We start from the raw sequence: 144179 nt of genomic DNA, 5'->3' as shown, positions 1-144179 counted from the left end.
TCTATGCAGCTGTTCCAAAGAATGAGGAAACAACAGGTCTGGGAATGAATATGTTTAAAAAAATGCCCAAATTTGGAAATTTATGTTATTTATGCTTTAGTAACAATGGGAGAAGTGTAATACTGTATATTTAAAACTTGCTTTTAAGTACATGTATAACTCTAAACCTACATAAGAAATTAGGAAGAGTGGTTCCTGTAGAGTGTAAGAACTAGGTAAACAGGAGCATGAGTTGGTGTGGGTTTCACTAACTAATTTTTTATACCTTTAGGTTCTGACCCATGAGGAAATATTATCAACTGAAAACAACTCAATCAGGGAGGGTGTGTAGCCTAGCGATTCCGACACCTGCGCACCAGCACCAGAGGCCTGGGATCAATCAGCAGCTCTGGTTCTTGGCTCCAGCTTCCTGGAAATGCAGACCCTGGGAAGCAACAGTGATGGCTCCAGTAACTGAGTTCCTGATATCCACGTAGGAGACCTGCCTTGTGATCCCACTCCAGCCCCTTGTCCTGACCCTACCCCAATCATTGCAGGCACTTTTGGGATGAATCAGTAGATAGAAAATGCTCTCGCTCACTTGCTCTCTCTCTCCTTCTCAAGTCAATAATAAATAAAAACATATTAAATACTAATTTTAAAACAGATGCATACAGTTCAGCCTTACTCACTGGGGGTTTGTGGTGGGTGGAGCACGTTGACAGCCAGGGGATGAGATATCTTTTTATTCCCCAGGAGGAAGGAGATGAAGAGACTAGATGAGATCAAAGCCTAAAACCACTGGAGACACACGTATTCAGCAAACCTATCAAGTACCTAGTATGGGGATACAGAGAGCAGTAAGAGTCAACCTCAGCCCTTAGGAGCATCACAGCCCAGTAGTCGGGGTAGGTGGCAGAGGGGTGTGACATAGGTAGCTATAGTGTCACATCAGAGTGGAGGAGCACCTGCTCCAGTCTGGGAAGGTACATGGCTGTGTGAGAGGGGGTGAGGGCTGCGGCAGTCAGGGAAGGGGTGCCCCATCAGGACAGAGGGGAACAGAGTTTTGTAAGACTACCAGGAGGTAAGTGAAAAGGAAGGCAGGGTAGAGGGACAGGAAGGCATTGGGCTGCCCACATTCTGTATCACTGTCCCTGGGTTCCAGCCCGGCCTCTGCTCCTGACTCCAGCTTCCTACTAATGTGCCCCCTGCGGGGCAGCAGGTGATGGCTCAAGTAGTTGCACCCCTACCACCCACATGGGAGACCAGGATTGAGGTCCCAGTTCTGGCTTCAGCCTGGCCCAGCTCCAGCTGTTGTAGGCATTTGGGGAGTGAACCAATACATGGAAGATCTCTGTTTGTCTTAAAATAAATAAATGATTAACTTTTCTTTAAAAAAAGGGAAGCTGGGAGGTAATTCCAGAGAGGTGGTCAGAGCCATGATTCTCCCGGTCTGTGCCGTGGGGAAGTAAGAGTCGGGGGTGAAGAACTGGCGATCGTGATTTGGGGAAGGAGACAAAGGGCAGATGGTGAGGATCCCGAATGCTGGAATAAGGAGCTCAGTTTCTGACTTAAAGGCTAAGGGTTTCCCTATGGGGTTTGGGCTATAGAGAGACGTGAACTTGGATGTGCTGAAAAGCTCCAAGCATCGTTGAAGAGGGCGACACAATCATTTACCTGTGAATCACAGCCTGTGGTTGTCACTGATCACCATAAAATGCATCCACTGCCTTTTGAGGTCCTAGAACTAGGTACAGTGTCTGCAGGACAAAGCCATCTTGTCTCCGTCAGAGTGCACCCGGGAAAGACACGGCACACAGCAGTATGGCCATTCTGGGAGGGTTTCTTTACCAAGGGACAACACGAAGGTGTGGGCGTGAGGTCTGTGCAGGGGCTGCTGCAGGCACCCACATCTGTAGCAGCCTGGGGGACAGCATACCCTGGTCCAGGAGGCTAAGGGCACAGGACAAACACCCAAACCTGGAAATAGGGACCGAGCTGTGCAATCTAAGCCAGCAGGAGAGGAGGAGGGAACCAGCGGGTGGAAGACCTCTCTGTCTCTCCCTCTCTCTGTCTGTAACTCTACCTCTCAAATAAATAAATAAAATCTTTCAAAAAGTTTATTTGAGGGGCTGGCACAGCACAGTGGGTTAAGCTGCTGCTTGCAATGACAGCATCCTACAGGAGTGCCTGTTCAAGCCCCAGCACTGGAGGATATCCCGAGTGCTTAGGTCCCTGCACCCACACGGAAGACCCGGATAGTGTTCCTGGCTCCTGACTTCATCCTGGCTCAGCCCTAGTCATTGTGGCCATTTGGGGGAGTGAACCAGTGGATGGAAGATCTATTTTTTCTTTCCCTCTCTGTCACTCTGCTTTTCTAATAAAATAAGAAAAAAAATCTTTAAAAGGGGGCGGCATTTGAGAGATGCAGAGAGAGAGAGCTGCCATCTACTGGTTCACTCTCCAAATGACTGCAAAAAGCCAAAGAGCCAGCTGTGGCTGGGCCAGACTGAAGGCAGGAGCCTGGAGCCAGAAGCCAGAGATGCAATCCAGGTCTCCTTTGTAGGTGGTGGCAGTGACCCAAGGACTTGAGCCACCACTGCTTCCTCGCAGGGTCTGCATTAGCCAGGCACTGGAATTGGGGGCGGAGCCTGCAGACTCCAGCCAGGTGCTTGGTCATGGGATGCAGGAGCCCCAGGTGGTGTCTAAACCCCTAGACCACACGCCTGCCCCCTTGGGGTTTATTCCTTGGTCCTGTAACAGCACTGGGCAATCCCTGCAGCCCTGCGGGGTGCCTCCTTCTTGCAGTTATGTGGGCGCCCAGGCTGCACGAGGCTGCATTTATCAATGGGGTTTCCAACGTAGCCCCCAGGGCGGTCTCCATTCCAGCCAGCAACTAGGAGCAAAAGAGGGAAGGAGCCAGCAGGGGAGGTTTAAAAGGGCCAGGCCTGCGAGGGGCGTCCATCTCATGGGCTGGACTCAGCCACGCAACCTCTCTTCTCTGCCGGGGAGGCCGGGCTGTAGCCATGCACCCAGGAGGAAGAGAAACCCTGTGTAGAAGCTGCTGGCATCTCTGTGGTGCCACAAAACAACCTCCTTCAACAAAAGCATTTTTTGCTAAATCATAGACTAAATCCTTGCCAGACCCCTACCACCCTGAATGGTCTTGCAAATTTTGTGTTCGGTTTCTAGCAGTGAAAATGGCCAAGTGTGTTGCACAGACCAAATCCCTAAAGATAAGAATCGGCTGAGAATGTAAAATTTTAGATTTAAAATTCATAGCTCCTTTTATTTCACTTCCCCTGCAGTGAAACCTCTCTCTGCTTCTAATTTGCTTCTCTGATGTGATGGCTGCCACCCTCCCATCCAGCATGTACGTGAGCCCAGCCTGGTCTTTACAAGGTGCCGGAAACCCTCCAGGGACAGACACTGCCAATAATGAAACAGCAGGTAATGGTAGGGGAACAAAGCTGGTCTGTTTCGATAGAGATCTGTAGTTATGGAACTGTGATGTGGCCCATCAAAGACCCATTCCTAAGATCCATCGCTTCTGTGGCTTTTACTGGATTGGCTTCTACGCGCTGTCCTCTTGCAGCTCCCAGATACAACCATTCCCACTCATCCAATGGCTAAGCGTGAACTGTCAGCAAGGCCATGGCGCTGGATCATCTGCACTCCGTCCCAAGTCTGCCGCGGCCTTGAGAGCAGGTCCCTTGCCTTGCGGCTTTTGTCCTCAGCTTTTGTACCTCAGGGCACAAGCCACATACACGAGGGGTCCTCAAGAGGGCCACTGAAAATGCATACTCTGAAACACTTATGCATGTGGTTCAAAATATGTTTGCACTAAAATAAGCTCATCTTAAATTTATTCTTGTTTATTTGAAAGGCGCGCGCACACACACACACACACGGAGAGATCTTCCATACACTGACTCACTCCTGAAATGCCCACATAGTCAGGGCTGGGCCAGACCAAAGGAACTCAATGCAGGTGTCCGACACACATGGCAGGGACTGAACTACTTGAGCCATCATTGGCTGCCCCCCGGGGTGCTCATTAGTAGGAAGCTGGAATTGGAAACAAATCTGGGACTGGCACCCGAGCTCTTGGAAATGAGATGCAGACATCCCAAGTGGTGTCATAACCACTACACCTAACACAATGCCTGCTCCCCAAACTTACCTTTTAATTCCATTTTCCATGAACTTTTTCAAGCACCCTCCCATACTTAAATGAAAGAACAAATGAAAATAATGAGTATGGTTCTATTTGGGGCATCCAAAAATAGTCATTCTCTTGAAATTTAGCACAAACACACCATGCCTGTGTCAACTTTCTATTTGGAAAAAAATATATAAACAAATGGAAAACAAACAGTGTGTGACTTAAGGTCACCACCCTTATTACTTATTTTTTTTTTTAAAGAAGAGAACCTAATGTGACAATCATCACAGCAGGCATTCACATTTATTCAGTCTTTTTAAGGAGGGTGCAAACAAACTCTATCAATCCAAACAAAGTTAGAACAAAGAAATTAAACAAGTGTAGAAAGAACAAATTGGATTTGCCAACAGATTTCAGGCAGTAGCAACATCATAAGGCACCAAAACCTTACGGCTGTTTGCCAAATCGTTATTAGTAATACCACTGTTCTTTATGTAAACAAATTAATAGTTTGGTTTTGATTAAGCAATTGTTGGCTAAAAGATACTTTTATGTAACTCTGGAAACCGGAGAGCAGTTTTTAGAAGCAATGGGAATGCCATGTTACTTTTTTCCTCCTTAACTGTGTGATTGTATGTTTAAGAAAAGAAAGGCAAAAAATAAAAACCCAGTTGCACAAAAGGGCATCTATTTAAGAATGCTCCCCTCCCACCTTTGTTCCTCTATTCTAGTCTCCCTCACCAGAGGCATCAAATGACCCTGCTTCTTGCACATCCTGAATTTAGCCAGAATTCTTAGTCTACATAAGCAGATTGTTTTTAAAATATTACACATGCAGTTAGCAGTATGATTTTATGGGATTTTTTTCCATGGCATGTAGGATCATGAAAAGTGATCGGAGTCATTACTTTTTATGTAAGTCATAAAAATTATCCCTCTTGATCACTTGTAAAAGGAAGGCCCAGGGAACGGGGTCTTGAGTCCCCTAAGAGTTTGTAGTTACAAACCAGCATGCGCTGGGTGGCGTAAGGCAACAGGAATTTACTCTCACGCAGTTCTGGGGGCAGGAAGTCGGGAATGCAGGTGTTGGCAGGGCCACACACCCACTGAGGAAGATCCTTCCTGGACCCTCTGGCTTCCAGTGGCCTCAGCACCTTGGCTTGGGCAACATCCCTACCCTCTCTTCCTCCATCTTCACACAGCCTTCTCTCGCTGTGTCCCTGTGTTTAGGACCTTCCTATCCTCCTCCAGGGACCCTGGTCGTTGGGTTTAGGGCTTACGGTAAATCCAGGATGAGCTCATCTGTGCATAAAAGGGCTCCTGTCTTGGTCCCTCTAGAAAACCTGTAAAAGTTGCCCCTTCCCAGGCTTGGGGAACTGCTCTCATCCAGCCCCAGCCTGCCCTGCACAGCCCCCTGCACCTCCCTGCCCCCACTCAGGGCTCACTGGGGTCAACCCTCCATGCAGAGCTGAGGAACAAAGGCCCTTATTTTTTCACGGGGAGAAGAGTAATGAGGACCACTCAGACCTTCCGAATGTAGCACACACAGCAGTCCATAAGGATGGCAGGGCAAACCCGGAAGTGACACTGCCCCCTGCCGTCCATCCTGGGAATGGCATTGAATATTCACAGAAGTCTTTCCTCCACCCAGACTCCCCATATTTACTCGGGATGTTTAGACCCTAGGCCCTTGGAATCACTGTGAGATCTGGGTGTGCCTGTTGGGGGGGGGGGTCTATGCTTGCTACTGCTCTGTTCATTCTTAAGGAGCAGGCACGACACGAGACTGGTGGACAAGCAGCCCGCGCACCCCAGTGGTGGCGGACAGACCCACAAAAGGGTAAGGAGGACGGGAGGTGCTGAGTCTGAGGAGGGGCACACACCCCTGATGCTGGGGGCTGCCCCTTGCCTATGGTGTCCATCATCGCTCTAGGGCTGAGCTCTCCCTGGGCAGAGCTATTGCTCCATTTTTGGAGATAACTGTACTTTTTGGTGGTCTAAAATACTGGCTGAACTAATATTGTTCCTAGAGGAAATCAGAACTACTAGTTAGTTTTGGAATTAGAATTAGTAGTTACTGTAAAAATAGGCAATTGTAATCAACTCGAGGCAGAAGTTACAAAAAGAGCTACAAGTGACATCTGTTAAATTAGGTGATACCTTTAATTCCATATGAATCAGGAAGCTTTTGACTGCAAGTAACAGAAATTCTGACTCACATGGCTTTAACAATAAAATTGGGACCGGTGCTGTAGTGCAGTGGGGTAAAGCCGCCGTCTGCAGCACCTGCATCCCATATTAGATGCAGCCTCAAGTGCTGGCTGCCCCACTTCCAGTCCAGCTCCCTGCTGATGCACCTGGGGAAGCACTGGAAGATGGCCCAAGTACTTGGGCCCCTGCACCCACACGGGGGACCCAGGTGAAGCTCCTGGCTCCTGGCTTTGGCCTGGTCCAGCATTGACTATTACAGCCATTTGAGAAGTGAATCAGGAGATAGAAGACCCCCCCTCCCTTTCTATAACTCTTCCTTTAAAATACATAAACAAATCTTTAAAAAAATAACAAAATTGGGTTAGGCATTTGGTGCAGTTGTTAAGATGCCTCCTGGGACGGCTGCACCCCTAGCCGAGTGCCCGGTTTTAATTCCGGGTCAGCTTCTGATTCCAGCTTCCTGCTAATGTGCACCTTGCAAAGCAGTAGGCTCAAGTACTTGGGTCCCTCCCGTCCACATGGGAGACCTGGACTGAGCTGTGGGCTCTCGGCTTCATCATGGCCCAGCGTTGGCTGTTGCAGGCATTTGGGGACTGAACCAGTGGATGGACGGTTCTTGTCTGTCTCTGTGTCTCTCTGCCTTTCATATAAAAATAAGGAAACGTATTATCTCATAAAAGAAATCCAAAGATATGGGAGGCTCAACAGTGTCACTGTGATAGTTTTTCTTTGCCTCCCTTCCCTGTTGTCCACAAGATACATTTGCAGGCAGATGCTCCTTATGGTCTTAATGTGACTTCCCACAGCAGCTTTGGCTACACAATCACTGGTTTGCACCACAAGACGGGAGAGAAGTGAAAAGTCCTGTTGGGCTAATTTTGTTCACTTGCCTGCCCCTGGATCAGTAGCTCTCACCAAAGGGAATGCCATGTGCCGTTTGGCTCCAAACCAGCTTACTGCATTGGTTCCTTTTTGGTTCCTTACTATGCTGAAATATGTGAGGCAGGCTACTTTGTAAAGAACTCGGGCATGGGGTTGATGCGGCATGGGTTAAGGCACTGCTTGAGACAACAGCTTCCCATACTGGGGTACTGCTTTGAGTCCCAGCTGCTCTTCTCCCAGTGCACCTCTTTGCTAACGTGCCTGAGAAGGCAGGGAAAGATGGCCCAAGTCCTTGGGCTGCTGTCATCTGTGTGAGAGACCCAGATGGAGTTCCTGGCTGGAGCTTCAGCCTGACCCAGCCCTGGCCACGGGGGCTATTTGGGCAATGAAGCAGTAGATAGAATCTCCCTCCCCCACCCCCCTCTCTCCTCTCTCTCCTCTGTCTGTCACTGTGCTTTTTAAATAAAGAAAATCTGGTTTTGCTTTTTTTTAAAGAGAGGCTTATTTAGCTCACGGTTCTGAAGTTTCAAGGGCTGGGATTAGCATCCGCATGGTTCTGGTGTGGACCTCATGACAGGTGGCTCACTAGACAGGAGCCTGTGCAAGAGGGAGAGGTCACATGGCTAGAGAGGAAGCTTGGGGGATGGGGCAGGAGAGCAAGGTTTGCTCCTTTTTAACAACCCTTTTGCCCAAATTCAGTCAGGGGTCCCAGGAGAACTACCTTAATTCCCGCTCAGGCCACACCCCCTAGGATCCAAGGACTTCCTACTAGCCCCCACCTCTAGACATTGCCATGCTGAGGACCGAGTTCCCAACACAGGACACCTCGAGGGACAAACTCAAACCATATCCCAGCCACAGCAGTCACCAAACCTAACTGCAGCCAAAGAGGGGAGGGGGGGAATTGCTGCAAGAGACAGAGGCCAATCCCGGCCCATTCCTGGAGTGAGGAGAGAGAGCACATCCTTTTACCTCTAAATCTCCTGGGCTAGTGGTGGGAGTGTCTGATGCCTGAAACAGGGAAGGTTCCGTTAGGAAGGTGGGAAAAGGGAATAGGGACTTAGTGGGCAGCCAGAGTGATAAACCCTGCAAATCTTCATCTATAGCAAGAAGGGCGGGCTGCAGGGTGCAGTGAGATCAGCATGGGGCACCTGCCGGGGGGAGGGGGAAGGCAGGGCCCTCAGCACTGCCTGGCTACACACCATGGGAACAGGAGGCCTGGTCTGGTGCAGGATTTTCCGGGCAGCTTGGAGGAGTGGCTGGGGAGAGAGAGGGTCAGACGAAGAAACCCAGCATTGCTATATTCGTAGGGAGTAGCCTGCCAGTGAAGCAAGTTAAGAAACACTTCTGTGACTTATGATCAGAGTTGTTGATCGCTATTGATTCGTGAACAGGCAAACACAGACACACACACACACCCTGTGTTACAAGGACTGGGAAGCTTTTGCCAGGATGACAGCTTAGTTTCTCCCTCCTTCAAACCTCCTACAAGCTGCTCTTCCAGGAATACTGTTTCTGCCACTTACCAGCTGTGCGCTCTTGCAAAGTTGCTTAACCCCTCTACACTCCATTTTGCTTTTTCTTAAAGATTTGTTTTTTATTTGAAAGTCAGAGTTACAGAGAGAGAGCGAGCGAGCGAGCGAGATCTTCTATCTGCTGGTTTACTCCTCAAATGGTTGCAATGGCAGTGGCTGGACCAGCAGCTTGGCACTCCAACCAGGTCTCCCATGTGGGTGCAGGGGCCCAAGCATCTGGAACATCCTCTGCTGCTTTCCCAGGCACATTAGCAAGGAGCTGGATCAGAAGCGGGACAGCTGGTACTGGAACCATTGCAGTGTCACCAAGGTAGGGGTGCCTGGTTCCCTGCTCCAGGCATGTGGGTGTGGCTACTGCTAGCCTGCTGGGGCTTAATATTTCTTATGACCCAGCTCCTGCTCCCTCCCAGCAGGAGTCCCCTTTGAGATCAGGATGAACTTTGAATGCTGGCTCCCTAGCTAGTAACTGTTCCTTCCCTCACAGGACTGCCCTGAGGATTGCCTAAGTGAATAGATGTAACACACTTAGAAACATACCTGGAACTTAGTAAGTACAAGGGATTATGATAGTGATTAAAATATGAGTAATAAAAAAGGACTGTGTGAGAGTACGTCAAAGTTCATGGAGAAATGGAATTTAAAAAATTAAGTTTATTTTACTGCAAAAGTCCAAAGTTTTTGTAATATACATTTCCCATGAACTTTTGGATGACCCTTTGCACGTATGGATTCCAACAATTTTTGCACCAAAATAACTTATTTTTTTATTTTCCACCAAACTTTCTGAAGCTCCCTTGTACACAAAGTTATACTCTGTGGATCAAAAATTATTTGAAAAAAAAGTCATCTGTAATGAACATGACTTTTCCTTGTCATGATTCCCTGAACAATACACTAGCAGCGCCATTTACATTGGAGTACCTGTGGTCAATTGTCTAGAGGTGATTTAAAGGACACGGTTAGCAGAGCCTGGGTTATATGCAAACACCGGCCATTTTATAGGAAGGGCTTGGGCATCGGTGGCTGGGGGTATCTGGAGAGGACCCTGAACTGATCCCATGTGGTTACTGAGCAGAAAAAAACCAATGGACGAAATAGGATACTATGACAATTGAGCTATGGAAGTTTTGAACACATGAACCCCCCTGGTTTATTTCTTTTCAGATGGGAATGTCTCTGCCTGTTCCCTCTGCCCCCACACTTTGAGTGACAGGTGCATGGGGCACAGAACTTGCTTGTTTCTGAAGAGGAACTGTGCTCCAGGAGCTGGACTTTATGAGTTGCAGCACTCAACCACGCCTGGGCCTGGGCCTGGTTTTGATCTTGAGATTCTGGACTTTTTTTAAAAAAGATTATTTATTTATTTATTTGAGAGGTAGAGTTATAGACAGTGAGAGGGAGAGACAGAGAGAAAGGTGTTCCATCTGCTGGTTCACTCCCCAGTTGGCTGCAATGGCCGGATCTGAGTTGATCTGAAGCCAGAATCCAGGAGCTTCTTCTGGGTCTCCCATGCGGGTGCAGGGGCCCAAGAACTTGGGCCATCTTCCACTGCTTTCCCAGGCCATAGCAGAGAGCTGGATTGGAAGAGGAGCAGCCAGGACTAGAACTGGCACCCATATAGGATGCTGGCACCACATCCTATATGGAGGATTAACCTACTGCACCATGGCACTGGCCCCAAGATTCTGGACCTTAAAGTGATGCTATCATGGGTAAGATTCTTGAGAACTTGAGAGCGGGCAGGTGGATTCTGCGTAGGGGAAGGACATGAATCAGCAGGGGCCAGAGTATACACTGTGGCTGGAAGGCTCCCAGTGAGCCCCACCTCCCCGTGTTCTCACCCTGTGTAATGATGCGGGTGGGCCCTGTGGACTGGCTCCTAATCCATAGGCTGTGGCACAGGTGCTGGGAGGCTGCTTCTGGGAGTACATTGGGGGATGTCATTCTAATTTCTCCACTGATTCACTCCCTTGCTGGCTGCCGTGTGCAGAGGGTCATATGGCAGAGTTCAGAGCGGTCTATGGGAGACAGCCAGCAAAGAGCTCTAACTCAAACTGAATTTGCCAATAGCCATGTGAGCTTGAACGCAAATCCTTCCCCAGCCGAGCCTCAGATGAGACTTGAGCCCTGCTGGCACTTTGATTCTGCTCCTGTGAAAGTTCTAGAAGCAGAGTTTCCTGCTCACCTGTGGCTGAATTACTGACCGTATAAATGAGTTGGGACCATTGGACAGCCCTCTGGTGCAAGATACCGAGTTGCGCATGTCTGCCACTGCAGTGAATTCTGGCTGGATTGCAGATTGGAAGCGTGAATATAAAATAATAAATTTTGAGTAGAAAATATTGGGGAAAGGGCCATCATTGTGGTTAAGCCAACACTGTGACACCAGCACCCTATATTGGAGTGCCAGTTTGAATCCTGGCTGCTCTGCTTCCAATCCAGCTCCCTGCCAATGCACCTAGGAAGGCAACAGAAGATGGCCCAAGTGCTTGGGTCTCTGACACCCACATGAGAGATCTGGATGGAGTTCCTGGCCCCTGGTTTCAGCCTGGCCCAGTCTCTGTCTGTTGGGGCCATTTGGAGAATGAACCAACAGATAGAAGTTCTCTCCCTCTCCATCTTTGCCACTCTGTTTTTCAAATCAATAGCTAAATCTTATAAATAAAATATTTGCAGAAATTTTAATAATTTCAAGGGAATTACTATGTAAATGCTAAATTTGCTACATGCCAAGGGTGAAGAGATAAATGCAATGACATAAAACAGAAGTGAATTCTGCATGAGTTGAAGACTGTGAGTATGGAAGGAAGAGGAAGTGAACTGGAAAAAAAGTTCCTGTACAAGGGGCTGGCGCTGTGGCGTGGCCGGTGAAGCCACCGCCTGCAGTGCCAGAATCCCGTATGGACGCCCATTCAGGTCTCAGCTGCTCCACTTCCGATCCAGCTCTCTGCTGTGGCCTGGGAAGGCAGTGGAGGATGGCCCAAGTCCTTGGACCCTTGCACTCACATGGGAACATCCAGAGGAGGCTCCTGGCTCCTGGCTTTGGATAGGTGCATCTCTGGCCGTTGTGGCCATCTGGGGAGTGAACCAGCAGATAGAAGACCTCTCTCTCTCTCTCTCTCTCTCTCTCTCTCTCTCTCTGCCTCTCCTTCTCTCTATGTAACTCTGACTTTCAAATAAATAAATAAATAAATCTTTATAAAAAAAGTTCCTGTACACATATTGGCAGTCTCAACAGAGAGAGCTCAACAGACCCAAATGACACAGCAATATAAAACGGGCAGAGAATGTGGTTCACAGAGCAGAAAGTGCAAGTGGCTCTCACAGGCGGAGAAGCTCAGCTTCCTAAGAGGAAAGCTACTAGAATTACGACGAGAGAGCATTTTTAAAATCTATCATTGGCAAAGGCAAATGCTGTGGCTTGAATATCTCCCCCAAGTTCAAGTGCTGGAAACTCAATGCCTGACTGATACAGTACTGCAACTGCCAGGTAGTTAGGGTTCAATGAGGCCACGAGGGTGGAGGCCACACGATGGCATTGGTGGCTTCCTAAGACTGAGCTCACACACTTGCTGTGTCTCATCCTGTGGTGCTCCTTGCCGTGTCGTGGTGCAGCCAGGAGGTCCTCGCCAGAGGCTGAGCGGATGTGAGCTCCTTCCCAGCCTCCAGAAAACTTCACTTCTTTACAAACTACCCAGTCTGCGCTATTCTGTTACAGCACCATACATGGGCTGAGAGAGTAAAGACGTCGGAACACTCTTCTGAGCAGAGGGAGACACGGGCACACGCTTGCTTTGTGAACATAAACTGGAGGAATCTCTATGGAGGGCAATGGCATGATGTCCACCAAAACATCAGGCCTGGACCTGGAGGAATTTTACTACATGTGCACCTGCACGTGACAGGCTTCACACACCTGCACTGCGGCACTACCTATAACGAGGGAAGACTGACAACAACCAGCCTGAGTAGGAACAGGGTGCTGTTGAGACATCTCTTCCACCTGAACATAAACAAGGCAGTTCTGTTTGTACTGACTTGAAACAGCTCCCAAGGTTACTTTAAAGGAAAAAAAACCGGTAAAGTTGGGAATGTTGTGTAATGTATGTTATTTGCACAAAACACTTATACAAGCAGACAAGCTTGGGCACGCAGAGAATATTCCTGGAAACACAGACAAGAAACAAGAACCAGCGTGCAGTTCCTGGATGGAGCACCAGGTTGGCAGCCGGGAGATGCTGTCCTATTTTATGGTTTTTTTTTTTTTTTTTTGAGTACTTTAGGTGAATAGTTGGAATGGGTCTATTCATAAGCATTAAGAAAAAAAAATTACACAAAGAAAAGATCCTAAAATGTGCAAGAGAGAAACGCCAGATTACTCTCAGAGGATCTCCAATTAGACTCACAGCTGACTTCTCTTCAGAAACCCTACAAGCTAGGAGAGAATGGCGAGACATAGCCCAGGTGCTAAGAGAGAAAAACTGCCAGCCCAGAATATTATATCCTGCAAAGCTCTCATTTATGAATGAAGGTGAAATAAAGACCTTTCACAGCAAACAGAAACTGAAAGAATTTGTCGCCACTCGTCCAGCCCTGCAAAAGATGCTTAAAGATGTGTTACATACAGAAACACAGAAACACGGTCACCAATATAAAAGAAGGTAACGGTAGGAAACCTCACACCAAAAGATCACAGGAATCTCAAACCATATATTAGAAAGTATCTTTGGCTAATGGCAGGGCAAAGTTACTCCTTCTCAATAGTCACATTGAATGTTAATGGCTTGAACTGTCCAGTTAAAAGACACCGATTGGCTGATTGGGTTAAGGAACAAAACCCATCCTTTTGCTGCTTACAAGAAACCCATCTACCCAACAATGATCCATACAGGCTGAGAGTGAAAGGCTGGAAAAAGATATACCACGCCAACAGAAATGAAAAGAGAGTGGGCGTAGCCATCTTAATATCGGACAACATAAACTTTACCACAAAAACTGTTAGGAGAGACAAAGAGGGGCACTATATAATGATTAAGGGATCCATTCAACAGGAAGATATAACGATTGTCAATGTATATGCACCTAATTACAGGGCACCAGCTTATTTAAAAGACTTGTTAAGGGACTTAAAGGGAGACTTAGACACCAATACAATAGTACTGGGGGACTTCAATACTCCACTCTCAGAGATAGATCAACAGGACAGAAGATCAACAAGGAGACAGTAGATTTAAATGACACTATAGCCCAAATGGATCTAACAGATATCTACAGAACATTTCATCCTACATCTAAGGACTTTACATTCTTCTCAGCAGTACATAGAACCCTCTCTAGGATTGACCACATACTAGGCCATAAAGCAAGTCTCAGCAAATTCAAAAGAATTAGAATCATACCATGCAGCTTCTCAGACCACAAAGGAATGAAATTGGAAATTGGCAACTCAGGAATCCCTAGAGCATATGCAAACACATGGAGATTGAACAACATGCTCCTGAATGAACAATGGGTCATAGAAGAAATTAAAAGAGAAATCAAAAATTTTCTGGAAGTAAATGAGGATAACAGCACAACATACCAAAACCTATGGGATACAACAAAAGCAGTGTTAAGAGGAAAGTTTATATCAATAGGTGCCTACATCAAGAAATTGGAAAGGCACCAAATAGATGAGCTTTCAAGTCATCTCAAGGATCTAGAAAATCTGCAGCAAACCAAACCCAAACCCAGTAGGAGAAGAGAAATAATTAAAATCAGAGAAGAAATCAACAGGATTGAATTCAAAAAAACATTACAAAAAATCAGCCAAACGAGGAGCTGGTTTTTTGAAAAAATAAACAAAATTGACACCCCATTGGCCCAACTAACTAAAAAAAGAAGAGAAAAGACCCAAATCAATAGGATCAGAGATGAAAAAGGAAACATAACAACAGACGCCGCAGAAATAAAAAGAATCATCAGAAATTACTACAAGGACTTGTATGCCAGCAAACAGGGAAATCTATCAGAAATGGACAGATTCTTAGACACATACAACCTCCCTAAATTGAGCCAGGAAGACATAGAAAACCTAAACAGACCAATAACTGACACAGAAATTGAAACAGTAATAAAGGCCCTCCCAACAAAGAAAAGCCCAGGGCCAGATGGATTCACTGCTGAGTTCTACCAGACATTTAGAGAAGAACTAACTCCAATTCTTCTCAAACTATTCAGAGCAATCGAAAAAGAGGGAATCCTCCCAAATTCTTTCTATGAAGCCACCATCACCTTAATTCCTAAGCCAGAAAGAGATGCAACATTGAAAGAGAATTACAGACCAATATCCCTGATGAACATAGATGCAAAAATACTCAATAAAATTCTGGCCAATAGAATGCAACAACACATCAGAAAGATCATCCACCCAGACCAAGTGGGATTCATCCCCGGTATGCAGGGATGGTTCAACATTCGCAAAACAATCAACGTAATACACTACATTAACAGACTGCAGAAGAAAAACCATATGATTCTCTCAATAGACGCAGAGAAAGCATTTGATAAAATACAACACCCTTTCATGATGAAAACTCTAAGCAAACTGGGTATGGAAGGAACATTCCTTAATACAATCAAAGCAATATATGAAAAACCCATGGCCAACATCCTATTGAATGGGGAAAAGTTGGAAGCATTTCCACTGAAATCTGGTACCAGACAGGGATGCCCACTCTCACCACTGCTATTCAATATAGTTCTGGAAGTTTTGGCCAGAGCTATTAGGCAAGAAAAAGAAATTAAAGGGATACAAATCGGGAAGGACGAACTCAAACTATCCCTCTTTGCAGATGATATGATTCTTTATTTAGGGGACCCAAAGAACTCTACTAAGAGACTGCTGGAACTCATCGAAGAGTTTGGCAAAGTAGCAGGATATAAAATCAATCCACAAAAATCAACAGCCTTTGTATACACAGGCAATGCCACGGCTGAGGAAGAACTTCTAAAATCAATCCCATTCACAATAGCTACAAAAACAATCAAATACCTTGGAATAAACTTAACCAAAGACGTTAAAGATCTCTACGATGAAAACTACAAAACCTTACAGAAAGAAATAGAAGAGGATACCAAAAAATGGAGAAATCTTCCATGCTCATGGATTGGAAGAATCAATATCATCAAAATGTCTATTCTCCCAAAAGCAATTTATACATTCAATGCAATACCCATCAAGATCCCGAAGACCTTCTTCTCAGATCTGGAAAAAATGATGCTGAAATTCATATGGAGACACAGAAGACCTCGAATAGCCAAAGCAATCCTGTACAACAAAAACAAAGCCGGAGGCATCACAATACCTGATTTTAGGACATACTACAGGGCAGTTGTTATCAAAACAGCATGGTACTGGTACAGAAACAGATGGATAGACCAATGGAACAGAATAGAAACACCAGAAATCAATCCAAACATCTACAGCCAACTTATATTTGACCAAAGATCCAAATCTAATCCCTGGAATAAGGACAGTCTATTCAATAAATGGTGCTGGGAAAATTGGATTTCCACATGCAGAAGCTTGAAGCAAGACCCATACCTATCACCTTACACAAAAATTCACTCAACATGGATTAAAGACTTAAATCTACGACCCGAAACCATCAAATTATTAGAGAGCATTGGAGAAACCCTGCAAGATATAGGCACAGGCAAAGACTTCCTGGAAAATACTCCAACAGCACAGGCAGTCAAAACCAAAATTAACATTTGGGATTGCATCAAATTGAGAAGTTTCTGTACTTCAAAAGAAACAGTCAGGAAAGTGAAGAGGCAACCAACAGAATGGGAAAAAATATTCGCAAACTATACTACAGATAAAGGATTGATAACCAGAATCTACAAAGAAATCAAGAAAATCCACAACAACAGAACAAACAACCCACTGAAGAGATGGGCCAAGGAACTCAATAGACATTTTTCGAAAGAAGAAATCCACATGGCCAACAGACACATGAAAAAATGTTCAAGATCACTAGCAATCAGAGAAATGCAAATCAAAACCACAATGAGGTTCCATCTCACCCCGGTGAGAATGGCTCACATCCAGAAATCTACCAACAACAGATGCTGGAGAGGATGTGGGGAAAAAGGGACACTAACCCACTGTTGGTGGGAATGCAAACTGGTTAAGCCACTATGGAAGTCTGTCTGGAGATTCCTCAGAAACCTGAACATAACCCTACCATACAACCCAGCCATCCCACTCCTTGGAATTTACCCAAAGGAAATTAATTTGGCAAATAAAAAAGCCATCTGCACATTAATGTTTATTGCAGCTCAGTTCACAATAGCTAAGACCTGGAATCAACCCAAATGCCCATCAACAGTAGACTGGATAAAGAAATTATGGGACATGTACTCCATAGAATACTATACAGCAGTAAGAAACAACGAAACCCAGTCATTTGCAACAAGATGGAGCAATCTGGAAAACATCATGCTGAGTGAATTAAGCCAGTCCCAAAGAGACAAATATCATTTGTTTTCCCTGATCGGTGACAACTGAGCGCCAAAGGGGAAACCTGTTAAGTGAAATGGACACTATAAGCAACAATGAACTGATCAGCTCCTGTCCTGACCTTAGATGTACAATGTAATACTTTATCCTTTTTAGTATTTGTTGTTGTTGTTGTGGTTCTAGTACTATTGGTTGAACTCAGTAATTAACACACAATTATTCTTAGGTGTTTAAATTTTAACTGAAAAGTGATCCCTGTTAAATCTAAGAGTGGAAAAAGAGAGGGAGGAGATGAACAATTTGGAACATGCTCAATCGGACTGGCCGCAAATGGTGGAGTTAGAAATGTGCCAGGGGATTCCAACACAATCCCATCAAGATGGCATGTACCAATGCCATCGCACTAGTCCAAGTGATCAATTTCAGCTCACAATTGATAGCTGTGATAGGTCTAAGAGTCAAAGAGATCACACAAACAAGACAAGTATCTGCTAATACTAACTGATAGAATCAAAAAGGGAGAGAAAGATCCAACATGGGAAGTGGGATACACAGCAGACTCATAGAATGGCAGATGTCCTAAACAACACTCTGGCCTCAGAATCAGCCCTCAAGGCATTCGGATCTGGCGGAAGAGCCCATGAGAGTATAGCAGGCATGGAAAGCCAAGATATCATGGAAAAAAAAAAAAAGACCTAAATGAATGATCTCTGTGAGTGAGATCCCAGTGGAAAGAACGGGGCCATCAAAGAAGGAGGTACCCTTCTCCAAAGGGAGGAGAGAACTTCCACTTTGACTATGACCCTATCGGAATAAGATCAAAGTCAGCGAACTCTAAAGGCTTCCATAGCCCTGGCAACTCATGACTAGAGCCTAGGGAGATTACTGACGCCATGAACAGGAGTGTCAAATTGTTAAGTAAGCAACAGGAGTCACTGTGTACTTACACCCCATGTGGGATCTGTCCCTAATGTGTCGTCTAAAGCGAAGTGATGCTATAACTAGTACTGAAACAGTATTTTTATACTTTGCGTTTCTGTGTGGGCACAAACTGATGAGGTCTTTACTAATTATATACTGAAGTGATCTTCTGTATATAAAGAGAATTGGAAATGAAAAAAAAAAAAACAACCTGGTGTTAAAATGGAAATGGCATAGAAAATTAATTAATTTGAAAAAAAATTATGTAGGATCTCTGTCTTTAATGTGCTGTACATTGCTATTTAATGCTATAATTAGTAATCCAATGGTAGTTTTTTCACTTTATGTTGCTATATGGGCAAAATGTTGAAATCTTTACCTAATATATACTAAACTGACCTTCTGTATACAAAGAGAATTGAAAATGAATCTTTACATGAATGGAAGGGGAAAGGGAGCGGGATAGGGGAGGGTTGCGGGCGGGAAGGAAGTTATGGGAGGGGGGAAGCCATTGTAACCCATAAGCTATACTTTGGAAATTTATATTCATTAAATAAAAGTTTAATAAAAAAAAAAAGAATTACATTGCAAGTGGAAAAAAAAAAAGAAAAAAAAATTAAAAAGAGCTAATGTTTTGACAACCAGTGCTGTCTCTAGGATTTAAAAGGGGCCTGCTTTCAGGCAGGGAGAGAGTGCGCCAGTGAGTGGCCCCTCTGTGGGCTACAAGCTGGGACTTAAATTTTTAGGGGCTAGCCGGCTGCCAGTGCCATGCGAAGCAGGTGGACGGCTGGGGAGGAGGGGTCCCCGGGCAGCTGCTCTCTGGCCGGCCTCTCTGCTGCTCTTTCCCCGGTCCCACCTCCTGCACTGGCGCAGTGCCCACCGCCTGCCCTTGGGAGCTCGCAGCTGTGATTCTTGGCGAATGCTTTGCATTCCCGAACGATCTGCCAGGGTTTGGGGTCTCCCTGCAGCTCCAAGTGCCCGGCAAAGAGCGGCCGGAACAGCGCAGGGACGAGGGGAACGTTGTCAGGAAAGCCAAGCCGCTAAGGTTGGGGCAGGAAGGACCCCTGTGAGCCAGCCAGCCACTCCCTGGCTCTGGTCTGCTTGGGTGTTGTCCCCGTTCCTGGGTGGCTCGGTGTGTCCAGCTCCTGGGAGAACCCCAGGCCAGCGCCCACCTTCACCTTGGCTTTCTCCCTGCTGCTCTACAGAGACTTCACAGGGAATAATTTACAAATGCCTTTAAAGAAACTTCAGGGCGAATTTACATATCACAAATAGAGCCATTTTTAGGGTATGGTTTGACGGGTTTTGGCAAGTGTCTAAACGCTTCTAAGAACATAATTTGAAACCACTGGCTTAGTAGTCATGAATGAAATGAGATCAATGTACATTTTTGTGGGGGGTTGACAGTATTTCATAGTCACCTGTCGTGCCCTGACCCCATGGGTGTAGCTCCGCCTCATGTTAACCCTCCTCTGCTATCGAACAAATAATATTCAAAACAGTTTTATTTGGATTTCATGGAAGGAATAACCTGGATTTAACAGCAAACAAAACCAAAGTGAAGTGGAAAGAATTGCTAAAATTCACAGAAAATTTTCCTCTTTGTAAGAAATACCAGCTCCCTACAGAGTTTTTCTGAAGAGCTTTGGAAAGTCAGGATATTTTATTGTGAAGCACATGTTTCAATTTTTCACATGTGCTGACCCCTTCTATGAAAAAAAAAAAATGAGAATTCTTGCATCTACTGTCCTCACATCTCTCCAAGTTTTAATTATTATTTTTTCTCCTGATGAGTTTAACATAAACATTCTCTTCAATGACAGCCCAATCGTTTTGTATAGGTCTCCATTTAAATGGATTTGGTGTTCATCAAAAGCCTTTTCTATGGCTTTATTATTACTTTAATTCTTCTCTCAATTGCTTATTACTTTAATCCTTACTTATTACTTTACTTCCTATTACTTTAATTCTTCTCTGAATGGCCAGGATATCATGATTAAGTTGTTGTTGGTTTTTGTTTGCTGCTTTTTACAGATCATGGGCCTGTGTTTCCTGATTTTTTTCCCCCGTGTTTGGGAAACCCTGTTTTGCCCATATACCGGTACTGATTTGGATCAGATATCCCTGGGTTGCACTCCCTTAGTCATTTCATTAGTCCACTGTCTTTTGCCATTGAAATCTGAGGTCAGTCCGTCCCCTGTGCATAATCTGATATTGTTTGTCTGAACACCTGAAGAATTTTTTTCTTTGCTTTTGAACTTCAATAGGTAGGCAAAGATATGTCTTAGTGTGGACTGTTCCAGATTGAAGTTCTAACTCTGAAAATTCACTTTCCTTTGTTCCAGGGGTTACAAAGCTGGGTGACTTTGTAAAGCCAAGAGGCTGATTGACTCACAGCTCTGGAGGTGCAAGGGCACAGCTCTGGCGTTGGCGAGGCTCTGGTGAGGACGTCGTAGTAGTCTGGCAGCAGGAGCCTGTAGAGACTGTATGGTAAGACAGGGACCAGAGTAGGCCACAGGCCAGGCTCCACCTCTTTATAAGAACCCTCTTGGGTGGCCGGCACTGTGGTGTAGAAGGCTAAGCCTCTGCCTGCCGTGCTGGCATCCCATATGGGCGCAGGTTTGTGTCCTGGCTGCTCCTCTTCCAATCCAGCTCCCTGCTGATGGGCTGAGAAACCAACAGAAGATGGCCCAAGTGTTTGGGCCCCTGCACCCACCTGGGAGACCTGGAAGAAACTCCTGGCTCCTGGCTTCCAACTGGCCTACTGCTGGCCAGCCTCGTCCCCAGGATCTCTTAACTTTGCCACATTGGAGACCAAACTTCAATCGCATGAACCCTTGGGAGACAAGGATTTTGAATATTTTCTGATATTATTGGGCTTCTTATTTTAGGGGCTCCATTTTTCATTATATTAGATCTTTACCTGAGCTCCACTACCTACTTTGTTTCTACCATAGGGGAGGGATATCAGTTTTTCTCTGCTCTTCATAGCTCCGAGTTGGGACAGACTCCTGTAACAGAATACAGAGGAACAAGAGAAAACCAGGCCAGTGTGTCAGCGTGTATACCTCAGGCACACGTGACAAGTGCCCAGAGCACAAGGCGAGCTCAGACAGGAGCTTCGATTGCAGGCTTAACCACCATTATCCACTGACACAGAGGAGGGGGTGTGTGCTGGCGATGGAGAGGTTGTGTGTGTGTGTGCTGGCGATGGAGAGGTTGTGTGTGTGTGTGCTGGCGATGGAGAGGTTGTGTGTGTGTGTGCTGGCGATGGAGAGGTTGTGTGTGTGTGTGTGTGCTGGCGATGGAGAGGTTGTGTGTGTGTGTGCTGGCGATGGAGAGGTGTGTGTGTGTGTGTGCTGGCGATGGAGAGGTTGTGTGTGTGTGTGCTGGCGATGGAGAGGTTGTGTGTGTGTGTGTGTGCTGGCGATGGAGAGGTTGTGTGTGTGTGTGCGCTGGCCATGGAGAGGTTGTGTGTGTGTGTGCTGGCGATGGAGAGGTTGTGTGTGTGTGTGTGTGCTGGCGATGGAGAGGTTGTGTGTGTGTGTGTGTGTTTGCTGGCCATGGAGAGGTTGTGTGTGTGTGTGTGTGCTGGCGATGGAGAGGTTGTGTGTGTGTGTGCTGGCAATGGAGAGGTTGTGTGTGTGTGTGTGCTGGCCATGGAGAGGTTGTGTGTGTGTGTGTGCTGGCGATGGAGAGGGTGTGTGTGTGTGTGTGCTGGCCATGGAGAGGTTGTGTGTGTGTGTGTGTGCTGGCGATGGAGAGGTTGTGTGTGTGTGTGTGTGTGCTGGCGATGGAGAGGTTGTGTGTGTGTGTGTGTGTGCTGGCCATGGAGAGGTTGTGTGTGTGTGTGTGTGTGTGTGCTGGCGATGGAGAGGTTGTCAGGATCGCCGCGGTCAGCAAGGGCAGGGTTTGTTACCCAGACTTCAGCTGGTGCCTTCCGGAGCTCCCGGCTGGGTGCCAGCAGGGTCCTGAGAGCACGGAGTTCCTCATCCTCCCCGCCCCCTTCCGCGTGGCTGTGACTGAGTTGTAGCCTTTGTAATACACCTTGAAACGTGAGCCAAGTGCTGTTCTGCACGCTGTGCGTCATTCCTGTGAATTACTGATCCTGAAGAGAAGGTGTGGAGCGCCATTCGTGGCTGGCACTGGAAGCAGAGGCGGTCTGTGGGTTCGAGTCCTTAGCCTGCTGGTCTGTGCTGACTCGGCTTGGCACTAACGCGGGCAGGGAACCGGGGCACTGGGAGATTCCCCGCAGTTTCCATCTCTAGCGCCGCCCCCTAACTCCGCCCCCTCGTGTGCTGATGCACGCACTGTCCCATGATGCACTTGAGTCTGTCATGTAAAGACACCATGACAAATGTGTACAGCGGGCTCCACGTGCAGATGACATTAAAACCTCCCCAGAGGACAACATGGGCACTGAACCCTTGCAAACTCATGGCCACAATAGCCAGGACTGGGCCAGACTGAAGCCAGGAGCCAGGAGCCTCCTCCAGGTCTCCCATATGGGTGCAGGGGCCCAAGAATCCGGGTCATCCTCTGCTGCCCTCCCAAGTGCAACAGCAGGGAGCTGGATCGAAAGTGGAACAGCCAGGACTTGAACTCGTGCCCATGTGGGATGCTGGAGCTGCAGGTGGCAGCCCAACCTGCTATACCACAGCACTGGACCCAGTATCCCTAATTTAATTTGTATCTCACATGTGGGCAAGAACCTGGAATCCAACAGCCAGGAGCCATATTCCCACAACAGCACCAGAACTGAATGGAATTATCAGACAGTCAGCTGATGTCAGAGACTCAGAGAACTGGTTGTTGATGTAGAAAACACCCCTAGTCTATCATCTAGTTTGACTTCAACAGTTTCCTGCACAGAGAATGCAAACTCAGGCTGGGAATCCTAGCGAGGCACCTCCTCCATTGACAAGGGTCTGTAATGACTTATAAATTATTAAACTTTTTTGCTATTATTTGAGAAGCAGACACATATACACGCAGAGAAAGAGAGAGAGAGAGAGAGAGAGAGAGAGAGAGAGAGAAGAGCTCCCATGATCTGGTTCACTCCCCCAAATGCCTGCAACTAATGCTAGCCCAAGCTGGGAGCCAGGAGCTCAAGCCAGGACCCCCGGGTGGGTGGCAGGGACCTAACTACTTGAGCCACTACCTGCTGCTCCCAGGCTGTGCATTAGCAGGAAGCGGGCTTGGAAGTGGAACCAGGACTCAGACTCCGGCCTCTGACTGAGGACGTGGGCATCCCAAGAGGGGCTTTCACTGCGAGGCCAAACGCTCGCCCCTGCTGCGGCTTTGGAACGGAAGGCACTTGAGAAAGAAGAGATGCAGAACAGGTTCGCTGACCCCTCCCCCATCTATCTAAAAACAGGCCACAGGACAGCCCTGAGGGTGGAGCCCGCCTCGAACCAGGAAGGGAAGAATATATTTACCACCGGAGACCTGGACTCAACAGTGAAATGTGCCTGTGCAAGCCCCCAGAGCAACCCTGCCTTCCACCACGCTGACCCTCACCCCACGGACCTCCCAGTCGCTTCCCCACAGTGCACCGCCCCAGCCCAGAGCCTTATGTCTTTTTTCAAATTCGTCATTTCTTTGTCTGAAATGTGTAAAAAGCTTTCTTAGTTCTCTTGTGAAGGCTCCCGGGCATACGGAACAACCTGATAAACCGGTACACTTTTCTGCTGTCGAGTCAATTCTTAGGACCCCGCTGGAGACCCTAAGCAGGGAGAGGAGAGCTCCTCTGACTGCGCTGGCTCGCAGAGCAGTTTATCTTAGTAAAATGGTTCAGTTCACCTGGAGCATCTGTTATCTCAGCCTTCAACGTCTCCTTGCCACTGGGAACCCCTATCCTAGACCTGCCCACCCAGAGACACAGACTAGTGGGTCTGTGGCTGGAGGCCTCTCCAATTTTGTGAGACTGAAGATGTCATTTCTATAAACACCAGTCTCACAGCCCATGGCAACCAAGGTTGCATCTTTTGCACTTGTTTTAGGGGTGCCTCTTGCAAGTGTGATGGAGATTCGGTCTAAGCCTGGAAGTTTGCCCGCTGGTCTTTCCATAGAAAACTTACTGGTTGGAAAAATAACACCCTGGGAGATGTGACTCACCAGTGGCCAACGATGGATGCTTGGAATGGGACAAGCTACGATATGTGACAAAGTTTCAGAAAATTCTCATCCGAAACAGATGTCCTCTTGGTACCAGTGGGAAGATCAATTTGAAAAGGACTCAGAGAATTTAACATCGAGCCTTAGGGACTCCTTGAACAAGGTTAAAACACAGGAGTCAGACTTGGGACACAAGTCAAAATCCACACCCGTTACAGATCCTCCTTCTCCACCCCTCCCCCTGTCCTTGTCCCTGACCTTTCTGAAGGTTTTTTGAATATCTAGGCTTCGACTCCACTCCCCCAAATCGGCTCCATCTCTGTAGCAAAGTTCTGTGCCTCCCAAACCTCCTCCAACCTCCTCAGAAACTCAGACTGCCAGCTCCCTGCTCTACCTTCCGCTCCCCTGCAAGATGTACAGAGAGCTCCAGGCCTCAGGTACGGCGGGGGCTTGGGTGCCGGCTGGCAGCCAGGGACCGAGTCAGGCCCGGGGCCCCAGGAACAACAGCCAGACTCGCTCTGCTCTCTGCCTTACAACTGGCCCTTCTTTCTGGGCTCTGTCACCAGCTCCACGCTCTCCCGGGCAGTGCCCCCTGCATCCTCCCCTGGGTCCTCGCTTCCAGGAATGCCTGTCCCCTGGGCAGCAGCAGCTCTTCCCAAGCCCTTTGGTCCCCACTTGCAGACAGAGAGAGGTGCTCAGCGGCACCAGCCTGTGCCCGGGGCAGCACAAGAGTCTTCACTCTGACTCATTTCTATTCGAAGACCCTACAAGTCCCTGATGGCCTCCACAGTTTTTTTTTTTTTTTAAATTTTTGACAGGCAGAGTGGACACTGAGAGAGAGACAGAGAGAAAGGTCTTCCTTTGCCGTTGGTTCACCCTCCAATGGCTGCCGCGGTAGGCGCACTGCGGCCGGCGCACCGCGCTGATCCGATGGCAGGAGCCAGGTGCTTCTCCTGGTCTCCCATGGGATGCAGGGCCCAAGCACTTGGGCCATCCTCCACTGCACTCCCTGGCCACAGCAGAGAGCTGGCCTGGAAGAGGGGCAACCGGGACAGGATCTGTGCCCCGACCGGGACTAGAACCCGGCGTGCCGGCGCTGCAAGGTGGAGGATTAGCCTAGTGAGCCACGGCGCCGGCTCCACAGTTGTTTTTTAGGTTTGCAGTCACCTTCCGGGGACAGCCACCTGGCACAGGTCCAGAGCCTGCTGCAAGGGCCACACCTGGACAGAGGGGTCAGCAAGTACCCAGAGGTCCCCCTTGGCTTCATGGTAACACTTCAATCTCTGCCCCTAACAGCCTGTGATGGAGCCTCCTTTCCAACTGCACCTGCGCGAACTTGTATCCACCACTGCATGTACTGTGAAGAACCTCCCTGCTCACTTTCATTTTGCCCTAACATACAACACTCCCATTCCCCCTGCTCATGGGCTCAGCGAGGCTCTGGAGATTGTTCCCCGTGGTCTCCTGCTTTGCTGCACATCAGTTCCTTCGCCTGACAGCTTCCGGTGCCCTGGTTAGGACTTGCCAGGAAGTAGGTCTACAATTTCGGATGGGTCACACTGGAGACCTGCACTGGCTCCTAAGGTGTGGTCTTCCCACCCTTGAGTGCACTGTCGTGATGGGGCCAGGTGGCTCCTGGGGGTGCTGGGGACTTGCTGCCCTGAAGTATGGCACGGTGGCAAGCCGAGCGGGGTAAGTACAGGGAAAGCAGCCAGCCCAGGAAGCGGCTTTCTGTGAAGTTCCCGGATCTGACCAAGGGAAGTTCTCCCAGAAGGAGTGCAGCCGTCCTGAGCTCCCTCTCCATCTCATCCAACGGGGAAGAACGAGTGCCCACCTGTGTCACTGAGCCTTCCACCTCCTCCGAGGACTGCCAGCCCAGAGATATCTGCACAGCAAGACACACCCTGTTCCCTGTGCAGCTCCTCTCCTCACGCTCCTAGGGCCTAGGCCCCGCCCCACCAGGAGATCCCAGGCCCCTATTTTTTTCTGTCACCAACTCCTTCCAGAAACCTCAAGCCTTGACTCTAAAGGCTATTTTCAGCTTCAACCACTTGGGCCTTCTTTGAGACTCATTTTTTTAAAAAAAGATCTATATACTTATTTACTTGAAAGGGAGAGGGAGACGAGAGAGAGAGGGAGGGAGGGAGGGAGAGAGAGAGGGAGAGAGAGAGAGAGAGAGAGAGAGAGAGAGAGATATTCCATCTGCTGGTTCTCCCCAAATAGCTACAATGGCCAGGGCTTGGCCAGGCTGAAGCCAGGAGCCTGGAACTCCTTCAGATCTCCCACATGGGTGGCAGGGGCCCAGGTACGTGAGCCATCCTCTGCCGCCCTCCCTGGGGCACTGGCGGGAGTCGGATCGGAAGAAAGGCAGCTGGCACTGGAATCAGTGCTGCAGGGTGAGGGGCCAGCATTGCGAGTGGCAGCTTCCCCCGCGACGCCACCACGCTGGCCTGGGAGTCTCAGGTTTTGAGGGGCTCCTGGGCACGCCCCTCTAAATAACTTTGTTGGCCTCTTTTTCCTATTTATCTATTCCCAGCTTCTTTCTTTCTGCAGCCTTAACTGTTGAACTTTCCCAGACCAGAGGGAAGTTTCTTTTGGCCCTGTGTGGGAAAATATGCCCCCCCCCCCAACAGGTGGCCAGATTTTCTAGACTCTCCTGCAAATGACCAGGAAGCAGCTCAGCTAGAGGCCAACCCACAGAGCTTAATGGGACGATAACACAGGCCTTTCCCCTACAATGAATTCGCCCAAGGTTGAGTCAGAAAAGAGAGCATCCTGCGGCCTTGAACTTCTGCCTTCAGGAGGATGCCGCACACAAACCTTTCAGAGGCACTCTGCTTTCCACCTTGAAGTCCTGTGGCAGGGAACTTGCTTCCTTCCTGCCCCGGCTGGACATCTCCCTGAGATGGAGAGGCAACTCCAGAGTCGTGTGGCTGGCTCATGAGTCAGGGTTGCAGCACGGTTATAGAAGCGGCCGTGCAGTTCTCTGCAAATAGCTTGCAGAGAGTAAGAGGGAAAAGGAGTGAAAGCCAATAGCCCTCGCCTAGCGAATCGAGTCTTCATAGGACCAAAGGCAAGACGCAAAGAGACAATCAAATCCCCTCACTTATCTCACCCACCACAGAGCCTGCCCTGCCTGCCTCCATGTGTTTGCAGATGTAAGATATCCAGGACACTGGAGAAGAGCTGTCTTGTACTTAAGCTTAAAAAGCAGTCTCCCTAGCCCCGGCAGCCTCTCCCTAGCCCCGGCAATACCCCGTTCACGGATGGCACCGGCTGATCCTCTGTTGTGGCTCAGATCTCAACACTGCACTGGAAGTAGAAGACGCGGACTGGATTTCTTAACTGAGCCTGGTACAACTTTCCGTACCATCCGCTTGGTGGATTTGTCCCCACCTGTCACCTCTGGTTCTATTCAAGTCCTCAGGCTCTCTGGGCAACAGAGCTCCCCGCCTTGTCTCTCAGGCCACCCCAATATCCCTAGTCCTCTTGTCAGCCTGCACAGCTTTCTTGGTTCTCACCGCTCCCCAGCAAATCCTGCCCACAGAGACTTCCCTGTGACTTTAATGCCAGCAACCCTTGTGACGAGACAGCCCTTTGTGCACAAACTCCAATCTCTCCACCTTCCCTGATGGAAACAATTTCGACTTCACCGCCTTTGACAAGAATGCAACCTGCACAGGTGTCCCAGCTCATCGCTGGGTCTTATGTGCAAATGAGGGTGACTTGTGACCAAGTGCAGAGCCCGCATGTATCACCTGGAAAAGGAACAAACCTTGTCCACCAGGAGCCTGGGAGCCTCTGCTCCGAGCGGCCCAGTGAAGAACTGAACATATAATAAACTCTCTCTTCCAGCAGGCTGTCCTTCATCCTAGAACCTCCCCCACCCCGCCAGGAAGGAAGAGAGAGTGGGCTTCAAATCTGATTTGTACCAGGTATCAGAGCTATGAACCCCATGGTATCTCAGGCATCCCTAATCCAGCAACAGTCCCTGCGGATGGCCTGGTTTTCAGGAACTGACCTCAACACAGCTGTCTTTCTGCTTCCAATTCCCCTGAGCTGCCGCGTCTCTCTGCACTCACACTGCGAGGGAGGGGATTCCCCCGGACTCACCTCCCACACCTCAGGGACATCGCCAGTGCCCCTCGGGTTCCGGCCGAGTCCTCAGAGCCAGCTTGGACCCCGCAGCCTCCCCCGGAGCTCCGTTCTCCCTCGATGACTCTCACTTCCTAACCAAAACCACAAGTGTTCTTAGAGACGCCTTTGTTTACCTAAATAGGCCCCAGCTGAGGAAGCCGCCCTTTTCTAAATCTACATGGATACAAACAGGTTACCTGTTTGGGACAAGCGCTAACTTAGGGCGTTCAGAAGCTCTCCCAAAATGCCTTGTGTCAATTTGACTGATCTCTCTCCCTAAAACAAAAACAATTACAGCAGTTGCTAGGGGCAGCTGGTTGTTGTCACAAATGGAGTCCTCATTTTGCAGACTTTGCTATACTTGTATGTGGCCTCCTCCCAAGTCCCATCTCGGAGGCCCTCAGGGCCATGAGCCTCTTCTTTTATTTTTTAAGGTTTATTTATTTGAGAGGCAAAGTTACAGAAAGAGAGCGAGAGCGAGAGTGAGAGGCCTTCTATCGCTGGTTCACTCCCAAAACGGCCACAACTGCAGGAGCTATGCTGATCCGAAGCCAGGAACCAGGAGCCAGGAGCTTCTTCCAGGCCTCCCATGTGGGTGCAGGGGCCCACGCATGTGGGCCATCTTCCACTGCTCTCCTAGGCCATAAGCAGGGTGCTGGATGGGAAGAGGAGCAGCTGGAACTCGAACCGGCACCCATATGGGATGCTGGTGATGCAGAGAGAGGCTTAACCTACTATGTCACAGCGCTGACCCCATGATCCTCTTTTAAAGCCTTAAAATTAGCATTGTCCACACCCCTTGCTCTCGGTCTACCCAATTTTGATAAAACCTTTTCACCCCTATTGCTTAAATATGAATAATGGGATTGCTGCGGGGCTGCGAGATGGCCTTCATCATCTGTTCTGTCCTGTAGCATCTTTCTCATGTCAGTTGTGCCCTGTGGTGGCGGGCATGTACCGTGTCTGTGTGTAGTGGCCACAGCTGCCACCTGACTGACAGAGGAGGATTCTTAACACTAGATTTCTCCTTCCACCTCTGCGTTCCCCACACTGGGTGTGTTCCCCACATGTCCGTGACACAGCACCTCTCCACGCGGTGATGGTTCATCTGTGAACACAGCTACCGACTGATCCCACCGCCGTCTTACCTCACGGTGACACCTGCTACCTCTGCTACCTCTTTCTGATGATGGGGGTGCACGCTGTGTTCCACGTGCTTGCCCTGTGATGACAGCTCTGGACTCAAAGCTGTGACAATGACCTCCAGACACCCCTTGAGACAATCCAGGCTTTCTTCTGCTTGGTGATGGCTCCTGGAGATGGATTTTCCAGGGAAACAGAATCCCTGGGTTATCTGCCCACATGAAGCATTTGAGGCCCAAGCTGCTGAACTTGGAGCTCTTCCTGGAGCCTGCACCCTGGTGGGAAGAACTTTCACTATTTACATGGATTTCTGACACACCTTTGGAGTCTGCCTTGCTACTGGTGCGATCTGGCCATCTCAGATTCCTAACTTCTGCTGGTACTCCCATTGCCAGTGAGCATACAACTACTACCTTATTACAAGCCCATCCCCGCCCCACTCCAATTGCTATTGTTCATTGGTCAGCCTGTACTAAGGAGATTCAGATCACATATTTAGGGAACAATAGGGCTGACAACGCTGCTAAACACACAGACAAAACTAGACCCCTCTCTATCTTTTCTTCCACCAGATTGATAAGCCTGTTTGCTGTGGTTTGCACGTGATTTGTTGCCGAAGGCTTCTTGTGTTGGAGGTTTAGTCCCTAGGGTGGTGCTGTTGCATTGGGACCCATCAAAGGGAGAGCCTTGATGGAAGGTGGGCGGGTCACTGGAGCATCACCCTCAGAGATGACTGTATTCTCAGGGAGAGAGGCTGGGTTGTTCTCAGTGCCCGGTGTGGGTGGGGGAGAGCCTCCCAAAGGGGGTGGTGCTCTAGACCCCAGTCCCAGGGTGGTAGGGCTCCTAGCAGCTTTTGCAACCACATCTGCAGCCAAGTGACGATTCACTGGTCTGTCCATCCAACTGCTTGCTGTTTGTTAACTGTGAACAGAAGAGACTGGGGCAAACCTGTGAGCTTGGTGTGGAGTGAGCCTGCAACAGCAAAGGAGGGTGAACCTGCTATAGCAAAGGCCATTCCAAGGAGTGACAGAGGTCGTAAGTCAGCACACACATTCTCAAAAAGTCTACGCTGCATCATTTTAGGATGTAACGAGTCATAAAAGCTCTTTTAATGTATCTGCTACTATTGTGGATTATTAAAACATTATCGAATTGGCAAAAAAGACCATTAGATTTCCATCCACAATATCTTCTCTCTACTTAACTGTAGCTAGTTTCTGATGTACAATCAAGAACCTTGACAAGTACCTTTCTGAGTTGTGGACACAAAAATCAGTTTAGGAGCCTTGGGTGCAAGCCACGTACGAGACCTTGGAATCTTGGTGCCCTCAATGTAGCAGGTGTCAGTGAGGGGACACGGTGGCCAGGGGCCTACGAAGCAGGATCAACGCGGAAGTGGCCTATTCTTCCTTCCGCTTTTCTCTAACTGCAAGGAGAGTCTACTCTCCTGTTCAAAGTGTCTCATTTTAAAGCAAACGGGGACAGACTGAAGTGTGACCTGGGAGGCGCAGAGTCTCTAAATGAGGAGCTGGAGGAATTTAACTTGGACAAGCTGCAGGAAAGACCTCCTAAGAATATTTTGTGACCACTGAGATCATTTTATAAAAATATAATAGAACACACACGGATGCAAGATGTCCTTCAAAGCAAAACATTATCTCACATTAGAGTATGGAACTCTGTGTGTGCATCACAAAAAGTGAGAGAAAGAGGGGGGTGAGACCTTCCAGATGGGACCAGCAGACGAACGAGCGCTATGTGGGCACCGATTCCCAATCCCGGTAGAAAGAGACTAACGGGGCCACTTCTGGACTCAGCCAGACTAACACACACTGTCCCCCGGAGCCCCTGACGCTTGGGGTACATTTTGCTCCCTATCAGTGTTCATAACGTGCACTAACAGGCTCTTCCAGGAGACCCTGCGTGCCCCAGCTACTCCATCAGAGAAGAAACACAAAGTCTAAATGGGCTGCAATAGCTCAACAGGCTACCACTGCGTGCTATCATTTCCTTACTGGCACAGTGATTCAGCGTGAGTTCAAGGCTGTTAAAAGAAACACTTTGGCTTCCGATTTCTCATGCATTCACAAGAATGGTAAGCCACGATCTATTTCTTCCTTGCAACTACATAATCAGGGCACGTCTATCAACAGCGTAGCCTTGGAGGATGACACATTGTTACTGGGAATGAAATTGAAAGAAACAATAAACTTAGACCCATACAGTACTTGCACCTTAGACCTATACAGTACTTGCACAGGTCCCCCCCCCCCCCCCCCCCCAGCTTCAATGTGGAAATTGGAACACAGGGTAAAAACTGAAAAAATCGAGGCTATTTTTCCCTTCTGGGGGAACAAACATCTCTGAAGGCAATGAACCCTTTTGCTCGCGCACTTTGAACTTGGCGCTCCCACACCCGGATCCACTGGCACCCAGAACTCAGAGAAGCAGTGGGGAAACCGAAGCCTCCCACTGCTAACCTGCTTAGCGGAGCGCAGAGGACCGAGGCTACTCCTTGGGAAACCTGATCTCCAGAGTCCATGGTGGCAGTCGCACAAGGGCTCCACTCAGGCAAGCCAGGGCTGGGACAAGTACTTCCTGCTGGAAGGGTCCCTCTGACCACTGAGCACGCATATCAATCAGCTTAACTTTTGTTCCTGCTGTTGCAGTGAAGGCAATGATCTGGGTTCCGCCAGCCTCATCGCTCCCTGTCCTGTCTCTGACACATCTCTGCAGTGTGAATGAGGCTTAGAAGAGCCATCTCTACCCAGAGCAGGCAGGGAGGTGGAGGGAGGGAGGTAGGGAGGGGAGGAGGGACTGCTGATTGACTTGAACGAGAAGGAATAAAGGACAGGCACTTGGCCCAGAGGTTAAGCTGCGTTAGGACACCGTGTCTGATATTGGGTTAGATACCTGGTTCTGGGTTCTGACTCCAGTTTATGGCTAATGCAGACCCTGGGAGGCAACACTGATGGCTCAAGTGGTTGGATTCCCACCACCTACGTGGGAGACTTGGATTGAGTTCCTGGTTCCCACTTTCTGCACTGACCCAGCCCCAGTCATTGGGGATATTTGGGAGGTGGGGGCAAAAAAAAAAAAAAAACAAACAAACAGAAAAGGAATGGAACTAAACTAACTGACCTAAATATCAAAACTTCTTCCAAATAAGGAATACTTGCTAGATATCTAAACAATTAAGTTAATAAATAAAGTAACTTTTTGGCAGGGAGAGAAGTGGGGGTGTATTTTTCCTTGGTACTGAAATTACAGCTTGAACCATTGTAGAATGATTTATTAGGAGTCAAGGGAACAGAAGAGGCCCTGCTTCAACAAAGTCAACAAAAAGGACATTAAAAAAACCCTATTATTATACAAGGTTGTTGTTTGGGAAAAATGAACTGTTACCAATTCTAAAATCAAAGAGGACAAAACAATTAAATTTATAATTATACTTATAAAAAGAAAGAAAAAATAATTGAGGACTTCATTCAACTTCTCAAAAAAATTTTTTGTTTTTTAAAAAATCCTTAAAGAGACTGGTGCTGTGGCGTAGTGGGTAAAGCCGCCATCTGCAGTGCCAGCATTTCATATGGGTGCTGGTTCGAGTCCTGGCTGCTCCACTTCTGATCCAGCTCCTTGCTATGGCCTGGAAAAGCAGTAGATGGCCCAAGTCCTTGGGCTCCTGCACCCACGTGGGAGACCTGGAAGAGGCTCCTGGCTTTGGATTGGTAGTGCTCCGGCTGTTGCAGCAGATGGATGACCTCTCTCTCTCTCTCTCTCTCTCTCTCTGCCTCTCCCTCTGTGACTCTGCCTTTCAAATAGAAATATTAAATCTTTAAAAAAATTCTTCAATGGGTGATAGAAAAGGTCTATTAATTTTTATTTAAACAGTTTCTAAACTACTACATCAGGCATTAACTGAAATTATTGCCCCTACTACAGCAAAAGCAAGAAATGCACAAAGATAAAAATAGGTCTTAGAAAAAGAGGGACCAGCGTGTGGTGCAGTAGGTTAACTGCGACTTGTGACGCTGGCTTCCCATGGTGAGGTGTCAGAGTGGCTGCTCTACTTCTGACCCAGTTCCCTTCTAAAGTGCTTGGGAAGGCAACAGATGATGACCCAAGTGCTTGGACCCCTCCCTGCCACCTACATGGGAGTCCCAGATGGAATTCCTAGTTCCTGGCTTTGGCCTGGCCCAGCCCTGGCTGTTGTGGCTATTTGGGGAGTCAACCAGTGGATGGAATCTTTCTGTCTCTCTGCCTTCCAAATAAAGAAATATACACAACATCTTTAAAAAAGAATGGTAGTAGTCATAAATAAAGCCAAATCCAGAGCTCCCTACTTCTTGGAAAAGGAGAGGGGGGACAACTCCACAGGAGAAACTCATGCCATTTTAAAAAAAATATTTATTTATTTTAAAGTCCAAGTTACAGAGAGGCAGAGGCAGAGGCAGAGAGAGAGAGAGAGAGTCTTCTATCTGGTGGTTCACTCCCCAAATGGCTGCAATAAGTGGAGCTGGGCTGATACAAAGCCAGGAACCAGGAGCTTCTTCTGGGTCTCCCATCTGGATTCAGGAGCCCAAGGACTTGGGCCATCTTCCACTGCTTTCCCAGGTCATAGCAGAGAGCTGGATCAGAAGAGGAGCACCTGGGACTCGAACTGGTGCCCATATAGGATGCCAGCACTGCAGCGGGGACTTTACCTGCTACATCACAGCACTGGCCCCTCATATCACCTTTACAAAGAGAAATTTATATCCTGCTTTTAGGCAAAAACGATTAAATGAGTGACAATCTTTAAAAAAAAAAAGTTGAATCCGCCTACTTCACTCTATATACCAGAAAAAAATTTGACATTGATCAACAAAAATTTAAATGTAAGCAAACTCATGAAAATACTAGATCTGGGGGTGGTTAGCCTAGGGGTTAATCACAGGAAGCCTGTGTCCCACATCAGAGCACCTGCGTTTCACTCCTGGCTCCAGCTTCCTCCTAATGCAGACCCCGAGAGGCAGTGGTGATGGCTCAAGTGATTGGGTTCCCACCACCCACATGAGAGACCTGGATTGAGCCCTGGCTGTTGCGGGCATGTGGGCAGTGAACAGCGGATGAGAGCTCTTTCTCTTTGTCTATCTCACTGCCTCTCAGATAAATAAATAAAATTTAAAGTCCTAGACAAAAACATGGGAAGCTTTTTATGAGCAAATATCCAGGGAGTTCTTTAGAGGAAGCAGATATTCAAAGAAATCATAGGAGAAATTAGAGATATTAAGAAGCCTAATTTCCTGGCCAACTGTTGGACACTGGGGTAGCTTAACCCTCTGCAAAGTTACTCTTAGCGCAAGGAGTGGGTCATGCCGAACACCCCACTCACTCCTGGTAAGCAGTGCACCTCCTTAATGTTGTTGATACACAGAGGGGTCGCTTTGCACTGTCCACGGTGCAGGTCTCGTGTGCAGGAAGGTAGAACCCAGATGGTTTCTACATTATCTTCTTCTTTGACATTCAAAGGAAACTAGTTTGAGTTCTGTGTCCCTCCCCAGGGACATCTGGATAATTTATGCATTTTACTGTCACTCCAGCACGCAGATAATTCAATTTATTTTTATCCATACATTCTAAAAACTCAACACTTGACATTCTGTACACACTAGGGTGCATTTGGGTCTTCACCTAACCATATAGGTTGGGGGTTGTTTCTTTTCTGTTATATACAGGACTTTCATTAAAAAAAAAAGTTGTACATCATTGTACTTTATGTAGATAACGTCATTTACTTCATTCATCTCCATCAATGGGCACTTACACTGCTTTTAATCTTTTGCTGTCACCAAGGGTTCTGCAATGAGTTCCACTATGTGGAGGTCATTCGGCATGGGTCATGGGTGGGATATCTGTACAAGAATTGCTGGGTTCACGGGTAGATCTTGGGCAGATATTGCCAAACTGCCTTCCACAAAGGCTGTACCTGTTTACGTTTCTGTAAGTTTGGGGGTCACCCTTTCCTCACACTCCTGCCAGCAGAGAATGTTATTAAGTCTTTGAACTTTGTCAGTCTTATGGGTGAAAGTGGACTTTTACTGTACTTTATAGATTTTTCTTATGTGATGACTTCTATTTTCCATATACTAAATGGACTATGCATTTAATATATTTCTGGACTTTGTAGTGCATTCCATTGGTCTCTTTGTCTCTTCATATGCTATTACTATAGTGATTTTTTTAAATCACATGAGCACTATACTCTCTTACTCTGTGGCAGGGCTAACTGCCCTCTTTGTTTTATTTCTCCCATAAGAATTAACTGAACATTCTTAATTTCTATAGGAATTTGAGAAACAGCTTGCTGTTTTTTTAAAAAAATCCATTGCATTTTAAAATTTCTCACTCAAGAAATATTTTGTTATTTCACATATGGATGTTATAAGATTTGAGTAGTAAAAAGTAACAATATTTTCTATAATCTTTATTAACTCTGGCTTTTTGCTCTGCTTTCTTGGAAATCTCCTTATTTGACCTTTCAATTCTTCTACTGAATTCTTCAGTTGCTAGCAGCTTTATGTTCTTGAATTTTCCTATTTTATATCATTCTGTTCTTGCTTTCTGAATATATCTCTTCTTGGTTTCTTGAGGCTATTGGTGACGTTTTTAATATATTCTTTATTTATAGGTGTTTATTTACTGTAGTTGCTTCTGCCACCTGCTTATTTTGTTGTCTCTAGAGTTCTTGGCTATCCATGTTTAAGACAAAAAAATTGACTGGTCTGTGCAGGCAGCGGGAGGAATTGTCAGCTGATCACATATTCAAGATCTAACTGGGCAGTTTGATGCCCTCCAACATCGTAACCTGCAGGTCTTCCATCGTGCGTTCATCAGATGCCTTTAGAAAGACTTCCAAACTTTCTCCTGGAGTCTTTGATGGTCTGAGTCACGTTGCCTCTCTTCCTTCCTATCCTCCCAATGTCACAGACATGGTGACGTTACCCATCAGGCCTTTAGGACTGTCTCAACGCTGTGCCCTGGAAATGCGTGCAGAGCCTCCTCCACCAGCTTTTCCATGGGCTCTGCAGACACCGAGCACACACCGCCCACTCGCGTGGGCGTAGATGCAGCCTTTGCCTCCATTCCGCACGTGGGTGCCTGCTGAGCGCCAGAGGCACAGGCATTTTTTTGCGGTTACATCACATTAAAAGATCATTTAGAGAAACAATTACTCACTTGTTAAAGCTTATCACTGAAGCCTTACCATTTCTCTTCCATATCTTTTGAATCATATCTTCCTTGAGCATTTACCAAGGGTGCCTTAATTAAAATATTACTTATTAATTCTTCACAGCAACCTTGGCAAACAGGCAGGTCAGACAGGAGACAGGCAATTAGCCCAAGATCAGATTCAATAGAAAGGCCAACTCAAGTTTCACATCTATCATTTGGCAACACCTTATCAGATTTATGCAAATTAAAAATCCACTTTTACCCGAAGGGTTAAGTTTTCCCATTGCGCAAAGCTAGCCGTATGAGAGAACAATCCCGCAGTGTATTTCTTGTGTGGGGATCTGTGGCCAGGCACTGTGGATTGCATTCCAATCATGAAGCAACAATCTCAGAAGAATTTTGAAACTAGAGTTGGCGTGAACGTTGTACAATGACACCCAGGATCTTGGCCCATTTCCCAAGTGTTCCTGTTTTGGTTTTGGATCAAGTTTAGTCATGCCTGGGAATTTGCTGAATACGGACCTTGGATCTGTGACTTCCAATTGGGAATCAGTGGCTCCTGTCTGACCAAAGGTTTGCGGGTCAAGATTTACAGACCTACTGCAGTTGTAAAGAGTTCTCCATAGGAATCCCTGGCACAGGGGTGCAGCCAGGAAGAGGGGCTGTGGACTACAGAAGGCAATGACCTTGAGAGAATGCTCCTTTATGAACACTAGAGTTGCATGTGGAGAATCTTCCCGGCTTTAAATAAAGATCTATTGGATTTAAGGCTATTTTTAATGCCTCCCCCTTGACAAATGGCAGCTCACGAAGGATCAGCCAAAACTTGATAAACTGGGTGTCTTCCTACCATCATTCTACTGAACATGGACAAACTGAGAGGGCCCAATCAGTGGCTGAATTATTTAGGGCACAAGCACGTGTTGACATACAGCTGAGCATATTTTTGGATTACATTTCCCAAACAAATATCGTATTCATCATTGTAGTCAACACTTCTCTCCTCAGTGCCTGGTGTAATTAACAGCTCACTTATTTAGAATATTCCTTAAAGGGCCTAATAGCGGGATGATACATGTAACCAGGCCATATTCTGAGTTTTTTGCTGCCATAAAAATCAGAACGTTCGTTAGCTCCTCCTGCCCCAACAGAAAGACCACTGTGTTCCGAGCTAGAATGTGATGCAAGAATCCCACCAGCGTGCCACTCAATGAATGCTGAGCTTGTTTGGTGATGACCAGAAAGTAGGACAAAGGCTAAAAGCAGAAACCTGGGGGCAAGTTTGAAGCCATGAACTGAGAGGCAAATGCATGTTGAAATAGGCAATGATCGAGGCAGAGACCAGGTTGTAAAATTTGATGAGGAAAAGGAGAGAGAGCAACTGGTGAGGCAGATAGTTGTTCAAGTCAGTGACCTCAGCAGGTTTGCTGGGCACGGAGGTTGCCAAAAATATGAAATTCGACCTCCCAGAACACAGCACAGAGCTGGCGAGACCAGCTTGCTGGATACCAAGCGCCTTTGACTCCCACCGTAATGGCAACACCTTAGGCTGTAGACATGAAGCCATTTATACGTGGGGAATGACAGGCGAGGCAAAGTGGGACTAAGATGAAATTGTTTCCCTAAATGAAGCAAACGGCACGTCAAGTTGGGAGCAGCATTTCCAAGTGTAGGAAAGCGACAAAACACAAGTTTCATGCTTCCCCTTACAATGCTGAATGTCTCAAGCAACATGCACGAGGAATATTTGACCCAAACAACACTGTGCTCCTGAGTCTTGAACTCTGAGTATTAATGCCGTGGTTCTACTCCTCTTCCAATCCAGCTCTCTGCTATGGCCTGGGAAAGCAGTGGAAGATGGCCCAAGTGCTTCCACCTCTGTGGAAGACCTGGAAGAAGCTCCTGGTTCTGGGCTTAAGATCAGCTCAGCTCCAGCTGCTGTGCCATTTGGGGAGTGAACCAATGGATGAAAGATGTTTCTGTCTCTCCCTCTGTCTCTGATTCTGCCTCTCAAATAAAAGAATCTAAAATAAATAAATATATGCCGTGGTTAGAGGATTCAGAAAATCTCACACGAATGGAAATCCGAGTCTGATGAGCCTCTCGCTGAAATGTAAGACAGGATCTAAGCTAACCGGAGCTCCAGTTGCTTTGGATGACAATTTTTATCAAAGATTTATGGACTTAGAGATTTATGGACATTTGTTGTATTTCAAAAAAGTCCATGGAAAATGGAATTCAAAGCTGTTTGTGTTGGTGCAAAAATTTTTGAAGTCCATGTATTTAGGGGTCTTTGAAAAGTTCATGGGAAAACGCTTATTATGCAAACAACACTCAACGGGAGGCGGCTGAAACACCAGCCACTCTGCACAGGGCCCCAAGGCAGGCCAAGAGGATGTGATCAATTCGGTTTCTCTCCCGTGTGAACTACATTGCTTTCCAGCCCACTGGCGAGCACGGTGGCTATTTTTACCAGCAATCCAGACCACAGCAAGGGAAAGGCTAGAATTTTGCTGGCGTCATCATCTTCATACAGATTTCCACGTGGAGTCTGGCTGGATTGAAGGCCCATCGGGAGGCTGTCCCCGCAGGGGAGACTGGGAGAGGCAGCAGAGCACTGGGGTAAGCATGGGCCCAGCTCAGCCCCGCCATCATGGCGTGGCTGTGTGACCGGCCTGCTTGGCTCAGCTTCCTGAGCCTTGGTGAACAGCACTGGGCAACAGCTATCTCCCTGTCAGGGGTATTGGGAACACGGAGCAAGGGAGTTAATCTGAAGCACCTGCAACAGAGCCACGGGGACAGCAGCCCTTCGGTGAAGTTTGAGATCTTAGCATTCAGCAAGCTGCTAAGGTGCCAGCCCTACGGATACGGCTGTATCCTGATGTCTTTGTAGTCGACGGGGGGGGGGGGGGGGGGTGAGACATCTTTGACACAAGTGTTGGGAGCAGACTTTTACAATCACAGGTGTAGCGGGGCCAAGAGTCCACGCTTTGCTGCAGTAGAAATGAATGTTCTCCAACTTAGCGCTACCACAGGGACCCAGGGCCAGACAGCCCGAAGCCGGGGGCCCAGTGCCTCCCCCTGCCCGAGTCTTTCCCCGCCCCCATGCTGCGGCACCCTCTCTCCACGGGAATCCCCTCCAGTGTGGCATGCGGTCAGCCCACCCTCCGAGGCAGGAGTTGTGTGAGGAGTGATCCTGGGAGGGAACTGGATATGGGTAGAAGCTGGTGTTTCCCAGCTTCCAAAAGAGCTGTGTTCCAAAAGTTAAAAAGATTTTAGTTTAAACTTGGGACAAAGCGCAACTAACTGTTGTAATGTGCCTTAAAAAAGCAAACTCACTCACCAACCTGCAGTGGCCACGGACGCCCCAGTTGCCTCCCGTGCTTCCGTTCGCTTCTATTGGGCCTCAGCTGCAGAGGCTGAACCGGCAGCAATGAGTGTCTGGCATTCAGAGATGAGGCTGCACCTGGAAAGCCCCTCCCACCCCGCCTTTTCTTAATTGCCAACAGAGATTACTGATTTCAGAACAAGTAAGAGTTCTACAAGCAGGGGTGGGGAGGTGGGGGGAAACACATCCCAGGCCGAGGGGAGGCCAAGTACAAAGGCAGAGATGGGCGCCTATGCACTGTGAGGTTGAGGATCCCACAGGGCAGGAGGGGCGTTTGGGCCTCTATAGGAGATCGCCTGCAAGATACTAAGGGGCACAGGTGAGGACCATCTGTAATGAGAAACACCGTCTAGGGCATTTTGCTTTGGCACAGGTTAACGCAACCACCAGTCTTCTATTGCACACTGCAGCTCTGTCTTCAAGTTCTTCCCAGCAGACTTCTTACTCCTGCCCAAGACTATCGGCTTTGCCTTCTTTGGCTGTGGAAAAAGTAAGGTCCCTGTCATCTGATTCTCTTGGGTCCAGGCAGGGTCTGCCTTTCCTTCCAGCTTTCCTGTCCAACTCAGCCAGTCCCATGAATTTTGATCACAGAATTTCCCTGCTAGAATGCAAACTCCATGAAGAAAGGAATTTTTGTTTTTCTAGAAAAGTTCCTGGTGAGCCTGGCGCTATGGCATAGTGAATAAAGCCACCACTTGCCGAGTTGGCATCTCATATGGGCGCCAGTTTGAGTCCCGGCTGCTCCATTGCCGATCCAGCTCCCTGCTAATGTACCTGGGAAAGCAGCAGAGGATGGCCCACAGGTTTGGTTCCCTGCCACCCACATGGGGGACCCGGATGAAGACCTTGGCTTCTGGCTTTTACCTGGCTCAGCCCTGGTGTTTGCTCCCATCTGGGGAGTAAACCAGCAGATGAAGATCTAACTGCCTTTCAAATAAATAAATGTTTAAAAAAACATGCCTTATAGCCTCAACATGGCTCACAGGGAGAGAACCCCGGCCCAACTTCCATCATACGCCATGGCGAAAAGGACTTCCACAAAGAAAAAGTACTTCCACCCAGAGGTTGAAAAGGCTTCAGGGAGACCCTCTAACTACAGGGTGTGGGCGGGGCTACAAGTAAAATGCAGTCATTTCTAGTCAAATGGAATAGGGTTTGCTGGTGGAAGACGAGGCACGAGTCAGGCGGGCAGTGCGTGGGCAGCCTGGGATGACAGCTGGCGCCTGGGGCTGTGGCAGATGACCGTGGTGAGCAGGCCCATGGGGCCCTGCCCCCTCGTCCGGCACGCTGTCTCTGCGGTTCCTTTCTTGGGACGCCTGTGCTGCCAGGCCGTGGTGACCACACGCCGACCTCTCTCCTTCCCTGTTACCCCTCCTTTCTGACGGCCCACACACACTGTTCCGTCTCAGTTCTGGATGTGGTTCCTTTATCCTGGCCACTTCCTTCCCAACCCAAGGTCAATGCCACCTCAGGGAATTCCTTCTGTCCAGCACTGAAACTCCTGGACTGTTAAAACATCTGGTATCTCAAATGCCACTTTTTAGTCATTCTGGTGCAAATGTAAGTGCAAATGGAGGGGCACGGGTCCCAGTCTCCATGGTCATCTCCCGAACCCTGCACTGAGGAGTCCTGAAATTATACTGAAATTATACCCACTATCCTTCCTGGGACAGGGTTTGGTGGCTATGGCTCCTTACAGATTTTAGTATCATATAGACTTCCTAGGGTTTTTGGGAGGGTTACTGTAAACTGTAGGATCAGAATTCCCTAGAATGCTTAGAACAACTTGGTTTTGGGGATTGTGCACTCTGTGGCAAAAGAATAAATGAATTCAGCCAGAGACACGGTGTCATCCAGGAAAACACGTCTCCTGCTCACTGCTTTGAAGTGATTAAAGGTGCACGCACCCGTGCCAGCTGAGAAAAAGCAGAACTGGACAATGCTAGAATCAAAAGTTTTAAGTTTTCTGCCATCCAAGCTGACCACTGCAGAGGTAAAACAAACAATGCACGCTCCAGGGAAACAGAATGCCCTCACCCCTGACAATGAGAAAAAGGCCAAGTTCCAGGGGCTGTCCCTGCAGTCAGCCACAATGTTCAGCAGCGTCAGGGGGTGAGCACAGAGGGCCTGCTAGTGGAAGGCAAGCGCCGAGGGTCTCAGAAGAGTCCGAGGGCTCACGGCGTGGGAACGCGTCTGCGAGCGAGAGACGGCTGTCTCCCTGGACTCTCGGGCAGTTTGGGTTCTGACAGCCTTGGAACCAGACAACGGCTACACTTTCTAATACAGAGGTCATAGGGAATCAGTGAAATAGTTTTAGACATAAGCAGAGTGGGCATGGTCAAGGAGAGGGAGTGATGCGTGAATTCTTCCCGAAGAAAATATCAAAGGTCAAGTGTTAACACACAACCTCCTGGTCTTGTGGGTTCAGCCAACTGTGAACCAAAACTATTTGGAAAAAAAACTGTGCTGAATCTATGAAGACTTTTCCATCACCATTCCCCAAACACTGCAGTGTAAGTGCTCCTCACCTAGCATTTACACTGTGCTAGGTATTACAATCCAAAGAGGATTTAAAGCACAGGTTCTACACAAATACACCATTTAACAAACATGAGGGACTCAGCCTCTGTGGATTCTGGTGCCCTTAGGGGCGGGGTGCCGGGAACCAATTCCCATGGATGATGAGGGACAACCGTCCTGTTTCTCATCTTACTCCAACACAAGACCAGATGTCATCTTCCCGAAGAGTACTTCCCGACATATCCTGGCAACTGTGGGTGGGGAGGAAGCAAGCTACACATAAACGAAAAACCATACGGTCGCAGACAATACTAAGCACACACACGCCCATGTTCAAACACAAAGGCCGAGGGAAAGTTCACACCAGCAATCTGCCAAGGACTATTTTTGGGGGAAACACGGGCACACACACATGCACATATGTGTGCACATGCACACATGCAAAAACTTCTAGTCTACAAAAAGCATGGTACTTAAATCTCTATGCATTAACCGATGATGGCAAAATTGTGGAAACAGCCCACTTGTCATGAGTTGATAAAAGGACAATGACAGCATGCAAGGGAACATTACACACTATTCAACAGTGTGCCATCTGTGTCCTGACAAAGTCAGCATCTGTCACCATAGGGAAAACGAATGATATCCTTCCTGGGTATTTGCTTCCCCCTTATTTTTGCTTTTCATTGGTTTGCTCTTTCTTTGCTCCTGGAAGAGAGAAGTCCATCCAGGCCTGGTAGGACGCTCTTGCAGGAGGGGCTGGGAGACCAATGGGGGCGGTGAGCCTTCACACACTGTCAACAGCTTGCCGCAAGGCGAATGTGAGCGCGCGCGAGGTGTGAGGGTGAGGGACAACAAGCAAGAGAGGCAGCTTCTGCTCTTTAGGGGCCGGGTGCTAACCATGACTCTGTCACTGGCTGGCCGTGTCCTCCCAGGGCGTGGGAGTGGTCGCTTGTGAAATGACACCCTGTAACGTGAAGGCATTCAATGTGAGCTAAGCGTATTTCAGACACGATGGTGACAGGTTAAGTTCCACAACTTCAGTTCTTTTCCTGGGAGACTGCCACTTCCGTTCCCAGTCACCGTGTCATTCTGCATCCAGTCAGCAGCTCCTTGTGACCTTTATGCTTTTTTAAATGCTTAGGTAAAACTAAAACAGGACCAGACTAGAGGACCTCTAAAATCCATAGAAATCCTGAGATCTTAGGGCTTCTGAAAATTATCATCAGCAACTCCTAAAGACCAAAATGGGACGCGCAGAGCCCAGGCTGCCCCCACATGGCACTCAGTTATGAGAGCAGACGTCCGAGGCGAGACTGGAGCGCAGATTCAGCGGGGACCACCAGAGCCCAGGGCCCAGGCGCAGCAGCAGGTCACGGGTAAGAGACAGAAAACTTGAGGCAGCCACAGAAGGCAGCCATCTGACCTGGTCTAGTGAAACTCTCGTCGTCTTCCAGCGTATGATTACTGCCTTCTCTTTGCGGCGCTTCTTTAGCACCACTTCCACAACACGGATGATTAACAGGAAGTTTCAGACACACACCTAAGGTAAGTTTAACCTTGGGTCTTTTTCGGACGCCACACTTACCTCTCTTCCTTCCATCGACTCTGGGGGGGTGCAGAGCTGGGGCCAGCGTGCTTCAGGTCCCACCAAGGAAACAGAGACTGACGCCTGTTTACAGGTCTCTGCCTGAGGCCCTCAGCATATTTCAACAAGCTAACAGACGCGGTTTAACACAAAGAAGTAGAATGCAGGATTCCTAAGCCTAGCTTCATTTGTAAAGGAGCAGTTACTGGAAAACTCAGTATATCCTGCGATTATGTTCTATAACACAATAACAATGGGATTATAATATAAGCAAAATCACTGCTGAAAATAAAGCTATAAATTGTCAAAGAGCCCTAGCAAGGCAATTTTAAAGAAAAAAAAAAGCAAGATTCAATCTAAAATATTCATAACTCCTTATTCTAACCTTAGTTGAACGATTTGATTAATATTTAACAGAATCATCATACCATGTACACAAAATAGAGAATAAAATTTTAATGGTATCAAAAACAGAACTTTTGGCCAATTTAGTACTTGCTGGAATAGAGTTGCAAAATGTTACTCAGTAACTGACTTAGCTTCTAAATCAAGCCAGAATTACACATATTCTGTATATTACTTGAGTATTTACATCTCATGGTAACATGCAGAGACATGGAAACAAGAATCCCACAAAACCCCAAATCGTCATCTCCACTGATGAAATACTGAATGGAAAAGAGAATACCTCTCCAGGAGTCTGGAACATCTATTTTGAAAAGGGGGTTTTGGATGTTGCTCTTTCCAAAAATTCAAATAAACTCCATGTGTTTAAATTTGATTTTTTTCAATATGAACAAAGGAAGACATTCCAATGGGTATAGGAACACATTAAAAAAAAAAAAAAAAAGATACCAAACTCAAAGCTTTGACAGTTTTCACTCTTCTCAGGTAGAAAGGGTTCTTTACGCTCCAGTGGAAAAGAATGAATCCTGTGAGGCTTAAGCATCTGTGTCTGATACCACAGCCAGCAACCAACACTCAGTACCTTTCAAAGAGTCGTGACAGGAGTCTCATTTTCCTGAGAACCAAATTAGAGCTACAGAACCACGGGCTACGAAGATGACCTGAGTTCACAGGAATCTCAAAGTCTGAGGAAGACTGCTTCAGCTGTGCTCACCAAAGGCCTTTTATAGCAAACGTCTCCTCGTGAGTCATGCACACGCTCACGGAGCCTTGGGATTATTTTTTTTAACTCTAAGAAGTGCTTTCTGTTGTGCAAATGCAAATGGGAGGCCCAAAGAGCTGACAGTACCGATGGGGCTGGGGAAAGCCTACGCACGCCAGGGCCACAGCTTATCTTACAGAGGAAGGAGTGGGGGAGGCCACAGCTGACGACGCGGCCCCCGCTCTGACAGGGGTCACCTGGGAGCCAAGCCATTCCCGGCAAGGTAGGTAAGGACAGCAGCTTTTGGGGAACCCGGAGGGCGTCACAGAAGCAATCCTCTGCAGAGGGTGAGAGCCTCAGAGAACACAGACGGGAACACGTCGGCTTGTTGGCCGCCTCTTCCAAACAGACACTGCGACGTGCTGTTACTGCCTGCCAATCACTAAGGGGTCACACACGAACTGTTAGTCACCGCACAGCGTGTCAAAGAGTACAACCTGGCCTCAGCCCGAGCACACGTGCACTTGCCCTGTGAGCGAATGCAAGGCACTTGGAGGGTTTTGGTGCCTTGGTGTATTAGCGTGGACTACAAGAATCAACTCACTCACCTCAAGGAGCCACCACACGGAGAACTGAGTGCACACCTCTTAAAGGCTTTGAGCTCCTCAGGTGAAAAGCACTGTGCAAACCCTTGAGGAAAACCCTGCCGGTGCCCAGAGTCCTGAGGTCTGTGCCTTGTGCCTGTTTTCTTAAACACATCAAAAATAAAATGTCACTGGCACTCCGTTCTTTCGTACGAGCTGAATGTTTGGCACATGGATGTTTAGAATTTGAAATAGTGTCACAGTCTCTATTCCAAAAGTATTTATTAATTTTCTAACAAAGTTAATGAGATGTACCCAATATGGAGTACTCTGTGTCAAGCTTAGAAACGCTTTAGCATCCTCTGAGGTACATGTGAAAAACTAATATTTAAAGGAAAGATAATTGAACTAGTATTATTTATGTGAAACTACAACTTTTCAATGGAAAAAAAATCCTGAAAGTATGCCACAGTGCCTTTATAGTCACCTGAAGAGTACAAAGATGGAGTTATGAGAAAAAAGGATCTTAAACATTATAGAAAATAAATGTGGTTCTTAAATTACGCTCAAAGGAAACATTAAAAAATGTAATGTTTCATATATTGAAATCAAGCAATTAGAGGTAATAAATTATAAATACAGTAGTTCAAATATTGTTTCTTTTTAAGTATTAGTCTTCTTTAAACAAGTTAAATTGAAAACATTTTAAATCTGTTATATTCTTTTTTTTAAAGGAATTGTGGAAATGCAAGCTTTCATAGAAATCTAAACAATGATACCACTTGTAATCTTTACACAGAATACACTAGACCTTGGCCATTTTAGATTTCTAACAGATTTTGGTTAATACATTAGATTCAATCCATCAATATGCCTTCATGTTTGGGCAAAGTCGGATTGTGATTTGTGACGTTCACATGCAGTTGACCCAAACTTTCTTCTTTTCCAGGTTTTGTGTGATCACTCTGCAGGAGGTTCTGTCAGATTCATAATCGAAATGATGCAAACTATAAATAACTTCTTTAGGACAGGAAACATTTTTAAAAAAAAATAAAATAAAGTGCTTTTAAATTCAAATATTTCTTGCCCCTAAATAAAACTGAAACGACTCAGCCCTGAAATCTCCTTATCTTGACACACACCATTTGAACAGAAAAAAAAAAAAATCAGTTTTGGGCCATGAATGTCCTTCAAGAGTTCAGATTGGATCTAAACTGGGTTTTGCATCATTGTCGTGCTCATGTTTGTACATGAATGTTAAGAGAAAGAGAGCAACATCCAGGGATGACCAGTAGGCAGTATGCGATGTGACAGCTGACCAGTAGCGGCTCTCGACGAGTCCTTCTCGGAGCTCAAAATCAATCCTGTGATCCAACTCCACTAGAAAGAAAAGAAGTTAACAAATGAGTAAAGATTACAATGAGATAAGTTCTATACAGACTTATTAGAGTTGAGAGTAATAATTTAGCTAACAGATGATTCTTCAACTGCCTTGCCTTTCCTTTTCTTTTTTTTTTTTTAAGAAACTCTCCACTCTGATTTTATGGAAAAACATCCAAAGAAGCCTCCTTTGCACAGCATTCTGCATGCTCACGCCAATATGGGACAGAAAAATTCACTTGTATCACTGAATATTTTTGGAGCAAAACAAACAACAACAAAAAAAAAACCCCAAAAAACCAAACTGGGCTCAAATCTTGGCATGACCATTTCTCTTTGTGCCTAGTCTGTGAAATAAGGAAAATGCCTCCCCTGGAGAATTAGGGGCAAGCTTGCATGCAACAGTGCCCATGGGAGCAGAGCAGACCCCTCGACGGCTCCTTACAGAGGGAAGCCCTGTTGGTCACAGGGTTCTGTGGGGGAACACGCTCATTTTTACAGTCCTAGAACGCTTTCTTCCACACTAAGCTCAATTCCTTATGGGCAGCTACCACATACCTAGTCCAGTGAGCACACTCTAGCACACCTGGAATGCCCAAGTTCTCTTCAACGTTTGCTCAACAAAAGAACCCACGGAGGGGCCGGAGACCTAACCTGGGAGCAGTGGTAGGGCTTCCTGGAGGGAAGGACTTTCTTCCAACAGTGCTTTCTTCAGCAATTCAGTGAACTCTATGGTCTTCTGTAACATGCTCAGAAAGTTCCTACAATATCTGTGTGAGAAAAATCACCTAAAAATCAAGGCTCCGAGGCGGGGGTGGGGAATGTCCAGGCTGCGGGGAGTACAAAGCCTGTGAAATCATTCCATCTGGCCGTGCCAAGCCAACTGGTGGCGGGACTTGAAATTCAATACATCCATAGCAGGCTCATGTTTAAGTTGGTAATTTTGAGTGGCCTGTGAATGATGTTCCAAATATCCAAATGGCCTTTGGCAGAAAAAAGGTTCCCTAATTCTGCTCTAAGTGAATTTTAATGGAGTCACTAACAAATTCTTAGAGATGAACACTTAAAAAATGACATTTTGATCTTTAGGAACTCCTTTAAAATGGTCAGTGGCCCACACGGTATTCTGAAGGAGCCTATCCTACAAACTAAATAAAAGCACCCTGGTCACCACCCATCAGACACTGAGAGTCTGCTCTCTGCTCAGAGCACCAAAGGGTGTGAAACATAAAAGCCAACAAAAACTAAGAAGGCTGGGGCAGGGGAGGCTTTTGCTGTACCCTAGGAATCTGGTGATCGCACATGGGAATCTCGTGACTGTGGGGATGGCACAAGTACTTTTATCCACTTACGCTTTCCTGACAAGGAATGGTGGCTGATCCACCCACACACGTGTACAGGCAGTTTACACACTTAGGAGTCTAAATACCAATGAGGCTGTAAAATGCTTGTAAAGTACACTAGGCTTTTTATCAAGTTTTACAGTTGCAATTTTTCTCATTTAGTTAATAAACTAATCCCCAGTAAGACAGAAGCAGCCAACAATCCTATGTAGGCCTGTGAGGTGGAAACACCCTCATCTTTTATCTTTTGTACTTCACAGGGCATTTGGGTCAGATCTGTAAGTTCATCCTGGCACATGGATGGGAAGATGAAAATAGAAGAGGAAACTGGAATTCCCAAGCTTGATGAAGAAGTCAAACGAGACATTAGTTACAAAGGAAAAAGAGGAAAGCAGAAGGGTGAAGACCATCAAGTTATATTCTATCTAAGGACTCACTTTCCAATGCCACTGCATAGCGTCTTCCTAGGCCAACAGTCTTCAGCTGAAATTTTTTTTTTTTAATTTGACAGAGTTAGATAGTGAGAGAGACAGAGAGAAAGGTCTTCCTTCCGTTGGCCGCTATGGCTGGCACTGCACCGATCTGAAGCCAGGAGCCAGGTGTTTCCTCCTGGTCTCTCATGTGGGTACAGGGGCCCAAGGACTTGGGCCATCCTCCACTGCCTTCCCGGGCCACAGCAGAGAGCTGGACTGGAAGAGGAGCAACCGGGACTAGAATCGGCGCCTATATGGGATGCTGGCGCCACAGGCGCCGGACTCCTGAAGTTTTTTAAGATTTATTTTTATATGAAAGGTACAGTTACAGAGAAAGAGAGAAGGAAAGACAAGAGAGGTCTTCTACCCACTGGTGTACTCCCCAAATGGCTAACAGTTGGGGCTGTGCCACGCCAAAGCCAGGAGCTTCCTCCAGGTCTCCCACAAGAGTGCAGGGGCCCAAGGACTTGGACCATCTTCCACTGCTTTCTCAGGCGATAGCAGAGAGCTGGATCAGATATGGAGCAGCTAGGTCTCGAACTTGTGCTCATTTGGAATGCTGGCAGGTGGAGGCTTAACCTTCTATGCCACAGCACCGACCCAGAAACATTATGTTTATAGAGTTCTTGTTGGCAACTATACAGTTCACATGCTTAAGTGTTAGACATGCAAGGATATTTATAATTTGTGAATTGCTGTAATTGCAATTATATTTAAGAATAGCCTCCAACTATCCTTTACTCTAAAAAGGATAATAAGGTGTTGGCACATGGCACAGCTGGTGAAGCCACTGTGTACAGTGCTGGCATCCCTTACTGGAGTGCCTGGCAAAGTGGCACAAGATGGCTCAGGTACTGGGTTCCTGCCAGCTATGTGTGAGATCCAGATGAAGTTCCTCGCTCCTTGCTTTGGTCTGGCCCACATCTGGCTGTTTTGGCCATTTGGGGAGTGAACCAGTGGATGGAAGATGACTTTCTTTCCCTCTACTTCTCCCTCGTTACTCTTTCAAATAAACAAATCTTCCTTTTTTCTTTTTTTAAAGTAACAAAACCAATGAATTCCGTTTTATGATCAATTATCATATGAAAAAAATTTTTCCAAAATTTATTCTGAAATACGCTCCAATGCTCAACATCTGACCATACAAAGAGCTCCATGGAATGGAGATCTGCTGGAATGTGTATTCAGAACTACTCCCTCTCCCCATCCTGTTGTTCTCAGGGGAACTAACTTAGAGCTCTCCACGCGGCACGCATTTTACACCTCGCGGTTTGGCTCGTGGAGCTGCTCCTCCCTGCGTGTCCAGACGCCGGCTCTCCCACAAAGCCTTTTACGGCACCTCCAGGTGGGAGCAATTTCTCATTCCTCAGAGCAGAGGCCGGGGGCCTTGCAGCTGCACCTCCACGTGTGGCTCATCCGTGCTACCACATCCCACACGTATTTACGCAGCCCTCTGCCTTCCCTGCCAGGATGTAAGCCTCCGCAGGAGTTTCCATTCCAGCTCTCAGCATCTTTATGGGCAGAACTATGGTGTGCGTCATCCTGGCATCTTGGCTCATGGTAAACATTTAGAAATATCTGCTGAATGAATGAAAACAGAAGACAGAAGCCACACAAATATCCCCCAGCAAATCTGCTGTACTTATGAGGAACGATTTAACTGCATAGGTGAATTGGGTTGGTGCTGAGATTACCAGGGCCACTTGATTGCTGGACAAATGTGTGAGTGATTAATTTTCCTTCCCTAAACTCAAAATGGAAAAAGCTTAAATCAAGTTATTTCTTTATAGAAGTGACTGCTATTCCCTTGCGGAAGTTGATTGTAGAACTGATCGGCTGTTACATGGGCAGACTCCAGAGAGAGTACTTATATTAAGATCATTTTGTGGGGAGAATTCATGGAATTAGATCAACATCAACTGATGCTATGAAGCCAAAGCCAGCTCGTTAAATAAAAAACATGGTTTTAGAACATAAATCAAGTAATACAAGAAAACTTTTGAAAACTGAAAATATTTATATAAGCCAGCAACAAAATATAAATTTAAGTGTGGTTAAAATAGCCAAAGGAGGGGAGAACAGCACGCTTTTTACCAAAGACAGAATCCACAAATCCTGTATTTTTTTTTTTTTTAAAAAAGACAAGAAAAGCTGTGAATGAGAAGTTAGTCATAAAAATAATTTAAAAGTGCTAAGATTAATTCTTAGCAATACATTTAGAATATGCTGAAAACTGGGGCTAGCACTGTGGTATAGAGGGTAAAGCCGCCACCTGCAGTGCCAGCAACCCGTATGGGTGCCAGTTCAAGACCCGGCTGCTCCACTTCTGATTCAGCTCTCTGCTATGGCCTGGGAAAGCAGTGGAAGATGGCCCAAGTCCTTGGATCACTGTGCCCATGTCGGAGACCTGGAAGAAACTCCTGGCTTCTGGCTTTGGATCGGCTCAGGTTTGGCCATTGCGGTCATTTGGGGAGTGAACCAGTGGATAGAAAGTCTCTCCTCTCTCTCTTTCTCTGCCTCTACCTGTCTGTAACTCTGCCTTTCAAATAAGTAAATAATTTTAAAAAAATGCTGAAAATGAAGAGAATGACAGTATCACCTGCATTCAGTCATACTATTTTCAAAGTGAACCTGCCCTCTAAATTACATGGTACGGCCACGCGGAGCCAGGTTTTGGCTAAGGCACAGGTGTCTTCAGTCACGGTGAATGATCAAGCTCTCTGCACCGTGAACTTCCTTGTGTCAAAGGGATTACATGAAAACAAGAGTGAACCTCTCTGAAATGTGTGAAGAAAGAAGATGGCCCTGATGCTTTTCTCCCCTCTCTGAAAGGGTCCTACTTTGAAGGTGGGTACAGGAATATTTTAGCATATTAAGTAGCTAAGCAACACTTAGGTTTCAGGAACACTGTAATCGAAGATTGGAAAATACACATAAAATAGTCTGTAGTGGTGATACTGAAACTGATAGCATCAAAGAACCAATGCAATGTTTCAATGAGCAGAAGAATGCTAAGTACATCATTTTCATGGTGTTCTGAGTGGCTATTCCTGACATATACCATACCGAGGGTATTATCTTTATTCTGCATTACATTTTCCGGAAAAAGAAGTTGTGGGAGATAAAAGAACGATTCTTGAAGTCTGAAATCTGTGGAAAGAAAACACGATATACTGTAAAGGGTTGGCTCATGGTGAGAAATGGCCTTCAATGAAGGACGCAGTGGCTGAAAGAACACTATTTCCAATTAAGCTGATTCAGCCCAGCACACACAAAGAAACACACACTGGTTTCTGCAACGAGCTCTTGCACGGAAAACAGAAGCATAATTAACTTTGAAATATAACATATACTTTGTTAACACCCAAATATCCCTCAAATGTATAGCTCATTTAGGTTGTAACCAATAGGCAAAACAGTGCTCAAAGAAAGCTTTTTCTTTTCATTAATGTTACAAACACAGGAGGACACAAGAAATTAAACAGGAAATCCCTGAGAAGAAGTCTAGCTGTTTCAAAAGAAATGGAGTATAGCTCCGTGAGGTGCTTCAGGTGTTTGAACAGACAACACCTGCTCTGGAAAGAAAGTCGGATTGATCATGAACTCAAAGGCCGTGTCCATCTCATCTCAGCAAGATTCCAAGATACAGCTTCAACATGCAGGCTGACCCAAGAACAGAGGCAATCAGTGTGAGTAGGAAGAAGATAGGGAGCCAGGATGACCTCAGCGCAATGACCAAATTCCAAAAGATTTTAGGAGGGAAAGTTTGAATAATCTGCAAGATATAGCCAAGACAGCAAACGATATAAGAAACTTGTCTAAGTCAGGATTACACAGAAGAGCACATTACTTAGCAAGTTAAAGAATTTGTATGGCAAGTCCTGGGGATTTGATTTAAAAGGAAGAAATCTGTTTGAGCAGTAGTCCAATTTTAGTCGTTAGTATTTATATCTAGAGACGAATATATGTAACTAAGGCTAACAAGGAACTCAGATTTGGTTGAGCCTATATTGACAAGGCATGTACCATTAGGAATGGAAAGAATTTATATGCAAGAATGACAGAATATGTATGCATTCTGTTAAAACCACCAAAACATCCTGTTGTGACACAACTAAGCGCTGCAGTCCACTGACCTCTGTGAGGTTTCTCTAGACAGCCATCTCCCCTTAGACTCTGTGTCTGCTCTCACCACTCCTTTTCTGGGGCTCATCTCCTATTCTGATCCTCTTGCTCCCTCACTCGTTCTAATGTTTCCTAGTATCACTGCTGCACATTGACTTCATTACAAAGAACTCTGCTTTTTACCTGTCATCCTACAAAATTCTGTGAACTTAATTTTTCTCTGATTTTATAGTTTTGACATTGACATGTCACAAATTTTTGTATTTTCACAATTACATGTTTGATGCTAAGTAACAGAGAAAAGTTAGTGGTAGTACAGGAGGTCTTACAGAAAAACTAAAATATACATTTTACACAAATACCAAAGTTTAAAAAGAATTCTCCAGGCAATGTTCAAAAGACATGTAATTATAAAATTTTCAGTACTCAGAGTGTGGCACAGACTAAACTACATTAAAAGTGCTATGGACCCAAACAGGAATGTCCAACCCCAGAGGTAATTTACTCTGGAATGGGGGAGGGGGGTACTGTGGAAGTCTTGGGCACTCGTCACACCTGTACTATTCCTAGGAGAGCAGGTTTTAAGGATAACAGGTGCTGGTAATTTTAAAATTCAGGGCAGCAGACACAGAGAACCATGCGAGGGATAATGGGAACAAAACTTTACATTTTTTTAGAGAAAGGAAGCAAAGTTCTCTTTTTGCAGTAGCTAGTTTCAGAATCTATACTTCCTTATAGACATCAAAGGAAAAGTAAGACGCCATTTTTCTAACTCTTTTGTAAAATAAAATAATGTCTAAGTATAGATCTCTGGAAGTAAGTATATATTAAGCATCTTTGCATTTCACAACTATTCAACTTTTTCACCTTTTATGTTCATTGGGAAAACTTAAACAAAGCTCCACTCTAATAATGCTAAGGCCAACATAACCATTTTTCATTGACTCATTTCTTGAATACTGCCTTCACACTCGACAGCCGTGATGGGGCTGGAACCCACATAGTGACTTCAGTACAACTGCTAAGCTCAGACAGTCTTACAATTAGATTGGACGAAGGGAACTATGGGATTGGCAACAGAATGGTTTTGGCACAGCAGTTTTAAAAAAGTCTCAAGACCAGACACAGCATAGATCTGAAGCAATTACAGGAATCTTAAAAAAGTCAGAGAAGATCATATGAACAGAGATCTACTTTATAAAAAACAGGGGATACTTACCCCAGAGACTTGTTTTACACATGTTATTTAAGACTCTGGTGCCACAAGGCCCTGATTATTAGTGTTCTAAATATTAATTCCTCAGTGCAGAAAATAAAACTGTATTTACCTGGAAATCATTCTTAAAAATGTAAAAAAACATGCTTCTTCTTTAAAAGGTGATTTAGATTTGATTTAGATCTCAGAGTTGATGGCTAGTGGTTTTTTTTTTTGTTTTGTTTTTTTTTTTTTTTTTTTGGACAGGCAGTGTTAGACAGTTGAGAGAGAGAGAAACAGAGAGACAGAGGGAAAGGTCTTCCTTTTCCATTGGTTCACCCCCCAAATGGCCGCCACGGCTGGCGCTGAGCTGATCTGAAGCCAGGAGCCAGGTGCTTCCTCCTGGTCTCCCACGTGGGTGCAGGGCCCAAGGACCTGGGCCATCCTCCACTGCCTTCCTGGGCCACAGCAGAGAGCTGGACTGGAAGAGGAGCAACCAGGACAGAATCCGGTGCCCCAACTGGGACTAGAACCTGGGATGCTGGCACCGCTGGCGGAGGATTAACCTAGTGAGCCGTGGCGTCGGCCTATGGCTAGTGTTAAAATTTTGAACATTCCTGCTCAATCAAATTGTAAAAAGACACAATATAAACTTAAGGAAAAAACTAACACGCAGAATCCAGAAAGCCAGAGCTGCTCTGTGGCAGGGTCTGGGTTGCCACCGTGGTTGTGGACGGTGAGGCAGACTTCTTCTCGTCCTCTAGGGAGTCCTTTGAGGTCTCGGAGGCTTGCGATGTGGATGAACGTCCAAACCTTGAGAAGAGCATTCCGCCAAGTCCCTTTCCAATGCTAGCAGCCCCTGTATTCCACAAAACAGGCCAGTCATTGTGTTGGCACACCACACACCACACTGAAGAGCACCACCCACCATTACAGCCAACTGGCAGAGGGACCAAGCCCTGGTCATGTTTTTCCAGGGTGGGAATGTAAGAAAATTATAATTCACACTGTAGGTTTCTAAATAAAAATGGTAAGATTTGCAAAAACTTCATGGGTATAGCTTATAGGAATATACAACAAAGGGCAACAAAATTCTATTTCACTCATGTGATCAGTCATTGCCCATTGAAGAACCATGCCATTGACATGGGTATATTTATTTATTATGGGTATGCTTACTACTGAAATGAAGTGGTTATGTTATAAAAGGCTACCAATAAACCGAGTATGACAAAGTGAAGTATCAAGTAAGTACAGTAGATAAAGCTTCTTTAGAGTGCCATCTTGTGGCATTTCATATTAAAGCAATTTGTAAGAGCAACAAATTCAACTGGCGTAAAATTGGGTTTCAGGACTAAAGCAAACACTAGGCAAATGCTGTAGATCATTCAAAGGGAAATTAAATATATGTTACCCCCAAGAAGTTTGCACTCGGAGAGACTTTTAGACCAGATCAGAGAACATGATGGTGCATACCCAGAGATGAGGAAGCACAGCGTTAAACACTATGTGATTTGCTCAAGATCTCCCTGTAAGCGACAGGTCCAAGATGAAAGCGACTGGGAACCTAGAAGGATGGTTTTTCTGGTCCACCCAACTACCTCATAGTCTGAAACTACAGGATCTGATAGGATCAGAGGGCTGTAGAGGCTACAGTCCTCAAATACGAACAGTGAGAACAGTGGTTAATACAGACATGGGGATTATGTGTTGCAAGTTTTGTAACATAGTGATTATTTCTAGGTCCCCCAGATTGAATGTCTACATAAAAAAGTGATTATATTCACAGATAAGGAATATTTATAATAAGTTACCTAATATGCTTGCTTTGCCTATGTTCGTTATAGATTCTCCATAGTGTCGGCGGGACAAGACTGGTGAGGTCACAGGGCTTGGGATGGCAGAAATGCCTTCATTCTCTGAAACTGAGGTAGATTCTTTGGCTGGGTTGAGAAAGCTTGGCTTCATGTGCTCATAAGGTAGAGGGTTTGAAGTATTGTACCAGTGGATCTGGACAGGTGAAATGTTGCTGTAGTGTTTTAGTATTAATGGTTCTAATCGATAAGCCTTTATTAAAAAAATTTGAAGAAACACAACAGTAAACAAGAATGCTTGAATTTTAGTAAACGGTTCTTAAGTCTACTGTATGATAAATAGACCCTAAGGAATTAAAAAATACAATGAATCAATGAATATTTCCAACATGTATTTCTGCTTGTTCAATGTTAATATGTGGTTGGTCTAATCCCAAATCCCAAATCAGCGATGAGACTATGACAAAAAAAAAAAAAAAAAAAAGAAACAATAGGAGTTAATTTAGGCTAATAGTGTCCATTAACCAGTTTTGCACAGAAATGGAGTAATTCTTACTATGTTTTCATATCATCTAATAATTAGATTAATGTTAGTCTCAACAAAATACCGGATGGTAACCTGGAACACCAGCAAGTATTTTAAGTATTCCACGAGTTCTTCTTAAAATATTTCCAATAGGTTTTCAAGCAGATTAATATAACAGCACAACTTCAGTGCCACCTAAGATCGTTCACCTAGTGTGAGGCACAGAGGATACAGAAACAAGGCCACGTGGCATCAGAATCCCCCAAGTCCATACGCTGGCCTCTGTCACTAAGTGCACACACAATGCCTGTAGAACACAAGGTTTCAGGGCCTCGGCTGCCTGAGCTGTAGGAAGGAGGTAACCCTTCCTCCCGTACAGGGATATGAAGAATAATGTTTGTGAAAACCGTGTAGCACAGTTTTGACATACAGTATTTAAAGAAAATCCCAGCAGCAGGTGTGTGGTGTAGCTGTTTAGATGTCGCTTGGGTTGCCTGCACTGACTGGAGGCTGTGGGTGAAGTCCTGCCTCTGACCTGATTCCGGCTTCCTAATGTGAAACCTGGGAGGTAGCAGGTGACGGCTCAAGTACTTGGATTCTTGCAGCCCACACAGGAGACCAGGATTGAATTCCCAGCTCCTGGCTTCAGTCTGGCCCAGCATAGGCTGTTGGGGCATCTGGGAAGTCAATCAGAAGATGCAAGACTTCTGTCTTCTAATTTTTTTTTAAAAAGTCACCGAAAAACTATAAAATGTATAAAAATGTACATTAGTCCTCTATAATATTAAAAGTTTCATGTATACAAAGAATAGGGTTCAGAGTTCATTTGTAAACTCAAGTTTGCTTTCAAGTTAGAAGAGAATGAGTAAAATGAATGTACATTAATGAAATGCTTTGAGTGTTTTCATACATATTTTACTTAACCCTACAACTCTACGGAGCAAAATACTACTTTCTGCATCACAGAGTCTCAGAAGTAACTTGGTCAAGATTGCTTATTCTGTATTTGAATTTAATAGAATACTGCCAGTTCAGTTTATTTTTTTATTTTTTATTTATTTATTTTTGACAGGCAGAATGGATAGTGAGAGAGACAGAGAGAAAGGTCTTCCTTTTTGCCGTTGGTTCACCCTCCAATGGCCTCTGTGGTCAGCGTATCTCGCTGATCCGAAGCCAGGAGCCAGGTGCTTCTCCTGGTTTCCCATACGGGTGCAGGGCCCAAGGACTTGGGCCATCCTCCACTGCCTTCCTGGGCCACAGCAGAGAGCTGGCCTGGAAGAGGGGCAACCGGGATAGAATCTGGCGCCCCAACCGGGACTAGAACCCGGTGTGCAGGCGCCGCAAGGTGGAGGATTAGCCTGTTAAGCCACGGCACCGGCCTCAGTTTATTTCTTAAATAAGGAAGATTTCCAAGAATTCTAGTGATGAGTCAATGTTGTATTTGCTTGCTAGTACTAAAGATCTTTTAAAAGACTTTATACAATTATGAAAACCTATCTTACAGAGACGAAGCTGTCTAACATAGCTTGTATTAATATCTGCCATACCTCACTTTGTTCCCAAAAGGATTTAAGGAAGCATTTTTCTTTTCTAAAAATCTTTCTTGCCGGCGCCGCGGCTCACTAGGCTAATCCTCCGCCTTGCGGCGCCGGCATACCAGGTTCTAGTCCCGGTCGGGGCGCTGGATTCTGTCCCGGTTGTCCCTCTTCCAGGCCAGCTCTCTGCTATGGCCCGGGAAGGCAGTGGAGGATGGCTCAAGTGCTTGGGCCCTGCACCCCATGGGAGACCAGGAGAAGCACCTGGCTCCTGCCATCGGATCAGCGCAGTGTGCCGGCTGCAGCGCGCCAGCCGCGGCAGCCATTGAAGGGTGAACCAACGGCAAAAGGAAGACCTTTCTCTCTGTCTCTCTCACTGTCCACTCTGCCTGTCAAAAAAATTTAAAAAAAAATCTTTCTTAGTATTACACTGTCACCTGGATGCAAGATCCCTGGAGTGCTTACACAAAAAATTAAATAAAGCAATCCTTGCAGCACAAGCCTAATAGAGAATGGAAACAAGCCAAACTTTTTTTTTTTTTTTTTTAACAATTCTACTGTGCTAAAATAAATGCTTTTACCTTTCCATGTTTAATATTTAGCATTTGAATATTTTCACTTTAAGAGGTTTTAACAAACACATTTCATTACTGCAGTATGCTTTAGAGAAAAGTACTAAAAGCAGGATTTTAAAGATCTATGCTGCTAGGTTAATGGACAATTGGTTAAGAAGCCCAATAGACTACTCTCTGTGTTGTATTAATTGTCTAGAAATAATATTTTATATTATGTTCTTATATTACAAGTATAACATAAACAGATTTTCTCCCAACGTATTTTGTTTTTTAAAAAAGACTTATTTTACTTATTTTGAAAGGCAGAGTACCAGACAGAGGAAAGAGACAGACAGACACAGATATCTTCAATCTGCTGGTTTACCCCCAAAATGGCTGTAACAGCCAAGGGCTAAGTCAGCAGTCAGAAATTCATCTGAGTCTCCCATGTGGGTGGCAGAAACTCAAGTACTTGAACCATCATCTGCTGCCTCCCAGGCGTATTAGCAAGGAGCTGGATCAGAAGCAGAGCAGCATGGGTTTGAACCAGCATTCTGATTTGAGAAGCAGGTGTCACAGGTGGCAGCTTAATCTGCCATACCACAATGCCGGCCCATGGTATTTTATTTTGTGAGTCCTAAATTCACCAAAACACAAGTGTTTTAAATATACAAACTTCACAGACATAATCAGATAAAAAGAACTCTTTTCATGGTACCTTGCAAGGTTTCTCACATATTCCTTTAGGAACAACTGAATGAGGGAAATAAAGTCTCCATTGCAACTCACCACTGGATCTGTAGGATGAAAGATATTTAGTAACCGGTTACAAATCTCTCTAGGCAGAATATGGTCTTGACTTCCAGTGTTTCCTGGGCGGATGCCACGCAATGCCAAAAAAACTGCTAGTGGGGAGCCCATGCAGAAGAAATTCTCAACCTAAAATGATGAAATTAAAAATGGCTGTTATTTTTTTAAATTTTTAAACAGAATTACTTCAAATAACCTTGACATACCAGTTATTTATTTGAAAGGCAGAGACAGAGACAAGAGGTCTTCCTTCCACTGGCTCATTGTCTAAATGCCTGCAGCAGCCGGGGCTGGCACAGGCCAAAGCCAGGAGGCTGAGATTCAGTGTGGGACTCCCAGCACTTGAGCCACCATCTGCTACTTCCCTGGCTGTGCATCAGCAGCAAACTGGATTGGAAGCACAGTAACTGGGACTTGAACCAGGCACTTCGATAGGGAGCGTGGGCATCCCAAGCAGTGTCTGAACTGCTATGCCAGTGCCTACCTGGGTTGTTATTTTTCAACGGGATTTGGCCATAACTTATTAGATGATAAAATATAAACAACATCAACTCCAAGTGTGTTTGTCTTTTTTAAATGAGCTTTGTCAAGATGTTATCTGAATCACTTGGTAACTATATGCCTACTGTGAATTGTTTCAGAGATAAATGACTAAGTTCCAGGAGAACATGAGTATCTTTACATTTAATGGAAGTTGGAAATGAAAAGAGAGAGAAGAGAAGGGAGAAGGAAGTCATCTCCTTGCCTAAGGGATCCTGCACACTATCCAAGATTTATATAGCCATTCTTCCGTGTGAAGTGACAGCCTAGCTGCTGTGATGGACAGTGCAGGCCAGCAAGGACACTAAGGGAGAGCATCCATGCACAGTTTACCACCCCGTGGGGCAGACAGAATAAAGCAAGTGCGCAACAAAGGGAAAGACAGTGACGGAAGGAATAATCCGCTCTGGCTCTGAGGCAGTTCCAGAGGGGACAGCACCTGCATTCACCCAGAAAAGACGAACAGCATTTCCACAGCTGAGGCTGGGAAGGATGGCATTCCAGGCTGACTGCACCATGCGCACCGATGGACACACAGAAAAGACTATGGCAGGTTTCAGACAACAGAGAGAGTCTGAGATGGCGGACAACCCGGGTGTGGGGAAAATGCAGCTAGGAATAGTGATATTCAGAATCTTAAGGTTTTGAATAAGAAAGTTAGACTTCAATGAATAAAGAGACAATTCACAAGATTTGGGTCTGGCTGACTGGTCCATTAGCTGTCATAAGAAACTCTATGTAAATCTTGTTTTGTTCATAATAAAATTGAAGTATCTGTAACATGTAGGGGAAAATTTAGGGTATGAGACAGAATTAGAAATGTCATCATCCAAATGTATGTGTTGTCATCATGGAAGTGACACACAGAACCAAAAGAATGAGTAAGCTTGCCTAACAGGTGTGTGGAATGACAGGAGGGCTTCATATAAAACCTGGAGGAACGGCTGCACTTAAGCAGCAAGTGGAGGAGGCAGGGCTACGGGAGGGAGCATGAAGAGAGAAAAAGAACCTGGATAACGTGCTGCCATAGAAGCTGAGGGAGGAGAGGGCTCCAGAGAAAACAGGGCGGCCATCAGACTGTGCACAGAATTTAACAACTTTCTCGTTTAGATCCATCCTGCCTCACATGTCCCATTCTGGTGAGTGGGACCCAAACTCACCCTTCTCTTTTACCCCGACATCAGAAAGTCACTGTTTAAGAGTCTGACACTTTACCTCATCACCTGTATTCGGACTGTGTTCTAACTCCATCCTTGCATCTAATTTTATAGACTTTTACCATTTTCCTACCCAACTCTAGAAAGTTTCTTTTTTCTCAAAATAAAAAAAAATATGTATTTTGAAATAGTACCTCTATGTTAAAGGTTTGAGAAAAGCAAATTTTTAAAGGATTGTGGGACTTCAACATGCTTGATGGCTGAAGACTATTAAATTATGATGAAAACACTGAGGAAAGCAGAAAGGTTAGAAATGGGGGAAAGTTCTGCAAATTCTTTCTGCTTGATACAAGTGCGTGCGCACACACACACACTCCTAGTAAAATGCTTTATGTACTGATTTGGCACTTTAATATTTGCTAAATTCTTTTATTCTTGGAATAAACAACTTTATCTGTGATGAGATTACAGCTTGATAGAAAAAAACCACAAAGGACTTATTAGTTCTCCAGTAAGAGTGATGCCTGCTTTAGTGATATTTATATCTAACTATTTTAAAGGTGAAACAGAGCTTTAGACATCTAGTCTAACCCTGTCACTCAGACATGTAAATAAACAGGTGAATTCAGAAACATTAAATGATTTAGTTTATGTTACGTAACAAGTTGCTGGCAAAGCCTCATGATCAGAATAAAAGTTTCCTATTCTCCATACCAATGTTTGTCAATATACTTTTTTTTTTTTTTTTTTTGAGAGAGAGAGAGAGAGAAACAAAGGGAGAAGAGGAGAGGGAAAGAGAGACATACACAAATTTTCCTTCTGCTGGACCATTCTCTAAATAATGAAAACAGCCAAGGCAGGGCCAGGCCGAAGCCGGGAAGCTGGAACTCAATCTGGGTCTCCCACATGGGTGGCAGCCACCCAGGAAGGTGAGCTGTCAGCGGCTGCCTCTCAGGGTGTGCACGAGCTGGAACTGGGAGCACAGCGTGCACATGAGTTCAGCCACTTCAGTACCAGACGTGGGCATCTTAACGGCTAGGCTAACGCCCACCACTAACACCTGCGGTCTGACAGTAAATCCATCTTCTGGTCAACAAGCACGAAGACTTTCATTCCCTTTAGAACCTTGGATTCCTAGGTATTAAACCCTGCATTTCCAAGCTTTAATTTAACAGTTCTGTCAGGTATTCCTTTCTAAATTTCAGATGTTTAATTTTTTTCTGACCAATTAAATGACAATTAACCCACCCATTAGATTATATGACTATGCATCAGAAGGCTACCTACTCATATTGTGTAAGTTCTAGTAATGAGATACTGAATTTCAAGACCCTTAATATACTTAGTGTTTAACACTCAAGTCTCCAGTAACAAATCCATAACAGAAAATAAAACTTTATTTTTCTACCATATCAATACTATAAATTTAGCATCGATGATACATAACAATGATGGTAGAGAGGATGCCAAGAACTATACCCAATTCGGCATCTTAAAATCTGTGGTAAATTCTTGTGATGAAACAAACACATTTCAAGAAGGTGTAACAAAGCAGACTAGACAGGAGCGTGCACTCAACAGGAAGTGAGCGCAGGGAACCTGCGGCATCCCCCACTTCCTGCTGAGAAGTCCCCTGAGGCTCAGCCCGGCTGCTGACCCGCTCTGCCCTCCTATGGTTTCCTGAACTCCAGCTCTGCCTCCAGCTGCTCCAGCTGGCACTCAAACCCCCTGACAGGCTTCCCATCGCCCACTTCCAATTATTCCTGCTCTCCCACAGCCCCCTGCCCCAAGTCCTGCGTATTTCAGCCGAATGGCTTTGCTCATCCTGCTCAGGACTAGCCCTGTCCACCTCCTGGGCTCTGTCACACACTTTCCATGGATTCAAATGGCAGCTCTCCAGCCCTGAGATCATCACTGATATTCTTCCACTTCTTTTTTCTCAGCACTGACAAAACACTTGATCACTAGGGTTGGTTAACTCCCAGCACTAAATATCTGCTAGATCTGTCTCTGTTTTTCTTCCTTGGTGCTTTGGGAGGTCCCATGAAGTTAATGTCCCTTCAGACCTGTGTTTATGCTGCCCTTTGACATGGAAAAGGATTTCTCCTTTCTGTCACTCAATGGCATCTAACTGACTAAGACCAGGTAGGAATGTCCTTCCTTTGTAAACCTTTACAGACAAAATTACAGTCTCCCTCTTCTGTGAAGACGCCACTCTGCATGCTGTTAGTGGCATCACAGTCTGTGCAATAATATCCCCAGGGCTGGGGAACTGTCCTGTCCATTTTTTTTACCCCTTGAAAAACCTAGAAACCAGCCATGCCTAACACACAATATATATAATCAATATTCATTTGAAAGAACAATAATTCAACTTTCATTGAATTCTAAAGACATGCTTCAAATGATATTTAAAAAAACAGATAAATAACAGAAAACTGATCCCTCCTTCCTTACCTTAAATCTTAAGGCAGGTGTTTGTGATACAGATGATGCCTTCAGTCCATGTAGCCGTTCTTCTATTTCCCTCAGCCTAGGAAGTGGTAGATTACATACACACAATCTTTATACGTTTATATACACACACCTTTGTAGTTTGTATATGCACATTTATAGTTCCACAAATTAGACATTTACTAAAGTATAAAAAAAGCACATGATGGCCCATTATGAATCCCTCACTTACTCCCTATTGGCAGTATTAATCAAATGTACCTGCCATTCCACAGGATGTTTGTAAAAACTTATAAAGCAATTTTAAAAATCATCTGCACCCCTCACAAGTTCTGATGTTAACAGCTTTTACTAAAAAAAAAAAAAAAAATCATTTATTTGAGAAGCAAAGAGAGCTCCCATCCACTGGTTTAACTCTGAAAGCTGTGAGCTGGGAACTTGAGATCTCCTACATGGATGGGGAAAATTCCTTGCAGCAGGAATCAAATCACTTGAGCCATCACCACTGCCTCACAGGGTCTGTGTTAGCAGGAAGCTGGAGTCAGGAGCGGGAGACAGGAGTGGATCTCAGGCACTGGGAGGTGGAGCACAGGCTTATTAACTAAATGCCTACTTCTCTGTAAATAGCTTCATTAAAAGAAAAAATACCTTAGTAAAACGTGAAGCATATACCTTAAACATATATACAAACACAACAAATGCTTAATATAGTCTTGTCTGCTTTCTTTTCTTCTGAAAAATGTTTTTCTGTTTTCCATATTTAATAATGAATCATTGGGGCAGGCGCTGTGGTGTAGCAGGTGAAGCCGCTGCCTGCAGTGCCGTGCCAGTTCGAGTCCCGGCTGCACCACTTCTGATCCTGCTCTCTGTGTGGCCTGGGAAAACAATACAGGATGGCCCAAGTCCTTGGGCCACTGCACCCCCATAGGAGACCTGGAGGAGGCTCCTAGCTCCTGGCTTTGGATCAGCACAGCTCTGGCTGTTGTGGCCTACTGGGGAGTGAACCAGCGGATGGAAGACCTTTCTCTCTGCCTCTCCTTCCCCCTCTGTGTAATTCTGACTTTCAAATAAATAAATAAATTTATTAAAAATGAGTCATTTTATTGTTTCCTGATCAATTTTGACTTTTATAACAACTGTGTAACCATCCATCATACAAGGAACCAGTTTAACCCTTCTCTGTTGATGGACATTTGGGTTATTTCATATATTTCTCCTTACCATGTTCCATGTCTACTTACATCTAATAAACAATAGAAATAATTTTTTTAATGCTACCATTCATTTTCCAAGAGTGTTTCTAAAAAAAAGTTTTATGGGGACATAGTGGGTAAAGCTGTTGCTTGCTGCACCAGCATTCCATATGGGTGCCGGCTTGAATCCTGGCTGCTCCTCTTCCGATCTAGCTGTCTGCCATAGCCTGGGAAAGCAGTGGAAGATGGCCCAAGTGCTTGGGCCCCTGCACCCACGTGGGAGATCCAGATGAAGCTCCTGTTCCTGGCTTCAGATTGGCCCAACTTTGGCCATTACAGCCATTTGGGGAGTCAACGAGCAGATGGAAGATCTCTCTCTCCCTTGTTCTCTGCCCCCCATCCCTGTAAATCTGCCTATCAAATAAATAAATAGATATATAAATATTAAAGAGCTGCTCTTAAAAACAAAGTTTTACTGGACTTACAGGTGCTGCTCTACAGCTTACCAAACATGACATTTTCCTTCAAAGCTGTCAATTATCTTGATACTATATTTATTTATCTAGCCTATGGTACTTAAGATTGTAAATGAAGTCCCTATATAACTTCTACAAGACTAAAACAAAACCAAGGCTTCCTAATATTTAGTCAATTACTTTGGCTGTTTTTATATAACACAGTTATACTATCAAAAATAATGATTTTTTTTCAGTGTTCTATCAGAACTGAGCAGATTAACTTATGTCATTAAAGGACAAAGATAGGGCATGTTACAACTACAGATGAAGATGGGAATGTAGCAAAGAATTAAAATTTGGATTAGGAGGGTAAAAAATTATCAAATAACTATAAAAACTATTATTAAAATCTATGTTTATATTTGTAAATATACATATTTAAAATATGTTAAAACTATGTGTTAAGAAAAAAAAGTTTTAAAATTATTTTCAGAAGAATAAAAGTAATAAAGAAGAGAACCACATCTAAAGATCAGTAAAGTAAAAACGATTACAAACTGGCAAGCATTTTCATAAGGATTCTATGTAGTGACTCAGTTTGGAATACGAGTTAGATTTCATTCCTAACAAATTGTGAAGAAAAGGTAAAGGAAAAAAAAGGAGGATAACAAAGCTATTTATTTTATGTTTTGGGAAAACTCACATAATTAGCATGAAAATTAAGTCTCTAGCTTAATTGGGCATGTTATTTACTAATCTTCCTATCGTAAACAATGTGCTTTTTTTGGGGCCGGCACCGTGGCTCACTTGGTTAATCCTCTGCCTGTGGCGCCAGTATCCCATATGGGCGCTGGGTTCTAGTCCCGGTTGCTCCTCTTCCAGTCCAGCTCTGTGCTGTGGCCCGGGAGGGCAGTGGAAGATGGCCCAAGTGCTTGGGCCCCTGCACCCGCATGGGAGACCAGGAAGAAGCACCTGGCTCCTGATCGGCGCAGCTCCGGCCATAGCGGCCATTTGGGAAGTGAACCAATGGATGGAAGACCTTTCTGTCTGTCTCTCCCTCTCACTGTCTATAACTTTACCTGTCAAATAAAAACAAAAAAACAAAAAAACAAAAAAACAATGTGCTTTTTAGCATGAAAAGCTTTAAGGTTTTCATCTCCTAACATTTCCAGTAATTCAATTACAAACACTGAACTCTCGGAAAAGGTCAGGATATTTTACCGTCGTTTTGTTATATACAGTTCATCAAGAAGATTTCTCTCTTCATAGCTCATCCATCGCTCATCAGGCAGCTCTTCTTCCTTCTGTAGCAACTGTTCATAAAGCCGAACTGGATTCCAGCCAGTCATTATATCGTAAGTGATTACACAGCCCAAGGAATGTGACACTATGGAGACTTTACCCCCTTTTTCTTCAAAGTCTGGATTCCGAGAACAGAAAAGGGAATATAATCGATTCAGCTCTTGCTGAAGGCCTTTAACTAGCTGTTTGAAATGAGAAAATATTATCATATTAGAGTTATCCTGAGTGTTGTAACTTTATTTCTATACTCAGATATATTATGAAAGAAAAATGTTTATTATTTATCAAATATACCTACTTTATACCAAGATAAACTGAGATGTTTTAAAACCTTGTGCAAATGAAGTAAGGTATATATATGTATATACATATATATATATTCTAGTTCATATCATCACTAAAAAATATAGGTTGGTATACCCACATGGATATTTCATATCCTTAAACCATGTAAATGAGCTAGCAATTTCACAGATTAAAATATTTATATTCAGATTCCAGTAAGATTTCCAAAGATCCCTGGAAATCTCTTCATTATAACTTACTCATATACAATTCTAAATATTTGTACACAATGGCTTTCAGTCATATTAAATTTTAGAAAAATATTATGAGTTCATGATAATATATGTACTGTTATATATTATTATGCATTTAGATAGAGTAATGTAATGAAATTGCATAATGGAAGAAAAAGCCAATATTGATCTGACATTTCAAAATTGCCATTAAGTTAGTGACAAAGGTATGAAAAAGTTGATTTCCATGGCTGTAAAGCAGGGATTCTTTTAAGTTCAGAGGTTGATAATGTGACTGGTATTAGTAACTTTTCTCTGTAAAACTGCCTTCTTTAACATCAAGCCTTGAGAAATACTTCTAAAATATGCCACAAAGTTCTCCTGTTGTCCAAGTCCATAGTGGGCCTTCAGTTTTTAAGGCAATCCTGTCTCTTTTCCTACTTTGCTTACTCTATTTATAAATTTCCTGCTTGATACTCCATTTCTCATTTTGGTACTTCTATTTTTTTCTTTTTACAGATGTATTTTATTTATTTGAAAGGCAGAGTAAAAGAGAGACAGAGAGATAGGATGTTCCATCCAATGATTCAGTCCTCAGATGACTACAGTGGCTGGGGCTGGGTCAGGAGCTTCCTCCTGGTCTCCCACATGGGTGGCAGGAGCTCACAGACTTGGGCCATCCTCCGCTGCTTTCCCAGGTGCATTAGCAGGGAGCTGGATTGGAAGAGAAACAGCCGGGACTCAAACCAGCACCCTCATGGGATGCCGGTGTCACAGGAGGTGGCTTACCCTGATGCACCATGACACTGGCCCCTCAGTTTGGTACTTCTTAACATGCCAGAGCTACTCTGCCAGGCAAGTATTGCCTTCTCTGTTGCTTCCACTTTCAATTTTGCTAACTTGACAACAACTAGCCTCCATTAACTTGTATTGAGCATTCTTTGCCTGCTGACAACCTGAAAGCAGTTTGAGCACTTGGTGACTGGGCTGGGTTAGTCAGAACACAGACGGTGGGGTGATGCTCACTCTGTGGACACCTCAGGGCTCTATGCAGTAACACTGGGGTCTAGTTCAAGTCCACAGCGGAGGAAAGAGTCATCTGGGAAAAGAGGAGGGTAAGACGAGCTGTGGCGTGAGGAAGGACGAGAAGCCCCCTCTCCTTCAGGGAGGGAAGTCAAGGTTGCACTTCACCTGTTCAAGTATTTCCCTCAGCAAATGAAAAAAAAAAAAAAAAAAATCCAATGCTCTAGGGTGAGGCTTCTCCTATTTAGAGCACACACACCAGAACCCCCTTCGGGGCTCATGAACCAGACTGCTCGGCCCCAGAACTTGGGCGATGGGGCCCGGGATCCGCATTTCTTTAAGTTCCCAGGAGAGGAGGATGCTGCTGGCCCACAGAGGATACTTTGGTAACTACTGTTTAGCGGCAAATGCACATCAATGCACATTTTAGAAATGTGAGCTCACACTGATAACCCAGCACCCCCTGCCTTCCTCGGGTTCTTTTTTCCCTGTATTTCTGACAAGCACTCAAAGTGATAGCTCAGTAATGTTTGGGAAACACCGCTAAAGATCACTGATGAATCTCAGTCACACGTGTGACTTCTGTAAAATCATCTAGGTCAAACGACGAACCGAAAGCGCTGGCTGTTCTCTTCCCGTCTCCTTTAACCAGCCATCGGTCCTCTGCCTACTGCATACTTGTTTCACTCAGTTCCATTCTGAGAATAATGATCTCTGCAGATCCGAGAGCAAAGCAGAAAGTGATGCTTTCCTCAGTCATTGTCAGTTAATGGTCGGAGCCCTGATCTGAAACTCTGCTCTTGGTAGTTTGTCTTGCTATTCATCACTATCAAAAAAGCCCTTCCTATTACTCTTGGGGACATGGCTCAGCACAAGTTAGCCTAGAACATATCAGGATATCCTCTCAGAGGTATGGGTGTAGGTATGAGAGTACATCCAACAGTTCGTGGACAAAGGGATTATAAGTATGAGCCCCTCTCTTTCTCTGCACATGGATCTGCTGCCAGCCATCCTCGTCCCAGTTTTCTCCCTCCCTGGCTTACTGGCAGTATTGTGGTTGCATTTTCTAGCCTTTAGGGCATATCTACAATGCCCACTGTACAGTGTACAGAACTGGGAAGTATTCCACTTCACCAAGCAGGCCGACCTTGCTGGTTAGAATCAGCTTCTCCTCATGGCTGCTCTTAGAAGGCAAGGAAAGAAGGCACTGAGGCTGGTGCTCACCTCCAGCACAGGTGGCTACTTCATGCCTCCCCAGATTCTGTGACCGGCGTGACCCGGTAGCTATTTCCTCCATGTGGATGTGCCAGGGCCTGGCTTCTGCTCCCTTCATATTCCTGATCTCAGGCTGTCCTCCGCTTAGAGCCTAACACAAACCCACGCAGGTGCACCGTTCCTCTATATCCAGTGCTACTTCACTTTTCTGTCCACTCAGTTTATAGAACCGGGGTGTAGGACAGAACCAGTTTTTCCCTTTTTCCCTTCTTCCAGTCAAAGGCTATAATCGAAAAGAAAAAATAACAAATGCTGGCGAGGATGCAGAGAAAGGGGAACCCCTACCCATTACTGGTGAGAATGCCAGTTACTCAGCCGTCCTGGACAACAGCACGGCAGTCCCTCAGAAAGCTAAGACTAGAACTGGCTGATGTTCCTGTTACTGCACTACTGGGTGAATACCCACATAAAATAAAACCAGCTTATCAAAGCGATTCCTGCACACCCTGTACTACTTACAATAGTCAAAGTATGGAACAACTGAGGTGTCCACTGACTGATGGATGAATGAATAAAATGTAATAACTATATGCGGTGGAATACTATTCAGTTGTTAAAAAGAAGAAATCCTAAGAGTAAGCTCTACAATATGGTAGGGTGATAACAATGACTAACAATATATTACATATTTTAAAAAGAGCTAGAAGTTGTGGTGCAGCAGGTTAAACTATTGCCTTGTAATGCCAGCATTCCAACATGAGCAATAGCTCAAGTCTTGGCTGCTCCTCTTCTAATCTAGCTCATTGCAAGTGCTCCTGGGAAAGCAGTGGATGAAGGCTCAACCACTTGGGCCCCTGCACCCACATGGGAGACCTTGATGCAATCCTGAGCTCCTGGCTTTGGCCTTACCCAGCTCTGGCCGTTGCGACCATTTGGGAAGTGAAACAACAGTGGAAGATAATAGTCTGTCTCTCTCCTCTGTAACTCCACATTTCAAATAATAAATAAATAAATTTAAAACAGTAACAAAAACAGATAGAAGAAAGGAGTCTTAAAGTTCCTAACACAAAGAAGCAATCGTGTTTAAGGAAGTAGAAATGCTAGATACCCTGATTTGACCATTATACAATGATTGCATATATATATATATATATAATTATTACACTGTATCCCATGTCTGCATCAATCAATTGAAATAAACACTACCAGTTACTGCCTTTGTCACATCTAAGTCATTTTATTAGCTTATACAAATGAAAGTGTATCAAAGGTGCTCGATAGTATTTGACAAATTAACTTTACAAGTTAAAATTTTATCAAAAGTCCTAATGCTTAGTTTGAAAATGATCAGCTCCACTATTAAGGACACGAGGTCATCATGGCACTTACTTCATCTCTATAAAGCGGGCTGGTGTAATACATTATGTCCATGGCGCTGCTGTTCAGCATGTCCCTCAACCCTCGTACTTTGTCAGGGGTAATGGAATCAACAGTGTCTACAAAAAGAACACAATTAAACTTACAGAATATCCTAAATTACAAAAAATTACACCACATAAAATAAGCCAAAACTTTTGGCTGTAGCAGACCTTTCCTTCCTGCAAAATACTGTAAGAAAAATTAGTAAAAAAAAAATACAACATAGAACGAAGGCCATTATCAATAAAACCTGGCTTTGGCAGCATTCAGGGGTCCCTGACCAAGAACACGCCATGTATTCTGGAGTAAGGGTCAAAATCCCAACTTTCTGTCTTCCTTTTCTGTTTTCTTTTCATCTTTTTTCTTTTGAGCTGTGCACACTGGGCCTTGCGATATCCACGTGGATGCCTGGAGTCACTGGTGCACATGGTGAGTTTTCTTAGTGTATCATAGGAGCGTTACTGCAGTGTCACAGGGCAGGCACCCATACACTTAACGTTACAAAGTGATGTCAACTCCTCTTCCAAAGCGTATTAATTTATATTCCCATCAGTAGTTAATGTGAATCCTCATTGCTGCCCATCACCAACATATGGTTTTATTACTTTCTTAAATTTCTGCCTGACAGTTAAGCATGATATTTCACTGTGGTTTTTATTTGCACGTCTTGTAACACACATCTCTTGTGTGTGTGCTTTCCCATTAAAGTTTCCTGCTCTTCATTCTGGATGTCAAACCTGTGGTATACCTGTTGCTGTTCCAACATCTTTTCCCAGTTTGTACTTCTTTCATTCTTGATGGTCTACAGTTGACTGACAAAGAGAAGCCCTTCACTTTAATCAAATCATTCCTGTTACTTTATAGCTTTATTTTATTTTTTTTTTGACAGGCAGAGTTAGACAGTGAGAGAGACAGAGAGAAAGGTCTTCCTTCTGTTGGTTCACCCCTCAAATGGCCACTACGGCTGGCGCGCTGCGCCGATCTGAAGCCAGGAGCTTCCTCCTGGTCTCCCATGCGGGTGCAGGGCCCAAGCACTTGGGCCATCCTCCACTGCCTTCCCGGGCCACAGCAGAGAGCTGGCCTGGAAAAGGAGCAACCGGGACAGAACCGGCGCTCCAACCGGGACTAGAACCTGGAGTACTGGCGCTGCAGGCGGAGGATTAGCCTAGTTTGCCGCGGCGCCGGCAGCTGTTATTTTTATTTATTATTATTATTTTTAAATTTTTGACAGGCAGAGTGGACAGTGAGAGAGAGAGACAGAAAGGTCTTCCTTTTGCCGTTGGTTCACCCTCCAATGGCCGCCGCAGTAGCGCGCTGCGGCCGGCGCACCGCGCTGATCCGATGGCAGGAGCCAGGGGCTTCTCCTGGTCTCCCATGGGGTGCAGGGCCCAAGTACCTGGGCCGTCCTCCACTGCCTTCCCGGGCCACAGCAGAGAGCTGGCCTGGAAGAGGGGCAACCGGACAGGATCGGTGCCCCGACCGGGACTAGAACCCGGTGTGCCGGCGCCGCAAGGCGGAGGATTAGCCTAGTGAGCTGCGGCGCCGGCCTGTTATTTTTTTTAAAAAAAGATTTATTTATTTATTTGAAAATAAGAGTTACAAGGAGAGAGAGGGAGAGACAGAGAGAGATCTTCCATTTTCTGGTGGCTGCAGCTGCCAGGGTTGGGCTAGGCTGAAGCCAGGAGCCAAGAGCTTCAGCTAGATCTCCCATGTGGGTGAATGGCAGGGACCCAAACAGTCGGGCCATCTTGGACTGCTTTTCCCAGGTCATTAGTAGGGAGCTGGATTGGATGTGGAGCAGCTGAGACAGGAACAGGTGCCCATATGGGATGCAGGTGTCGAGGGCAGCAGCTTACCCGCTATGCCACATCAACCCATATAGTTGTATTTTTGTGTTAAGAATTCTTTGCCTGTAATGAGGTCATAAAAATACTCAGGTATTTTTTTCCTAAAATTGTTTTTGGACTTGACTTTCATTTAGTATGTCTTTGATAGATGTAGAAGCAGGTATCATTTTTTACCAAGCACTATTTACAGAATAGGCCATCCTGTCACCAATGAGAAGTCACACCAGGCTGTGACATATATCAGGTTTCCAAATTAAGCACAAATTTGTTTAGGGTCTCTAATGTGGTATACAGTTCCATTTGTTCATCCTTGTGTCAACACTAAACTGCCTTAATTGCAATAGTTAAATAATAGGTGTGGCTATATGGAAGAACATGTCTCCCCACCCTTGAATACTTGCTCTGTGTCTTGGCTACTTTGGGTGATTATTTTCTATAACTGAGAATCAACTTGTCAAGTTTCATTAAAGATCTATTGAGATTTTGATTGGAGTGCCATGGAATTTATAAATCAATTTGAAAGCATCAATATCCAAAATATTAAATCATTCAATCTATGAAAACTATATTTGGTTTAAGTTAAATTTATTATCTTTTAGTAGTTTTAATCTAAATATAAAAAATCATTTATTAGATTTATTTCTTGGAATCTTATAGTTTTGATGCCGATTCTGTTACCTGTTAGTATACAGAAATGATATATATATATATTTTTTGACAGGCAGAGTGGATAGTGAGAGAGAGAGAGAGACAGAGAGAAAGGTCTTCCTTTTTGCTGTTGGTTCACCCTCCAATGGCTGCTGCGGCTAGCGCATCTCGCTGATCCGAAGCCAGGAGCCAGGTGCTTCTCCTGGTCTCCCATGCGGGTGGAGGGCCCAGGGACTTGGGCCATCCTCCACTGCCTTCCCGGGCCATAGCAGAGAGCTGGCCTGGAAGAGGGGCAACTGGGATAGAATCCGGCGCCCCGACTGGGGCTAGAACCTGGTGTGCCGGCACCGCAAGGCAGAGGATTAGCCTGTTAAGCCACGGCGCTGGCCAGAAATGCTATTATTTTAATATACAAATCTTCTATTTCATAACCTTGATAAATTTTCTGTATATTCTTTGATATAAGTAAACAGTCATATGCCTTGCAAATCTAAACATGTTTTTGATTCCTTACAACTATTATTTCTTTTTCTTATTACACTACTAAGACTTCAAGTAGAATGTTTAAGTTCTAAGATTGGACAAGTTGGGGCTGGCGCTGTGGCACAGTGGTTAAGCTGATGCCTGTGACATTAGCATCCCCTACTGGAGTGCCAATTCAAGTCAACACTGCTCCCCTTCCAATCTAGCTCCCTGCTCAAGTGCCACCCATGTTGGAGGCCCGGATGGAGTTCGTGGCTCTTGGGTTCAGCCTAGCACAGCCCTGGCCATTGCAGTTATTTGGGGTGTGAACCAGCAGATGAAGATCTGAATCGCTCTCTCTCTCTGTCACTCTGCCTTTGGAATACATTTAAAACATAAAATCTTACGAGGGGATATCTTTAATTCGTTCCTGATTTAAAGGAAGTATTTTCAGGTTCTTACTATCAATGAGCACTACTGCTATTTGCCATAGGCAGACATCCTTTCGTTAAAGTTTAAACACAGCAGTGCTGACCCCACCACGATCAGGACAGGGCACTGTTCCAGCACATCTGGCCCCTTCGAATGGAGCCCTCTTCTCCTCCCTGAAGACCTGGCAGCTACCAATCTGTTCTGTCTCTGTGGTTTTGCCTTTTCCAGAATGTCACATAAATGGAAACATAAGTTATGTAACCTCTCCAGACGGTCTTCTTTCACTCACTATAATGCCCCTGAAACTACCATAGTAGTAACAGAAATTACAAAGTCAGAGTTTTACTAAATGTTAATAATAATGTTGATATTCCTAGGCATCCTAAAATTTATTTGTATAAACAGGGACAGCCCAAAGGACAGTGCTGTTATTACATTAGAACTTTACGCATGCACTGTTGCTACTGAAATCTCTTGTCCTTAGCATCCTTGCGGACTCTTTACAACTTCTGACCCATTTAAGTTTGATAAACTGTAACTGACATTCCCCAGTGACCAGGAGACAGAATCACAGACCTGGAAGAATCTTTTGGGCATCATTCAGGGAGGCAGATTTGTACTATGGTGACAGCTCTGTCACCATTCAGACCTAGAGTCAGTCTGCCTCTCTTAAATTCACCGTCTACACAGTTTCAGTTTCCTTATCAGTAAAATGAAGAAAATGAAATAGGTATTTCAAGGAGTTTTGGGAAAATGTGGTGAGATTCTCTGTGTAAAGGGCATAGAGCAGAGTGTCAGGTATGTGGTTAAGGGCTCCACGCATGGCACTGGTTTTACAACTCTTATTTTCCAGGTTACACAAATAATCATCCTGAACATTGTACCTTATGGTTTTTTTTTTTTTTTTTTAAGATTTTATTTATTTGAAAGAGCTACAGAGAGAGAAAGGCCCAGGGAGGTGGGGGGGAGGGAGGGAGGGAGGGAGGGAGGGAGAGGGAGAGGGAGAGGGAGAGGGAGGGAGGGAGAGAGAGAGAGAGAGAGAGAAAGAGAGAAAGAGAGAGAGAGAGAGAGAGAGGTCTTTAATCTGCTGGTTCACTCCCCAGATGACCACAATGGCCAGAGCTGAGCTGATCCGAAGCTAGGAGCCAGGAACTTCTTCTGGGACTCCCATATGGGTACAGGGGCTCAAGCAGAGAGCTGGACCGGAAGTGGAGCAGGCAGGACTTGAACTAGTGCCCAAATGGGAGGCCGGCACTGCAGGCTGGGACTTTAACCCACCGTGCTACAATGCTGGCCCCTACCTTATGGTTTTAATATTCAGTGTATACAACTTTGTGCAAAGAAAGATACCTACTTTGGCTAATAGCTCTTTAAGGAAAGGAACTAAAATGATTTTGACAAGTATATTGCACAAATTCTATGCAAGATTCTAATTCACTAGCTCGGGAATGCATGGACAACAACAAAAGAAAATAAAAACTCTGAAATTTTATTTTCCAAATATAGGGGATGAAAGCTACTAAGGAGAAAACGGAAGCACTAGAAAATGACTTTAGAGTAAAAAGGTTTAGAAAACATTTTGTTCCTTCCACATACACCTCAACTCCCCTCCAGTAAGGACATGCAAGGAAATGGTGCCACCTGTGAAGTCTACATCGTGGTCTAAATGATATGTCAGTAACTGTTTTAACAATAAATGGATTTTATTTTCTTAAATAATCTAGAACAAAGAGTAAGTATACCTCACAACAACTAAATTGAAAACACTTTGTTCCCAGTAAGCACAAGTGTTTTTCTACATTTACTTCGGTTGTTTGCCAATGACTATGTATCATTCAATTATTAAACAAAATATACCTCCATCAAGAGTAAGTTTTGACCGCCACTCAACAGGCAGAAATTCCACATGTGTTGCATGATTGGAAAAATGCCTTTCTTCTATTTTTCTTGCAGCCTCTCTCATCCTATCAAAAAACCACAAAACAGAAAAAACAGAAAACAAAATAACAAAACTTTGAGTAACTTCACATATATATTTATATGCTCTAAAACATCTTTAATCACAATATTTCCATCTGTTCATAACTTTATCCAATTATATTTCAATTACTGCCACACTAAGTAAGTTTGCAATGCAAGGATACCTTCATCACAAATTTTTTTTTCTCGATTTGCTGCCTACAATAATTTCAAATATTCTAGGCTTTCATATTATATTCTAAATAATTATAAGTAATCAATTTTAGTACACAGAAAGTATCACTGTCATCACAAGCTCCAAACATTAGCAGTTATGGTCTATCTTACTTATTCTTCCACTCACTTTCCCTATGAGATTTTAAAACTATTTTTAAAACTAGGTACCACAAAACGATTTTTTCCCTCTTTTAGTGTCAATTACATGAATTTTCACACATGTATAGCTTTGTGGTTACCACTACACAGTCAAGATACAGAACAGTTTATTCCCAAATCCACCTCGTGCTTTCCCTTCAACAGTCTTCCCTCTTCTTTTATAGCAAATCGCAGATACCACATCATTTCAATTGCCAATAGTTTAGCTTAGACTTCTAAAAGATAAGGAAATATAACCTATTCAGTATCATCATGCCAAAAAATAATTCTTTTTTAAGATTTATTTGAAAGTCAGAGGGAGAGAGAGAGTGGGAGACTAAGAAGTGGTGAGAGAGAAAAGCCCTGCATCCAAAGGTTCACTCTCCAAGTGGCTGCAAGGGCCATGGCTGAGCCAGGCTGAAGCCAGGAGAAAGAAGCTTCAACCAGGTCTCCATCACAGGGGTCCAAGCACTTGGGCCACCTTCAACTGCCTTCCAGGCCATTAACAGGGAGCTGGATTGAAAGTAGAGCAGCCAGGACATAACTGGAGACCCTAGAGGATGCCAGTGTCACAGGAGGAGGCTTTACTGGCTACCCCACAATGCTGTCCTCCTAAATAATTCTTTAATTTATCAAATATGTGGTTTAGTAGTCATTTCCCCAGTTACAATAGCATTAGACATCTTCTTCACACTTCTTTGAGTACCAAATACAATCCATGCACTGTAATCTCTTGTGTCTTTTTAAGGTACAGGTTCCTTTCTTGTCTCTTTTTTCATTTGTAAATTTTTGCTGTTGTTGTTCTATAGTTTCCCAATCACTGCACCCTGCGGTGTTATTTAACATGCTTGCTCCCTAGTTCCTGAATTAGGTAGTGAGATAAAGGGGCTTTGAAGACACTCAAGTTGAGTTCTGGCAAGACTACAACTCCATAGGTACACAGCCGGATTTTCTTTGTGGTGATGCCAGCAGTAACTGATGATGACTGCTTACGTCCATTAATTTATCACGGCTACAAAAGTGATTTCTGAATGTTACCATTACTTATTTGTTTATAAGCTTGTATTTCTAGAAAGAGACTGTCTCTCATATTAGGTAATTGGCTGCCTTGGGGTATGACCAAACTGCTTCTGTAAGAATTGAGGATTGGTTAATCTAGAACAGAAAGTACAAACAGTTCTTCCCGTTTGTTAAAAAAGTTTTCAAAATGAGTTTTTATGTTTTATATATTTTGATGTTATTACTGACTCGCAGATTTAAACATACATAAAGTGTTTCACAATATACTCCAGTTATGCTTACTAACACTCAAACTGTCTCCCTTACTTGGTCTGTCAGTCTCTTCAAGCTGGCTTCAGAGAATGTGACATAACCTTACTAGTTCTGTTTTTCTTCAAAATGATTCAGTGGCTTTTAGTATGTTCACTGAATTGTGCAACTATCACCACTATTTAATCTCAGAGCACCACAGCCATTAATCACCACAGCCATTAGCACTCATTCCTCATACCCCAAGTCTGCTTTCTATCTTACATTTCATATAAAAAGTATCATATAATGTGTTGTCTTTTGTGTCTGGTCTTTCATTTAGCATGACATTTACTTCTAATTTATTTATATGAAAGGCAGAGTTAGAGAGAGACAGACAGACAGACAGACACAGAGATCTTCCATCTGCTTATTCATTCCCAATTGGCCACAATGGCCGGGGATGGGCCAGGTTGAAACCAGGAACCAGGAACTCCACCCAGGTCTCCCACGTGGGTGGCAAGGATCCCAAGCACTTAGGCCATCTTTTCCTTTCCCAGGTGCATGAACAGGGCACTGGATCCAGAGTGGAACAGCTGGAACTCTGATATGGAATGTGGGCACTGCAGACAGTGGCTTATCCCATGCACTCCAATAACGGCTCAGCAAGCTTTCAAGGTTTACCCATATTGCACTATGAATCAGTACTTCATTGTTTATCATTGAATAATATTACGCTGTATGTACATACCACTTGTTTGTCCTTTCATCAGCTGATGAACATTTGGGTTGTTTCATCTTTAGGTTATTCTGAATAATGCAGAGAACACTGGTGTGTGGACGTATTTTCGGTTCTCTTGAGAATACACCTAGGAGTGGGAGTGCTGGCTCACTTGCCACCTCGGTTTTTCTGAGGAACTGCCAAACTGTTTTCCAAAGCAGCTGCCCATGTTACACTCCTGCAGCAACACCCCAGGGTATTTTCCACCTTTTAGATATCCTACAGCCTCCTATGAGTGTGAAGTGCTGTTTGTCGCTCTGAATTGCATCTCTAATAGATGATGGTGCTGAGCACCTTTCCATGTGCTTACTGGCTCTCTGGAACATCCTATCTGGACAAAAGTCTATGCAAGTTCTTTACCCATTTAAATATGTAGGTTCTTTTCTTTCTTTTTTGTAAGTTGTAAGAGCACTTACTATCTTATCAGACACATGACTTGCAAATATTCTCTCCCCTCCCGAGGACTGTCTTCATTTTCTTGATAATGTTCTTTGGCAAACAAGGCTATTTTTTTTGTTAGGAGTGATTTTTATTGTAGTTAATTTTTTGTTTAGTTATTAGTCACATGATTCAAAATCATAAAGCCCAAGGAACAAATAAATCTACCCTTGTCACTCAGTTCTTACCTCTGGAGGTACCCATGTATCAATTTCCTGGGAAGGAAAGCATACTCTATCAGTTTTCTAGGGCACCCACAACAGAACACAGACTGGGTAGCTTCAACACCAGATCTCTGAGTTCTGGAGCCTGGAAGTCCAGCCAAGGTTCAGCAGCTTTGGTTTCTCTGGAAAGCTCTCCATGGCTTACAGGTAGCCGCCTTCCTGTGTCCTCACACGGTTTCCCCCATGCACACACACAGCTGTGTCTCTTGCACCAAATCTCCTTATAAGGACACCAAACTGAATCAGGGCCTACGCTGATAACCTTATGTAACTTAGTCACTTCTTTAAGGTCCTGTGTCCAAATACAGTCACATTGTGAAGGCTATAACATGAATCTTAGGGGAACACAATTCAGCTTGTTATATATATTTATATATATATATATATATATATATATATATATATGCATAGTCTTTGCATAATGTTTAATTTTTGGTACTTGTATAGATTTGAATAAAGGGCTATGGTAAATGCTAATTTATCCAAGATGTCACTGAAATATAAGAACCAAGAGAAGAACAAAACCTTATGGAATAGCTTTAGTTTTCAATGTAACTGCAACTAATTTTCGTGGAAAAGCTCCTCAATCAGTGAAAAAGGTAGTGAAAAATCGGACGATTCTTGTGTCTGAGAGCAGTCAAAAGTGCTTGGATTGGCTTGTGCTACCAAGGTACACATTCCTGAGTATACCCCACTGCAGCAACACTGTTTTGGAGCTTTTCTGTGTTCAGCTTAAAAGGGGTTTCTTCCCAAGAAACTGAAGTTTTCTGTCAAATGCACTTGACCGAATAGGAGAACTGAGTTCATAAAATGGATCACAAACCTTATAAATCAGACATCAGTAAAGAAGTTCTTTATTCCATCTTTTTGCCTTTACCATGGGACATAATAAATCTCCTATGTTCTGCAGTGACAAATGCTGACACGAACTGCTGGTTGAACCAGCCCACAGTTTTCAAGTGCATGCTGTTGTTGTTCGGGAGCCACATGTTCTCATCTACCAGATCAGGGGCTGCAAGGGCTATGAACTTGTTCAGATGACGATGATCATCTTTGGATTCCGCTTTCCCAGCGGGCAAAAACTCCATTTCAAAAACTGGATTATCATGGCGGCCAACAATTACAAAGTAGGAGCTTCCAGATGCTGTCTTCAGTATATGGATCCTGTAGCCAGACGCAGACAATGCAGACGCCCAGCCAGTTTCCACAGCGAGACTCAGGGCCCTGCATTCACACGTTTTTAATTTTGACAAAACATGATGTCTTTATTTTTTTGTGGTTCTTGCTTTAATGTCATACCTCAGAAACCAATGCCTAATACAAGGCATTGAAGATTTTCTCCTATTTTTTCTTTTAGAAAGTGTTATAGTTTTGGCTCTGAGGTATAATTCTTGCATTCATTTTGAACTAATTTTTGTATGCATTCTGATATTTTTGCATGTGGATATGAGGTTGTCCCAGCTTCATTTGTTGAAAAGATGTTCTTTCCCTCATTAAATTGTCTCAGCATTTTTGTTGAAATTAGTTGAACTCTCAAACAGGTTCGTGGAGCTATGTCTACCTCTGTGTCAGCCAGTAACACAATGTCCCAATTACTGCAGTTTAACATTAAGGTAAAAATAAGGAAGTGTGACACCTCCAGCTTTGTTCCATGTCAAGACTGTTAGACTTTTTGGGTCCCTTGCATTTCCATGTAAATTTTAGCTGTCAATTTATGCAAAAGAGGTGGGATTTTAATAGAGATTGCACTGAATGTATAGATCAGTTTGGGAGTAATGCCATCTTTTCAAGACTGAGTTTTGCAGTAAACTAAATCTAATTTCTTCCACTTATATGTTCTAGTTTTCAGTGTATCAAATCACGCATCTGCTGTTAAACTTATAAGATTTTCTTCTTGATGTTATAGTAAAACAGAATTACTTTCTTAATTTCATTTGAGATCATCCACTCCAGCATTTACAAAAATCAACTTCTGTTTACTGATCACCTATCATGCAACTTTGCTGATGTCTTTTCCTTTCCTTTTTTTTTTTTTTAAAGAGTTATTTATTTAAAAGTCAGAGTTACACATAGAGAGAAAGAGGTCTCCCATCTGCTGGTTCACTCCTCAATTGGCTACAATGGCTGGGGCTGCGCTGATCTGAAGCCAGAAGCTTCTTCTGGGTCTACCACATGGGTGAAGGGGCCCAATGACTTGGACCATCTTCTACTGCTTTCCCAGGCCACAGCAGAGAGCTGGATTGGAAGTGGAGCAACCAGGAATTGAACCATCACCCATATGAGATGCCGGCACTGCAGACAGTGGCTTCTCGTTATGCACAGCGTCAGCCCCCGATGTCTTTTCCACGTAAAAACCATGTTAAAAAAATGGTATGTTCCTCTTCCTTTCTTTTTTAAAAAGATTTTACTTACTTACTTCAGAGGTAGAGTTACAGAGAGAGGAAGAGACAGAGATAAAGGTCTTCCATCAGCTGGTTCACCCCTAAATGGCTACAATAGGAGCTGGGCTGATTCAAATCCAGGAGCCAAGAGCTTGCTTTGGTATTTGAGAACCAGTGGATAGAAGATCTGTCTACTTCTGCAGAAAGAAGTTCAGAGGCAGAGTTCAGAGAGGCAAAGGCAGAGAGATAGAGCGCGAAAGATAGAGGTCTTCCATCCACTGGTTCACTTCCCAGATTGCCCCCAACGGCCAGAGCTGCGCTGATCTGAAACCAGGAGCTTCCTCCAGGTCTCCTGCATGGGTACAGGGCGTCAAGCACTTGGGCCATCTTCCACTGCTTTCCCAGGCCATGGTAGAGAGCCGGATTGGAAGAGGAGTAGCTGGGACATGAACCAGCACTCATATGGGATGCTGCAGCCGCAGGCGGATGTTTAGCTTACTATGCCACAGAGCCAGCCCCTCATTCTATTGTTAACATACAACACTTTTTTGCAATGCAAATCTGTAGACACAGTCACAAAATGTCCATCATTTTCTTCCTCTCTTTTTCTCCTCCTTCACCTTTAATACATTCTCACCCCACATCTCTCTGCCTCTCAAACAAAAGAAATAAATAAAATTTTTAAAAAATCATGATTTTAGGGGCTGGTGCCATGGTGCACTAGCTTAATCCTATGCCTGCAGCACCGGCATCCCATATAGGTGCCGGTTCTAGTCCCAGCTGCTCCTCTTCCAATCTGGTTCTCTGCTACGGCCTGGGAAAGCAGTAGGAGATGGCCCAAATACTCGGGCCCCTGCGCCCACATAGGAGACCAGGAAGAAGCACCTCGCTCCTGGCTTGGGATCAGCGCAGCTCCAGTCCTTGCCACCATTTGGAGAGTGAACCAATGGAAGGAAGACCTTTATCTCTGTCTCTCCCTCTCACTGTCTGTAACTCTACCTGTCAAAATAAATAAAATCTTTAAAAAAAAATCATGATTTTAATTCTGTTATGAGCTTATCTGTTTCATTTGTACTTCAAAAGGGGAAGGAAGAGATTAAACATATCTGACAGTTATGACCCAATTAAGGCATAAAGAAAAACTAAAGGCCGGCGCCGTGGCTTAACAGGTTAATCCTCCGCCTTGCGGCGCCAGCACACGGGGTTCTAGTCCCGGTTGGGGCGCCGGATTCTATCCCGGTTGCCCCTCTTCCAGGCCAGCTCTCTGCTGTGGCCCGGGAAGGCAGTGGAGGATGGCCCAAGTCCTTGGGCCCTGCACCCACATAGGAGACCAGGAGAAGCACCTGGCTCCTGGCTTCGGATCAGCGAGATGCGCCGGCCGCAGCGGCCATTGGAGGGTGAACCAACGGCAAAAAGGAAGACCTTTCTCTCTGTCTCTCTCTCTCACTATCCACTCTCCTGTCAAAAAAAAAAAAAAAAAAAGAAAAAAAAAAAGAAAAACTAAAAAATATAATATTTATGCTGGCGCCGCAGCTCACTAGGCTAATCCTCCGCCTGCAGCGCTGGCACCCCGGGTTCTAGTACCGGTCGGGGCGCCGGATTCTGTCCTGGTTGCTCCTCTTCCAGTCCAGCTCTCTGCTGTGGCCCGAGAGTGCAATGGAGGATGGCCCAAGTGCTTCAGTCCTGCATCCGCATGGGAGACCAGAAGGAAGCACCTGGCTCCTGGCTTCGGATCAGTGCAGTGTGCTGGCCACAGCGGCCATTTGAGGGGTAAACCAACGGAAGGAAGACCTTTCTCTCTGTCTCTCTACCTCTGCCTGTCCATATATATATATATATATAAAATAAGTATTATATATTATATATGTGTACATACATATAATATATAATACTTATCTTTCAACTACAAAAAATCAATTGATAAACTAATTGGTTTTAAAAAGATCTGTGAGATATATATTTTATATATATTATACACATATAGGTATATACAGACATACACTTCCTACAAGAAGTTCATGGAAAATGGAATTACAAGATTTATTTTGGTGTAAACAATCTTTTGAAATTCATGCATAGGAAGGCTTTCAAAAAGTTAATAAAGGGGTTGGCACAGTGGTGTAGCAGGTAAAGTCACTGTGTGTCGCACTGGCGTCGTATATGGGCACTGGTTTAACTCTCCGCTGATCTACTTCTGATCTGGCGCTCTGCTATGGCCTGGGAAAGCAGCAGATGAGCCAAGTCCTTGGGCCTCTGCACCCATGTGGGAAACCTGGAGGAAGCTCGTGGCTTCGGAATGCCCCAGCCCTGGGTATTATGACCATTTTGGGGGAGTGAACCAGCAGATAGAAGAGTCTCTCTCTCTCTGCCTCTGCCTCTCTATAACTCTGCATTTCAAATAAATAATTTTTTATAAAAGTTAATAGAAAATACTCATTATGAAATACTCATGTAGAGAGTACAAAAATATTCCACATTTCCATTAATTTTGAAGGAAATTTTAAAGGAAAGGAGTGGAAACAAAAATCATAAACAATAATCTCCAAGACAGATTTTTAAATTCTAAAAAAAAAAAAAAAAAAAAAAAAAAAAAAAAGCCCATGGGCAGCATTTGGTAGAGAGTTAAGACGTCAGTTGATAAGCCTGCACCCCGTGTCAGAGAGGCCAGGCTCCACTTCCGATTCCAGCCTCCTGCTAACACACTCTCTGGGAGGCAGTAATGATGGCTCACACCCTTGGGTCCCTGCCGCACAGTCAGGAGACACAGATGGAGCTGCAGACTCCTGGTTTTGGTCTGGCCCAGCCCAAGATTCTGTGGGCATTTAGTAAGTGAACCGGTGGATGAAAGACACTTCTCTCTATCTGAATTATAAATCAATGCAAATAAACAAAGCATTTTTTTTTTTAAAGCAGAAGTACCTGGTATGGCACCTTTTATGTGGAACAAAATGTGTATTTACCCAAACAAAATCTGGAAGGATATAAACTGAGGCATAAAGACAAAGGATGATGGGGGGAAGATGTAGATGGGAATAAAAATCAGGCTTTCATCCTATTCATTTTTATATATTGATTTGTGTATCAGGCAAATGTATTTCTATTCTAAATATAAATTGTGTTTTCTAAGATTTATTTTGTATTTACTTGAAAGGCAGAGCTCCAGACAGAGGAAAGAGAGAAGGGTGGTTCACTTCCCACATGGCTGCTATGGCTGGGGCCGGGCAAGGCTGAAGCCAGGAGCCCAGAGCTTTCTCCTGGTCTCCCATGTGGGTGCAGGGGCGCGAGCACTTGGGCCATTCTTTGCCGCTTTCCTATGAGCACTGGTAGGGAGCTGGACCCGAATCTGAGCAGCTGGGTCCTGTATGGGATGCTGGTGAGGCAGGCAGAGGTCCAGCCTGCTGTGCCACAATGAGGGCCCTTGTGTTGATGCTCCTATCTGCTGTGGGTTCTCCTCTCAAGTTGTCTACACTTACGGGTTTACGTCTTTTTTTTTTTTTTTTTTCCTAGTTTTGATTGTATGCCTTTCTTTTTTTAAAATTCTTTTACCATCATTTTTAGTGAGGTTTCTGGAGGGAATGAGAAAAGCTTCTGTGTTTAACCCATCATGACTAAATTTCTTTATTCTCTTCTAAAATTATAGCTTTAAATTACTAATTTAGGCCATTAGGCACTTAACTTTAATGAAAATTTTCCTTGTGATAAAACTCCACAGAAAAAGCCGGCGCCGTGGCTTAACAGGCTAATCCTCCGCCTTGCGGCGCCAGCACACCAGGTTCTAGTTCCGGTCAGGGCGCCGGATTCTGTCCCGGTTGCCCCTCTTCCAGGCCAGCCCTCTGCTGTGGCCCGGGAAGGCAGTGGAGGATGGCCCAAATGCTTGGGCCCTGTACTCGCACGGGAGACCAGCGCAATGCGCCGGCCGCAGCGGCCACTGGAGGTGAACCACGGCAAAAAGGAAGACCTTTCTCTCTGTCTCTCTCTCTCTCACTATCTACTCTGCCTGTCAAAAAAAAAAAAACAAAAAACAACAACAACAAAAAAACTCCACAGAAAAGTAAATACAATTTTATTTGAAATATATTCTTCCCATACAGTAAACCAATTCCGGTGCTCTGTAGACTATGTCAACAGTGTAATAATGTAAGCTATGTCAATAACAAACATATTTCGCTGGAACAAAGTGATTACACTACTGTAATTCATTAGCAAGTTCAGTAACATAAGGTAAGAGGGAAAACCTCTGTTTCTAGGCATGTGAGACGTGATTTCAAGAGAAGCTTACAGAATCAGTGGTTGCCAGTTGAACAGAGCGTGTATCCCCTTCATCTACCTTGTTCATTTCAACTCTGCTCTCCCAAATCCAATCATAAGGACAAGTAAGCTTCAGACTGGCACTGATACTGGAAGAACTGATTGGACTTTACAAAGCTGGACAACTAACTGAGGATTGGGAGGAAGCAGGAAAAGAATAAGACATTTTCCTCTGGTTTTCTCATCCACTCATAAGCAGAATTCCTTTCTAAGAATATTCCTTATCAATTACTAATTTATGTGGAGAATTGTCCATCAAATTAATCTGAAGAAATTATGGCAATCAATACGTAGCATACACTTGGTGCTTTGGACCACCTTGGATTTATCATGCTGTGTCCAGTAATAGCTCCTGATTTTTATCAGTGGCTCTACCACCTCCTACAGTTATGACAAAGCCAATTTCCATCCCGTTCTAGGGTGGGAATATGACAAGGCTGGCCAGTGAGACCCTGTCTGGCCACATGAAGAGATTTAGGATGTTTGGATGCAACACATCAACCACTGAAATGCAAAGACTCATGGGGAATGTTGGGAAAAAAGAAGTTTAATGAACACAGGATGGCATACACCACGTCAGATACAAACCACAGAAGTCAGACACTGCTCCATGCTGAAGAAGGGGAGAACACAGAGAAACCGCAGTATGGACTCTGATGAGCTGTTTGGCAACATCACTCCTGCACCCTTCCCTTTTATGGTTTACAGTGGACTAGGTTTTCACCTACTTGTACCCAAAGAAATCAAATTGATAACTTCTCACTTAGCAACTGCTCCAGAGAGAATATACCAATGACCTATGTCAGGCTCCTAGATGGCAAAAGAAAAGATTTGCAACCTAGCGTAAGAACATAAAAACCATGAGATATAATACAGAAGTCAGCAGAAAGTAGAAGTCGGATCACAGGGAAGAGACTGAAAGGATCAGGTTGGCCTAACAGTGTCTGACAGTTGCTTTTTTGTTTTTTAAGTGAATTGTACTTCCTCTTTAACCCATTGGCTGGCGTTGTGCAATGAGCTACGCTGCTGCCTGAAATGCCAGAATCTCACATCGGAGTGCTGGTTCTAGTCCTGGCTGCTCTGCTTCCGATCTAGCACCCTGCTAATGTGCCTGGGAAGGCAGCAGAAATGCCCTGAGCACTTGGGTCCCTGCCACCCACACCTGGATGACCAAGACGGAGCCTGGTCAATAACCCTCCCTTTTAATGCACCCGTATCTGTCAGATTAATGTCCGAGTAACAAACACCTGAGGCAGGCTAAGTTCACCAAGAAGAGGTTTATGGAGCTCCAGTTTCCTGCATGGGCTCACTTCTGGTGGGAACACAGGCAGAGCAAACACATGTGAGGCAGGAAGCCCAAGAAGCCGGGAGGCGCCCACTCAGCCTTTTGTAACAATCCCCTCTCCAGGACTAACAAGTATCCTCTGAGAAACAGCTTTTTTCCCATTTGATGGCAACTGACCTCAGGACCTCCCTCTAGGCCCCGCCTCTTAAAGGTTCCGTCAACCCCCTGACAATGCCACACAGGGATTCAAGCCTCCAAGCTGTGGACCTTGTTTGGGGGACAACATATCACATCCACACCACAGCAACAGTCTTTAACGTTTTTGAAATACACGAATGTAACACATACCTTAATACCACCTTACAGAGCTTTTAGAATCGAGCTGAGCATAAATGAATGTAAATAACTTTCTGGTGTATTACTAAGGCATGTGCATTCCACATAAAAGTCAGAGTTCAGTTTCCTCTGAACAGACTGAGCTGCTAACTGCAGTTCAGAGTCGAGAAAACTCCAGTCATCTTGTTTCCTGAAGTTCAAGAAGATAAAAATTTAACAGGTTTTTCTTCCTTTCAAACCCACATAACAATGTATTAGGCTAAAAAGGGCCTTCCTACCCCCTTTCTCTATACCATGGGGATTGAACACCAATCATCATCAGTTATCTACCTATAAAATGTGAGCCAGATCCCGAAGCTTGGTCTGTAACCTGGTGCCAGACTAGCTGGCAGTGGGGTGAGTGCATTGTGTTAATCTTCCTGCACTGGGACACAAGTCTGGATTCTAGACACCATGTGGAACGTATTCATCCAAGCACTCACATGGCTGTGTTTTTGATGATTCTTCCTTGGTCCATTTTCTGCCCAATGCCATGTACAACAAACACAATATGGGTGGTCTGCGATGGCTTATCTTCCAACGTGGCTTCTTCTACGTAACCTCTATGAAGTCTGGTCCCGCTACTTGATGCTGCGGAAAAAATATGATTCTATGTTTACTAGTTATTCTGAAAAACAAACAAAACACCCCAGCATTTTTATAATATGTTTAAAGAAAAAAAAAAGAAATACAAGGAGTATTAAGAAAAATCCTCACTGGGAGTAGAGAAAAACTTGTAAGATAATAATGTGTTTTGATTGTCTCTGACATAAACTGAACTGGACAGGACACCAAAACTTGAAACCACAAGGATAAAGAAAAGAAAGGAAGAAAGGACAAAGTGAACACTGAAACATTCCAAACTTCCGTATCTAAAAAGGAAGTAGGGAACAAAGATAAAAGACAGATAGCAAATTTAGAAAAATTATGCAAAATATACATACACATTTAGATATTAAAAAAACTTACTAACCAAAAAATAAAAATACAACCATTCAAATAGCAATATGGGTAAAGACATGATAAGGTAACTTAGAAAATAAGTACACCTGACAAATAAACATAGAAAATAAGATATGAATCTTATAACATTAGTATCTAATTATTGATGAATACATGCTAACCCAGTAACTTTAATACAAGGTTAATTTAACAGGATACTCATCACCAAATTTAGTACATATTCAAAAAACAACAAAAATAGAATTTGAATCATCTATTTGGATATAAAAGTCAGAATCCTGAAATTTTCATATGCTATAGTGATATTAAACAATTACCTTTAGAAAATCCCAGTTTTTGGGTAACTGTTCTTGCAATTTTAGATGTTGTTGCATCACTGTAAAGATACACTTCATCCACACTGTGCCAGTCCACATGGTTTCGACTCAATTTAAAACTATGAATAGCTGTGGTAAAAAGAAAAATAAAAAACTAATTTGAAGGTCTCTAAAACAAACTTCATTTGTGTGAAAAAAGGCTTTAATACTTAGATTTTTAAAATCAATTTATCTAACAACTCTGATGGTAACTCAGTTCAATAAAAAAACTGTTATATTAAAAAAAGTTAGGGGAGGGCATTTGGCCTAACGATTCAGCCACCATCTGGGACCCCTGCATCCTACACTGGGGTGCTGGGACTGAGTCCTGACTCTGCTCCTGGTAACAGCTTCCTGCTAGCGCAGGAAGGACGCGAGCTGTCTCTCTCACTGCATCTCAAATAAGTAAATAAATAAAAAACCTGCGTGATGCAAGCAATGGATGGGGACTTAATCCTATAAATGATTAAACATGCTACAGGAACGGCAGTTGGTGAAAACATGGACTAACTGGCTTCCCTACCATAATTTAATCGCCAACATGTAGTTATTTTGATTTTTACTGAGCTGCTTTCCCAGGTTATGTGACAATTCCTGAGGTCTAAGAGTTATATATCTATTTGAAAGTCTTCAATAATTTTGACCCAGAAAATAAAGTTCCATGTTTTCTGTTGATTTTACTAAATACCAAAACATCTGTAAAACTTTTACTCAATGCAAGACAGAACAAAACTCAGAAGAAAAAAATTACCTCCAAACTGGAAAGAGAATAATGTATGAGAATATTAGGTACTTTTAGAATGGATACTGGGGCCGGCGCTGTGGCATAGTGGGTAAAGCCGTCGCCTGCAGTGCCAGCATCCCATATGGGCACCGGTTCGTGTCCTGGCTATTCCACTTGCAATCCAGCTCTCTGCTATGCCTGGGAAAGCAGTAGAAGATGGCCCAAGTCCTTGGACCCCTGCACCCACGTGGGAGACCTGGAGGAAGCTTCTGGCTCTGGATTCAGATCGGCTCAGCTCCAGCCATTGTGGCCAATTGAGTGAACCAGCGGATAGAAGTCCTTTTTCTCCTTTTCACTGTTTGTAACTCTACCTCTCAAATAAACAAACAAAATCTTAAAAAAAAAAAAAAAAAAAAGTGAGGGGTATATCTTTTTACCTTCATGTTCAAATCGGTATGGTTATTGCCTTTCTGTAACTGGCAGTATGCTTAGAAAAATTAAGTCTAAAACCAAAAATCTAAACCTGTGTACCTTCAGGAGTTTACATGCTCTCATGACATGGGGACTGTATCTTCATCATTTTGCATCCCAAGCACTAAATACTGTGCCCTAGCATAGTGCCTGGCACATATCACAAATTCAGTAATGTTTGTGGAAGCAATGAATTGAGAAAATGGACATTAACGTATCTACCTATGTGTAATTTGCTAATTCATACATGCTATTTTATGTAAAAAGAGGGGTACAAAGAGATTAAGTGACTTGCCACCTAGCTAACAGGCAGAGTCTAACTTGAATATGACTAAAATTACCTCAAGCTCAATATAAAGATTTAGCTCTGTTTAAGATCAAGGATCATAAAACATTTTTAAGAAAATCTGTTCATACTAGAATACAAAGTACATTATAAGAACATTATTTCTTAATGATGTTACAAACAACTTTCAGAAATTTATGAAATGAGAATTTATATGTACTTACCTGCCAGGACACATTACTAATACTGAATATAAAATCAAAATTCAATTAACACAGTAAACATTAATAGTATCTTCACAATTTCAAAGAAAATAATGTATAAGGCCATTTTTTAAATAAAAGAGTATTTCATAAAGTAAAAATATTTTGAAAGAGTTTAATATTTATTTACTTTCTAAATCTAAGAATTATCTGATCCAAGTCACTACTTTAAGCCATTTTATCTAATGCTTCTAAACCACATTTTTATTAAAATAATTTAAAACAGCATACACTATCAACATTAAAGCTATATGACCAAACTATTTACAGAAAAATGTTAAGCCTGCAAAATTTTGTTTCTCTTTAAATTATCCACACATTGTCTTAATATGGGTGAACACGCTCTTACAGGAATATACATATAGTTTACAAAGGTCTATATACACTTAGAATAGCACTAAGCAAAATAGCACTAAGGACACATTTAAAAAAAAAAACCATTTCTATGCTTTAAACACAATTGAATGCTATAAGGCAGGAATAGAACTACAGGGAGAAATAAAACTACAATTACTGTACCTTGGGAACGCTTTCTTTTAAGACCTGCCGCATCTGTATTCTCCTTATATCCTCTCCATTTGAACAGAGAAGGGAGGGAGAAGGGAGGGAGGTGGTAGACGACTGAGAAAGCAAAAACACTGAGCTTCAAAGTAAATTTTAGATGAGGTTTGTCGTGTTGCCTTTTCTTTTGTATTTATGTGAAAAATAAGTTCCATTTGATAAACATTATTCTAAATATTTATGTAATCTCTAAAATCAATAAAGCATATTAGTTTAATGTTTATCAAATATATGCTCTATTTTTAGAAAAAAGGCAAACGATAGCTAAATTGATAAATCAAAGACATTTAAGTGATCATCATTATTGTTTTTGCATAGATATAGTAAAAGAGAACGTAGCATTTTTGAACGTTCAAGAGATTATGAACTACATTCTTACAAAGCTAAGGTTATTTACTCTCACCATCTTTGTACTCTGACATACCAAAGCCTGAAGTACAACTGAGAGTGCAACACATAGGATTTCAAGCATCTAAGGCGGCTTTCCTGGAGAAGACACCACAGCACACACTCCACTAAGTGCTTCCCACTGTTGAAGGTTAATGGCTCAAGCTTGCCCTCAGAAATATTTTTACGACTCTGTTCAAGGTGTTAAAAATGATTTTTTTTGAATGAAATTTCCACTAAAAAACAAAAATCAAAATCTACAAAAACTGTCCCTTTTGGAAAGATTTACTAGTGACAAAATTATTTAGAAATCGCCATTAGTAAAAATGTATGCTGTGACATCCTGTAAGCACAGAGCAGAAAACATAAATCCAGGCACACATCTCCTATCTGGCAAATCAGTAGATAACCTTAAAGTCAGCATTTTTACTGTCAAATTTTGCTAATTATGTAAATTTCTCCATTTTAAATAAGCAATTATTTAAGCCCACTTGAAATTGAACCTTACAAATCAGTTTATCAGCTGTGTTAATTACAGAATTTTATGAATGAGTTAAATTTATTTTCTAATACATTTGATCTTCATCCTCACTCCCTTCTATATTAATGTGACATTCAAAGGTTAAATACTGCTCAAATACAAAATATTTAGTTCTTGTTGTACGGTACTAGAAATAGGTCAAATCTGTGTATATACAGATGAAGTATATTCAGATTTGTACAATAAAGGGGACTGAGAAATGTTTACATGGCACTTTCGTAACTACAACTACATATCATCAGATGGCTGTGAATACTACAGACTAGGACTAGAAGCTGGGAGCTACATCAGGATTCTAAGAATATTTCAGCATCACAGAGTGGCAGAAAATGACAATGGAGGCAGTTTCCTGGGAAAATGTTTCTTCTTTCATGCGCCCTCTGGTCAGTTACTGAGGAGGTGATGAGCCACTCAGACCACGAGACTTTTCAACCAAAAATGTGTTAGGAAAAGGCTGCCAAGGCTTCATAGAGACATCAACCTGAGACTTCACTACACAAAGAAATAAACATTAGGCTGTGTAAATCTAGTAGTAAAAGAAATACAAAGCAATTCCATGTCTACTAAAAGAAATCCAACAGAAGACCTTATAAGGACCATGTGGCCACAGCTAAAAATCTACAAACACTTTCAGAAAGTACATAAGTACAAAGGCTTTCCCTTCTACACAAACAGTATGATTTAAGGATTAAAAAAAGAGAAACATTCCAATACACAGCGAAAAAATAATTTCGAAACAGGAAAACATTTTCACAAAACAAACACGGTTCTTCACCTTCTTCTCACATTTCTTCTTTTCCCTTGGAAGTCACCTGCTTCTCTGTTACACATCCTGAAGCAGAGCTTAGTTTTCTCCAAGCACAGCCCAGAATGAGGGGCACTACTGTGAGCAGAGCAAAAGCAGGACTCGCTGTCCGGAAAGTCGAGGGCCAGAATGCAGCGCTCAGTGTTCTCTTTTCACAAAACAGAATTTTAGGAAATCTTACGCAGCATTAGCAAAAGTATGCATAAACTCAAGATCCACCTGAAAATGCTAATTTGTTAAACAGTAACATTTAATAAAAGTGTTCTTTTTATCTATTAAAGTCTAATACAACAAGGAAGGACATTTAAAATACTAAAAATATGTGCAATAAATCTCTCAACCAACTTTTCTTCTTCATTTACAATTGAGAAAGCAACAGAATACTCGAAACCGGGTTGCCAATGACACACTAATCCCTAGGAGAGAAAAACTCAGTTACTTTTCTATAAAAGCTGGCAATCTGGAAAGTTCCAACCCCAGGGAAATAGCACTGCACATTTCAAAACTGTAACAAGGAAACTGGCCATCTTTATTAGACCTCAGAGAAATTAAGTTAGGTAAATTTACAAAATCACAAAACTAAAGACTAGAAGGTAGGTTCTTCTTAGAAAGAAAGCTAAAAAGGTTCCCTCCCCCACCCCTGCCCCATCTTTTTTATTTTTTATTTTTGGAAGGCAGAGTTAGACAGTGAGAGGGAGAGAGAAAGGTCTTCCTTTCATTGGTTCACTCCCAAATGGCTGCTACAGCCGGTGCTGCACCAATCCGAAGCCAGGAGCCAGGGGCTTCCTCCTGGTCTCCCATGCCGGTGCAGGGCCCAAGCACTTGGGCCATCCTTCACTGCCTTCCTGCCTGCCCCATCTTTTTTATTGAAATCTGAAGTGCTATTTTCACAGTATGGGATTATCCTTATCCAGTAACAATGACAGAGTACACACTTTCCCCGCCACATTGCTAAATGTTGTAAACCCATGGGAGCCATCCATACCTGTGCTGCCATAATGTCCTATATTAGCCAGTAATGCCCTTCTTTTACCTTCAACCTGTATGTGAATTTACACTACAACATGACTCTTGTAGACAGCATAAAGTCAGGGCTGGCATTCTTATCAGATCTGTTAGTCTCTGCCTTTTAATAGGAGTATTAGCTCGCTTATATTTCCTGCAGTGTTGGATGTGGGTGGTGAGTTTATAGGTCAACCATTCTTTCATCCATTTTTCCCTTTGGCCCATTGTTTCTTTTTTCTTCTTATCTTGGTTTCTTTTGGATTAATTGGGTATTTTTCAATATTTCATTTTAATTCCTCTGCTGGCCTTGTTTTGGTGTGAATTTGAGACTTAACAGAAAATAGCAAAAATAATATATGGACTTAACACATACTCTTCACCAGCTTTCCCTCAGGTTAGCATTTTACTTAAACTATGGAATAATTACCAAAACTAAGAAATTAACATTGGTACATTACTATCAACCAACATGTATACTTTATTCAGATTTCTCCAGTGTTTCTGATGTCTTTTTCTGTGCGAGGGTCCAATCCAGAGTATCACATTGCATTCTGCAGTCATGTCTTCTCAGTCTCCTCTAATCTGTGACATATTCTAAGTCTTGCCTTGTCTTTCACAACATCGATAGTTTTTAAAGAGTACTCATCAGTTATCTTGTAGAATAGCTCTCAATTTGAGTCTGATGATTTCTCAACCATTCAATTGAGATTATTTTTTTTTAGGCCAGAGATGTGCAGCACTAACCCATCTGCTTGAACCAGGAGCTTGGATAAACTGTAACTAAATGAAACACTAATCTAGTACTAGATTTAAGTATTTAGCAAATCACTTATTTGAAGACCTCATTTCATCTGTCTGATTCTCTCCTTATGAAACAATAGATTTTCATAGGTTAGGCTGCTAGAGAAAAAATTTTCCAGCCTAGGGAGAGGAGTGGGAAAGAATCAATTTTTCATTTTAATTTGCACAGAACTAAATTTAGAATAAGGCATCTACATCACAAATAGTGATTATCTTTTTGTGGGCTATCACAAAACCAAACCTTCAATAATCTCTTTAACTCAATGCTCATTTTGAGATTACTAGGAAAACACTAAACACACCCAAATCAATTTGTGGCAATAGCTACCATATCCACACAGCAAGGCCAGAAAAACAAAACAAAACAAAACAAAAAAATTATCTTATGTTAATGTCCCTGAAGGCAAGGACTCTAGTTGTTGTTTTTAATCTCCCAGGGTGCTTAATAATAATCTCTATGATATTTTGAGATTAAAATTAAGTGGGATTTTTCTACAAATTCTTATCTGAACTCCACTGCACGCTGATCACTGCCAATTAGCTTCTCTGTAATGTGTACTATTGACTGTCTACTGTGTACCTCATATCGTACTTACTCTTTCATATCTCTTTTCCTCTGTTGGCTTTGTCTTCTCTAACAGGTTTGAAAATCCTTGAGAGCAGCTACCCTGTCTACTTCCTTCTCAACAGTAACTAAGCACAATGCTATGTGCATAGGGGCATTCAAAAGTTGCTAACCATCTGCAGTCAAGGCTTTATCCCCCATACATGAGAAAATTTAGGTGGAGAAGATATTTTCTCCCCTCAAACTTAGAAAGTACAAAACTTCAGAACAAACAGAAGTTTCTTTTTTAACCTTTATAGATTTGTGTGTGGTACTTTCCTGCAGCCAGTGTCTTTTTAGACAAAATCTTCCAAGTTAAATGTCACATATTAACCTAGAAATGTGTTTAATATAAAACTGAATAAATAAGTGAAAATTATACACACTGAATTGAACTTACAACCTATTAATAACAAAACATTGAATTTTTAGATATCAGAGTATATTTAAGAAAAGCAATTTTTTCTTCTACTGAAACTCAAAGAATCACTTTTAAAAGACTGTAAGGCAAGTGTTTAAACAGCTTAACCATTTTGTTACTATCACTCAAAAATGTACAACATATATCCTAAAAGATAACAACAACAACAACAAAAAAACCCATTATTTCCTAGACTGACACCCTGGAATCAACACAATCACATATTCTCAAATCAAACTGAAACAATCTACTCACACAAATAAATCATTCTATGTGTTAACAGTAAGGAATCTAGGTGGATAAACTGGGTTTGTTAAGGTGAACTGCCATGTTCAAGGCAGAAAACTTAAGAATTAATAGAAGTGAAAATGAATCCAGAACTCAGCCTTCTCTAAAAGCAATGAAATTATTATGGTAAACAGTGGCTCATTCAAACACTATGAAGTAGGCTTAAGGCATTATTCTGGTACCAGTGATAAGAGGTTACAAAATATTTCAGTAACTAATACAGTATCACAGATACAGAAAACATGCTATTCTTCCTAGAACCAGAGCAAAGTATTATTTCTACAGCAATTGGCATGAATGCAGTTACAGCACTTAGACTGAACTGCTCTTTAGATATTGATATGTAAGAATCTTCAGCTTTATTTTAACAGTGAAATATGAAATACTCATATCTGATTCTGCAGATTAGGAAAATGAGATTATTTAGAATTCCTAGAGTATGGCATCTATACATAATAGACACTTTTATTATATAAATATTACATTTAATCGCCAGTCCATTCACAAGTCACAACTTCCCTAAATTATGCAGACTTTTAATCAAGTATATACAAAAGACATTTTACTTTGGTCTAGGCTAACTATGCAATTTCCTTGTTTATGACACATGTGCATATATGTATGGCCAGAACAAGATAACAGAGAGCAAAGAGTAGAAGAGAAAAACATGGGATGTTAGTAACAAAAGCAGACAAAAAAAATTTCCAGCTAATTTAAAGCTTACTGTTTTCTCATTGGTTACATTATAATAAACAATTACTTCCAACCACATGACATTTTTCTCAAGTTGCCTATGTAAACTACTTTATCAATATTGAGCTCTTCTGCTTTAAAGATGTTTCATGAGGGAAAGGAAAATAAATCATTCAATTCACTTTTTTAATTCCCAAGATTCAGTAGGGCTTGCCAAGAAACCTCCCAAATAAAGGCAAGCATGGATGAAGAAACGCTTTAAGAAAAAAAAAAAAAAAAGGTAAAGAAATCTACAAATTCTAATCTACCTGTACAGTTATACTCACCAGAATAGTTGATTCCACTGCCTGCAGTAAATGGAATAATAGAATTTTTAACTTTACCACATATATTGAAGTTTGCTCAAGACTCAGACATAAAACAAAAACATGGCAATCTTGGCTATTACATGATATTTTAAACTACTGCAAACATATCCAAATGCTAGGGAAATATAACAGGCAGGTTGTTTCAAATTAAAAACAGATATGGTTATCAATAGGATACAACTAAGATATCCAAAAAGGTAATCACATTTTTAGCTTCAGAAACAGAAACATTAAAATATTAACAAAACTGTCCTTTATTATCAGGACTAGAACTTATTTGGCAAGTTTAACTTTGATTATTAAAAAGTACTACTTTAGAGAGTATAATAATTTGTACATTTATAGTAAATTGTGCTAGCATCAGGCCACTGAGCATTAAGTAAAATAAAAATTGAGATAGTTCAGAAATTCATAATTTTTAATTCTAGATTAATAATCAAATATTTTGAAGAATCAAATTTTATAAACTCCCAAACTTCCTGAACTACCATATCAAACATATGAACTATTCCAAATGCTGCAAAAATTCACATGATTTACGGAACAGGGTGAATGGACTGACTGGTCTTACCTTCTTTTCCGTCTATGGATTTTGACACTTCAATATCAAAATTTTCCTCCATCTGCCGACCCTTAAAACAACTGAGATGCTCCTGCTCAATTAAGTTACTTTCTTCTTCTTCTAGAGGCTGCCAAGTACCATCAATAAACCACTGTCCACGCATTACTGGTATTTTATCAGCCTCTGAAAAGAGAAAACAGAATTATACATTTTACAATCCAACTTTCCAAAAAAAGACACATAGTAGCCACAATCACATTTGGCTACTACTCTCACAAAAAACCTACTTTTAAGATTCAATACATGGCCGGCGCCGTGGCTTAACAGGTTAATCCTCCACCTTGTAGTGCCGGCACACCGGGTTCTAGTTCCGGTCAGGGCGCCGGATTCTGTCCCGGTTGCCCCTCTTCCAGGCCAGCTCTCTGCTATGGCCCGGGAGTGCAGTGGAGGATGGTGCAAGTCCTTGGGCCCTGCACCCGCATGGGAGACCAGGAGAAGCTCCTGGCTTCGGGTCAGTGAGATGCGCCGGCCGCAGTGGCCACTGGAGGGTGAACCATGGCAAAAAGGAAGACCTTTCTCTCTGTCTCTCTCTCTCACTATCCACTCTGCCAGTCAAAAAAAAAAAAAAAAAAAAAAAAAGGAAGATTCAATACATGACGGCATTGTGGCATAGCAGGTAAAGCCACCGCCTGCAGTGCTGGCATCCCATATGGACGCTGGTTCGAGTCCCAGCTGTTCCACTTTCCATCTATCTCTCTGCTATGGCCTGGGAAACAGTACAAGATGGCCCAAGTCCTTGGGCCCCTACACCCTCACAGGAGGCCCAGAAGAAGCTCCTGGCTTCAGAGTGGTTCAGCTCTGGCCGCAGTGGCCATTTGGGGAGTAGATCAGTGGATGGAAGACCTCTCTCTCTTTCTCTCTCTCTTCCTCTCCCTCTCACTGTAACTCTACCTGTCAAATAAATAAAATATTTTTTAAAAAAAAGACCCAATACAATACAATCATTTAAAGTTTTAAAATCCAAATTTGCAGTCAGAGTTTATAATTTTTACAACACACAGTTTATTTACATTAAATAAATAAACTTCTGCTATGTGAATATTAGCATCAGAAAGTAAGAGGAACAGTTATCTATACAATTGAGATCCTGAGCAACCAAAACTAGTAAGCTAAAGGGTTAAGACATGTTTCACACAAGGCTTTGGGGATGGCTTCAGCGTCTCAGAAAATCTTGATAAAAAAAACCCCAAAGTAGTATTTATTTATTTGAAAGTCAGAGTTACATGGAGAGAGAAAGAGAGGCATAGAGAAAGAGACGGGGGGGGACGGGGGGTAGGTGTTCCATCCCCAGTTGTCTGCAACGGAGCTACACCAATCCGAAGCCAGGAACCAAGAGCTTCTTCCAGGTCACCCACCTAGGTACAGGGGCCCAAGCACTTGGACCACCTTCTACTGCTTTTCCGGGCCACAGCAGAGAGCTGAATCAGAAGTGGAACAGCCGGGACTTGAACCGGCGTCCATATGGGATGTTGGCACTAAAGGCAGTGGTTTTACCCACTATGCCACAGTGCCGACCCTGCAAAAGTAGTATTTAGAACATATGTGGTAGTAGTGTACTGTACTTCTTAGGGCTGTTTGGATATTTTAGGCTCCCAGTTAGTATATAAGGATAAATGTAATTGTTAATTATAGTAACTTATTTACCTATTTTAGAAAAATTAATCAAGAAAAATATTTTTTGAATAACATTTCTTTGACTACACAATTCCTAAAGGCCTGTACCTTTTAGATGTTACTTAAAAAAACCTGTCAGTTTTTAAAAATTTATTTATTTATATGCCCACCCCAGTTAAGTCACCTTGATTCTTTAAAAATATATTTCTAAAAGCAAAGCAAAATTAAATCAAAACAGAAATAACAAAACCCTAAAAGGAAAAGGAAATGAAACAAATGAACCCAACTATGTAGGAGGGCTGACAATTTAATCATATAAACAGTGATGATTTCAAGTGTATTTTAAAACACAGTAATTTGTACATGAATATCAGGAAATAGCTATGAACAAAAAGAACTGCAGTAACTATGTAATTAGCAATAATACTGATATTGTGACTTTGACACTGTAGGTTAAATGTGTCAGTTTCATTAATGTTAGGAATTCAGATTTGTAGCACTGGATGAGAAATAAATATAAAAATAAAAGAAATAAATAAGTCCTTTAAAATTACAAATTTCAATTAGTTATGTCAGTATGAGCTAATAATGATGTACTTTTTCTTTAAAAAATGACCTAGCTGGAAAAGACACTGAAACAAAGATAAACCCAGTGTAAGTGAGAACTTCTAATATAAAAACTGGGATCTCCAGTATCATTTTCCACACAAGGAAACCAAGAGTCCTTGAAGAAACAGCTAATTCCAGCTCTGGGCCAGGAAATGTACTTCACGGGTAGGGAACCCTTAGGGAACCCTTTTTCTCCAAAGGGTGGTACAAATATGAATATTTATAATTCATGGGCCACACAAAATTATCAACTTAAATATCAGCCTGGAACAGATCTGTTGAATTCTGTGTCTCACCTGTGGTTGCCTGGCAGACCCAGGCCTTAGCCTGACATGGGGCCGGACCTTCCCCACCCCTGTAACCAGATGATCTAGAAACATCTGGTCATACAAGACTTATACTGTCACCTGCGAAGATTTCCTGTATGTGTTTCTGTTGCTTCCTGCATTCAGCTGTATTCTGCTATTCCAATCCTGGGGTTGTTACAGTTTTCTGTGCTATCTTGCACAGAGATACTAAAACATATCTCCATTATGAATTATTATGGCTCTTAAAATTCTAAGTATACTCTGTCATGGTACTGCACTCTCAAAAAGTTTTTTGCTTAGATTGTACACTTTTGAGACTGCGATTCCTGATCTCAACACTTCTATTTGCCTTGATATTTTAACCTTTTAAATCACCATGTTTTATTTTAAAATTTATTTGAGAGGCAGAAACAGAGATAGAGAACACGCTCACCCATCTGCTGGTTCACTCCCCAAACGCTCACAATGGCTCCAGGCTGAGTCAGGCTGGGCTAGGCCAGCAGCTCAAGCTGGGAGCTCAGTCCAGGTCTCCCACAGAGGTGGCAGCAATCACTCACTCAAGCCATTGCCTGCTTCCTCCCGGGGTCTGCATTAGCAGGAAACTGGAGTCAGGAGCTGAAATGGGTTTTGAACCCACACACACTCAGACGGGAAAAAGCATCTTATACCCTAGGGCAAAATGCCTGCCCTCTCACTGTGTTTTAGACAGGTCTCTTGTATGCAGCACAGAATTGGGTTTTGCTTTATGAAGCCATTTACTTTTTTTTTTTTTTTTTCATTTAATAGGTAGATTAAGTCCATTTATGTTTACTGATATGACTGGTTTGTCTGAATTCAACTTTGTATTCTTTTATATCACCACATTTACTATCCATATGTAGTATTTTTGCTCTTTGTGATACAGGTTGAGCATCCCTAATCCTAAAATCCTAAATGCTCCCAAACTAAAACATTTTCAGTAAAATTTCCTTTCTGAAGTAAAATGCTGCTTTACTGTAGCTTTCTTTTGAATATTGTTCCTATTTACTTTATTTGAGAGGCAAAGAGAATGTGAGTGAGCAACAGTATGTGTGTTCTACCCCCAGTTCCCACAATGGCTGGGCCTGGGCCAAAGCCAAGAGCTGGGAATGCAACCCAGATCTCAATGTGTAGGGCAGGAACCCAATTATCTTTGCCATCAGCACTGCCTCCCAGAGCTTGCATCAGCAGGAGTCTGGGGTCCAGGAGCTGAAGAGGAGAATGGAACCCTGGTACTCTGGTGTGGGACGTGGGCATTTTAAATGGTATCTTAACAGCCAGGTTAAGTGCCTGCCCCTAAGTATCAATTTTAAAAGAATTATTTATTTATTTTGAAAGAGTTGCAGAGGCAGAGGCAGAGAGAGAGAGGTCTTCTACCAGCTGGTTCACTCCTCAGATGGCCAGGAGCCTTCTCTGGGTCTCCCATGTGGGTTCAGGGGCCCAAAGACTTGGGCCATCTTCTACTGCTTTCCCAGGCCATGCTTTTACTCACATTTTCTGTACTCCTCTTCAAGCAGTTTTGTACAGCATTTGATACATTTCTATTCCTGGGCATTTGTGGATATGGGTCTTAGTTAAGGGATATTTCCTTCTGTAGATTAGTAAAAAGGAGCTCCTCCAATGGATGAAGCTGTGGTGGAGCTGGTAGGTGGGGCATGGGTCGCTGCTGTGCCGTGTGTCTCCATTTCTCCAGGACCTTTACTGTTGTTCTCCCCTCCCTCCCCAGCTGCCGAGCCTCCCAGAGGGGCTGCCTTTTCTGGGTCTACTCTTCCAAGGAGCAATGCTTTCTGATTGCTCCTACTTCTAGGCCCTGTTACTTTCACAAACCTCCCCTGGAAACATATCTCTCTCTGCCTCTAAGATTTGTTTATCTATCTGAAAGGCAGAGTTACAGAGGGAGAGTGAGATCTTCTATCCACTGGTTCATTTCCCAAATAGCTGCAAGGGACAGACCTGGGCCAGGCTAAAGCCAAGAGCTTCTTCCGGGTCTCCCACATGGATGCACGGACCCAAGCTCTTTGCCATCTTTGCTGCTTTTCAAGGCGAATTACCAGGGAGCTGGATTGGAAGTGGAGCAGCCAGGACTTGAGCCAGTGTCCATATGGGATGACAGCATCACAGGTGGTGGTTTAACTCACTATGCCACAATGTGAGCCCCTAAATACATCTTTAATTACCAAGTCCTAGGTCTGTGTTAAATTGTGGCAGCTAGTGTTGGGAACTTCCTCCTCCTGAGAGTGATCTTATCTGTCCTATATTTTAACCTCTGTTCCTTTCTTCTTTTTCTTTCCTCTCACAGTTGCTTAATCTTCTCCCTGTCCCACTCTCCACACTCACAGGTTTGAAGCAGTAACTGGAGTTGTTGTAATTTGATTTTTTTTTTTTTTTTACAGGCAGAGTTAGACCGTCAGAGAGAGAGAGAGAAAGGTCTTCCTTTTCCGTTGGTTCACCAACCCAAGTGGCGGCAACGGCTGGTGCACTGCGCTGATCTGAAGCCAGGAACCAGGTGCCTCTCCCTGGTCTCCCATGCAGGTGCAGGGCCCAAGCACCTGGGCCATCCTCCATTGCACTCCTGGGCCACAGCAGAGAGCTGGACTGGAAGAGGAGGAACCGGGACAGAATCCGGCGCCCCAACTGGGACTAGAACCCGGGGTGCCGGCGCCGCAGGCAGAGGATTAGCCAAGTGAGCTGCGGTGCCGGCCATAATTTGATGTTTCTTTTTTTTTTTTTTTTTTTTTAATTTATTTATTTTTATTTTTTTGACAGGCAGAGTGGATAGTGAGAGAGACAGAGAGAAAGGTCTTCCTTTGCCGTTGGTTCACCCTCCAATGGCCGCTGCGGCCGGCGCATTGCGCTGATCCGAAGCCAGGAGCCAGGTGCTTCTGGTCTCCCATGCGGGTGCAGGGCCCAAGGACTTGGGCCATCCTCCACTGCCCTCCCGGGCCATAGCAGAGAGCTGGCCTGGAAGAGGGGCAACCGGGATAGAATCCGGTGCCCCGACCGGGACTAGAACCCCGTGTGCCGGCGCCGCAAGGCGGAGGATTAGCCTGTTAAGCCACGGCGCCGGCTTGATGTTTCTTAAGTAAAGACAATTGAAAGTGTGTGGTATCATCCGCCCGTAATGTCAAAGGTGCGAGTTATGTATGGTTTGTGTGTATGTGACTGTGTGAGGAATCCTTTTTGGTTTTATGGCTTTTACCAGAGAGTTAGACTTCAACAGTTGCTATTTATTACCTTCCAGAACCAGAAACTCATTTCATTGAATCTCAACAATAATCTTAAAAGACAGGTATTATTTTCCCGGTTTTACAAATAGTAAGCTGAGTCTGAAACTAAGTAACTTTCTCAAAGGCATACAGCTAGTATGGCAAGAAGGCTGCAACCAATGTCTGACTACAGAGTTCATTCAAGCTCTCTATTACACAATGCAACCTATGTTCTCAAACAGGAAGAACACCTTTATAGCAGTCCCCCCTGGAAATACAGGCTTTTTAGCTGAACCACAAATAGCCATGGAACACATTAGCTTCTAGAGGAAAACAAAACAGAAAACAAACTTGTTCCTCCTCACGTGCTCCCTAAGTAGTGAATGGCACACCACAGCGTTCAGCCAGTCACACAAGGTAGAAACCTGGAAATCATCCCAAACGCCTCCTTCTCAAACACTTCTTACAACTGTAACTGGACACTAGGTATTGACTGTGAAATCTAAATCATTCTGAGATCCATCTCTTACTCGATAGGCCTACAGTTATAATTGAAGTTCATGCTCTCATCATTTCCTGCTTATTTTATTTCAGATGTCTAAATGCAGCATCTCTAGTTTAAATTCCACAACATTCTTTTACCACCACCAGACGATGCTTATGTACAAATGTGTATGAGGCAGCAGAAAAACACACAGGTATATAAAAACCCTTCACTAACTTGCTCCTCTTTAAGACCCCAATCCATCTTTCCAAGTATTGCCAAAGAATCATTCTAAAATACAAAGGCATGTTATTCCAATACTAAAACTGTTTTATGACCCTCTACTGATTTCCAGATAAACTCCGAGCTTCTTAGGATGGTACTTAAGGGGCTGGCACTGTGGCATAGTGGGTAAATTTAAGCCACCGCCTGCAGTGCTGGCATCCCTTATGGGCACAGGTTCGAGACCTGGCTGCTTCACTTCCACTCTAGCTCTCTGCTGATGGCCTGGGAAAGCAATGGAAAGATAGCCCAAGTGCTTGGGACCCATGTGGGAGACCCAGAAGCAGCTCCTGACTCCTTGCTTTGGATCAGCTCCAGACACTGCAGCCATTTGGGGAGTGAAAGAGTGGATAGAAGATCTCTCTCTGCCTCTGCCTCTCTGTAACTCTGCCCTTCAGATAAAATCAATCTTTTTTTTTTTTTTTTTAAGAGATGGTACTTAAGTTTCTCATGTTTTTCCTGTGACTGCCTCCTTCAGCACTCCCCTGCAACTTCAGTATGCAATCATCTACCCAACATCTGAGCACCTGTCATGAACTAGGCACAAAGATGGTTTGCAAAATGCACTGTGCTGGGTCTTTCTTTCTTTTTAAAAAAGATTAATTCACTTGAAAGGCAGAAGGACAGAGATGGATAGATCAATCTCCCATCTGCTGATTCACTCCCCAAATTCCCTCAGCAGTTGGGGCTTGACCAAGCTGAAGCCAGGAGTTGGGAACTCAATCCTTGTCTCCCACATGGGTGGTAGGGACTCAAATACTTAAGCCATCGCCTGCTGCCTCCCTGCACACACACCAGGGGACTCTGAAACCCAGCGGAGGCCATGGCTTGACTCTAGGTACTCTTGGGTGCAGGCATCCCTACTGGCATCTTAACACCTGCACCCAAAGCTCATACTTGCTTTCTAAAAATTTATACAGTGAGATCACAACACAGGATATACTCTTTTATTTGGTTTCTTGAGTCAGTTATAAATGTGGGATTATTTTGACAGTTAAAGTACTTGCCAAATGTGAGTGTGTGAGAGCTATGAGAGATGTTCTTGGCCTAGCTACATCTACCATTATTCTAAATACTGTGGAATAATATACATCACCAATAATCTGCCAGTTATATTCTGTAATAGACACTGAATCCCCAAGCTGGGAATCTGTCCTCCACGGGACTCAGTCACATACAGGTAGCACTCTCCTTTTAGGAAAGGGCTCCCCCTTTACACTGGCTCAGACTCACAACACCACACACCAGGCTGCCCCCATCCTTGGGTCCCCTCCTAAACCAGTGTGGCCTTGGAGTCCCACACTAACCATCACCCCTCAAGGTCATTCTCACCCTACTTGGCCTCCAATAACCTAGGCCATCCTGCTGGCTGTGCAAAAACTTCTCATCAACCTGGACTCTGAGGTTCCAGATCAGGCTGTCTCTGCCTAACGAGGGGCAGGAGGGTAGAAGGAAAAGAAGGGAGAGCTAAAGTATTGGTTCTCAGTTACCTGGTTTTGGTCCCCAAAGGACCCTTGGTAAGATGGTAAGATTTTTCATAGTCACAACTGAGAATGGAAGCAGTGCCACCGACCCTAATAGGTATAAGCCAGGGATGCGGCTGAATAGCCTACAACGCACAAGACGTACCCTCTCTCTCCCACTCACAACAAAGAATTATCGGGTCCAAAATGTCAACAGCGCTGGGGCTGGGCAACCTTGGACTAAGAGTACCTTTTAAAACAAACATGCTATCTTTTCAGAGCTATCCATGCTTCCAATTATCAAATTCCAGAAGGTATTTTACAGAAACTGAAAAGTCCAGAGATGTTATAAAATGTTTATACAGTACTAACAGAAGACAAAACAAATTTATAGGGGGGAGCGGCAAGATGGCGGAATAGGAAGGGAGCACATTGATAGTTCAGCAAGACACACAGGTTAATAACAGTGGAGATACTGCAGGGTCAAGGAAGAGTAGGGGAAGAAACAGCAGCGGAAACTCTTCCGGAACTAGTGATTCACAGTGGACCTGCGTGGAGAGCGTGGAAGCCCAAGTTCGGGACACCAGCAGCAGACTCAACGCACCAGCTCTGGAACGCGAGCTGTGCGGAATTACTTCCCTTTTGAATCAAAAAGAGAAAGAAAGAAAGAGAGATTTACCACGCCTAACCTGGGAGTGTCATCTTTGACACACCCTCAACCCTGAGGAACCAAACACAGCTCTCAGGCCACACTTATCTCAAGCCTCTAAGGCTCCACTGAAAGCAGACAGTCCACTTAATATAGAGCCATAGTGTAACAAGAAAAAACACCACAGTGAAGAAACCAAATATCTCCAACATGCCATACAACAAAGACAAAAACCGAGGTAACAAGAACAAGGAAGACACCATGACGCCCCCAAATGAAAAAGACACCCCAATTCAAGATTATGAAGATGATAAGATAGAAGAAATGCAAGAAGCAGACCTCAAAAAATTGATAAGAACATTAAGAAGTTCTCAAAAACAAATTCTTGAACTACAGAAATCCTTAATGGACAAGATAGAAAATCTCTCTCGTGAAAATGAAATATTAAGGAGGAATCAAAATGAAATGAAACAACTAGTAGAACATGAAACTGTGATAGTGACAAAAAACCACAATGAAATGAAGAACTCAATAGATCAAATGACAAACACATTAGAGAGCCTTAAAAACAGAATGGGCAAAGCAGAAGAGAGAATATCAGACTTAGAAGACAAAGAACAGGAAAGGAAACAGGCAAACCAAAGAAAAGAAGAAGAAATTAGAAATCTAAAAAATATTGTCGGGAATCTACAGGATACTATTAAAAAACCTAATATTCGGGTTCTAGGAGTTCCTGAAGGCATGGAGAGGGAGAAAGGATTAGAAGGCATTTTCAGTGAGATACTAGCAGAAAATTTCCCAGGTTTGGAGAAGGACAGAGGCATCTTAGTACAGGAAGCTTATAGAACCCCTAATAAACATGACCAAAAGAGATCCTCACCACGACACATTGTAATCAAACTCACCACAGTGAAACATAAAGAAAAGATTCTAAAAGGTGCAAGAGAGAAACGTCAGATTACTCTCAGAGGATCTCCAATTAGACTCACAGCAGACTTCTCATCAGAAACCCTACAAGCTAGAAGGGAATGGCGAGATATAGCCCAGGTACTAAGCCGTGGCTCAACAGGCTAATCCTCCGCCTTGCAGCGCCGGCACACGGGGTTCTAGTCCCGGTCGGGGCACCGATCCTGTCCCGGTTGCCCCTCTTCCAGGCCAGCTCTCTGCTGTGGCCAGGGAGTGCAGTGGAGGATGGCCCAAGTTCTTGGGCTCTGCACCCCATGGGAGACCAGGATAAACACCTGGCTCCTGCCATCGGAACAGCGCGGTGCGCCTGCCGCAGCGCGCCGGCCGCAGCGGCCATTGGAGGGTGAACCAACGGCAAAAAGGAAGACCTTTCTCTCTCTCTCTCTCACTGTCCACTCTGCCTGTCAAAAATAAAAATAAAAAAAAAAAAAAAGAGAGAGAGAGAAAAACTGCCAGCCCAGAATATTATATCCTGCAAAGCTCTCATTTGTGAATGAAGGTGAAATTAAGACTTTTCATAGCAAACAGAAACTGAAAGAATTTGATGCCACTCATCCTGCCCTGCAAAAGATGCTTAAAGATGTGTTACACACAGAAACACAGAAACATGGTCACCAATATGAAAGAAGGTAAAGGAAGGAAACCTCACAGCAAAAGATCATAGGAAGCTCAATTTCTCTTTGACATAGAATTACACTCTGATGCTCTGTTAAAACAATGTGTTAAAGTAATCTAAAAACAAAAAGCAATTCAAATCAATTGGCAATCTACAAAAAGAGTTAAAGATTTTAAAAGCTATTATTAAAATTGCTATATTGGTCTATTATGCTATGTTATATGTGTGTACATATTGTATGTCCACATGGGGAAATTTTATTAAGAGTTTTATTTTAAATGGCTTATAGATAAGATTGTCCATAAATTTAAGCTGCTAAAATCAATCAAAGATACATTTTAATTTGTGTGACCTGAATCTGTGTATCATATGTTTTAAACGTGTTGGTAGAAAGAAACTAAAAGCATTTTACATGGTTGTGCTTAAGTTTACTGGTTAAACAAACTACACCATGTTAGATATTTAAGAGGTGTTTTCAAATACATGATTCTTAAATTTTATAGAAGGCATTGGACCTTCTGGTAAATATTTTCTTAAGTTGTTATCTAATGGTTGAAACGGTTTGCTAAGTATTCATGTAATATTGCTATTGTCAGCAAGCGATCTAGGACTTGCTCCCTCATTTCTCTATTCTAAGCACAACTTGTTCTTTCATTTCTCTATTCTCTTCAAGGTAGGAAACTAATTCTACTATAAAGGAATCTGTAGGACGCACAATTTAATCTTTAGACCTTATAAAAGAGATGGCTAACATTTTTCTGTAATAGCATAGCCAAAATAAGAGCTTAAATAATAATCTCATAGCTAGATTCTCTTCGCCATCAGCGAAGTATACAGTAAGTAGAAAAAACCTCCCTTTCAGACCAAAGGGAAAGAAAGTTTTAAAGTGAGAATATAATTTTCCTCATGGGCATTGTCTACCTTAGAAAAACTACTACAGAACATGCCTGTGACTATAGACTTGTAGTTCAGGCCACCGAAGATTAGAGATGGGAAACGGGCACTCCCTTGACTTGCATCCTCTGGTCTGCTTGAACACAAACCAGGAGGAAAAGAAAGCTAGGCATCAGAAGCAATGGGTGGCAGGGCTATTAATGGCTGATCTGTACAGTGATCTGCCCTCAAGGAGACCCAACAGGCCAGCCCACTGCAGTGGCTTTCAATGTGGTAAGCCTGGGCTTCAGCAGAAGTCAGCTTGTGAAGAGCCCTGGCAGCTCTGCCAAGAGTTGGATCACTGGAAATGGACCTGCCCTGGAGTCAAAGGATGCCACAGATCTTATTGGCTCTAAGCTGAAAAGCCCTTCACTCAGCCCAACTTCCAAAGTGACCACTGCAGCTGGGGGGATGGTCAAGTAGGGTCAGCAACATTGCAGGCAGAACTGTAAATTGCTTGTTAGAGATGCCACCTGCCTTTACCTGGCCAGCTCTCCTCCCAGCCCAGCCAAGTAATGAAAGTCAACAGAGTGCCTTCTCCTAGGAGGTTCACACCTCCCTTAGGATATACCCCATGTGAAGAGATAGATAGGTCTGGGCCTCTTAACTTACAAGGCCTAAAGCCCACCAGATTATTATCAAGCCCCTTCTATCAGGTTCTATTTGCCTCTCAATCAGAAAACTTAATTGTAGTTTAGACAGCACCTTTCTTAGCACATCTAATAATGACTCTGTCCTTTGTTCTAGACCCTGTCTAGCACACTTGGGCCTCATTCCTTTGTAATCATAACCTCTACTCTACCACCAATGGCTCTACTCCCAACCTGTGTGTGCTGATGGTCCTCTTCCCCACTTCATGCTGTATAATTGTTCAAACCTGGTAAATGCCACTCTTAGGATCATTGGTTACTATCCTCACTCTGTCTTTTATGACCTTGTCTAAATATGATCAGAGTCGGCACACTTGGAAGGCTTCCATAGCCTTGGCAACTCATGACGACAGCCTAGGGTGGTTACTGGTGCCATAAACTAGAGTGTCAATTTGTTGGGTCAACAACAAGAGCCACTGTGCACTTGCTCCTCATGTGGGATCTCTGTCCTTAATGTGCTGTACATTTTGATTTAATGCTATAACTAGTACTCAAACAGTATGTTTCACTTTGTGTTTCTATGTGGGTGCAAACTGTTGAAATCTTTATACTAAATTTATCTTCTGTATATAAAGAGAATTGAAAATGAATCTTGATGTGAATGGAAGGGGAGAGGGAGCGGGAGAGGGGAGGGTTGTGGGTGGGAGGGAAGTTATGGGAGGGGGAAGCCATTGTAATCCATAAGCTGCACACTGGAAATTTATATTCATTAAATAAAAGTTAAAAATAAAATAAAATTAAAAAAAAAAACAAATTTATATATGAACAGTGTAATCCTGTTTTTGTACAACCCACACATTCAGTAAGTAGTTAAAAGAAATGGAAGAATGGAAACTAGCTGTTACTAGTGAGTATCTCAGTGAGGTGGGAATATATAAAACTTTGTTTTTATCTTATATATTTCTGCAATGTTTGGTATTTTATAATGCACATGGGTTAGTTTTACATTAAGGAAGAAGAAATTTCAGAAGGACTGCTGGGTGACCATCCTCTCCCCTGTTCCTTTTAGCAGAATATCAATTTAAACAGCTAAAGGATTATTATTTTTTTAAATATTTTTATTTATTTATTTATTTGAGAGACAGAGCTACAGACAGAGGGAGAGACAGAAAGAAAGGTCTTCCATTTGATGGTTCACTCCCCAAATGGCCACAACAGCCAGAGCTGGACTGATCCAAAGCCAGGAGCTAGATCGTAAGAGCAGCTGGGACATGAGTCAGCGCTCTTAAGGGGTGCCAGCGTCACAGGTGGAGGCATAGCCTACTACGCCATGGCACTGGCTCCTAAAGGGCTACTTCTAACGTCCTTCCAGTCTCCTGTGCAGCTAGGGTTGGCCATGTGACCCAGTAGAAACTGCCGGGTAGAACAGCTTTTCCAGCTGTCCCTCCTTATTTTCTGCCACCTGTACGCCTTGCACTCCTGAAAAGACTAAGTCACCTACACAGATGGTTACTCCTTCTGTGAATAACAGAAGGAGGTTCTACTCCTGACTACAGGACTCTAGGTACCCACACTTCTCTTATGTGGACAGAAATACACCCATTTGTGACCCAGCCACTAGTATTTTAGATTTTTTATTATGTATAGCAGAATATAATAATAACTGATGTATACCTGTACATATATAGTTTTTATTTTTTTATTTGATAAACTCTAGTATTTATTAAATTATAAATCTTGTAATCAAAAAGAAAAATGCAGACCAAGGGAAATCTCAAACTACAAAGACTAGACAGCAAAGCATATGGGAATGAATGCCATGAAGTGTGTTACAAAGATTCTGAAATGTAAGTGATTAGCTGTTTTTTTTACATTTCCATTTCAGTAACTTTACTATAAAATAGCTGTTATTTTTCTATTTTAAAATCCCAAATTCATTTCTAATCTTATATTAAGCTTCCTGTTCATAATGATAGCAAACATCTCATGGTACCAAATTTTAGTAATGGTTTTATGCCAATCTATGCATAAAAGTAAGATAATGAAAGAGTCAGATGATGACCATTAATGCACAGGTAATACACAAAAGAACTGGCCAAAAGAACTAAAAAACTTAAAACACAAAACTATAAACAAACCTCAAGAAAACTGGGTTATTACTAAATAGCTTTCAACTATTAACACCCAAGCTCCTTAAATAAATTTCTCAACAGTGACATGTTAGACATTTTAATTTCAGATCTACCCTTCCCATACCCCTTCCCACCCCAACTCCCAAAATGCACTACGAGGGATGAGTATAATGTTATGTGGGCAGAAATTTACAGATAACCATTGCAACCTTGAGCAAGGATCTGAAGACTTTATTTAAACTTCAGTTACTGTGCACTGTCCATCAGGCCTTCTAGATCGGACACTCACTGTTCCCCCTGCTACTGATCGATCAGCTACTGTCTGGTTTGCATTAGGAACCAAAAGTCTCTGTTGAGTCAAAGAGTGCTGTGCAATAACTGCAGATACTTCCTCACTATCACTACTGGCATCTGATTCAGTTTCCTCAATGGAGGTGTCTGGTACCCTGCCTGAAGATGGTGATTCATGATCTTCTTCGCCTTCCCCTCTGTGACTCCTTTCAGCTATGTTGTCTCCACTGAGCTGTAAATGTGCAAAAGAGTCTTCCAAAGAGGTGCTTGCATCAGGAGATGGTGTTGCAGGGCTTGTTAACTGGCCATCTACTGATGTTAGAGGCCCTACAGACGACGCCACTGGAGGCTGAACAGAAGCTCCGCTCTGTGCTGATACACCGTCCGCTCCATCGGCAGAGCTCTCTCTTGCTAGGTTTACGGCACTAGTGTCACAGTCCAGCCTAAGTCCAGCGACTCCCTTCTTTGGTATATCTATTATATCTCGCTTAATCTTCCTACGACGTCCATGTTCATTTCTCCATTTCCTCTACTTGCTGCCTTGAGTTCCTCTGGTGACAACAAAGTTGGCTTGTCAAGGAAATCCTCAGGAATTTCTTGTCGACAAAGAGCACATCGTTTTCCAAGCCATGAAGCTCCCTTTACACACAGATAGCAGAAAACATGTTTACAGGGCAGACTGACTGGGTGAACACAAGTTTGAAGACAAATGGCACACTCAGGGACGGTGAGAGAAGGTGCGGTATTAGAACAGGACTCATTTGCTTTCTTGTTCGTAGGAAGCACGTTTATCGAGTGATCAATTTCACCACAGCCAGCCATCATTTCTATTATAAATCCCACAGATGCCTGCCAGGAAACTAAAAGATCTTCTTCACCAGGAGTCAGCCAGTTTGTAGTATTTTCTCTTCCACTGCTTGTTCATTCTTTGTGCGGGCCCTGACCCCGCCGCCGCCCCTCTCCGGGCCGACAGCAGGCCAACCGGGGGCGTGTTAGGATCCCGGAGCGGCAGGCCTTCGCCTGACCTCCGCGAGGGCGGCGCCTCGACTCCCTCCTCTCCGGCCACAGCCCCGGCCACCTCGCCGTCTTTTCTCTCCGGCCTCGGAGCCCCCATATATAGTTTTTAAACCTCACCTCATTTTGTAGAAATAGAATGGCAATGGCTGGCGCCGCGGCTCAATAGGCTAATCCTCCGCCTTGGGGTGCCGGCACGCTGGGTTCAAGTCCCGGTCGGGGTACCGGATTCTGTCCCGGTTGCTCCTCTTCCTGTCCAGCTCTATGCTGTGGCCCGGGAGTGCAGTGGAGGATGGCCCAAGTGCTTGGGCCCTGCACCCCATGGGAGACCAGGAGAAGCACCTGGCTCCTGGCTTCAGATCAGCATGGTGCGCTGGCTGCAGTGGCCATTGAGGGGTGAACCAACGGTAAAGGAAGACCTTTCTCTCTGTATCTCTCTCTCACTGTCCACTCTGCCTGTCAAAAATAAAAATTAAAAAAAATAAAAAAGAAGAAAAAAAAAAAGGATGGCAAGATCTGGAGACATTTGTCACACAATGGACCACGGAGAAAGGCACCAAGGGGAAACCTTTCACAAAGCTAATGTATATAAAGAATATGTTGGGATCACAGAAGCACAGCATTACTTTTTTATTTATAACAATACTCATTGGAAATCAATTTATGCCTCCTTCCTGGAAAATGAATACGTCAAGCCACTGAACACAGCAGTAGCCCCTAACTGCCACAAAACACGGAGAGAGTGAGTCCTGGGTAATGGTGACATCATGAAGCTCTGCCAGCTCTGTCACAAGGTGTCTATCACAGGGTCTGGAGGGCCCAGGTTCAGCCTCCTTAACTCCCTGAATAATTAAAAATGGCTAAACAAAGCTGATGTAAATTTAATGTAAAGACAAGCCTAATCATTGTCACCTATGTACCAGAAAATGTCCTCTTACAGATTAACACATCTGTACAATTTTATGGGGCACAGTGCAATGTTCCAGCATATATACACAATGTAAACCAGTGCTAGACAAATCATGATTAAAGAAAGGCCTTTACTGTAATCAAAAGGAAAACAGATTCTTCCTGACCGGAAAATAATCCTGACATCCATTCCCACTATGAACATTTCACTTATGCAAGTACGTCACTGGATCTGATGTGTAGGGAGGGAAAAATTCATAATGATGATATTTATGTATAAAAGTCCATACTTACACATGAGTTAAAGGAAACAATTATAAGAGTCCTAAAGGTCTATTTTGAGCACTTTTTTATTCATACTGGGTTTTGCAATATGCTATGTTCAGAGAGGAAGGCTTGAGGACCTGTTCCTCAGACTTAGCCTGCCCCTTTAGCTTGACCCACTGGGGTCACTGGTCACTGCTGCAGAAAACCTACAGCTTAACTCTGACCATACTAGACCTCAAGAGGAAGAAAGTCACAGATCTGGGGAAAGTAAGAATTGGTGGAGCACTGGTATTCACAGGAAGAAAAAAACCAGCAAGCATTAAGAAATAAGGAAAGTAGGGACTGGTGTTACAGTGAAGTGGGTTAAGCCATAGCATGCAGTGCAGCATCCCATATCAGACTGATGGTGTGAGTTCCAACTATTCCACTTCCCATCCAGCTTCCAGCTACAATGCACCTGGGTCCCTGCCACCCACGTGCGAGACCCAGATGGAGTTCTAAGCTCCTGGCTCCAGCCTGGCCCAGCCCCAGTTGTTGAGGCCATTTGGGGAGTGAATCAGCAAATAGAAATCTTTACCTTTGGCCGGCGTCGTGGCTTAACAGGCTAATCTTCCGCCTTGCGGCGCCGGCACCCCAGGTTCTAGTCCCGGTTGGGGCGCTGGATTCTATCCCGGTTGCCCCTCTTCCAGGCCAGCTCTCTGCTGTGGCCCGGGAAGGCAGTGGAGGATGGCCCAAGTATTTGGGCCCTGCACCCGCGTGGGAGACCAGGAGAAGCACCTGGCTCCTGGCTTAGGATCAGCGAGATGCGCTGGCCGCAGCGGCCATTGGAGGGTGAACCAACGGCAAAAGGAAGACCTTTCTCTCTGTCTCTCTCTCTCTCTCTCACTGTCCACTCTGCCTGTCAAAAAAAAAAAAAAAATCTTTACCTCTGTGTCACTCTGCCTTCTAAATAAATAAATAAATCTTTTAAAAAATGAGATAAGACGATACAAGAAAAGGATAAGGAGATATGCAAGCAAGAAAGGGAATTTAGAAAACAAAAATGCTGAAAACTCAGGAAAAGGTTATCATTCATTCTTAAGATTTGTGGTAAATTTATAACCTGGAAACTCTGAATATAATTCTTAAAGAATTAATGCTATGAATAGTGTATAAAGTCCCAGACCAGCCCCAAAGAAGCCTACTCAAACCATTTCCACCGAATCACCCTTTTATAATGTTTTCTTGTAGAAAAATGCCTTGAGTTATAATGTAGGCCATCCGGCATATATTTCTGTATTAGGACAGAACCTACATCCCATAAACATCTGCATTTTTTAAATGGTAGTGAGGATGGCAGGCAGTGGTGACAACCACTCTCCCTTCTTCCTTGCAGCCTGTGCAACACCAGAGGCAGCAGGACTCTGAACTGGAAACCCAAATTGGCAGTGATTCCTGGCACATATGAAGACATGACTAAAAAAACAAAAGCTGTTCAGTATTATTAAGAAGGGACTAGGTAACTTGGTATTTGTGGAAGTATATTTAAATTTGTGCATCAAAATAAGTACATTTAACCAAACTAAGACTTTTTCACTTCAATGCTTGACACTTAATACATACTGAATTCATATTTAAAAATAATTCATGTTTTTAACATATGTATATATATAGTTTTTTATATATAGTTTCAGTTACTCAGATATAATTTCTTTGCCTGAATTCTCATATAGACTAGTCTAATGCCCTAGTTATCAAGATGATGTAATATTCCAGATGATCAAGTGTCCCACAAGCTAACAGTCCAACCCTTACTACACAGACTCCTTTCTAAAGTATTTAGCACTTTCTTTAGTAAACAAATTATTCTGACTATAACTTCAGGTTTTTTACCAACTGCTTTAGTTTATTGTGAAAGGGCAATGTTTCACTCCCAAATGAGTTTAAGAAGTTACACTGATTAGTTCAACATGAATGGAGCTATGTTAAATTAATGGCTGTATCAAAGTCTTTTAAGACAGCTCTTTCCACTTCCATTCCTAGGTATAAAATCTAAAAGAGTTCTTGCACATTTGCACAAGGAGACATATAGAAAAATGTTTATTAAAACAATGTTTATAACAGCAAAAAACTGCATACAATTTAAATTTCCAAAGAAGGAAAATAAAGATTCATGCAATGTAATACCACTATGCAGAGAAAAAAACCAAACAGCTACAGTTATATGTGTCAGCATAAATTTTAAAATCTTAAATGTCAACAAAAACACAGGTTGGATGGAGCTGTTTATATACAGTTAAAACAAGTGAATAACATCAGTGGCATAAAAACCTCAAAAATATGTGGCTAACACGTTTTGGTCAGTGGTTCAGAGGGAAGTGCTCTATACTGGAGTGCCTGAGTTTGAGTCCTGGCTCCAGCTTCTTGTTTAACATAGGTCCTGGGGAGTAGTGGTGATGGCTCAAGTAATTCTGTACTTGGTACTCACGTGGGAGATCAAGACTGAGTTCCCACCTCCTGGCTTTGCCTGGCACAGCCACAGCCAATGTGGGCATTTCAGAAGTTAACCAACAGAACCCTCCATCTTCAATAATAAAAATAAATAACCACTCATGGGACTAAACATCAAATTTAAGATGGTTACTTTAGAAAGAAGAGAGGAATGGGAGGAGCCAGAGAAAATTTTATTTTATTTTATAAGATTTATTTTAGGGGCCGGCGCTGTGGCGCAGTGGGTTAAAGCCCTGGCCTGAAGCGCCAGCATCCCATGTGGGCACCAGTTCTAGTCCTGGCTGCTCCTATTCTGATCCAGCTCTCTGCCATGGCCTGGGAAAACAGTAGAAGATGGCCCAAGTCCTTGAGCCCCTGCACTCAAGTGGGAGACCCGGAAGAAGCTCCTAGCTTCGGATCGGCGCAGCTCCGGCTGTTGCAGCCATCTGGGGAGTGAACCAGCAGATGGAAGACCTCTCTGTCTGTCTGTCTGTCTGTCTCTCTCTCTCTGTAACTCTGTCTTTCAAGTAAATAAAAATTTTTTTAAAAGATTTATTTTATTTATTTGAAAGAATTACAGAGAGAGGTAGAGACCGAGACAAAGCGAGAGAGCGAGAGAGAGAGAGAGAAAGAGATGTCTTCCACCTGCTGGTTCACTCTCCATATGACCTTGATGGCCAGAGCTGAGCCAATCCGAACAGGAGCTAGGAGCTTCTTTTGGGTCTCCCAAGTGGTACAGGGGTCTAAGCACTTAGGCTATCTTCCACTGCTTTCCCAGGCCACAGCAGAGAGCTGGAGTGGAAGAGGAGCAGCTGGGACTTGAACTGGTGCCGGTGCTACAATTGGGGCTTTAACCTGTTAGGCCACAGCATCGGCCCCGAAAATTTTATCTTTTAAAAAAGATTTACTTTTTTATTTGAAGGGTGGATTGACAGAGATAGAACTGGTTCAAAGCTGTCTTCAAAGCCTCTGATATAGCCATTAATTTAACCAGTTGGTTCACCCACAAAACGGCCCTCAATAGCCAGGTCTGGGCCAGGCCAAAGTCAGGAGCCAGGAACTCCATCTGGCTCTCCCACATGGTAGCAGGGCCCAGATACATGGGCCATTCTCCAGTGCCTTCCCAGATGCATCAGCAGGGAGTCAGATTAGAAACCGGTGCTCAGCTTAACCTGCTACGCCACAAAGACAGTACAGTAAACTGATTTTATTTGCAAAGTTTAATTTCTTAAACTAGATGAAGGTGTACTGATTACTGGTTATGTTATTTATAATTTTATATGTTTGAAATGTTCTGCAATAAAATTAGTAATAAAAAAATGATGGTACTCAGGTGGGTGATAAAAACTGTATTAATGTTTAATAAGAAAAAAGAATGGAAGATAATAAATTAGGAACTAGATATCAAAATGGTAACTTACACTAGAATGCCTGAATAGTAACTTGCTCATTCATTAGACAGGATCTGTAATCTGAAGTAATAATATGGGGCAAAAGTAATTACATAATCATCATCCTACCCATCATTTAGCTTGGTGGCAAATGTAAAGGTGTAAGGGTGGACTGTAGCCAGCAATGACACAGAATTCTTTCGTAAGAAACCACAACCTACACTTCAGAATACACCTGGGATCATACTTGAAAGAAACCAGCACACTAGGAACACCGAGGATGCTTAGTAAGAGCTAACGTCAGTATGTGCCACTGGTCAAATGTGAGCCAATTTCATAAATGTAAGCAGTCTTGGACAGTAAAACCATGCCCTCAACACTGCTGTCTCTTCTGATTTGAGAAGCAAAGGCTGTTAGGGCTTTGAGACACAGGCGTCTTAGTTCTTCAGCAGTGTAGCTGTAAAATCAGCTGAATGCTTTACGTCATGCGTCGGTTTGCTGGTGCTGCCAAAAGACTGCGTGGCCTCAACAACAGAAATTCGTTTTCTCACAGTTCTGGAGGCTGCAGGCCCAAGCTCAAGGTGTTGGTAGGTTTGGTTTCCTCTGAGGCCTCTTTGCTTAGCTAGCAGAGGTCACCAGGGGCTGTGTCCTCATAGGGTCTCCTTTGTGCATTCCTGCTCCTGGTGTCTGCACGTGCATCCAAACTTCTTAGATTAGATTAGGGCAGAATATAAGGAGTTTTCATACATTTATTAGAAGAAGTCTATTATGAAAAAACTAACTAAAAATTTTTAAATTTTATTTTCCCACAAATTTTCTCAAGTACACTCATATTAACATAGTTGGACTTTTCAAATCAGCAGAGTACCGTTCAAACTTGTCTACCTTCTCTTTATATTCTACATGTTTTGTTTTTCTATCTTGGTAACATTCATTTATTTATTTGACGTCAGAGTTAGAGAGAGATAGAGAAAGCCAGATAGAGATATCTTCCAACCAGTGGTTCATTCTCTAAATGGTCACAATGGCCAGGGCTGGGCCAGGCCAGGGCCAGAAGCCAAGAGCTTCATCCAGGTCCACTATGTGGGTAAAGGGGCCCAAGTACTTGGGCCATCTTTTGCTGCTTTCCTAGGCACATCAGCAGGGAGCTAGGTTGGGAGTAGAGCAGCTGGTATTGGAGGTGGTGGCTTATCCCCTGTGCTGGCCTCCCTACATGTTTTCTGTGGTTTTCACCTGTGGTTTACAAACCTGGATGATTATCATTATCACTTGGGTTTTTCCCCTTCCTTTCTATACAACTTAATAAATCAGTCTCTACAGACAGGGTCCAGAATACATTTTAAACAGCTTTCCAGCTTTTATATTGTAAAGCAAAATGCTCATAAATGAGCATTCCCACTCCGTTCAAATCAATTATTTCCAATGTTGGTGTAACACATACTGGATTTACTGCCTCATCATAAACACACAGAAAACCAGACACTCTTGCTGACTTGTCAAACAGCTCAGAGATCAGAGGATCCAAGGTAGCTAGAATTCGTGGGGAAATACCAGAAAGGGGAGGGAGACACAGAAAGAAAGCACTTTAGATTTCTCTAAGAGTCCTGTCGAGTTTCGGCTCATCTGTGCACATGGAGGAGAAAACCCACCTCAGGGTAAAAAAACACTGGAAACAGAGACTGTGGAATTATCTCCAAAGCTGACAGAGTTGGGAATAGCTTAAGTTCCAGGCTACAGAGACCTAAGCAAACCATGGGGGCATTAACACCCTGAGAAAGGTATTCCCTCAGTAGTGGGGATACTAGAAGCAGCTCTGAGGACCCCAGCACAGCTTAAACGCCTTGATAGGATCTAACTAATTTGAACTGCATGAGAACAAAGCCCCACAGTATGAAAGGAATCTAAGGAATATCCATCTGTACTCAAAGAGGCACGAAAACACAACTGACACCCAGGAGGAAACATGATCCATAGAAACAGGTCCAGGGAGCTGGTGGCACAGTGGGTTAAACTGCCGCCTGCAGCGCCGCCAGCATCCCCGGCATCCCATGTAGGCAGCAGTTCAAGCCCTGGCTACTCCACTTCCAATCCAGCTTACTACTAACGGACCTGGAAAAAGTAGCAGAAGATGGCCCAAATCCCTGGCCCCTACCACTCAACGGGAGACCCAGAACAAGCTTCTGGTTCCCGGTTTCAGCTTGGCCCAGCTCTGGTCGTTGTGGCCATTTAGAGAGTGAACCATTGGATGGAAGCTCTCTCTCCTCTCTGCAACTGACTTTCAAACACAGATGGTAAAATTAGTGGAAAAAGATGTTAGAACCATCATTAAACCATTACACTTCCTAGATTCAAGAAAGCAGAAGAAAGCATGAACGTAAGGAAGGAAAAGGAAGATAAATGAAATACCTAAATGATACTTCTGAACATGGAAAACACAGTACTAGAAATGAAAAGTATACCAAATGAGACCAATAGTAGATCCTAAGTCACAGAAGAAGTGGTAAGTGGAATTCTTCAAGTTCATGAAAAACCAACAGGACAGATTCATTCAAGAATACAGCAATAAACACATAACAGTAACACTTCTAAAGCAAAACACAAGCAAAAAAAAATGTAAGAAGTTCACAGAGCTGTGGGGCGACATCAGAATGCAAGGGCTGCTATCAAGCAGACTAACCCACATGTGGCAGGAATCTGAGACAGGTGGCAGGGTGAACAGATTACTCTGGAGAGAGCACTAAGCATTTCACAAATTTGAAGAAAACTGTAAACTCGCAGTTCCCAGATTCCTAACTCATCCTGTATAGATGAAACATGGAGAAACCACACTACGACACATGCTATCCAAATTGCTGAAGGCCAGTAACAAAGGGAGAAGGCTACTGGGAAAAAGAGATGACATCTAGAAGAACAAAGGCAAAATAACAGCAACTTTTCATCAGAAACCGTACAAGTTAAAGACAATGCAGTGACATGTCTGAAGGTCTGAAGAAAACAAAAATGCCAATCTGATTTACATTCAGTGCAAACTTTTCAAAAATGAGGGGAAAAAAATGAAGTTTGGGGGATCTTTTCTCTTTTGCTCTATTTTTCTTAAAGCAACTGCTTAAAGTAAAAAAGCCCAAGAATGTGTTTTGGGCTTTATAACATAAGAATAGAATAAAATGTATGATAACAATAGCAGACAGGCTGAGAGGACTAATAAGTACCATCTACACTACACCTAATGAAGCAAGAATTTCTGCAATTAACTAATAAGCTCAAGATGAATATGAAAAATCCTAGGGTAATCCTCACAAAAACAAACAAATCCTAGCATTTGTTTAGGTTATCAAAGGTTAAAGAACTTTGCTCTTCCCTTAAAACAAACCTCCCCCCCCCCCCCCCGCTCCCAAACCCACATTTAATTCATAAAACTTTAATTTCTCTGGGATGTTCAGACAGCTTAAGGTCACAGGACAACTAACACAGTATCTAAGGCAGACAGGGAGAGACAATATGCTTAATGAGAGAAGACACCAGGTGCCACACAAGCCAGTAAAAAGACTTCAGGTAAAATCCTAAACATATGGCGAGAAGTCAAGTGTGGGCTACAATGAGAATAAACTCTGGGGCTTCTGACACAAAAGGAAATCACATCTCCCTACAGGTTCTTCCCAGATCTTCCCAGGAGTCCCCAAGAAACAGTGGGGAAGGGTGGGAAACCTGAAAACTTAGGCCCTCCTAGGTGCAAGCTTGGAAGAGGTTGGAGGAGGTCTGAAGCCTTCCTGAATCTTCCCTCTCTATCTCACCTAAGCAATGACAATGCAGCGATAGGTAGACCACAGATGAGACAAGCATATCATGGGTTGAAGGCTAAGTTCCTCTAGAAACTCTTGAGATGCAATCTTAGACTGGCCTCTGAACTGGTTACCTCTGGTATACATGGGGCAGCTTCCAACCATTCAGACTAGGGTTTTCAGAACTAAAAGTTAATAAGTGAGACTGACAAAACTCCTGCAATCAGAACTGACAGGGTTTCATTCCTAGGACTCTTAATTCTCTAGGGATGGACTAAAAGGCTGGTATCATCACTGAGAAAAGTATCTTGAACTTGATGGAGCCTAGGCTAAGAAATAAAGCTTATTTTATCTTTTGATTCTATGTTCCCTTAAATCTACCAAAATCCCCTCAACACAGTGTATGTGAGAATGTATGTGTATGTGCATCTATGGCCATCAGTTTAGGCTATAGTAACTCTAGTGGCACCAACGCTTTTCACTCTCTTTACAAATTAAAACAGGACTACCATATGCTTCATTCTTTTTTTTTAAGATTTTATTTATTTATTTGAGAGGTAGAGTTATAGACAGAGGGAGAGACAAGAGAAAGGTCTTCCATCCGCTGGTTTACTTCCCAAATGGCTGCAATGGCTGGAGCTGGGCCAATTTGAAGCCAGGAGCCAGGAGCTTCTTCTATGTCTTCCACGTCTCCTACATAGGTGCAGGGGCTCAAGCACTTGGGCCATCTTCTACTGCTTTAGCAGACAGCTGGATCAGAAGAGGAGCAGCTGAGCCTCAAACTGTTGCCCAAATTGCACAGGTGGAGGCTTAATCCACTATGCCACAGCGCAGGTCCCTACCATACACTTCTTAACTTCCAGAAGACAGGCTTGTAGTTCCAAAGCAAGTATGCCATCCCGGTTTCAACATAATAGGTAATACTTATTGAACTAAGTACTGCACTTAGCATTCCATATATACGAATTGCAATACAAACTTCATAATAATCACCATCTTAATAATAACTCTGAGGCAGGAATGATCCCCATCTACATAGGAGAAACTGTGTCATGGAGATTATGTAGTCCCACAGTCACATAGCTACACTAAGTCAAGGATTCAAACTAAGGGAATTTAACAACAAAGATCTGTTCTCTTGAGACCATGTGGCTTTTACTGCTAATTCTGGGTAAGAGAAGGTTGCCTCAAACTCCCCACTAAGGTTGGATTCAAGATTATTTAAAGTCAGGTTTTATACTAGGGGCCAGAACCTTGCTGCCATCGCTACTGCTGGTTTAAACACAGGTCAATTCAGAGGAATCTCTCAGTTCTCATGCTGAGGTCTCCTTCAGCACAATAGGAATTGTGGGCCATTTTTTTTCTTGCCAACATGGCAGAAAACCAAGAACACTACTGGCTCTGCCTCAACTGAAAACTGAGCAGCCTTTTAGAAAACTGTAAAGTTCTCTATTGTATCACAAACGTTGGTAGCTGGTAGAGATGATCTAAATGAGCTCTGAGGGTAGAGTCAGTACCGCCCACATTTGCTAACAGGATCTGCATACCAAAAGCAAGTAGATGTTCAAGAACTCAGAATGCATCTATGGGAAAGATAAGAGAATAACCCATGTACCTCTCTGAGATCTGCACCACGAAGACGCAAGACAGCAAAGACAGCACAGATCTTTCCAGAACCAAAGAGACAAGAATAAAATCACAGCTCCCCACAAGGGCAGACAACAGTTATGGAAACTCTAGGGATGTGACTATTTGAGAGTTGATGACCAAGATAGCAGGCCAAGAAAATGCCATGTCAGAAAAGAGACTGCAAATTCAAATGGGAGAGCCAAGAATGTTAAGTGGGTTGTAATGCAGTGAACAGTTATGCAGAACTTACTATTAAGGGATATTTCAAGATCTTTCAACATTTTAACTCATTCACTAAACAACCCTAAGAGGCAGACAGAGTAACCCACTTTTTACAGGAGAAACTAAGGCATGCAAAACTGAAGTTGTGCAATGTCAACTAGACGGTAAATGGCAGAGCTGGCATGTGGGCCCAGGTAGTGCGGTTCCAGTGCTCCTCCACATTCTTAAACTCTTGTCAACTCTGGCTTTCTAGAAAAACCAGCAAGAACGGAAGTGGAGGTGGCAGAGATAAGACTGATGAGCAGTGGTTGGGTGAGAGGTGATTTGAAAACAAATGTTGTAAACCAGGCCCGCCCTTTACATGTAGCCTATCTTCTTTGATGGTTGTAGCTCTTTCCACAAGAGACAGAGTCTTGCCAGGCAATCAGAATTCCAAACAAGTCAATCCAGCATTTCAGGATTCAGGCCATTCTCTATATAGGAGATATAGTTATATCCTTCCACACCATGTCAACAAAAATAAGAGTGTAATAGGTAATGTTACCTTACACAAATAGCTTAACATGCTAACATGTAAATCAGTTAAAGAATAAACTGCAACTATATCCCAAAAGATATCCTAAGATATGAAGTATCAATGTTTTCTACATAAAGGCAAAGAGCAGAACTATGGGTAAGTTGTGCTAATCTTAATTAGGAAACGTGAACAGTGACTGGTTGTACAAAGACAATGTTGAGAAATCCATGCATCTGTTGACCAGCCTTATAGACACGGGCATTCATCGCAGTGGTAGCCATATAATGAGTTGATCTCAGCAGCAGCCAGCCATGCTGGAAGACTGCCACTGAGCATGCCTGGGCGGCCACAAGGAGCTATCCTCGGTCTGAGTGGTGCTCAACAATCTCTTCGGTTTTCTTTGAAGTAGACTTTTCCCTTTCTGATGACTCTTCTTTGATTCAAAGTAAAGACTGTTTCCAAATTATAAACAGACTTGGGGATACCTAACAAGAAAATGCACATCAGATGTTAAAATGCAATTTTTACTGAAGGTCGAAGTGGGTGAATCAGGTAGACAAGGGGAACTGTGGGCCTTGCCAGAAGCAGTTCTACAGAGTGAGATGAAAATAGTGAATTCAGTCAATAAGATGTGAATTAAAAGTTGACAGTCTGTAATAAGTAATATATTACAAGGCTGGGACTGCACTTAACTATGTCTACAGCTAAGGCTCAGAAGTAATTGCAACTCTGCTCCCTGTTCAGCGACCAATGGTGTAAAATTAGAAATCTTAAGTTGTAGCACAGCACTTGTCTCAAGGGCTACTCTGCATCAATGTTCACAATGATGATCCACTGAGTAATAGCCAAAGGCAGAACCACTAACACCAGAGATTTTTTTTTATTTAAAGATTTATCTTATTTAAAAGGCAGAGTTAGAGAGAGAGAGTGTGAGCGAGAAGAGAGAAAGAATCTTCCATCCACTGGTTCACTCCCCAAAAGGCTGAACTGGCTAGGGCTGGGCCAAGCTGAAGCCAGGAGTTAGGAGCTTCATCTGGGTCTCCCACATAGGTGCAGGGGCCCAAGCACTTGGGCCACTGGACCATCTTCTGCTGCTTTTCCCAGACCATCAGCAGAGCACTGGATCAGAAGTGGAGCAGCCAGCACTCAAACCAATGCCCGTACAGGATGCTGACATCGTAGGCGGCAGCTTTACCCGCTATGCCACAATACCAGTGCCACACTACAGATGTCTACCCATATGGTTAAAATTATATCCTAGCTCATAAAAGCTTAACCCCCAACTATTTGAAAAAGCCATCCATTCTGTTGAAATTTATATTTCTCTAAGATTCCCAGATAGCTGATGCCTTGGGATACAGAAATATCATTAACAACATACTTTCTGAAGGCTCACCTGGCCCTGAGCAATTATTCAAAAGAATTTACCTTAACATTAAGAACAATTATAAAGATTATCCACATGTAGCTTAATGTAACTGTAGATTATAATACATATGAATGAGTGTATAATTTGTTCTCGTTGGCAACCTGATAAAAATGGAAAGCGCTATATAAAACAATTACTTTTACATGATCATATCCAATTTTCTTTGGTTTTCTTCAGTTCTCCGGCACATGCAATTGTTACTTTTTATTTTCACTTGTCCCCTAATTTAGGGGCAATCAAAAGCACCTGTATGATGCTCTTCGCTCCACTAATCCACTCATTTCTTAGTGATTCAACATCTTTTGAGGACATAATTTCCTTTTGCCAGTGTACCCTCAAACTAGAATTTGGCTTATGTTTTAGATACAAAATGCTCTTCTTTGCACCCCATGGGAGACCAGGAGAAGCACCTGGCTCCTGCCTTCAGATCAGCGCGGTGTGCCGGCTGCAGCGCGCCAGCTGTGGCGGCCATTGGAGGGTGAACCAACGGCAAAGGAAGACCTTTCTCTCTGTCTCTCTCTCTCACTGTCCACTCTGCCTGTCAAAAAAAAAAAAGATTTATTTATTTGAAAGGAAGAGTTACAGAGGTAGAGAGAGAGGGAGAGGTCTTCCATCTACAGGTTCACTCCCCAAACGGTTGCAACAACCGTAGCTGGGCTGATCCGAAGCCAGGAGCTTCTTCTGGGTCCTCCACGTGGGTGCAGAGGCCCAAGGACCTGGGTCATCTTCTACTGTTTTCCAAGACCATAGCAGAGAGCTGGATCCGAAGTGGAGCAGCTGGGAATCAAACAGGTGCCCATATAGGATGCCAGCACTGCAGGTGGCGGCTTTACCCTCTACGCCACAGTGCCGGCCTCCAAAATGCTCTTCTTCAGTCTACCTTTTAAATGAGCTTTTAGGAATGTACTGTGGCAAAAAAGAAGGGACTGTCTGTATCTATACCAGTGTTGACAACTGTCCTCGATAACATGTACAGTTTAAATTCAATCATATCCATGAAAAGTTTGACTTAGATCAGATTCCCCAGTTACCAGGAACTTCAGACCTACCTCCAGGCTCTTCTGCCAATAGCCTTCACCTGAGGCCTTCTGTGAACAGCACACCTATTCCCTCTTCTCCCTGTGCCCCCTCCATTCTCCCCATAGTGTTCACAAGTCAGCGATTTCTTTGGCCACATCCAGCTTTTCCTTTGGTCTCTACGAAAAAGGATCAGCTGCAGGGTTCCAAACATCAAAGACTGCAGCAAAACACAAACTATGGGGAGTGATGTGGTGATAAAAAACCCAGGAGACAACATCTGGAAGAGGGAAGACTACACAGGATCTCTTTTATAACAAAATAATAAAGGAAGAAAGAGGAGGAATTTGCCAGGAACAGGAAAGAAAAATACACTAATTAAACACTTGTATAAAGCTCTTGCTTAACATGTATAATTACACTGGAGCCATCCACAAACAAGATGGGTGGATAACTGGCATTTGATCTGTAAACTAATGGCACATGGCAAAGGGAGAAGAAGCCCCGAATGTCTGGGCCAGGTAGTGTGCTCGCACTGTTTCAGTTGCTTACTGAAAAATGCATTGTGAAGCCCACTTGGTCAGGGAGGTGGTACATTCTCAGGAGACTTCTGTCAAAGATCTGTGGACCCAAGCAGTCAGGGTTCCAGTGCAACCCAAGGCAGCTTTCCAGGCTGGGTTAGCGGAGGATAATGCAGAGAAAAAGAGTTGCAGCTTCCGAAACATGGGATCAAGTGTGCCAATAATACCTACAGTCCTGCTTTACTGGAGGCAGAAACTAATCAAGAAAGAGTGCCTTCTACTGCCCAGGACTCCATTATTTTCCCGTGATGCCCTATGCCACATAAAGCATTGTTACTCACTCTTGAATGAGTAACACAGTTACATCTATGGCAAGTTAGTAAACATCATGTAACTGAAGGAAAAACTTGAATTTTTCCATCTCATTGCGAATATAAGTTTCCCTTCATTTCAGTATCTTGAAGACAAATGGTAAATTTCTCAAATATTTAGAACTGAAAATGATTTAAAATTACACTAATGCAAGTAGGCCATATAAGTATACCAGAAATGTAGGGTTAGAGATGGAGGGAGAAGAAAAATGCGGTCTATAGTTAATGATTGCTTCTGGAGACTACACACTCATAGAAAAGTTGTCAATTAATGGACTTTACTCAGTCTTTAGATGGAAATTACATACTGCCCAGTGCTGCACACATCACTGCCACCAGCACCGCTTTAAGACTTGTCAGCTCACGAAAAAGCCTTCCCATTGGCCACTTCCTTGACCATATTCTGTATAAACATTCTTTCACCTCTGAGGTACAGGACAATAAAAGCTAAGCACTCAACAATTTTACTTTGGCTAACCTTATTAATCTTTGTGTGAGCTTCTACCAATAAGAGGTATGGTTTTATGAGATCCACACAAAATTAACACCTACCTAGTACTATGTGGCAACTACTTTGCTAAGTGTGTTACAGGTAACAATCCTCAGAGCAAGCCTACCAAGTGAGCGTGAGCAGCTCAGAAAGAACACCGGAGACATGAGAGTTCACGTAGCCATTACTCAGCAAGGATCCGTATTCATCTAAAATGTCCACATGCAGTCAGAAGACAATCTCAACATACAAAACCAAAATGAAGATCCTACAACTAGTTTTTTTGAAATATGTAATAATGTTGGCTTCATATCTGTAGAAGACAAATTCAGCTCCTCTTCTGACTCATGTGCCCTAACTTCAAATTTTATCTGCTAGTAAAGTTCAAAAAGAAGAGTAAATTATTACTATTATTTTTTTAAGAGAGGCACAGCTTAACTTGTTGGTCTTGACACCCAGACACAGAGGGCTAAAGCAGGTGACAAAAATCTAAATGGCCAATGGAACCCTGTCATCATCCTACAAGAAACACAGTGGACTTTTCTGGTACAAATCTGTTATTACCACTATTCACAAAGTTTCCAGAAAGATCAAAAAGGAAAAGTAAAATGGGGCTGTGAGGGAGGTCAAAGGCTGCAGACCATTCTTCCACTTGAAGAAAAGCCAAAGAGACCACACTGGGACTGAACGCTCCCAAGAAGCCATGAAAACTTAGAAAATGCAGAGACATAAAGAGACAGAACAAAATCGACTGGCATTTTGTGAGAAATGGTACATTACAGGACACCACAGACAGCAGACTGTCTCCACTGTAGCCCAGGTAAGATGGCCTTGGGCACTCACAGGTTCATCTCCAGGGAGCTATTTAGGAAATGCTAAAATGGCGCTAAAATAGGTGCTGGTGGTGGTATGCTAGTTAACAAATAATAATTTAAGGGTTATTTGCTTTAGGAAAGATTTGCGATGACTACCTTCAGGTTAACTTTCCCATGCCCGCACCATTTCCGGACTGGTTTACAACAGTGGCATTCTAACGATATTCTGTTTCTAATCCTCCAATCCAACCTTGACCCAGTCACTCCTCACGCCTAGGGAGGAGAACCTTCAGTTATCTAGCTGTCAGTGACTCACAAGATGAAGTCCAAACTCCACATGCACCCTATTCCTTTTCCAGCTGTTCTCCCGAATGCATCTTTCATGTCTAGGAGCTCCCTACACAATCTCCATCCTGCCCAGGACCAAACACCAGCCCTCACATACACCTCCCTCTGTGGAGGTCAAACCCTAAACTCGTCCCATTGTCTCGGCCCCTGCAGCTGCAGCCCCTAGTTCCTCAAAATGCCCCCACAGTTTCATGCACCTGTGTCCTTGCCTTTCGCTCTCCACCTGGCTGTAATGCCCTCTCCCCCACCCCCACCCCGTGTCAGAACCAATTCGCCCTGTAGCATCCAGTCTTCAACCTTTCAGGAAAGTTCTTCTCAAACCCTCACCCTGGAAGGGGCAAAAGCCCTTAGATACTGCCCTGGATTCCCCCATTAGTCTAATGAACTGCTTCATCACTTTCTAGCTGAGTGACCTTGAACGAGTTCATTAATTTCTCTGAGTCCATGTTCCTCATGCACAGAACGCTAGCATCAACGTCTTATCACTGTGAAAGAACCAGTGTCCAAAAGCCACTCCGTAAACAGTGACGAACACTACATGTAGTTACAATTTTATCAGAAATCAAAAGAACACACATTGCTCTATGTGAATACACTTTATTTAACCTAAGGGTAAGATTTATCTCTTGTTTTCTTGTCCTTGCTTCAAAGGTGGCATGCATTTTTATTCAAATTTGTGGCTCAACCAAGTCCTTGTGCTTCTATGATCATGGAAAAAAGGAAAAAAAAAAAAACAAAAACCACAAAAACCCTTACAGTGATGTTTAGTTCATTTGAAGAAAACACGTAAGTGGAAACCCCTGGCTGGGTAAGGATTTTTCCGTATGCCACCTTTCCTAGAGCCTTCCCAAGCTTCTGTTATGCATACACAATTAACTCATAAACAGAATCCGACGATTCCATGAATGGATACAAGTGTGTCTTGTCCTTAGTGAGCGCATAATCAAAAGGAAGGAGTCACGGAACAGATCCTACATGAACCTGACCTTAAAACATAGCAGCAAATGCCTTTAGTGGCATCTTCAAGTGCCCTAAGTGGTTGAATTTCCTTCTATGCTTATTTGATCCTACGGCACAGGTTGCCATTGCTGAGTAACTGGTGCTTCACATATGAATGTTTTAACATTATCAGAATCACTTATGCAATCCAATACCCAGTTGTGGAGTATCTACTGCACCAGGCCCTACAAGAAGTCCAAAATAAGGGTGATGGGCTCCATCCATAAGCTGCCCAACATACAAAAGGGGAAATAAGCCGTTACTACGTCTCATTAACAGAAAGCAGAATCCTGTAAGACACATGTTGGGCCCAAGAGTAGTGACAATCAATGAAGATCTTTGAGTTGGGGCACCAGGCTCACAAAAATTAAAACTGTATGTACAAGTTACTGGTGGCCGACAGCTTTTGTTAATACTGAGTTTCTACATGTTGCTTCTGCAGTATTCGCTGCGTGCAATCAGACGCACTTCTGCCCTTCTTCCTTACTCTGAATTACAAACCTAGCGACGGCTGTCTGAGGAATAACGTTAACACTCGTGTCGCACATAGGCGCCAGGCAGGGCTCCAAGCCCTCACGTTGTATTTTTCTCACTTTCCACAACAACCCCCTGGGGCAGGTACATGTCTCCCCATTTTACAGATGAGGAGATAGAGGCAAAAACAAAAATATGCAACGGAGCCCAAAACAAGTATTCCCCAGGGCGAACGGACCCACTCGGCAGAACCGCTTCCCGCGGCGCTGCCCGCCTCTCCCGCACGCCCTGGGCGCGAACAACCCATCGCCTTTCCTTTCCCGCCAGGGATCAACCTTCCCTTCCCGCAACGGCACTGCAGGTTCTCGAAGATCCTCTCTCACGGGCGCCCTCCCCCCAAGGCCGGAGCACCGGCTGCTGCTGAATCCCAGGCAGTGCGGGCTCCACGAGACCGAGAAGCAGATCGCCAGGTGGGGATCAAGAAACGCAACCTTCCGGGCTGGGGATCCGTTCCTGCATCGCCCCCAGGAGAAGCGCACACAGGAGGCGCTACCCGCCAGCCCACCACCACACACGCACCAGCGGGATCCTCTCCTCCCGACCCCCCCACCCCCACCCCCACCCCCACGGCGGCCTGGGTCCTGCCACCTGCTCCTCGACCCCATCACCAGCCGTCTCCCTCGCCAGGCCTCCCGCACCTCGCTCCCCGCGGCCCCCAGCCCACCCCTCCGCAGGGGCCCGCCACTCACGGTTCCAGTACACGGGGTAGCACTCTCCTTGGACCACGTCCACCTCGTAGAGGCCGCCCCGCACGCACACCGGCTCGATGGGCACCAGCTCCTGCATCGCGGGCTCGTGCCTCGCCGCGCGCGGGCAGAAGCCGCCGCAGGCGCGGTCCTCGTCGTCTTCCTCTCCGGAGCTGGAGGCCGGGCCGCACACATGGTCGCCGGCCGGGGCCTTGGCCCGGGGCCCGGCCCCGGTGGCCTGCAGCAGGGTCCGGAAGGCGAGCTCGATGCGGAGCGAGTCGTAGCCGATGAAGGGCTTCCAGGTCTTCTTGTCCTCCCTGTAGAACCAGCGCACCTCCTCCGGGCCCAGCTCCGTCACCACCTCGTAGCGATGCCGGGCGGCAGGGCCGCCGGGCCGCGCGCGCTTCCTCTCCCCGGACCCGCCGCCCCCCGAGTTCGCCGGGCCCAGCGGCGGCGGCGGCGACGGGTGCAGCGAGGAGCCGCCGCCGCTCTCGCCCTCGCTGAAGTAGCGCAGCGACGAGCCCGACTCGGCCGAGCTGAAGTCATAGTTCTCGTCACTGAGGCAGGGGTCCAGCGCCAGGCGGGGGTCGTGGTCGTCGGCGCCCGGCGGCAAGTGCAGCCCGGGCTCCCCGCGCAGCAGGGTCAGGGGCACGCTGCCGTCGCCCGGGTCCCCGCTGGGCAGGTGCTCCAAGCAGCAGACGCCGCCGCCGAACGCCGGCCCCGCGTCGGAGCCCAGCTCCCAGGCGCTGCCGCCCCGGCCGTTCTGCTCGGGGCTCCGCGGGGAGCCGCGGCCCGCGTAGTTCATGCTGTGGAGACGCCGCCGGCGGCCCGGCCGCGGCCCCCAGCGCTTCCGCCACACATCCAACGCCGCCGCCCTCTCCACCGGGAGTTTTTAATCTTTCAAATCCCGACGAGGGCTGCGGCGGGCGGCGGCGGCGGCTCCGCCCCCTGCGAGGCGCGCGGCCGCCGCAGCCGCGTTCGGCGGCTCCGCCCCTTTGTCACGCAGCCTGACGTGGGCGGGCCTGGGGCCCCGGCCCCGCCCCGCCGGCCGCGCGCCCCGCCCCGGAAGCTCCGGCTCCGGCGGCGTTGCGGGGGCCGCGGCTCCCTCTCCCGCCACCCGGTCTCCACGCCGGGCCCCTCAGGCTGAGAATGCGGGGTCGGCTGAGGTCACCCGCCGCCCCTGGGCCTCCTCAGCTCAGACCCCGCCCCCGCCCTGTGGGCTTCAGGCTCCACCCCCCCACCCCACCCCACCCCCGTCCTTATAATGAGGGTCGAGAGCCCACGGGGTCCTCGGGTGGATTCTGTCATTGCTTCTGTGACCTTGAGCTCGGCTGGGGCCTCAGCTGGACTTTGTAGCCACCTGCTTCTGGTGGCTCCAGAATGGTCAGCCTGCACGAGGGCACTCCACCCCACGCCTGCCACTCACCTAGGAGTCACGGCTCCCGCGAGCAGCTGGAGTCTGGACTTTGCTTATATGCCATCTCCTGGTATTACTTATCCTTGAGTACATGGGTTTCCTGTGTTCTCGACCTCATTGTAATGCCCTTGATGGACACTAGGTCTTTATGTCTCAGCCTCTCCCACACAGTGGGTGGGCGGTCGGTGTTGAGGATGATGGTGATGACCCCGGCTCTGGCGGGAAGAATTGTTGAAAGTCAGAAAGCAGCTCGAGTCTGGACCTAGCTTTGCAGACTACATTCTGGCAAATCGCTTAATTAAGAGAATTATTCAACCAGGTGAACTCTACCAACAACGCAATTCTATGGCCTTTAAGGTTTCTTCCGGTTCTTTTAGGCATTTTCTGACTTCATAACGCACTTTCTGGTGTCAAGTTGAGTTCAGAGGCTACTATACATGGTTTTTTTTAAACATTAAAAATAAGTCTTTAAAAGTCCATCACCCTACGTTGAGAATCCAGAGAAAAATAATCTCCTATCTCAGTGCTCTCAAGAATAGATGGGCTTCACTTTTTTTTTTTTTTTTAAGATTTATTTCTTTATCTGAAAGAGTTACACAGAGAGAAGGAGAGGCAGACAGAGGTTTTCCATCTGCTGGTTTTCCCTCCCCAATTGGCCGCAACGGCCAGAGCCGCACTGATCCGAAGCCAGGAGCTTCTTGCAGGTCTCCCACATGAGTGCAGGGGCCCAAGGACTTGGGTCATCTTCTATTGCTTTCTCAGGCCATAGCAGAGAGCTGGAATGTAAGTGGAGCAGCCGGGACTAGAACTGGTGCCTATATAGGATGCTGGCATTGCAGGTGGTGGCTTTACCTGCTAGGCCACAGCACCGGGCCCAGGCTTCACTTTCCTTTACCACTTTTTGTGGTGCTGATTGGGTAGGGCAATTTTTCTTGTCCCTGGGGATGTAATCAGAGCTTACTCATTATTTAAACCAGGACCACATCTAGTTTGCAGGAATTTGGAAGAAGGCCTTGTTTCCTATGGGCAGATACAGAGCAGTGTTGGGGTTTGTGGCTTGGTAAGTGAAGCCCGGACTGGACTTTGGGCCCCAGTTTGTGCCGTGGCTGGATGATCGTGTGCTCAGTGGTGCACTGCAGCTCTTTTGCACAGCATCTAAGATCAGAGCCTTCCTTCCCATTCACGCTGCTCAGTCCCTGCCGCCCAGTCTCTCCGCCATGTTTCTATTAACAACCTGCAGATGGGAATTTGGGTATAAACTTTGGTCTACTTACTTTCCACAGAGGCATTCGCTCTAAACAGTGCTTTGATAACCTCCTATGTCCCAGGTGCCTTTGATACCAAAGAGAATGGGAGAGACCAAGGTCCTTCTTCAGGAACCTACGGCCTAGTGGGAGATACAGACAAGTACACAGCTCCGTTATAGTACAATGTGAAAAGTATCATAAAGTGGATTAAAAATAAAGGAAGTCACATGTAAAGTTTCTCTTTTCCTTTATGTTTCTTGATGGATCGTAGCCTAATTCTATAGCTATCTGGTTAGATTATTTTAGCTAAATGTTAACGCTACATGATGATATAAGTCCAATTAATGAATATTATCCTCTGCAAAAAGATTACTTCCTGCCTTGTATTGAATGAATTTTCCTGTTGTTTAAGGGTTGTGCTTATCTGGTTATTTTCAGATTACCTTCTTGTGGTCTACCGGGTAAGGCCACACTGCTTTAAGCTGCAGGATCCTTCTTGGAGATGTTGATTGTCAACATACTGGCGGTGTCAGTCAGGAGAAGGGAGTCCTGGACTCTCTCCTGACCTCACTCTCTTGGTGTAGCCCTTGTTGAAGGGAGATTACTTCTGCTCCCTGGAAATGAGCTGGAGCTAGGACAGACTCAGGTCGTCAGAGAATATTATCTGGATTCATGTGACTGCCTATATCCATTTCCTCATTCCCTAGCTACATCAAGGCAAAGGTTGTGAAGCTGCATTTCTCCTTTCCGCTTTAAAAGGTCAGCCTTCATCTGATGCTTCCCACTGCCTTCATTCCTTTTTTTCTTTCTAGAGTATCTTTTCAGGTCATGTGCTCCCGACAAGGTGAGGCAGGGTTGGGGCCTTCATTCCAGTGCCCATGTGCTGGAACGGTGTCGGGGGCTCCTCATCACTGTGTGTCATCACAGTCTGTGTTCAGTGGATACTCAGTGGCTCTGTGGAAAGCATTCTATTGTATTTAAATAATGACCCAAGACCAAGCTTCCTTTGCCTAAAGCAAATATGTGCAGTTGATTCAGATTTCTGGCATCTGTGGGCCCATTCTGCTGCAAGAAACTAGGTAGATGTAGAACTAAGCCTGAGGGAATTCTTGGTATGGGAGACAGAAAGAGGGAAATCCCCCTTGGCTGTCCACCCAGAGACTGGAACAGTGCATGTGCCGGTCCTAGCACATATGGTAGGGGCTACCTGGCAACAGTGGCCGTGTTCCCTTCTCCATTCCAGAAGTTACGTGGTTCAATTTGTGCTGTCTTTTCCTGTTCGTCTCCCATAAAGAGTGTCCCTGTTGTTCATTTCAGCCCATTTTCACTTGTGTAAAGATATTAAGGACAGCCTCATGCTGTGTAGTTTATTTTGAACCAGTGCCCCACACCCACACTTGAAATGGCTCCATCCCGAGGGCCTGGTGAAACACATATATTTAGAAGGAAGACGGAGAGCAGCTTATAAGCATACCTCCATCTGCTGTATCTCCTTTGATAAGCCACCCACCCCCTCTCGATTTGATTTGATTTTTTTATTTTTAGGAAGACTGTTTATCCAGTTTCTTAAAGGAAGAGTGGTGCCCTGACTGAAAGGGACGATGAGGGAGACTACAGCAGAGAACAGTCATTGGATATATATTAGGTGTCTGTGAAGTTTCAGGCACTAGGCTAGGTTCTGTGGAGAAGCATTTACAGTCTAGCTGTATCTTTAAATAAGACCATAATGCCAACTTTTAAATTCCTATGGGAAATGTAATTGTAATGCCGGTAGGGCTGCATTACCACTGCAGAGGCCATTCTCTCCCTGAAGACACAGAAGCAGAGTACCAGATTACAATCCAAGGGAACTGATGAGCCGAAAGAACATAGGAACACATAAGGGACAAAGTCACTCACCCATCCACTTACTCATTCAACAGATATTTCCTGTCTAGTGTCCTTCACACGTCACATTTAGAATCGTCAAATACATTTACTTAAAGATTTGTAAAAGTCCTATCCACAAAGCAGTACTTTCCCAAACTCTACAAGAAATGTGTATTCTTTTGGAACTAAAGGTAAATGGCATTGAAGGTATATATTCGAATGAAAGAATGTAAATCAATATAATATTGATGCCAGTTGTATGGAGGAAACCACAAAATTCTCATCAGCATCTTTATATGAGAAAGGAAATGTTGGCTATCTGCCTGCCCTTTCATTACAGAAAGGCAAGGTGGGCCATGGCTGTAGATTGCTGTGAGGTCCACGTTATGCATCCACTGGAGACGTACTTGATGACTTCTGTACTCTAGAATTGTTTCCTGCCTCAGCCCTGGGCAGACTGAAAGGACTTATTTGTGGACAAAGCACAAAGCATATAATTCTTGTGAGCCGCCAATTAAAAAGTGATCATAATGCTGAAGAGATTTGGAAGTGACTTCTTGGATGTGTGTTTTATTCTGATTTTCATATAACAAGAAGGAGAAAAAAGAGAAGCTACTTCTAACAGGGAACTCTGCCAGTGCAACTCTGAGTGACTGGCTGATTGGCTGAGTTTTTAAAGGACTGAATGGCAGGATTGATTTCCGGTTTTTGCAATTGCTGCTTAAGAGTTTGTTCATCTTTACATAAGTCAGCATCTCAACTTTAAGGTTTCAGCTTAAACAAAATATGATTCTAGACTTGCAAGCCCACCAATCCTGTCCATAATTCTCTACTGGGTTTTTGAATCATAGTAGACAGACAGCAGGACATTTTTGAAAAGATTTTTACTTATTTATTTGAGAGACAGAGCTATAGACAAATAAAGGGAGAGAGAGAGAAAGAAAGGTCTTCCATCCGCTGGCTCACTCGACAAATGGCCACAATGGCTGGAGCTGGGCCAATCCGAAGCCAAGAGCCAGGAGCCTCTTCCAGGTTTCCCATGCGGCTGCAGGGGCCCAAGGACTTGGGCCATCTTCCATTGCTTTCCCAGGCCATAAGCAGAGAGCTGGATCAGAAGAGGAGCAGCTAGGACATGAACCATTGCCCAAATGGGATGCCTGCAAAGTAGGCAGAGGCCTAGCCTACTATGCCACAGTGCTGACCCTAGCCATTAGGATACTATTATTAATAAATTAAAATGGGGTCTCAGGGAGACAACATTCTTCAAAAATTTAATCTTTAAGCTCAAATAACCTGCATTTTATGGGCAGGAATTGTGGCACAACTGTTGGAACTCCCCTGAGGATGCCACATTCCGTATTTGACAGCCTTGTTCAAATCCTGGCTACTCCACTTCTGGCCAAGCGTCCTGCTAATGTGTACCCTGGGAGGCAGCAGGTGATGGCTCAAGGACTTGGGTTTCTGCCACTGATGTAGGACACCTGAATGGAATTCCTAGCTCCTGGTGTTGGACTGGCCGAGCTCAGTCTATTGGGGCATGTAGGGAGTGAGCCAGTGGATGGAAGATCTCTCTCTCTCTCTTTCTCTGTCACTCTGCCTTTCAAATAAATGAAAATAAAATTTTTTAAAAACCTTATTTTTAAAAAGATTTATTTATTTGAGAGGCAGAGTTACAGAGAAAGGCAGAGGCAGAGAAAGAGGTCTTCCATCTGCTAGTTCACTCCCCAAATGGCCGCAAAAGCCAGAGCTGGGCTGATCCGAAGCCAGGAGCCAGGAGCTTCTTCCAGGTGTCCTACATAGATGCAGGGGCCCAAGCAACTGGGCCATCTTCCACTGATTTTCCAGGCACATTAGCAGGGAGCTAGATCTGAAGTGGAGCAGCCAGGACTCAAACTGGCACCCATTTGGGATGCTGGCCCCACAGGTGGAGGCTTAACCTATTACGCCACAGTGCCTGCCCCTAAAAAACCCATATTTTAAATATAAGAAATCATTAACAATGCTCTGACCTTGGAGCTCATTCTTCTTCTTAAGTTTAGATCTTGAGATTCAAACGAATTCTTAGTCATCATCGAGAGGTGATAGATTTTTATTTTTATTTTTTTAAGATATATTTATTTATTTGAAAGGCAGAGTTACAGAGAGTCAGAGAGAGAGAGAGAGGTCTTCCATCCTCTGGTTCACTCCCCAAATGGCTGTAACGGTCCGTCCTGAACCAATCCGAAGTCAGGAGCCAGGAGCTTCTTCCAGGTCTCCCAGGTGGGTGCAGGGGCCCAAGCACTTGGGCCATCTTCTACTGCTTCCCCAGGCCATCAGCAGAGAGCTGGATTGGAAGAGGAGCAGCCGAGTCTCGAACCGGCGCCCATATGGGATGCTGACACTGCAAGTGGCAGCTTTACCCACTATGCCACCGTACTGGCCCCAAGACAAATATTTCTTTCTCTAAATTACTCCTGTTGTTCTCCTTCTCAGGTTAGAAATGGTAAACTTGGATCACTCCTGTTCCTACTCAGGTGTCTGTTTTTTGTTGCCATAACAGAATACCGGATACTGGGTAGGTTGTAAAGAGAAGAGGGTAATTTTGGCTCACAGTTCTGGAGACCAGGCCGCCCAAGGGTGTAGTACCGGGATCTGCTTGGTTCCGGGAGAGGGCCTTGTGCCACATCCTATACATGGTAGAGAAGTGGAAAGAAGAGGGGGCACAAAAGGAAGGACCTGATGTTTCAGATAATAGAATACAAAATGTACTCTCCATGTTTTGAAAGTGAAACAACAAAAACAAAAAAAGCACTCTATAGTCAGAAATATATTAAGAATTAAAATAGCAGGGGCCAGCGCTGTGGCACAGCAGGTTAAGCCACCCTCTGCAGTGGCAACATTCCATATAGGCATCAGTTCGAGTCCCGGCTGCTCCACTTCCAATCCAGCTCCCTGCTAATGTGCCTGGGGAAGGAATGGAAGATGGCCCAAGTACTTGGGCCCCTGCACCTGCATGGGAGGCCCAGAAGAAGCTCCTGGATCCTGGCTTCGGCCTGGCCCAGCCCTGGCCGTTGCAGCCATTTGGGGAGTGAACCAGCAGACTGCAGACCTCTCTCTCCTTGTCTCTTCCTCTTTCTTTCAAATAAATAATAATTTGTTTAAGAAAAAAAAAGAAAATAACAATGGATAAATCAACTCTTGTAGATATATGACTATGGGATGCAGTTCAAGAAAAGCAGTTCAAGAGAATATAATAAATCAGAAATCTCCAAGACATTATTGTTGAGTGAAAATGGCAAGTTACAGAACAATGATTTGTTTTGATCTTATTTTTATATTCAAAACACAAACACACCATTCATGTGTATATATACATACATATTTCTATATTTTTATAAATGTATGTCTGCATATATGTAACTTACTGGTAAAAGTCTAAAAGAATAAGCTCCAAACTATCCACATAGTTACTTCTGGATGGTAGAGAGAACATAAAGGGAGTTGTTAAGTTTTGTACTATACAAATTTTACAGGATTGTATCTTACTTCCATAATTAAAAAACAGCTTTTAAAATAAGCAAAATACAGAAGATCAATTCAGTATATAATTAGTAAAGACCTCATCAGTTTGTGCCCACACAGAAACGCAAAGTATAAAAATACTGTTTCAGTACTAGTTATAGCATCACTTCGCTTTAGACGACACATTAGGGACAGATCCCACATGGGGTGTAAGTACACAGTGACTCCTGTTGCTGATTTAACAATTTGACACTCCTGTTCATGGCGTCAGTAATCTCCCTAGGCTCTAGTCATGAGTTGCCAGGGCTATGGAAGCCTTTAGAGTTCGCTGACTTTGATCTTATTCCGATAGGGTCATAGTCAAAGTGGAAGTTCTCTCCTCCCTTCGGAGAAGGGTACCTCCTTCTTTGATGGCCCTGTTCTTTCCACTGGGATCTCACTCACAGAGATCATTCATTTAGGTCTTTTTTTTTTTTTTCCATGATATCTTGGCTTTCCATGCCTGCTATACTCTCATGGGCTCTTCAGCCAGATCTGAATGCCTTGAGGGCTGATTCTGAGGCCAGAGTGTTGTTTAGGACATCTGCCATCCTATGAGTCTGCTGTGTATCCCACTTCCCATGTTGGATCTTTCTCTCCCTTTTTGATTCTATCAGTTAGTATTAGCAGATACTTGTCTTGTTTGTGTGATCTCTTTGACTCTTAGACCTATCACAGCTATCAATTGTGAGCTGAAATTGATCACTTGGACTAGTGCGATGGCATTGGTACATGCCATCTTGATGGGATTATGTTGGAATCCCCGGGCACATTTCTAACTCCGCCATTTGCGGCCAGTCCGATTGAGCATGTTCCAAATTGTTCATCTCCTCCCTCTCTTTTTCCACTCTTAGATTTAACAGGGATCACTTTTCAGTTAAAATTTAAACACCTAAGAATAATTGTGTGTTAATTACTGAGTTCAACCAATAGTACTAGAACAACAACAACAACAACAAATACTAAAAAGGATAAAGTATTACATTGTACATCTAAAGTCAGGACAGGAGCTGATCAGTTCATTGTTGCTTATAGTGTCCATTTCACTTAACAGGTTTCCCCTTTGGCGCTCAGTTGTCACCGATCAGGGAAAACAAATGATATTTTTCTCTTTGGGACTGGCTTAATTCACTCAGCATGATGTTTTCCAGATTGCTCCATCTTGTTGCAAATGACTGGGTTTTGTTGTTTCTTACTGCTGTATAGTATTCTATGGAGTACATGTCCCATAATTTCTTTATCCAGTCTACTGTTGATGGGCATTTGGGTTGGTTCCAGGTCTTAGCTATTGTGAATTGAGCTGCAATAAACATTAATGTGCAGATGGCTTTTTTATTTGCCAAATTAATTTCCTTTGGGTAAATTCCAAGGAGTGGAATGGCTGGGTTGTATGGTAGGGTTATGTTCAGGTTTCTGAGGAATCTCCAGACTGACTTCCATAGTGGCTTAACCAGTTTGCATTCCCACCAACAGTGGGTTAGTGTCCCTTTTTCCCCACATCCTCTCCAGCATCTGTTGTTGGTCGATTTCTGAATGTGAGCCATTCTAACCGGGGTGAGATGGAACCTCATTGTGGTTTTGATTTGCATTTCTCTGATTGCTAGTGATTTTGATCTTCTGTATATAAAGAGAATTGGAAATGAAAAAAAAAAAAAACCTGGTGTTAAAATGGAAATGGCATAGAAAATTAATTTGAAAAAAAATTATGTAGGATCTCTGTCTTTAATGTGCTGTACATTGCTATTTAATGCTATAATTAGTAATCCAATGGTAGTTTTTTCACTTTGTGTTGCTATATGGGCAAAATGTTGAAATCTTTACCTAATATATACTAAACTGATCTTCTGTATACAAAGAGAATTGAAAATGAATCTTTACATGAATGGAAGGGGAAAGGGAGCGGGAAGGGGGAGGATTGCGGGCGGGAGGGAAGTTATGGGAGGGGGGAAGCCATTGTAACCCATGGGCTATACTTTGGAAATTTATATTCATTAAATAAAAGTAAAAAAAAAATAAGCAAAATAAAATGGAAAATAACATTATTTTTTATCAACCATGCCTACCTGTTTAAGAAGTTTTTCTTCTCCAACCAGCCTTCTCCTGGTGTGGCCATGTCAAGCTAGTTAATCAGCATTCTCAAATAAAATATCCATAGGCATCACAGAAGTCACATGTAGACTGCAGACAGAGCTAGGTTCAGTTCCTGACCCTGTCAGAAATCCCTGGTGTGAGTTCTGAACCTCGGATTCACAGCCAAGCGCTAGGCAGTAGTAGACTTGCTTCACTTTTTTTGTGGTGACAATTTAACTCAAAATGAGATAATGTATATGGAAGGCCTCACGGTGTCACCCCCAACTGGCACCTGACATATAGCTGGCAGCAAATACATTACGCAACAGAAGACATTCCTGTATTTCAGAAAGCTACCCCTATCCTTTTTCTTTTCGGCTCTTTTTTTTTTTTCTCTTTTTATCTTACAGAGTAAAATCAGTGCTATTGGGCCTCTAAGCTACCTTGCTTATTTGCATTTCTCTCTAGCCCTGGGATTCCTTAGTTACTTAACCTCGCTCTTAGAACTCTTGGCCAATTCACAAAGAGGTCAGGGAAAGGGACTCAACCTCTCTGTCCTCAAAAACTCTGTAATGATCCACGCTCCCTTCTCTGGAGCTGTTCAGTGGGGCCTTTTTTTGACTCCTACATCTTAATGCAACGTCTTGAAGAGGCCTTAGACCTGAATCCTAGGTCACATGGCGTCCTTGCTGCAACTCTGCTCTCTCCCCTACTTACACTGCTGGCCTTCTTTACACCAGTGGTGCCGTCCTTGCGTTTTTCAGAACCAAAATTGAAGTCTTCAATGCATTTTGAGATAGTTCCAGGAGTCCAATGACCCTGATATTTTGTAGTGCCTACAAATTTCTGATCTCCTTCAAAGATTGTAAAACCTATGAGAACACCATTAGAGCTAAATGAATTTTTGAGGTGAGTGAAACTTTCTTGGAGTTTTCTGATTTGAGGACTTAGTGATCTAAGTCACAGGTGAAAACATGGAATTTATCATTATAATTCTTAGGGAGGAAAATGATGCAAATAGAATTTTATTCCCAGTGGCATTTTTCAACTACCACGAATAATGGTCATGTAATATGTTGCTGCTAGTAAAATGAGAGACCACTGAAATGACTTCTCTCCTTAGAGTTATGAGTTACCAGGGCTAAATAATAAAAGACCAACTTGGGCCTGCGCTGTGGTATAGTAGGTTATGCCTCCACCTGTGGCGTGGGTATCCTGTATGTGTGCGGTTTGAATCCTGGCTGCTCCTTTTCCAATCCACCTCCTGCAGATGGCCTGAGAAAGTAGTGGAAGATGGCCCAAGTGCTTGGGCCCCTGCACCCATGGAGGACACCCAGAAGAAGCTCCTGGCTCCTGGCTTCAGATTGGCCCAGCTCCAACCAATGTGCCATTTGGGGAATGAACCAGGAGACAGAACTCTCTGTTTCTCCCTCTCTCTGTAGCTCTGCCTCTCAAATAAATATATATATTTTTTTATTTTTATTTATTTATTTATTTTTTTTTATTTTTGACAGGCAGAGTGGACAGTGAGAGAGAGAGACAGAGAGAAAGGTCTTCCTTTGCCGTTGGTTCACCCTCCAATGGCCGCCGTGGTAGCGCGCTGCGGCCGGCGCACCGCGCTGTTCCGATGGCAGGAGCCAGGTGCTTCTCCTGGTCTCCCATGGGGTGCAGAGCCCAAACACTTGGGCCATCCTCCACTGCACTCCCTGGCCACAGCAGAGAGCTGGCCTGGAAGAGGGGCAACCGGGACAGGATCGGTGCCCCGACCGGGACTAGAACCCGGTGTGCCGGCGCCGCAAGGCGGAGGATTAGCCTGTTGAGCCACGGCGCCGGCCTAAATATTTTTTTTTTAAGATCAACGCAAATGAACAAATATGTACTGAGTTACTACTTTGTATGAACCAAGTATTCTATTAGGGACAATGATAGACTGATCCTTACAGAGCTTACAGGTAAGTGGGAAATGTGGCTAATCAAATACACAGCTGGTAAGTGTGGAAGGAGCAATGAGAAAGGCCTTGAAGGGGGCTATTAGAGAGGGATGCCTAAGCCATCCACGGGGGATATAGTTGGGGATATTCACTCATCCTTTCCGGAAAATTACACAGCTAGGCCAGGACTTGAAATAGCTCACTGGGAAGAGAGGTGAGGTGGAGTACAGGTGCAGGGAAGACCATGTACCTACTGACCTAGCACAGTGAAAAAGTTTGAAAAACTGGAACATAGCGGCTGGCACGGTGGTGCACTAGGTTAATCCTCTGCCTGCGGTGCCAGCATCCCACATGGGTGCCGGTTCTAGTCCTGGCTGCTCCTCTTTGAATCCAGCTCTCTGCTGTGACCTGGGAAAGCAGTGGAAGATGGCACCCATGTGGGAGACCAGAAAGAAGCACCTGGCTTCGGATCGGCGCAGCTCCAGCCATTATAGCCATTTGGAGAGTGAACAGATGACGGATGGAAGACCTTTATCTCTGTCTCTCCCTCTCACTGTCTGTAACTCTACCTCTCAAATAAAT

At 44.1% G+C, this 144179-nt stretch overlaps 2 protein-coding genes and 1 pseudogene across 9 annotated transcripts; all 3 read right to left on the bottom strand.

The window, feature by feature from the left end:
* Window positions 1-46650: 46650 nt before the first annotated feature.
* DDHD1 (DDHD domain containing 1) lies at window positions 46651-132436 on the bottom strand. 8 transcript variants are annotated; one of them, XM_062205110.1, is made up of 15 exons: window positions 131527-132432; window positions 97905-98078; window positions 97292-97312; window positions 91379-91480; window positions 89077-89205; window positions 88240-88387; window positions 76280-76386; window positions 71004-71110; window positions 66778-67040; window positions 63909-63984; window positions 59734-59883; window positions 56330-56582; window positions 55186-55374; window positions 52262-52345; window positions 46651-47379 (listed from the first exon to the last, which is right to left on the bottom strand). In XM_062205110.1, the coding sequence occupies exons 1-15, from the start codon at window positions 132326-132328 to the stop codon at window positions 47198-47200; spliced, it is 2787 nt and encodes a 928-aa protein (XP_062061094.1). In that variant the 5' UTR covers window positions 132329-132432; the 3' UTR covers window positions 46651-47197. The 8 variants fall into 8 exon arrangements, with proteins under 8 accessions (XP_062061094.1, XP_062061096.1, XP_062061097.1 ...); XM_062205112.1 differs by lacking the exon at window positions 52262-52345; XM_062205113.1 differs by lacking the exon at window positions 91379-91480.
* LOC133769703 (trafficking protein particle complex subunit 2-like) lies at window positions 80175-88073 on the bottom strand (annotated as a pseudogene).
* Window positions 111847-112948, bottom strand: LOC133769386 (E3 ubiquitin-protein ligase RNF146-A-like). The gene is given in 2 exon segments (XM_062204579.1): window positions 111847-112635; window positions 112638-112948. Coding segments are annotated over 2 exon segments (879 nt in total). The 5' UTR covers window positions 112942-112948; the 3' UTR covers window positions 111847-112060.
* Window positions 132437-144179: the final 11743 nt, after the last annotated feature.

This window comes from Lepus europaeus, chromosome 11 (genome assembly GCF_033115175.1).
Source record: "Lepus europaeus isolate LE1 chromosome 11, mLepTim1.pri, whole genome shotgun sequence".
In the NCBI taxonomy this organism is placed as follows: Eukaryota; Metazoa; Chordata; class Mammalia; order Lagomorpha; family Leporidae; genus Lepus; species Lepus europaeus.
Note: the sequence above shows the minus strand (reverse complement) of the source record. Positions and strands in the feature narration are given on the sequence as shown.

Coding starts and splice junctions, on each gene's coding strand:
- DDHD1 (XM_062205110.1), bottom strand. CDS start 132,328: ATGAACTACGCGGGCCGCGGCTCCCCGCGGAGCCCCGAGCAGAACGGC. Junction 89,206..91,378: donor TAAAAGAAAGCGTTCCCAAG/GTACAGTAATTG, acceptor TTTTTACCACAG/CTATTCATAGTTTTAAATTG. Junction 71,111..76,279: donor AAAACTTACTCTTGATGGAG/GTATATTTTGTT, acceptor TTCTTTTTGTAG/ACACTGTTGATTCCATTACC.